The sequence below is a fragment of the Vicugna pacos genome, chromosome 13 (genome assembly GCF_048564905.1).
Source record: "Vicugna pacos chromosome 13, VicPac4, whole genome shotgun sequence".
Lineage (NCBI taxonomy): Eukaryota > Metazoa > Chordata > Mammalia > Artiodactyla > Camelidae > Vicugna > Vicugna pacos.
In genome coordinates, this window is record NC_132999.1 from 38,983,494 (window position 1) to 39,125,640 (window position 142,147).

Consider the following 142,147-nt stretch of genomic DNA (forward strand, 5'->3'; position numbering starts at 1 on the left):
CCCTGGGGGACAGAAAGGAGCTTCTGAAGGGGTCCAGTCCTGCAGATGGAGGAGAAGCCCCTCTGAGGAGGCAGCTGTACCACACACAGTCCTGCAGGCTCCTCTCCTTCCCCTGGTACATCTTCCAGTCTCTTCAATGTCCTTAATCCCTTAGTGTAAATGGGTCCTCAGGGTCCACCCAGGGTGTCCTGCTCTTTCCACACATCCCTGGGGTGATTTTACCCACTCCCCAGGCCTCCTGTCTCACTAACAGTGCATCTTAAGGCTAGCTCTCTCCCCTGAGCACCGGACCCATGATTGATATCTCACTGATCTCATGACTGACCCGGAATCTCAGACCCTATGTGACTAAAAACAAACTCATTCTCCTCCTCAGATCAGAGAATGGGACTACCTCCCACCCTTTCCCTCAGGCCAGAAACCCAAGGGTCAACGTGTCTCCCCTCTCTCTCCCATACCCCACATCCTATCCATTCCATTCTCGAAATACCTGTCACATGCCTGCTCCTTCTCTCCACCTCCGCTCCACTTCCCAGTAAGGTCTTCACATCTCCCACCCAGTCACTAACTTCTGGTCTCTAGCCCAGCTGTGAAAACTCAAAGGACTTCAGGTCTTTTTTTTTTTTTAATATTTTATTTATTTACCATTGTATTATTTAATTATTTTATTTTGGTGGGGGTAGGGGAGGTAATGAGGTTTATTTATTTTTGGAAGAGGTACTAAGGATTGAACCGAGGACCTCCTGCATGCTAAGCACACACTCTACTGCTTGAGCTATACCCTCCCCGTCAAAGGACTTGAGGTCTTTTCTTTGGTTCAGTAGACCCAAATGACATAAACCGCCCCTTTGGACATGTTTAAGAAACCTTGTTTTAGAAGATGCCCCAGAAGGCAACATTTTAAAACCAGATAATCAATAACTACAACTTAAATACAAGATCTGCCTTTCAAAATAAATTTGCCTTGCAGACCCTTGCAACAGGGGAATTGCCCAAGAGTTGTTTTTTTTTTTTTTCTGGTACAACAATTAACACCACTTTGTAAAAGACATATGAAAATACGCTATAAATAGACTGCCTCTAGCATAATACCCAACAGCGGCTTATGAAACCCAAGCTTCCCAGACAATCAATCTTTTAAAAAGAAGTCAAAATCTGAGTTTTAGATGAAATTTCACACCTTTTAAATGTTGTCAATCAGCTTTAAAAATCTTTAAAACCAGTAGTCAGGCCTCCAGTATGCAACTGTGGGACCCTCTAGTGTATCCTCCACATCACTCTTCAAATAATCTTTTGCAACAGTAAAAGTTATTTCTGAAAAAAGCCTACACTTACTGCTGCCTAGTTGCAGACATGATTCCAACTGCTTCACATGGAATTCATTTAATCCAACACTCTGTGAATTAGTGGAGCTATGTCCACTCATCTAATCCAACACTCCACCCTCTGAGATCCAGAGAGGTTAAGTCATTTGCCTAAATTGCACAGTTAGTGAGTGGAGGAGCCGAAATTCCAACCCAGGCTTCTGACGACAGAGCCCCAAAGACCTGTGAAGGTCCTTGGGATCTTGGACCAGCTCCTGCCACTGCTCAATAACTGATGGATGCCTGAATGAGTGAATGCAAGAAGAAATGAATGAAAGGGCAGATCTAGTCTTCTCTGCCCAGTTACTACCTGCCTGAAAGCCACCGGCCCCGCCCCAGCAGCGAATGCCAGGAACGCGCACCGGGGGTCTGCGGCGACTCAGCGGGGAGCCGGGCTTGCACAATGCAGGTGCCGGCTTCTCCCTCCCTTCCGCCACTTTGAGGCTCCCGGACAGCCCCGGCCGCTGCTTCCTGCGCACAACCCCGGGGCCTGCGACATCCGGCTGCCCGCCCTCCTGCCCCCCAAGTCCTAGCCCCGGGGTTGAGTCGGGGAAGGGACAGCCCCCAGCATTTGGCCGGAGGGCTGGTTTCCAGTCCCGAGTCTGCTTCCTGGCTGAGTGCTTGGGGCAAGTCGGCCAGCGGTGCCACCATGGATCTGTCGCCTCCTGTTCCTTCCCGTCCCACGCCCCTTCCTTGACACACAGAGCGTCAGGGTGGCCCGACACTTACAGCCAATTTAAATTCAGCACCCACCCCACCCCTCCACAACTATGATAGCAATAATAGCTTCTACATCATGGAACACTTTCTAGGTGATGGGAACGTTCAGCTGAGAGCTTTGTATGGGTCATTTCATTCCATATTCCCAACAGCCATGCTTGAGTATTCCTATCCCTATTTGACAAGTGACTGAAGACCAGAGACTGAAGACCAGATTGGTTAAGTGCTTTTCTCAGATCATGCAGTTAGGGGGTCGGGGAGCCCAGATCTGTTTGACACCAGTTTCTTGCTTGTTCCTCACAGTGTTCTGGGTATCTGCTCCAACACTGTGGCCCAGGGACTTCAGCCAGGCCTGGGAAGACAGACCCAGGTGGGTACTTCTCTGGCCCTCAGGAAGCACTCCTTCTGATAGGGGAAGACTCTAGTGCTTGATGATCCCAGAACTCATAGAAAGGCATGCCTAGGCACTTAAGCACAAAGAGATGTCAGATGGAGCGAGCACATTGCACAAAGTCTGAGACTGGGTGAGGACCTCAGGGCCAAACCCCTCCAACAACACAACAGTGCTTCCCCCACCATTATTGACACCCCACCCCACCCCCAGCCTCTGCCTGCTGAAATTCAGTACTCCATCCATGGACTGAGGTCATCTCTGAGTGTGTGTTGGCAATACCTCTGGAAAACACATCTCCTCCCCACAAGATCTGATATGGGAAAGGCCTGGGCAGTGATGTTCTGGTAAATATTTAACAATTGGAATAGGATGAGGGGACACCCACATTTGTAGCATTTGCAGGTTTCCATGGAGTAAATATTCCACCACGACCAATGTCAAGGTATCATAGCGGGAGTTAGACAGTAGCACACCATTATATAATACTTCCACCATAACAGATATAATAGTAAAAATATGGTAAAATAGGTGGGAAAATAAGTTGGGGTCTTTACTATTTTTGTTTATAATATTTATTTAAATGTAAATTTATATAATTTAATTTTTAATGACCATGTGTAACAACCAGCTCCCATGATTCCTGAGAATGCAACAACCAGCTCTCAATAAGCAACTCCAGCACAGCACTACGCTTAGGTCACTCAAGTCGTAGAACTGGCAGCTCTTTCTACTTCCTCCAGCCTCAGGGGTTCTATCCTTGGGATTCATCGACTCTCTAGCTTGGGTTTCCCTCTAGTGGACAGAAAGTTCATTCCAGGTGATTCTCTGGCTGCACCTGTGCCCAGAGCAAGGTGTAAGCATGAGTTGTCATCCCTCATGGAAAAAGTTTCTGAAGGAAAGTTTATATGGTTTCACAGTTGTCTTCAGGCACCAGGCACTTGGTATTCTGCCTCTCTGAGGTGCAGTGCCTGGAGGGTCCGTAGGCTTCAGCCATTACCACGATCTCAAAAATCCCGTCTCAACAAACTTACAGTTACCAGTGGGTAAAGGGGGTGGGAAGGGATAAATTGGGAATTCAAAATTTGCTCCTCTTGGAGAGTGATGGAAATGTTAGCTATCTTGATTGTGGTAGTGGTTTCATTGGTGTATACATCTATCAGAATTCATCAAATTGTATATCTGAAGAAAAAAATCCTATCTCTTCCTCCACGTGACAGTTCAGGCTGGCTACATCAGTTGCCCCTCTACCCCCAACAGTTCTCTCTAAAAAAGCAAACTTGAGAGACCCTGTTTGTGTCAGGGCTTAAGTTTTCACATAACTCATAGCCCATTAGGGAAACACTGATGAGGACCTTTCTTACTTGTTGGGCACATATGAGAAGACAAAGTCAATGAGATGCCTAGATGGGGCTCTGGATACTCCTTCCTGCATTATGCTTGGATTCTCCTCTTCCAGAAGTGATCTTTCCAAAGCACAGATGTATCTATGTCACTCCTCCACTCACAAACCTTCTATAATTCTCCATTGCTTTCAGCTCAGCCCAAACTCCTTAGCCAGACATTCAAGGCTTTGATTGAGACCCAGGTATATTGTTTCCCTTGAATCTCTAAAGAAAGAAAGAGAAAAAACCTGATGTTTTAGAAATTCTCTTTGGGGCCAGGCACTGTGCTAAATACTTTGCAAACAGTATCTTGTTTAATTCTCCAATAATGCTACTGGATAAGGAGAACCACTTTACAGATGAAGAAACTGAGAGGAAGCACAAGCTGGCTCAGTGTGACACAGCTTGCATACAGAGAAGTTTTATATTTAGCTTACTCATCTTTGTTCTTGAAAGCTGTCCCTGTCTCTCTAGACCTGGCCCCTTCCCCAGGTTGGCTGCAGAGTGAGATGAAAAGTCTCCAGAACTTACTCGCTTCTCACTGCACTCAAGGAAGTGCCACATTTCTTAGGGTTCTAGGGAAAGGACTGCTTTTCAGTGAAATTCAAGCAGAGCCACAGACTTGGGATAAGAAACTAGATTTTAATCTGGTTAAATTTTTCTGGTGTTGATGTCAAAGTCCTTCCTTTCCGCTCCTTCCCTCCTTTTTCTCCTTAACTCTCCCTTCTCATCTTCTCCCACCTTCATCTCCTTAACTTCCACTGGAATCCTAAACATCTTTAAGACTCAGATCAAATTTCCCTCCTCCAGAAAGCCCTCTCAGATCACCTGGCTCAGGAATCTGCCTAATGAAAGTGAGAATTGCTGCAGTTTGAATGGAAGAGCAGATTTCTGGCTAAACATGAGAATTGATCCCATATGTTTACCCCCACTGATTCCTGAAATTCCACTAAAATGACTGTAAATGGATTAGGGAAAAAAGTATAAACTCACAAGGGAAGGGAATGATTGCTTAATGGATCTGGCATTTCTTTTGGGGGTGATGAAAATGTTCTAGAATTAGTGGTGATGGTTGCACAAAAAGAAACAAAGAAAGACAAGAAAGAAAGAAAGAAAGAAAGAAAGAAAGAAAGAAAGAAAGAAAGAAAGAAAGAAAGAAAGAAAGAAAGAAAGAAAGAAAGAAAAGAAAAATTAATTAGTGCAAAATTTGAACCCATGCCTCACACCATATACAAAATTTAACTCAAATGGATCAAAGATCTAAATGTAAAAGCTAAAATTATAAAACTCTTGGAAAAAACATAAGGGGAAATTTACATGACCTTGCTTTTGGCAATGAATTCTTAGACATGACACCCCAAGCCACAAGCAACAAAAGAGGAAATAGATTAACTGGATTTTGTCAGAATTTAAAACTTTTGTGAATTAAAGGACATTATGAAGAAAGTGAAAAGACAGTCCACAGAATGGGAATAAATATTTGTAGATCGTGTATCTGATAAGAGTCTAGTAATCAGACTATATCCAGACCTCTTACAACTCAATGACAAAAAGACAAATAACCCAAGTAAAAAATAAGCAAAGGATTTGAACAGTCTTCAAAGAAGATATACTAATGGCCAATAAACACACAAAAAGATGCTCAATATTATTAGTTGTTGGAAAAATGTGAATCAAAACCACAATGAAATACCACTTTACACCCACTAAGATGGCAATAAAAAATAATAATAACTGAAATAACAAGTGTTGGCAAGGATGTGGAAAAACTGAAACTCTTATCATTACTGGTGGGAATATAAAATGATGCAGTCACTGTGGAAAACATTTTGGCAGTTCTTTGAAAAGTTAAGCATAGAGTTGCCAACTGACCCAGCAATTCCACTAGTAGGTATCTACCCAAGAGAATCAAACACATATATATTAAACAAAAACTTGTGCATGAATGTTGGTAGCAATATTATTCATAATAGCCAAAAAGTGGAAACAACTCAAATGTCCATCAACTGATGAATGCACAAAATGGGACATATCTATATAATGAAATATTATTCAGCCATAAAAAGAGTAAAGTACTGATGTATGCTGCAACATGGATGAACCTTGAAAGCACAATACTTAGTGAAAGAAGCCAGATGCAAAGAGCCACAGATTGTAGATTCCATTTATATGATATGTCCAGGATAGGAAAATCCATAGAGACAGAACATAGATTAAAGGTTGCCAGGAGGGCAAGGAGTGACTGCTTAATTGGTTTGGGGGGGGGCAGTTATGAAAATGTTCTGGAATTAGAGGTGATGGTTGCACAACATTGTGAGTATATCAGAAACCACTGAATTGTACACTTCAAATGGTTAGGATGGTGAATTTTATGTTATGTGAATTTTACTTCAATTAAAAAAAAGAAGAAGAAAGAAAGAGGGGAGCAGACCACAGCAATTGAGAGATGTGATGCTGGAAAACAGATGGATGAGGACTGGCTGATTTAGCAAAAGACCAGAGAAAGGTGAAATCTAACTGCTTATCCTGGGAGTGGGGAGAAGGAGACAGAAGTGTCAACAAGCAACAAGCCTATTAGTGCATCAGAACCCAAGACCAGCTCAGGAATGGGAGACGCTGGATACCTCTGAAGGCAGGTTGTAGGATGCAGCTGAAAAGAGACTTGCATGGAAGTATAAGGAGTTAGACTCCTAAATCTCCTCCTTCAACCTCTGCAGCCAAATGACTGCCCTCTTCCAGCCTGAGATTGATTTCACAACCGAGAATAGGACTGACAGACTGTACTGTAATCAGGGGGATTTGCTGCACTGTAAGACCTTCTCATCCCCTTTCCCCTCTTGGTTCCCAGAACACCAGCAAGCAGGCTTAAATCCTTGCCCCTGGTAGAAGATTAGAGGACTTCTCTATGTGAAAATTTAAAAACCCACAGATTCAGACAGTTGAAGAGTTCCTGGTAAAACTACCAGATGCCTGCTTAATCACCCTTTAGTGAAGCCTCATAATTGGCAGACCCCCTCCTCACTGCACACACACAGAGCTTTCAATCAGCTCTTAATACTGCACTTTTTACTATAAACAAAACTGACAGCAAGGATCACCAGACATTTGATGAAATCCTCTAACAAAAAAATTTAGCAGAGTAAATTGGGGGGGGGGGACAGATTCCAAGGAACTAGGGAAAACAAGGAGCAGAAGAAACCTTCAAAATTTATAATTAATATAAAAACTATTGTTAATAGCCTCGGAGAGAAAAGGGAGAAAATTCGTGTTCTTAGAAAAAGACCAGGAAGTTACAAAAAGGGAGCATTTAGGGAACGACAACAACAAAAGAACTCTTAAAATTCTTCTTAATATAGCAGTCCAAAAATTAAATCAATAGAAAGTTTGGGAGTTGAGGAAATCTCCCAGAAAGTTAAAAAAAAAAAAAAAAAGGCAGCGGGGAGGGTATAGCTCAGTGGTAGAGTGCGTGCTTCGCATGCACCAGATCCTGGGTTCAATTGCCAGTACCTTCATTAAAAAATAAATATAAATAAATAAACCTCATTACTCCTCCCAAAAATTAAAAAAAAAAAACCTTAAAAAAACGAAACAAAACACAGAGGTAGAAATGAAAGAAAAGGTGAGAAAAGGGTAACAGGAGTTTCAGAAAGAGAGAAGAAAAGAAACTGGAGGGGGGAGATTTTTCAAAAATAGAGTATCAGAGTGAATGCATTTCCAGATTAAAGGCTTAGGGAAAATAAGGCAGAAAAATCCTGCAATGCAATTCTGACACTATCTATACAGAGCAAGCCAAGCTTCGCAAGTTAAGGGCACAGTCCTCCACAAGACTACCCTCACTTCTGACACCAGCTGCAAGCTCAAGGGTTCCCAAGCCACTCACACTTCTGAACAACTGGCTACAAATTCAGGGAGTTCCCACTACACCTTGAGGTTCAATATACGCTAGAACAACTTATGGATCTCAGGAAAACACTATACTTATGGTTACAGATTTATTATAACAAAAAAGCATACAAAGCAGGACCAGCCAAAAGAAGAGACACATAGGACAAGATCTCAGAGGATCCCAAATGTGAAGCTTCCATTTGTCCCCTTCCCGTGGAGTCATAATGCATCACCCTCCCAGCATATGGATATAGAGTATTGTTAATCAGGAAAGTTTACCTGAGCTTCAGTGTCCAGTTTTTTTATTGGGATTTCATTACATAGGCATGGCTGATTGAATCATTGGCCACTTTCCCTTTCCTAGAGGTCAGATCAGTAGCACATGGCTCAAAGCTCCGACCCCCTCATCATATGGTTGGTCTTTCTTGTTCGGTCAACCCCTATCCTAAGTCACCTGAAACTATCTAGGGGACCACCATGAATAATCTCATTAGCATAAACTCTCTGATAACAAAGACAGTCCTATCACTCTGGACATTCTAAGAATTCAGAGGCTACCTCCTAGGGACAGGAGAAAAGGGCCAGTCAAATTCTTTGTTATTCAACAGACCCACACCAAAGCACAGTATTGAAAAAAATCAGAATGCCGGAGACAAAGAGCACATCCTAAAAGCTTCCAGAGAGAGAAACTGGTCACATGGAGAGGTTTTTACAGCAAATGCTACCAATCTTCTAAACAGCAATGATGGCTGCTAAGAAACAGGAAAGCAGTATCTTTAAATTTCTTAGGGAAAATTATTTCTTATCTAATATTCTATACCCAGCTGAACTATCAACAAAAAGTCAGGGTATAACAAAGACAATTTCAGAAATGCAAGGCCTCAAAATTTTTACCTCCCAAGTACTCTTTCTCAGGCAGCTGCTGGAATTTCCTGGAGGATGATGAAGGGAAGTCGCAGAATGACAATTGAGAAGCAGTCCTAGAGATCGTTCAATTCTATTTGGAACAGAAAAACAAAGGGCTCCAAGAGGAATGTTTTCAAGAAAAAAATGGAATTGATAGATTGATTACCTGACATATTTGACCATATGAATTGATCTTTGTAGTTCTGGTGGGAAGGTGTAGGATTAAATTCATATCCGTAGAGTAAATATATCCATAGAAAGAAATATCTACATCAAAATCTAAGACAGACAAAAATACAATTTTTAAACTCTGAATAAAACTGTATGAGAGGAAATGTCATCAGTGTACTACATACTCATACAGTCAAAATATAGATACTGAATATTTTAAAATTGAACTGTAATTCTAGTGGGAGGGTAAAGGAGGACCAAGTGCATGAGGTAGGAAGGGAAATATAACAGCTACATCTCCTATTTTAAGTGTCAATAGGAATTTGTAAATTCCTATTGGATAGGGGTAGGGGATTAAGAAGTACAAATTATTATGTATAAAATAAACTACAAGGATATAGCGGGGGAGAGGATATCTCAATTTGTAAAGTGCCTGCTTAGTATGCATGCAGTCCTGGGTTCAACCCCCAGTACCTCTTCTAAAGAATAAATAAGCCTGATTACCTTCCACCCAGGAGAAAGAAAAAAAATTAAAAAAAAAAAATAAAATAAAATAAGCTACAAGGATATATTGTACAATACAGGAAATATAGCCATTATTTTATAATAACCATAAATGGAGTATAGCCTTTAAAAGTTGTGAATCACTATATTGTACAGCTGTAAATTATATGATATTGTATATCAACTATACTTCAATTAAAAAAAAAGAAATGGGAGAGCAGAGAGTAAATGATATTGTAGTTGTAGTGGGGTTGGAGGGACACTCTACACTTAAATTAATAGCAGCATGGTCCAGTGGCAGAAGCACTAGATGAAATAGATCCCAGGAGGAATCCAACCTCAAATCACTGACTATAGTCTGAGGTAACCTATTGTCCATTTCCTTATCTGTGAAATACTACTACTCCTATTGGCCCAATTCATAGATTTTACCACTGTTGTTCAGAAAAAGTGAAGTAATAAAGTGGTTTGAAATATTAAAGGAAAAAAAAAAGATTCTTACTGGACTTCCCAGCCTCTAGAGCTGTGAGAAACAAATTTCTGTTGTTTATATGCTCCCTCCCCCAATTTTTAAAATAGGTTGTCTGTATTGGTCAAAACATGGAAGGAAACAAAAAACAGCTCAACCAATAGTTGCCTTTGAGGGGAGTGGGAATCAGGGGTGGTGAGGGCAAGGCAGAAGACTACCTTTTTTTTTTTAAACTTTGTCTTATACTTAGTTGATTTTGAAAAACTATGTATATGTATTATTTTGATTCAAAATATACTTTAAGAAAAATAAATGGAATTTAAAATTGCAGAAATTTATGTTTTTAATTGGTTTAAAAAAAAAACTGCAGAAAAACTGAGTGTCCCTAGGGTAGCTTTTGTTTCCTTGGTGAATTCATGACCATCCTGAGTCCAGACATCACTCAGAGACCAGAGCTGTTAGCCCTAAAAGCAGCAGCATCTCTGTGGAACAGACACACACTAACAGGGCTCATGAGACTGATATTTCAAATCAGATGCCAATTCATTAAGTTATAAGGGGAAGCAGGGCTTTGAAGCAGACTGGATCTTCTTGTTCACTGATCAGTGCATTCTCTCCCCGTGGGCGGATCTACACAGAGGAGTTTTCAATGGGTTGCTTGGTGATCCCAAGCACAAATGAAATAGGGAGTAAATTGGGTGGTTTCAGAGAATGATGCCTCCATCTCCCTTGTTCCTGGACCATCACCTTGGGTCTCCAGGCAGTGCTAGAATGGACACTCTGGTGATTGCCTTGACAACTCTTCTTGATCTCTGCTTCCTTGGCTGTCCAGACCCCTCCTGACTGGCACCTTCTGCTCGTTAGCTGCAGTAGTACCTTTGTTCAGGTTAAAGTCTGACTGGGCCTGACAGTTATTTTGTCTCCATCAGGTAAGTTGGTATATCTTAACTTTAAAGCATTGTGTCCAGTCAAACAGGTAACACATTTACAAAGCACCCATGATGGACCAGGCTCTGTGCTAAGCCCTGAAGTTACAATGGTCAACAAGACTGACCCTTGTTGTCCCTGCCCATATTGAGCTTATAGTCTGGTGAAGAAGACCAAGTTTTCAAAGTGAAGGAGCAGTTTAACTCTCAGAAGACAATTTACTTAACTTTATCCCAGTTCTTGAGACAAAGTCACCTCCTGGTTGCCCCCATATACCACCTACTACAATAAGCCATGGGGAGGGTCTGTTAAGTAAGAAATCTTATCTAAATAAAGAAGACTCATTTTCCAAGCATATATTCCCAACATCCCATGGATTCTATGCCCCCAAATCCTTCTAGTAAAGTGATTTTCTGCTTAAACGTATCTGTCATTTGTAACCAAGAACTTGGACTGATACAGCAACCATTTCAGACTTCTGTGGACCAGAGGACAAATTCTCAAAAGGCAGTTTCGATCCCTCTGCCTCCAGGCTGCGACCAAACCTAGAACTTCTCTGTGCCTTCCCTTCAGCACAAAGCAGGGCACATAGGCTGTCTCAATAAAATCTAGTTGGCTGAGTCAGTCAGTTGACAGATATCTGCCAGAAGCTGCACTAGGTACTGAGGTTGTAAACCTAGTAAGAGTTAGTTGCTACCTTCAAAGATGTCCCACATGTACCTTAGATCTAACATATGCAAAACTGAGGGTATCATCTTCCTTGCCTTTTCTCCCAACCCATATATCAACTCACACTTTGTGTCCCATGCTCCACCCACACCGAACTGCTTGCACGTCTCATTTCCCTCTGCTGAGATTTCAACAGTGAGTCGTTTAGTGTTCTTAGAGCACAGGGGTGGGAAAGAAAGAGACAGACAGCAGGTGGTCAGGCTGCTGCTTGTAGACCAGACCTTGAAAGCCGGTTGGAGCATTCTAGATATATTGGCTGCTATCCAAGTTACTTTCCTTGGTCTAAATAGAATGACCTTATAGTTTAGCTTTCCCTTTTCTACTGAAGTCTGCATAGAAGAAGATACAAAGCTTACATTTTCATTATCTTGGCCAGAGATGCAGCAGCAAGCAATATCCCCATTTTACAGATAAGTAAACAGAGGCTTTAAATGACTAGGCTCTACAGCCAGCAAATAGCAAAGCAAGGGCTTGAACAAAGTTTCCAGACTCCAAGCCCCTTTCTTTTCCCTACCAGTAAGCTTCTATAGATTATTTTGTGTGTGATGTGAGGGAGGGGAATCTCAGCCCTGACCTGATTCTAGGGAAAAATTACCACCCGCTCCAGGGGCTAAGTCTGTTCTGCTTGCCTTTCCTCCTGCCCTAGTTTCTTCCCCTAGATACTCTATCTTCTTGAATCATCACAACAACCCTGTGTGGTATCACCACCTCTTCATTTTATAGATGAGACTGAGGCTCAGAAAGGTTAAATTTCGGGCCCCAAAGTCAAGAATCTTCACCACCTCCCTTCACATCGGTCCTTCCAGCTTTGGAGCACCAAGCTAAGGAAATGGGCCACAGAGTGATGAAACGGATGCCCGGGAATAGCCCCAGTTCGGGGCTGAGGGCCACCAGGTGGCGCGGTGAGGTGCGGCTGCTCCTCCACCTCACCCCACCGCGGGCCAGACGCACCTGAACTAAGCGCTGCGAGCCCGGGGAAGTAGGCTGGCGGGGCGGGGCGGGACGGGGCGGGGAGTAGTTCTCTTCCCCAGCCCAGAATCTGCAGGGAGCGCGGTTGTCGTTTGGCCTCCAGGGGACCACCCGGGCCTCGCCAGATTCACGCCCCAACCAGGCGACTGCCGGGCTGCATCAGCTCACCGCCTGCTCTGCGCTCCCCAGTGGGCAATTCATTTTGAGGGGTGCAGGTAGAATAGAGCGGGAGAGAGTAGCCAGGAGGGGTGGGGCTGAGACTCCACTGTCCCCACCTGTCGACCGGGAGGGGCGGGGCAGGGGCGGGTCTTGTCCCGTAGGGCCCGCCCCCGGTCCCTGAGCCTAGGGCGCGCGACGAGATATAAGGCAGCCGGGAAACAATGCGCCTGCATCTCGCGCTCCCGCGCGGCTCCCGGGAACGTCCCGGTTGCCGTGCGCGAGCGAGGGCGGGAGCGCGCGCGCGCGGGGCGAGCTCCTGAGTGCGGGCCGCGCGCTCGTTGGCGCGCATGTGTATGTGTGCAGGCTGCCGGGCTACCCCGAGCCGGCGGGGAGCCGGTCCGCTCCAGGTGGCGGGCGGCGGGAGCGAGGTGAGGCTGCGGGCGGCCGGGGGACAGGCGCGGTCCCGGGGGGCGGACTGCAGGCTGCCTTCTGGGCACAGCGCGCCCCCGCCTGGCCCGGCCGGGCCCCGGGAGCTGCGCTCCGGGCGGCGCTGGCAAAGTTTGCTTTGAACTCGCTCCCTGCAGCCTAGTCCGCGCTCTGTGAGCTGCTTACTTGGGCACGCTGACCCGGGGCTGCGCTGCCCCGGACGCGAGGGAAGGGCACGGGCTCCCAGCCGAGAGACGGGGAGGGACTAGAGCCTGGCAGCCCGCTGTGCTGGGGAATCGGGGGACGCTTCCTTCCCTGGGCCCGCAGCCCGGTCAGTACGTCCTTCTTCCCTCCCGCAGGGAGAGGACATGGACTTCGATTCGTACCAGCACTATTTCTATGACTATGACTGCGGGGAGGATTTCTACCGCTCCACGGCGCCCAGCGAGGACATCTGGAAGAAATTCGAGCTGGTGCCGTCGCCCCCCACTTCGCCGCCTTGGGGCTCCAGTCCTGGCGCTGGGGACCCGGCCCCTGGAATTGGTTCCCCGGAGCCGTGGCCCGGAGGGGGCGTCGGGGATGAGGCAGAATCCCGGGGTTACTCGAAAGCTTGGGGCAGGAACTACGCCTCCATCATCCGCCGCGACTGCATGTGGAGCGGCTTCTCGGCCCGGGAACGGCTGGAGAGAGCGGTGAGCGACCGGCTCTCCGCTGGCGCGCCCCGGGGGAACCCGTCCAAGGCGCCCGCCGCCCCGGACTGCGCTCCCAGCCTCGAAGCCGGCAACCCGGCGCCCGCTGCCCCCTGTCCGCTGGGCGAGCCCAAGACCCAGACCTGCTCGGGGTCCGAGAGCCCAAGCGACTCGGGTAAGGACCGCCCCTGGCCATTCCAGAGGGGGGCACCCTATGGGTGGCCAAACCTCTGCCGCTGAGGTCAGGCACTGGGTCTGCGCAAGCCCTTCCGCCACCTCCCCCTTCCTTTGGCTGAAGCTGCCGGTATAGCCCCCAGCGGTGTCTGTCTGGCACGTGGGTGTGTTAGTAAACAGTTTGAAGAAGTGGCGTGGGAGCCAGCGTCCCTTTGATAATGATTGGAGCCCCAGGGGACAAGGGAGACAGGGTGAGGCTTGGCGCCTGGAGAGGACAATACTGGGATTGGACTGTAGGGGATTTCTGCCCTCCGGAGACTGAAAATGTCCCTTAAGGGTCACTCCAGGCTTGAATTTTTTTGTTGCTGTTTCTTTCCCTGGGAAACTCACTCCCCGAGGGAGAGAAGAAGCTGAGGAGTTTTTTGTGCAAAGCCAAAGCCTTTATCCTTTTAAAAACCTGGTTTCCTGCCTGCTTTCCTTTAAAATGACAATAATGGCTCCTCTTGCACCCCTCACCAATTGTGCATCCACACCATCACCAGTGAGACAGATAGCAGAGAAATGGCTGCTTCCCATTGACAGATGGAAAAAATGAGGCTTAGAAATAAGAAATTACCAGCAGTGAAACCCAGGTTCCTGCCATTCAGCCAGCATCTTTTGCCCAGTCCTCCATCCCACTCAGGCACTTCTTCCTTGATGTTTAGAAGGTCTTCATGGTAGCTTATCTGAGAAGGGCTACATCTTACCTTTTTACTTTGGCCTGAGGTGGGAAGGTGTTCCTCTATCTCCCTCTCAATTCATCTGAGGGCTTTTAGCTGTTTCCTTTATTCAACAAATGTCACTGGCTCCTACTTTGTGCCAAGCTCTGGGCTTGGAATTGGGATCAAGATATGGAGCTCTAGGCTCCCCTCCCTCATCCTTGAATGCAAGTGTAAACCTCACTGAGGGTAGATTGCAGCATCCTGTGTCAACAGATTATGTTGTTCTTATCCTAACCTCTTCTTGGAGGTACCCACGAGAAGTACGGGAAAGGGTGCTTTTATAGGGTGCAAACTGAGGCTAGCATCAGGTAAATCAGGACAGAAAACTCACTGTAGCTTTTAAGAACTTTATGTGACCATTTAGAGGGAACTGGGTAATGGGGTATTGAAGCTGTCATACACTTGGGGGAAAATAAGGGTAACAAGAAAAATTAAAGTCAATTTTTTCGGTCCACTGTGTTAAGGTCATTTTTAACCTGCTTGCTTTCTACACCAAAAACTTGTGTTTGTTTAATTGCTGGAATGGGAACTTTGAGATCAAGAAACCAATAAAGATGTATCTCTCCAAAGGCTGATGGAGTGATAGAGTGGGGAAAAAGCATTGTTTTGGGAGTTTGGAGCTCTTAGCTTGAGACTCCAAACGTTACAACAGTGGTGTGTGGACTTCGCTTATCTGGGTTTCAGTTTCTCCCTTTGCACATGAGGAAGTTGGACTTGATTGTCTAGCCGAGGACATTTCCTTGTCTAGGTAGAGTTAGACACTACTCTGAAAATGAGGAATGATGTCTTAGATTATTTCTTGCTTAGGCAGAGCCTTCCCCAACCAAAAGCTTTAACACTGAAATACTTAGTTTGGGATGTGGGGAAGCCTCCTGAATCAGTTTCTGACCTGCCCTTTAACCTGAACCTGTTTGCAAGCTCCTGGTTCACTCACAGGCCACATGGCCCAGAACAAAATGCAACAGATTGCAAACAATGAGGGGGGTGGGGAGAGTGACTGACGGCAAAGCTCAGCCAATAGGGGCTAGAGGCTCGGTAAGACAGCATTCCAAACACGGCTTAGCCAGCCAATCACGGGCCTTGGGGCCAGGAGGGCTGAATGGTCAGGTTTTATTAATGGAGAAATAATGCGATTGTCCACACAATGGAAGCCTCCCTGACAAAGGGGCTCAAGCATCCTGACATGCAAAAGAGGCCGAGAAACTGAGCTCTTGTGTTGTTAGGCTGAATCCATTAAGGTGGCTTTCTATGCGGGGGCTGCAAAATGTGTGGAGCAGGAAGGTACTCCCCTAATTGTCCCTCTCCTGGTTGGGGTAACCTAAGAGACCTTACAGTGAGGGAATGATAGGCGCATGTCCTGGTGTCTCTGGTGTTTTGGCCCTTGCATTGAGACATTCCCCCTGTTGCTCAGTTCCTGCCCTCGGCACAGGTAGCTTGGTAACGGATGCTTATACATTTGTGAAGTTCCTGCAGCTTTTGCCGACCTGTGGTGACAAATCCAGCCCTCTTCTTGTCCAGGGAAGGGGGTGGGGCAGGCGACCTATAAATGATGGATGACTTTAGAAACCCACTGAATCCAGGAGCAAAAATGCTCCTAAGGGAAACCCTTTCCTTCCCCTCTGTGGGTGAGGAGAGATGGGTTGTAGCCCTCCCTTCTCTGAATCTTCAGCTGAAAGGGATGGCAGAATAGAGAGGTGGGGGAATAATAGGATTTATAACTTGTGAAAAGTAACAATTCCCGAGTGTAGGCTGTGCTGGGCAGGAACAAAGGGCAGCTCTGCCCACAGACCCTTCATTTACAATTCTGATGGGGCATGAAAGAGCCCGACTGGGGAAGATCTTTATAGCTAAACTTTGTCCCAGACCAATAGCTCTTTCTCTCCATCCCCTCAGTGGGGGAAGGGAGAGCCTGTGCAGACTGGGGGCTGTTGGCTTAGGTCTGCCTTTTGTTCTTATCTAAGCCTTGCTTTGCAAAGGAAATTGGAGAATATTTTCCTTCTTATTTCCCCGCCTTTCCTTCACACTGCCCTTACCCTCATTACAAATGAATCAGTTGGCTTCAATTTGTTTATGTCTAAATTGGGAAAATGTCACCTCTTTTCTCAAGCTCCAACATACGATGTATGCGTTTCTCATGGGGTGTGTTTCTTCTGTTGATCTCCCTTCTTGGACAGAGGGTGAAGAGATCGACGTTGTGACAGTGGAGAAGAGACAGTCCCTGGGTGTACGGAAGCCAGTTACAATCACAGTGCGAGCAGACCCTTTGGACCCCTGCATGAAACACTTCCACATCTCTATCCATCAGCAACAGCACAACTATGCTGCCCGTTTTCCTCCAGAAAGCTGCTCCCAAGGAGAGGCTCAAGAGAGAGGTACCCAAGAAGAGGCTCTGGAGAGAGAGGCACCAGAGGAAAAGGAAGATGAGGCAGATGAAGAAATTGTGAGCCCCCCGCCAGAAGAAAGCGAGCCTCCCCAGCCCTGCCACCCCAAACCTGTCAGTTCTGACACCGAAGATGTGACCAAGAGAAAGAACCATAACTTCCTGGAACGCAAGAGGCGAAATGACCTCCGTTCCAGGTTCTTGGCCCTGAGGGACCAGGTACCCACCCTGGCCAGCTGCTCCAAGGCCCCCAAAGTAGTGATCCTGAGCAAGGCCTTGGAATACTTGCAAGCCCTAGTAGGGGCAGAGAAGAGGATGGCCACGGAGAAAAGGCAGCTCCGGTGTCGGCAGCAGCAACTGCAGAAAAGAATTGCGTACCTCAGTGGCTACTAACTGACCAAAAAGCCTAACTGCTCTGGCTTAACAAAGACCCAAGTCTGTTTTTTAACCTCCCCGCTCCCCCTTTAGAAATTTGCACATTTTGGTTACGGTGGGACCTCCTGGACAGTAGATCCCAGAATGCATTGCAGCCGATGCACACACAACAAAGGCTTGCATTCTTGGAAAGCTTGCAACCTGGCTCTCCCTCTGCCCTGACTCATGGGAGCGCTGTGGCTTCTCTGGCGCCTTTGGCTTCTCAGGCAGGCAGCTGACTGAGGAGCCCTAGGGTCTGCCTAGCTCACTAACTCTGAAGAAAAGCCTGACAGATGCTATGCAACAGGTGGTGGACGTTGTCGGGGGGCTCCAGCCTGCATGAAATCTCACACTCCGGATGAGCTTTAGGCTGGGAAAGGATGCTCCCACTGGTGTCTCTGGGGTGATGCTAGGACAGCTGGGCCTGGACGCTCTCCCCAAGGCTCCTTTTTCCAGGAGACATACGAGCTGTCTTGGGTGAAGATGAGCTCGCAGACTCAGATCAACATGGACCATTACCTCACTGTCAGACACTTTACAGTAGCTGAGGAGTTGGAAACCTTTAATATATATATTATGATGTTAGATGACACCCCTCCTCCCACTCTCCACACTGCAACCTCGAGAACATCTAAAGAGCTTGGCCTCTAAATTCTTCGTCTCAAAGCCCTCTGGGCCTTTTCCTCTGAGGCTGAGACCATTCTTTGCTCACAAGGGACTTTTTTGTTTCCTTCTGCCTTTGTTATGCAATGGGTTCTACAGCACCCCTTTCCCACAGGTCAGAAATATTTCCCCAGGACACAGGGAACAGGGTCCCAGCCTGTAGCCTGGGAAAGGCTTAGAGTCCTGGCTGTGAACGTGTTCCCTGCCCAGGTGTTTTCCATTTTGGAATCTTCTCAAGGCAAATGTCCCACATCTCAGGAGGGAGAACTGTACCACTTCCTCTTTCCCACCTCCCTGTCATCTCAATCTGACTCATAAGTTTGAAGTTCTATTAAGACCATGCAAACCTGTCCTTTTCATGCAACTCCAAGGAGCTTGCTGGCTCTGCAGCCACCCTTGGGCCCTCTGCCAGCCTGACATGAGGCAGATCGCTTTCCCAGAATCTGGGCCTTACTGAAGTTCTTACTGGGAAGAGCTGCTGGGACTCATCCAGTGCTCCAAAAGGTGGACTAGCTTCCTGTGGGCTTTAAAGGAGCTTCCAGGAGCTCTGCTTAGTGGACCATGATGGATTTTGCCCCAGCTGGACTCAGCACCTCCAAGTGGAATCCAGGTGCAGCCTCCCGTCTGAGAAAGGCACCCAACCCAACAGGTGTCGGGTGGGCAACCTCAGGGGCCCCTAAGCCTGTCCAGGAAGAAGGACCAGCCCTTCCAGAACTCTGCCCAGGGCAGCAGGTGCCTACTGGTTTGAAAGTGGAGGAGGGGAGGAGGGTAGAGTGCTATTTGTGGCTCTGGAGAGCCAGCTGCTACTTCTAAACCTATTATGCACGATGGTCTGTTCCTGAGATTGCTTCCCGGCCTCAGAGAAGCCCTGTGGAAGTTTTGGGAAAGCCTCCCTACCTTCTGGAGCATGGTTTTTGGGAGCCACCTGACTTCTGGAACTGCCTTTGGACAGCAAGTGGGATGTAGGTTACGGCTGTCTCACCTGAAAAGCTTGTTTTATAAGCTGCTGTTGGATATTATGCTGGGAGCAGTCCATTTTTTTTTTTAATACTGTATTTTTGTATGCCTTTTGCAAAGTGGTGTTAATTGTTTTTGTACAAGAAAAAAAACTCTGGGGCAATTCTCCTGTTGCAAGAGTCTGATTTATTTTGAAAGGCAAGTTTACCTGAAATTTTGTATTTAGTTGTGATTACTGATTGCCTGATTTTAAAATGTTGCCTTCTGGGACATCTTCTAATAAAAGATTTCTCAAACATGTCAGAGTGGGGGCAGCTTATGCCCACCGCGTCCCCCGAAGCCAAGGAAAACTACTTCAGGGTAGCCACAAGTGATCTGTAACCACGTTGCTAACCTGGTCACTCCACTTTGGGTTCCTGAAATGCCACTTTAGACACGTCTAAACAATGTAGGTTCAGTAGTTGGTGAACACGAAATTCTCTTGTGAATTGCAGAATGCTGAATTTGCTCTCTAGAAGACTTGAAATCCTGGTTCCACCATTTACTTGTCCTGTGCCTTTTAGCTTTACCCAAAAGCTAAAAGCCCTAGTTTCCTTATCTGTAAAATGGGGCTAAATGCTACTTCATGGGGAATTGGCAAGCATTAAATGAAGTAATAGACTTTAAACTCGCTTTCTAAAAAGTAAAATAAAACAAAAATTTAAAAAAGAGGGGGAGGGAAATGGCTCAGTGGTAGAGCATATGCTTAGCATGCACAAAGTCCTAGGTTCAATCCGCAGTATCTCCATTAAAAACAAACAAACAAACAAACCCACTTTCTAAACTATAAAGCTATAAAGCCCTAAATCCTCTAGGGTGGTACTCTTTTTACCTTAGTGATATTTGCAGGATACGTTTTTTTTTTAATTTTATGAGAATTTGTGGTGTAACGTGATTTTTTTTCTTTTTCCCTTGACTAATAAAGGCAAATGATTGCTCCCTTTCCCTCCCGTAGTTCTCATAAACTTGCCATAAATGCAAGAGGGGAGAATTTAATAATAGCCATTCCTGATGGAGCACCACCTACATTTAAGCACCCTGCTCCTTCCTACACATTATGCCACACCAACCACGTGCCAGGGCTACAGAAGAGGGAACTGAGGTTCTGAGAGTGAAACATAATTGCCCAACATTATACAGCTAGTAAGTAAATGAGTTGGGATTTGAAACCAGCCCTGCCTATCTCCAGAGCCAGAAGTCTTAACCACTGCATAATAATGATCAGCTTGTTTTGTTAGCATGGGGTGGGTGGAGGAAGTAAACATGGAATGTCATCATTTAACTGCTTGCTGAGACTGTCTCTCCTTGGGGCCACTCTGCCTGCCACTTACTGGGATGAAGTGGAGCAAATGTTCCATGACCAGCCACTCTGCATTTGTGAGCTGGGGAGGTTAGTCCTGCCCCAGAGAGGCCCCTTCTGGGACTGTGAAAGGAAAACAGTTGCTGTTCAGAAAGGCTATGAGCATCACGGTGGGAGCAGGCCACTTTGCCTCAGCTAATCCTGCCTTCTAGCTGAGATCTGGGTGGGTATTGCCCACCTACACTCATGAAGCCAGAGGTGAGTCCGAAAGCTACTATAAATTCCTCACATCTGCAAAGTGCCCCTCGGCACAACCTGGTAAGTAAGCAATATTTGCCGCTTGATGCTGGAGCCCAGAGAGGTTTCTTGCTCAAGGTCACAGAACAAAGTCAGAATTCCAAACCCATTCTCCTGTCATGTAAACCCCCACTGCCCCTAGGTCACCAAGCCCAGGTAATAAGTAGCTGTTTGATAAAAACAGACGAATTACTGGGATTCTTTTCTTAAAACTCCACTTCCCTCTTTTAGTTATAGTCACTGTTCCCACTGTGTTCATCCTTCTTTTTTGAGGCCTCTGATCCAGAAACTAATTTGTAGGGCTTCTCTCCCTTTAGTAGACTTTGAAAGAATTTGTGAGTCCTCAATAAAATCATGGGACTCCTAGGTACAGGGACTAATGCCGATGCAGTTTTATGTAGCTGAATTCTCACAATAACCTAGAGAACAGGATGGTGTCAGCCCCATTTCACAGGTGAGCAATCTGAAGCTCAGAGACATTTAAGTCGTTTGTCTGAGCCCAGACGCCTAGTACCAACTGCCTGACTCTAAGCTTCAGCTCCTTTGAGTCCGACTCTGCTGAGAAAGGAGTGGGAATAAAGCCATCTCCTGGGGGGAAGGGAGGGTGTTTCTGGAATGTGAAGTATTTTAAGCTCCTTCTTAGCTCACTTCTGCAGACTCCTACCTCTGTCTTTGTCTGAAAATAGCCAGGAGTTTATTCCTGGATTTCAGAGAACGATTTCCAGAAATTAGGTTTGCCTCTCTGAATAGTACACCTAAGGGACTACGTGCCCAGCTCAGGGATGTGGGCCTGGACAATAAGGGACAGCTGAGAAGCCACACTTGCTTGGAGTGGAAAAGAAAAGGCCACCCTCTCTGTTAAATAATCAAAGGCCAGACCAAGTGCTTAACTCCTGCTCCTACCGGCAGCTATTCTGGGGCACTGAGACAGGTTGAACTATCTTAGATGTGCTATTTTGTCTTAAGTGCCCCTGGGGTCAGGATATTTCAGAATACGTGTACTTTAGAAGGAGAAGGGGGGACGGGGTGGCTTCGTTGATCTGGAAGGTGACAGGAGGGAGTGTGCGAGAGGACTCTAAGGATAAGAGAACCATCTGGGAGGTGATTGATGACTGCATGACTGAGGAGGTGGCTAAATGTGTCAGCTAAAGTCCCGTTGGGATGTAGACATTTCTACTTTAAGCTCAGTGGACAGCTCTTCTTAATGTCTTTATTTAGAAAGGCAGCCAAAGGGATCAACTGTATTAACATTACCATTCTTTTGGCGAGGAAATTTAAATATGTTCTTAAGGCTCTAATCAGGTGAGGGGTCAAGAAGGTCCCCAGGAAGTAAGTGTTGGATCTCCTCTAAACTTGTGGGAAGCCATATGGTTAGGTAGCCTCCTGCATCCAACAGATCTCAGTTCCAAATCTGTCTCTGCCTTTTCCAGCTGTGTGACCTTAGACACGTTATTAACCTTTCCCAGCCCATTTTCACATCGGTAAAACAAGTGTAAATCATAGTACCTGCTTCTTTGGGTTGAGGTCAGCAATCTTAAGTGCTCAGTAAGTGATTAGTGTTATTTGAATCATTTAACAAGCCCCACCTAGAATACAGATTAGTCGTATTTGAAAGGTGAGAGAAGGGATTGGTAAAATAAGAAATCTTCCCAGAAGGAGTACTTAAAGTAACCTGGAATGGACATATTAATGCCTCAAGAGGCAATGAATCATCAGGGAAGGAGTACCCAGGGTTTTGGGAGACTGAGATGGGCAAGGGAGGAAAGAAGGGTAAAGACCTGAGGCTCTGACTGGTCCACAGCATCCCATGACCCACAGCAGGCAGAAGCTGTGAGTCTGTCATACTGTTGCACACATGAGCCTGCCATTTGTCCTTACTGGGCACTGCAGTGTCTTGAGACTGAGCTGGAGACAATGACTCTATTTAGTTGTTAAACCCTCTTATGCCTATTTTGTTCAGGCAGTGATTCTAAACCTGAGTGGGCCCTAAGAATCTACCCACCCTTCAAGACCCTGATGCAGTAGATCAGGAATCTACATCACCAACAAGTAAGCAGGGAGGTGGAATCTTAAGGTCATACTTAGAAAAACACTGGAATAAGGGTTTGGAGCCAGGTCCAGTGGAAATACAAAAATATTCACAGAAGATGGTAGAGATGGTATAGTAAAATGGTTAAGAATAGGGACTTGGGGTTATTACCTGTGTGCTGTTTGGGCAAATCGCTCACCCTCCCTGAATCCTAGAAATTTCATTCTTCTCTAAGATGGATATAATATTAATACCAACTTCAAAGAACTGTTGCAAAGATGAAATAATGTAGAGTGCTTAGAATAGTGCCTCCCACATAGTAAGAGTAATGTTGTATGAAGTGATGGTTCCTTATGGAAGTTTACGAGCATGCAAACATGATCACAAAATAATGCAATATGTGTCTCAGGCAAGGGCTGCAAGCCTCAGAAAGGGAAGAGAGCACTTCAGAGTCAACAAGAAAGTTCTCGTTGGAGCTAGTGTGACTTTAACTGGAACGAGAAGTCCTAGGAGTATTTGGCTAAGTGAAGAGGAGGGAGGTGTTCTAAGTTAAGGGAATAGCTTTGGGGAAAAGAGGACTGGGGAAGTTGTGGGGAATCTGGGAAAAGGGGAGGAATCTGGTCTGATTTGCAGGCTGGTGGTCTCATTTTTACAAAACAAGAAGGGTTGCACTAGATTTCTAAAAGGATCCTTTCAACAACAAACATCCTCTGTGATTCTTTGAAATAGGGAAGTCAGGAAAAGAAACTGATTGTGGTTTGGGACACAATGAGATTGAGGTGATGGGGTCATTCAAAATAAAGCACCCAACAGGAAGTTAGAAATGTGACATTAAAGCTTTTGAAAAGGGTTTGAAATGAAGATACACATTTGAGACTCATCAGGATACAAAGATGATGAAGGCCCACCATGCCAAGCCACGAGAAAGAGAAGGGGCCAGAGAAGCAGAGGTGAGGGCTTGAAGGAGCAATGAGATTAGAACCCAAAAGGACTTCTGATGGCTTTGCATCGTTTCCCCTTTTGAATCTCCCCACACTGATTCTGCAACCCCCAGGGGTCCTCGAGTGAGTGTAGGCTCTTTTGGAGATCTGAGAAGGGGGCAAGTGCACTCCCTTGGAGAACATTCTGCTGTACTCTGAAGCAAACTCTATAACTCAAATTTGGGTGTTAAAAAAAAAAAAACCTACAACATGGTGAGCTCTACTCTCTTCTTTCTCTCACTTGTTTTGAGCAATTCTGATGCTCCCAAATTTGAACTGGCCAATCACAAATGGAAACAGCAATTTGCCAAACCAAAGGAAGGTGTTGTGATTACTCACGAGCACTGTACTGGGTAGTATATTGTCCCCTTCTAAATTCATGGCTATCCAGAATCTATGAACATGACCTTATTTGGAAATAGAGTTTTTGCAGATATAATCAAATTGAGATGAGGTCATACTGGATTAGAGTGGGCCCTAATCCAATGACTGGTATTCTAAAGAGAGAGAAATTCAGACAGAGAGACACACACAGAGGGGACCACCGCGTGAGACAGACAGGATTAAAGTCATGCTGCCACAAACCGAGGAATGCCAAGGATTACTAGCAACCACCAGGAGCTAGGAGAGGCAAGGAAGGACTCTTCCATAGACGGAAGCATGGGAGTGTGGCCCTACCAATACCTTGATTTGCGGCTTCTGGACTCCAAACTATGAGAGAATATATTTCTGTTGTTTTAAGCCAGCCAGTTTGTGATAATTTGTTATGGCAGCACTAGGAAACCAAGTCAGGAAATAACCCTATAGGAAACAGTTTTTAAATTGGGGGTGCTTAATTAGTATGGGGGTCAGGATGCAAAGGTAAATTGGGTTGTCCCAAAAAGCTAGTGTTTGAGGGGGAGGGTGGGTATATTTCAGTACTAGAGGGCATGCTTAGCATGCAGGAGGTCCTGGGCTGAACCCCAGTACCTCCATTAAAAATAGAAAATAAAAAAAAAGAAAAAGCTAGCGTTTGTCTTTGACCCAACTTTCTTCTCTTACCTTGGGAACAGATGCTTCAAGCCTCCCATGGCCCATTTTGCCTCCTGTCCTGAATGTCACAGCATCCCCTAGAATTCCAAAAAGTTCCAACTTTCTGGATGTTCCACTTTAAATGATCCTTCCACTCTAATGGCTTCACATTTACCTTCTCCCTGCATTTCTTTTTCTAAAAATTTTTTTAAAATAAATTATTTAAAGTATAGTGAAGACAGGAAATAATACAATAAACACTAATGGATCATCACCCAGGTTTCCCTTCTACCTTTCTGGTGTTCCTTTCTCCTTTTCTGCCATGTTCCTATATCCATTCCATCTCACATACTGCGCTCAGTTTCCTTAAGAAGGCGAGGTAACCTAGGGGTTGCCCAGGCTGACTACGTACCTGCCCCTAGGGTACAGCACACACACATACACACACACACCAGGGGTAACAATTAGGTGGCTGACTGGACTTTCCAAAGGGCAGGCAAGAATTATCACCCTCCAAGTAATCTGAGTCTCCCTCATTTCTACATTTTAGATAGTCTCTTCCAGACTGAACCTATCCCAGCATTTTTGCCTTTTAACTAAATTTTCTTTACCTTAAATAATCTGTAATCAGTGGAGTATATTGAAGATAGGCTTCTGCATCTTCCGTCTTTAGAATATACACATACACCTTAAGAGAGAAACTCCCTTTCCTCTTTAGCAATCATTCAGAATAGGTTGAGCTACTTCCTATCTGGCCTCATTACAAGGCGATGAGGGGTCAGGGTTAATATCTGGGCATGACTGTGGATAGCTTTCCTGACTCCCTTTTGCCGTCTTTTGTCTTCTTATTACCCAGCAAAGCTTCCCATTAGAGGGTTTTATGTTGTTTTTTAGAAACACTTATTAACTCTTGATCATACACTTCAATTTCCCAATTTTCCCTGCAACTTAATCTCTCCAATTATGATTTCAAGTTACAGATTATCTTTCAGGAACTATTCTTAGTATAACTGAGAGTTCAGAAGATCATTAGGGAGACAGAGGTACAAATAAAATGGACTAAAGGTATTAAAAAAAATGTTCCCATTCTTTGTTGGGGCTGGCTGAATTGCAATGAATGGAAATGGTATGATGTTTTTTCTCACTTCTTCTAATTTGTTTTGGAGCACAGGCTCCATTCTGATTTAGGAGTCTTTCCTGCTCAGTATTTCAGTGATAATTCTCCCCATGGTCTACAGGATCCCTGTTCTCTTTGTTTCTATAGCAACAGTCCCGTGTTGCTTGGCTAGAAGCAATTTTCTGCTGCTGTGGTGAAGCCCCATTTTTTCATTCCTTGCTCCCCAGTTGCCTTGGTAACCAGTCTCTCCCTCTTCTGGTCTCTCAGTGGTAAATTCCACCCCCCTCTTTTTTCTCTCTCTCAAGTAACAGTCACCTGGTCATGATTTGGACACTGCGTTCCCATCTGTGAGTGAGTCTACTCTGTCATGGTAAGAGTGTCATCATGAAATTAGCCTCCCTTTTGCTTTATTTGCATCGTTTCTCCGGCCTGCCTTCTTTCTGATGGTTGTCATGGCAACTGTACCCTCGGAAAATCTCCAGGCAAAGGCTCTACAGTTAACAACCATCATGTGAGAGTGTCTGCCAATATGTGGCCACACATCTCGATTTTAAAACCAGCCCCAGGCGGGTACCACAAATTGGAGAGAACAAGGCTTTTGATCAAAGCAGGCTGGAGTGAGAAAAGGAGGGATAGGGGACCCTGCGATACATGTGACTACAAGGTTTAGGTTGGATATGCAGGAGTGGCCATTATGCCAACAGTGATCCAAGTAATTGAGAAGTATATTTATTGGCAGTTTTTCTAGGCAGACCTATCATATGCTCTACATGTCCGGGGTGGTTCCTCTGGCCCAAGGATGATATGACCTGAGAGCTATGCACAGCCAAAGAGTAAACTCCGGGTGAAAGTGAAAGCAATTAGAACTCTTAAATTGGCTAACAAGGGGTTAGTAGAATAGGTGCTTGGGCACTTTCACACAGTACTGAAAATTTCTCTGCCCTTAGGCTGCTGCTCTTACCTCTTTAGTGAGGCAGATGGGGTGTTACTATTACAATAATACAAAGCGTTCAACAAATGGTGGTTATTGTGTGCGGGGGCATTGTAGCAGGCACTTTTCAGACATTACTTCATTCTCTCCTGATGGCAATCCTGAGAGGTATTTAAGGATAAAAAAAACCTGAGGCTAAGAGGTGAAGTTAATTATGTGAAGTCAAGCAGCTGATAAATGGCAGAGCTGGGATCTGAACCCAGGTTCATTTGATTCCAAAGCCCTTTAAGAAAAGGTTGTGGAGTCTCCTGAAATTTGGTCCTCTGTGGTCCTAATTTTCCCCTCTCCCACTTTAATCTGAGGGTTGCTACTACTTTATCTTTTCAGCCTTATTTTTCCTGTTTTATGTTATGGGTTGTTTATTTGCTTGTTTTTTTCCTCTGTTCTCACCCCATCTCTTGCATCCTTTTGCCAGAGACAGAAAATTTTGTTCTGCCTTCTGATCGTGTCTGAGTTTGAGCTGTGGGATGAAAACATTACAGCAGCCACCCTCGCCAGAGAACCAGGCAGATCTGATACTGGAGCACGCCACAGCTTTTAACTCACTGGCTCTAGGACTAGATAGGCAAGCCATTCTCCTCTCCATTAACAATTATGGGGTGTTTATCCGAGTATCAGGTACTGTGCTAGGCACTGGAGATACAGCAATGACGTAGGCAGAATCTGTTTCTTGCCTTTATGGAACTAAGTCTGGAGTGAAGATCAGACAATAGACAAGAGGTCAGTATGTCACTTCATACTGTAATTAGCATCATGAAGAAAATGAACTATGCCGTGAAAGAAGGAATAATAGGGATAGATCTATTTTGGATACGACTGCCATCCTTCACTTAAGAGAGGAGTAGGGCTTGGGCATCTTGGTCCCCAGTCTCCTTCCTTTCTCTGCACCCTCCCTAGCGAGCGCGAGGTCCGCGCAAGCGCACTGACGGTTGCCATGGGGACAGCTGCTCTGGCGCAAGCGCAGACGTCTTTAAGATGGCGGCGGCGGCGGCGGCGGCTGCACGAGCAGTGTCTGTGGGCCCTGGGCTCCGGGGCCTGCAACGGACACTGCCTCTTGTAGTGATTCTCGGGGCCACGGGCACCGGCAAATCCACCCTGGCGTTACAGCTAGGCCAGCGGCTCGGTGGCGAGATCGTCAGCGCTGACTCCATGCAGGTATGACAGTGCGGCTGTACCCGGCCTGTGAAACCCGAGGCCGCGTGCGGGCCTCTGTCCGAGTGGATTCCCTGTCACAAGGTCGTAGTGGGTGAACCCCGAGGCTTGTGGGGCGGAGGGGGTAGGTGAAGGGCACCCATAATTACGAGGCGCCCACCATATGCCAGACAGCGTGCCAGGTGTTTCACTTTCATCATCTCATGTACTTCTCCCGTCATGACTGTTTGGTGTAAATACTATTATTATCTACATTTTCAGATGAGTGCATTCACCTAGGGAGGTAAAACTACTGTCTCCGTGTCACAAAGCGAATGAGTGGAGGAGATGATATTTGAACGTGCAAGGTTGGCATATAGGCGTCCAATAAATACCTTTTGAGTGAAAATTTTTTCCAGAGTTTTTACTATTTAGAGTTCCCAGCGACACCAGGATGTGTCAGTTACCATCTACGAGTGGCTGCTGAGGGACTGGAGCAGGGTGGATAGTCAGGAGACCTGGATTCTCCTTTTAACCTGCCATGTGCCACGTGACCTAAACAATGTCGTTTTTTTGAGGGGACGTTATTTATCTGTGAAAGTGGAGAAATTGCCACCTACCTCACAGAGCTGAGGTGCTTAATAAGTGAGATCATGACCATTAGGATGAAGAGCAGAGTGATCTGTCCTGAAAAAGGACAAGTAAATGCTTGTTGAAGCTGAGTTTTCTTAATCTACTAATGGGAGTCAGAAGGCTTCATCCTCTTTCTTGAGCCCGAGGGAGGTCCAGAAGGAGTGTAGTACATATCACACCTGGAAGCATTTGTACTTGGATTGAGGGTGGGTGACGTTTTGGGTGAATCTCTGATGGAGGAATTACAAACACTGTTTGTTGAAGAGACTTTAGTTAAGAGTTTTCACAGAGTAAGTGAGATGTTTGATGTGAAATGCCTGGTGCTGAACCTAGCACCTGATGGGTACTCAGCAAGGAGGGGCAGTCCTTCTCACTGTACCCCATAAGCCTCCAGGCATGGTTTCTCCCCTCAGTAGTTCATTTGGGGTGACACTGCCATCAACACATATCAGATAATAAGGATAATTCAACAGTTATTTGTTCGAAACCTCTACTTTGTGGAGGCTTTGAGAGATAGACTTTTTAGCTCAAATCCCAGCCATGTCTTTTATACAATATGCAACTTAGGTCCGAACCCTGTGTCTTTGTGTCTTCTGTAAGGCAGGAAGAATAATAGCAACAACACAATATTATTGTGATGATTAAACAAGATTAAATATGTAAAGCACTTGATACAATATCAGGCACGTTGTAAGTGTTAAAAATGTGGTAGGTGCTATTTTCTGCAAGGTCCTTCTGGAGAGACAAAATTGCAGTCCCTGTGTGATCCAGCTAAACATGAAACAAAGCAAGTTAGTGAGTGTTTGAACTGAGATATTAATGATGCTTTGCAAGATAGGGGTGGATGGGGAGGAGAGAGACTACAAATGTTAGATTTTATGATAAACCATAGGATTTCTGAGATGGGAGAAATCAGTGAAGGCTGATACAGTCATGGAAGCTGTCTGAAAGGGGACTTGAAGGATAGGTGAATTTTGGATAAGAAAGAAGAAAAGGCATTGTATCAAAGGAAGGAACTTGAATGAAGATTTAGAAGGTGAAATGGGCATAGTGTGTATGTAGGACAGTGAAAGGAGACTGTTCAGCAGGCAGGCATTGTAGATACTGTGGAATGGGGGATGAGTAACATGATGAAGGCAGTGTGTAAGAAGCATTCATTTGTGAGCAGTTTGCCTGATGAATTGGGTTTGGAGGAGGATGGGAGGAGCATGCAAAATAAAAAAAATCCAAGAATGTAGTAAAAATAGGTCTTTGGCCTGATTCTTAAGACTTGATTAATACGGGCTTCAGCAAGATGGAGTTTCTAAGGTTCGTTCCAGTCTTAATGTTCTATAATTTCTATACTTCTAGGTTAATGTGTTAGTGGGAATGAAGGGAGGAGAAAGATGTAACATTTTGAAGGTAGGGTCATGTTACAGTATAAGTTGGTCACTGGTTGGGGAAAGAAGAGAGCAGTGCACACAGTGTGATTCAGGTTTGTGTGCCTGGGAGAGTATGGTGAGCCTGGAAGTCAGGAAGATCTGGTGAGGCACAGTGCAGCTGGCAACAGGACGTCAATGGGGAAAGTCTGGTGGATGTGCGGAGAATGTAACAGGTGTGATCCCACTTTAGGACTCTTAAACTCAGAGGTTCCCTCTGTCTGGTGGAACCTACATAACCCCTACATAACCTTAGGACTCTTAAACTCAGAGGTTCCCTCTGTCTGGTGGAACCTACATAACCCCTACATAACCACATGGCTTGTTTCCTCTCTTTGTTCAGGTCTTTACTCAGATGTCACCTTATTGAGGTCTTCTCTCACTGTCCTATTTAAAACAAAACACCATTGCTCCCTGTTTCCCCCTCTTCCTCATATAGTACACATAGTCCTTGTCAGTAAAGTGTTCTCAATGAAACATCCTAAATTTACATCTATTTTTAAGTTAGTGGGTTCTGGCAGTGAGGATTGGGTATAGCTCTGCAGTTACTATTATCCATTATTCAGAAATGTTTACTCATAGCTGTGTACCATAAACTTGAGCTTGCTAGAGGACTTGCTGGTTGAAAATGGGTCACATCAGTAGGACACATTGTGCCTTGTACACTGCTGATGATATGGTAGATCCTTAATGTTTGATGAAATATTTGTTGAGCTGCCTTATTAAAATGGCACATCTTGATCTATTTAGATTCTTCCTGTGCTTATAAATAACTAAAATATGAGAATTAAATTTCTTTCATCCTTGGAATGTCATGAGGATTAATTAATACATGAAAAACACTTTGAAGATTATTGAGCTTTCTGAACTGGCTATATGGATTGTGTTTAATTTTGATTATACCTTGGATATTCATAACATTTCCTCTTGGTCCCCATTGGAAAACTTTGACCTTTGATTTTTACTTTTCAGTTCAAATAATGAAATAAAATATTTCTGCCCCATTCACTGTGGGCATACACAATTCTTCATTTCTACTTTTGCTCATCATGCCCCTGGTAGGGTAGTGCTACCCTGCTTGTTTTTTAGCCAGTGGAAGGAAATGATGCCTTTCAGTGACTTCAGGTTGACCAAGAAAATTTTTGTTAAGCATGTGAACAAATGACTTTCATAATGTTGGAATTAATCAGCTTCTTGAAAGAACGTTTTCAGTTTTAATTAAATCCACAGGCAGAATAATAAATTTGTAAAGTACTATTGATAAATAAAAATGCTCATATATATTTTTTATGCTCACGATTACCTTGTATGATCACTTCACAGTTGAGGAAACAGGTCTTACATTAAGTAGCAGACCTGGAGCTGGACATAGGTTTCTTTCTACTTTCTATGCCCAGAGCCTTATCTATATGCAAAGTTACTATCTCTTTAGATGAGGCAGGAGCTGTGGGATCCAATCATTAGAGGGTATTTCTTACCTTGTAGGACACTCATCTTTCATAGGAGTGTGCTGCGTTTTCAACAGGATATAAAATGTATTTTAGGCTTTATATTGTGAATCTTAGTGTGAATTCATAGTGATATCTTTCAAGGTGAGTATTGAGCTGAGTGGTGGCCGCATGATGCATTGCTTAGGGGGCTAAAACTTGCTGCAGCCAAGAGATATAATTTAATGTAAATCATTTGATGATATCAACGACAGAGTGTGTTTACTGGAACAAAGGAGAAACTAGGCCTTGTGGAGAGCCTAGACAGAGCAGTAAACTTCCTTGTTGGAATAGTCACATAGACCAAGGGTGACCAAATGGAAGGTGTGATAGTTTTTCAGGTTTCCAGATTGACCTTTTTTAAAACTGATTTTTTTTTACTTTTTTTTTATTGAAGTATAGTCAGTTTACAATGTTGTGTCAATTTCTGGTGTATAGCACAGTGCTTCAGTCATACATGTATATATATATATTTGTTTTCATATAAAACCGGTATTTGAATTTTAATAATTCCTTTTGGAATGTATTGAAGTAGCTTCTTTAGAAATAAAGCCACAATAGAATGTTAAGGTTATTGTGTCTAGGGTAATAATATTGTCATGGACCCTGATAGACAGTGACTTGCTTCTGTAGTCATGTAGCACCTGAAGGTCCTGCTTGGCCTCTTACGTGGGTGATTTGTTGAGTGGGAAGTCAGAACTACTCTCTGAGGGATTACTTGCTTAGGGACTTTTGTTGGGCTCAGCTTTGGATTTGCAGGGCAGGCTGACAAAAGTGAGAAATAACATTTATGCTTTATTTTCTGACTTTTCCAAACCCCAGTTTCACAAATTATAGAGGCATAAATATTCTCAGCCAGCAGTAAGAGTCTCAGTTCAAGGAGGGACAAGTAACACAATCCCAGTTTTCCAGGATGGAAAAACAGGTACAGAAAGATTAAAGAGCAGACTAGAGATCACACTGCAAGACACTTGCACACCTGGGAATTGGATCTGGGTCTTCTAACTCGTATAGTGCCTGATATATTTCAGGAAGATGATACTGAAGGTCTTCTTTTCAGTCTGAGTCTTTTTCTTGGCATGTGAATTCAAGGTACAATGCATCGCCTTCAGTGACTGGATGAAACATTGTACTGAGAAATTTGAAGGCACTTGCCAAAAGATGTAGAATGACTGCCTGGAAATACAGACTACCAACTATATGCCAAGAGAAAAATAAACAGAGTGCTCTATTTGGGTTTATAGAGAGAAAGTATCTCTAATGCCTTAGTTCTTCAAGTCCCACTGAGAAGCAGTAGTCACACATAGGAGCACAGTTCCCTTGTGTTTGCTTAAAACCTACAGGAGGAGAAGCAAGTGATTTTTGGCAGTCTGACTAGTAAGCAGGCTATGTGTTATCTAATAAATATGGAGTTCTGCCTTCTTTTTGTCTGCTTTGGAACATAATTTAGGAGCAGTGTTCTTTTTTTTTTTTTTTAAACCAAAGAACTGTTTGTTTGATAGTACTCAAGGGAGAGCTGGGATGCATGGGGGAGGGGTGTGAAAGGAGAGAGGGGTTAGTGGATCACAGTGGCTTACTAGGACATGAAAATGAAAGTTAAGAAAACCTGTTAACTACGAGAGATAAGGGCTGTAAGAGGCTGCTTGCCACAGCTGACCGAGGGAATCTTTTAAAAGGACTGAGCTTGACAGGAGGCTCATCTAAAACACATACATATTTATTTCTAGGTCCCTTGTTTCACCTCCATTGTGAGTGAATTTGGTTTTTCTTTGGCTGCAGTATTAAACTTGGGTGAACTGTACATATATGTTCGGTTTTTTGCAGCTGTGGGAAGAACTTAAGAGTCAAACCTCTCATGTTATATAGAGAAAGAGAAGTGACTACTGGCTAAATGGGGAACCATAGGAGAGCACAAATGGGACTTGCAGATTCAGATTTGTGAGGGTGAGCTACTGTCCTGATGCTTCAGTGCCTGGGGCAGGGTGTTGAAACAGCTCCACTTCAAGAAGGAATATATGTTTGAGGGATGGAAGTTATCTGGGAGTATATAGGAATTAACCTTTGTGTTCTGTATATACTCCAGTATGGCTTAACTGAATTGGTTGTGGTTTCTTGTGTAGTTTGTTGAACTCTTTAGATAAATTTGAATCAGACCAGGGTCACATTTGCCTCTTTGTTTACCTTTGGGGCCATATTTCTGAGCTGGAGCCTCACCATTGCCCCTTCCTCATTATGGCAGCCAGAGTTCAAGCTCTTACTACTGTATCATGAATAATAATAATACTGAAAATAATAACAGTAATAAAATATATGCCAGGCAGTATTCTTAAAGTTTGATATATATTATCTTGTTTAGTGTCCTCACCACAATCTTATGAAGTAGGCACTATTACTGTCTCATCTCTACCAAAAATTACTTTCTTGAACCCTCATCTCCATGCTACTCTGTTTTTTCCTCTACCTCTTCCTCCTATTTATTTATCCATTCATCCTCCATCCCATTCTTTTCCTCTGTACTACTGTGTATATTTTATCAGGCAGAGAAGGAAGAATATTCCTGACAGAAGAACAGCATGAGCAAAGTAAAGGAAGAGTAAAAGTGTATGGTGTTTTCAAGGAATGACCAGCAATTATCTGGCATAGAGGCTACTTGAGGTACAGTAGCAAAATTAAAAATACAGACCCTGAGAACAAATTGTAGAGGCCCTTGAGATGCATGCCACGTGGTTTGGGGTTTTAAACAGGGAAGTGATAGTAAATCTGTTTCATAAGGTAACAGATGGCTGGGTGGAGAGTGGGTTAGAGAGGGACAAACAGTTTAAGATTGTTACATTAGCCTGGTGAGAGGGGCTGGAGTTGGCATGTGGCTGGGAAAAGAGGGTAATTTTGACATTTTGGAGACAGAACCAATAGGATTCTGGTTACTGAATTGGAAGCACTGTGAAAAAAAATAATGGAGAACAAAGCCTTTTTGTGTTTGGGAAAAAGGAAGCATGCTCATTAAAAAATCCAAATAATACAGAATAGTACAAGGGAAATCACCATAATCTTAGCATCCAGAGGTAATCATTTCAGCATTTTGGTGCACATTCTTCTAGACGTTTGTCTGTGTATTCATGCACATGTATATATGTGTTTTTTCCAATTTTTAGAAATTATAAAATACACATAACATAAAATTTACCATCTTAACCATTTTTAACTATACAGTTCTGTTGTATTAAATACATTCATAATGTTGTGTAACCATCACCACCATCCATTTCCGTAGCTCTTTTCATCTTGTGAAACACAAACTCTGTACTCATTAAACAATAACTCCCCATTCCTCCTTCCTTCCAGCCTTGCCAGCCACTTCCTGCTTTTTATGTCTATGGTTTTGACTACTCTTAAGTACCTTATATAAGTGGAATCATACAGTATTTGTCTCTTTTGTTACTGGCTTGTTTCAGTTAGCATAATATCCTCAAGGTTCATCCATGTGATATGTTTGAACATCAGTTGACTCATACATTTCATGCTGTTCTGTATCCTGCTTTTTTTAATTCTCTTAACATGTTATGTTATGGATACCTTTATGTGTTAACGTATATAACTATGTCAGTGGTGTCAGTCTGGGGTAATTTTGCTCCCTAGGGGACACTTGGCAATCTCTGGAGACATTTTTGGTTATAACAACTGGGAAGTTGGGTTCCTGGCATCTAGTGGGTAGAGCGGCCAGGGATGCTGCAAAACATCGTACTGTGCATAAGACGGCCCCTTACAACAGAGAATTATCTGGCTCAAAATATCAATATATTGTACTGAGGTTGAGAAACCCTGTTCTACATTATTGTTGTTTTTTAAATTTTGAAGTAATTGTAGATTTACAGATGAACTTTAAAGATAGGACAGAGAGTTCTTTTATATCCTTCACCCAGCTTCTTCTAAAATTAACATCTTATATCATCATGGAACATTTATCAAAACTAAGAAATTGACAGTACAGTACTGTTACTAAACTGTAGACTTTCTTTGGATTTCACCAGCTTTTCTACCAGTGTCCCTTTTCTGTTTCAGGATCCAGTCTAGGACACCATATTGCATTTAGTCATCACATCTCCTATGTCTCCTCCAACCTGTGACAGATTTTTCAGTCTTTCCTTGTCTTTCATGACTTTGTTACTTTTTGAAGGGTACTGGTCAGCTATTTTATAGATTGTTTTGCAATTTAGATTTGTCTGATGGTTTCTCACAATTACGGATTTTGAGAAAGCTTACCAGAGAGGTGACATATCCTTCTCATTGCATCATATCAAGGTATGGTATCAATATATCATGATATCAACATGACAACATCAATTGGTGATGTTAACCTTGACCATTTGGTGTAGACTGTGTCTGCCAGATTCCTCCATTGTAAAGTCAAATACTTTCCTTTTCTGTACTCTTTGTTGGAAATGAGTTGCTAAGTTCAGCCCACGTTGAAGGGGAGGGGATTTAAGCTCCACCTCCTGGTAGGAGGAATATCAAAGAATTTGTGGGCATATGTTAAAAGCACTACAGTAATTAATATTTTAGGGGAGATACTTGAGGCAGTGCACGTACCCTATTTTTCTTTTAAGTTTCACCTACTCATTTTCATACTTCTCAGTGGATCTTTCCTACTATAATTATTGTGATGATTTCCTTCATTCTTTCTACTTTTATTAATTGAAATTCTTTTGCAAAGACAATTTGTCCTTTCTCCCATTTATTTACATAATTTACTTACATCAATATGGATATTTATTTTATTCTTTGGGTTATAATCCAGTACTAAGTTGTTCATTTTGTTGCTTAAATTATTTCAACTTTGGTTCTTGGGTGCTCTTTCACTCTTTGTTAACTCTTGTTTCCTTCGGCATGCTCCATATTTGTTTGTTTAGCATATCCTTACTTGTTGGCATTACAGGATGCTTTCTACTTAAATTTGACCTGCTCCAGTCCTTGGAATCAGTCGTTTCTCCAAGGAGCCATGATTCCTTTTATTGGTAAACGGTGTTTAGAAACCAAGGTATGAGTACTGGGTATGCTTGTTGCTACTGGGATATCATTGTTTCTAGCCCCTTCAGTAGAAAGAGCTAGGAAACGTATATACAAGTATCTGTGTTCTGTATTTGTGTATATATTAAAATAAATATGAATTTATACTGATATCTCTGACTCTACCCCACCACAGGATTTATTCTAGTTTTCCCATCTTGCTTGTTTGTAACTTTTTTCTCTCAGAGTGAGAAATCTGACTCTCCTTGTCTAAGTTCTTTATTTATTTGTACAACCTGTAAAGTAGTTTAGGTAGTTAATTCTGTGGGAAATATATTTACCAACTGGAGTATAATGTTTGTGTGCAGTAATTTTTGTTCATTTTAGCTGCATGATATCCAATCATAACATTGTTTTGTAAAGTTACTTAGGTCAGCTCTTCGCCCTCTTCAGTGAGGTTATGTCATACTTAGGTCAGCTCTTCGCCCTCTTCAGTGAGGTTATGTCATACGTTTGTAATACAGTTGAATTCATTTGTTACAATCTGCATTCTTCTTCTTCTTTTTCTGTTGGTACTGGAGATTGAACCCAGGACCTTTTGCATGCTAGACATGTGTTCTACCACTGAACTATACCCTCCCCCGATTCTCTATTGTAAGTGAGGACAAATCCAGGGCCTCCTTGCCTTCACTCTGCCTGTTTCTGTTCTCTTGGAGTCTTCCACACATGTGTGAAGATAATGCAGATTAAACATGGAATCCTGTGTTGTCCAGGCATACTTAGGTCTGAACACTTTTGGTTAGCTACCCAGTCATTTTCCTTGTTCCCTCCCTCCCTCTCTCTCTCTTTTTTTATCTTGCTGCCTGGCAAAATACTTTTAAGAGTGATTCTCACCCCCCAGATGCACACTGGAATCAATTGGAGAGCATTTAGAAATACTGATGCCTAGGCTTAGTATTCAGTAAATATTGAGTCGAATTAGATGATTTGTGTAACTTTTCAGGTGCCAGAATTCTCTCCTAATTTATAGTCAGTCTTTAAGGTCTTTATTTAGCCCAATTATTTAGCCTGGTAGGCAGTCTTATTTACTGGGAAAAATTGAGTTTTAGACGCATCTTTGCCACTAACACACTGTATACATAACCTTGGAAAAGTTACTGCCCTTCCCTGGCCTTCAGTTTCCTCTTTGAATATATTGAGAAGGAGAAACTGATTGGATTTGATTGGGAATTGGCAGACTTTTTTTCTGTGAAGTTCCTGATAGTAAGTATTTTAGGCTTTGTGGGCCATGCAGTGCCTGTCTATCTCAGTGTATAAAGCTCCTTTCAGCTTGGTATTTTGTGGTTCCCTTTTTTCAAAACCTAGTCAGGGATATCACCTCAGAGAGCCAAGGAAAATCTTACTTAACCACCAGCAATTAAATACAGATAATATCAAGTACTTGTGTACTGCTTACCATCTGCCTGGCACAGTTTCAAACATTTTACATATATTACCTCTAGTCCTCAGAATAGCCCAGCGAAGAGTGTGGGTGCTGCTATTATCTATCCCTGTTTTACAGAGGCAGACAGAAACCAGATACTGAAATAACCTGCCGGATGAAGGCTACAGCTGGGTAGCAGAGTCAGATTTGAACCCAGACCTTCTGGCTTCAACATAGCATAAGCTATATTCCTTTCCCTTACTTAGTCGTACACCTCCAAATATGGAGCCCCTCGGCTATTATATGCTGTCGTATCTGTCCTAAGAGAAAATATCACTGAAACCATCAAAAGTGGGCCAATCTTCGGACTTTAAAGATGGCCACAGAATAGAAACTTTATTTTTTCTCTTAAACAAGCCCTTTTGTTTCTGTCTCAGCATTATAGTCACATGGCATTGTCTGTGTGTGTATTTCTAGCTTTCTGTCATGCTTATTCTTGACAAGCTTGAAAGGGGTTCAGTGTATGGTAGCAGTCTCTCAGCTTCTGGAATTAAATTTCACCTCAGTAGGAATTCGTTACTTCAACAATCAAGCAAACAGACCAGAGTCAAATGGGGATAAAAATTCTACTGATAAGAGGCAGCAGAAACAGCTTGGATTGTATTGTAGGCAGAGCATCCAGGCTTTAGTCTTGCTTCCACTACCATCAATTATATGGCCAGAGGAGCTCTCTGAGCCTCAGTATTCTCAAGTATAAAATTTCAGGCTGGATAGGTGATTTCTGAACTTCCTTATATCCTTGCTACACCAGTGTTTGCAGGTGTACTTCTAAGTAGCTATTGCAAAGGCTCTGCATTGCAAAGTTTCTCTTGTTTTAACTTAAAAGTATGTGCTAATTTTGCATTCTCTGCCCTAATCTGTCTATATTTATTTAGATGTAAAAATGTTTCAAATTCTTTTTGCCACTGAGTAAGATTGATGCTCTAGAATACATCACATACGTATTATGTAGGTACTTCTTAATTTGATAAGCATGGCCTTGTGTGATTTTAGTCCTTTTTCCTTTAAAGAGAGAGAGCCATAGGAAAATAAAAACCATGATTTGCACTATAAGTTCCAAATCACCCCTCTTATTGACTCAGCAGGTCGAGTACAGATTCTCCTGCTTTGTGGGCATCTAATTCATTCAGCATGTCTATAGTTGAATCTCTGCTAAACAAAGCTAAAAGAAGTAGTTGCCTGCCATGATGTTCCTGCAGCTATTTCATTCTTTTTAACCTAGTAAAGTGCACATTTTTAAGATTCATCCTTTCATTGAGAAAAAAATTAGCCAAGAGACTGACTTTTTCTCTGCTCTTCAACATCTCTTCAGTTGAATAACCAATTCAAATTCCTTTAATCAAAAAGGAAAAGCAACTTTCTGGCAAAAGTAAAAAATGATTTTTTCCTTCACCCCCAACCCCACTCCAAAACTCCCCGAAGCTTGGACTGTTAAATCTAGAAGGAATGTTAGATGTGAGGAACTTGAGTTTACAAGAGTGAAAACTGACTTTCCCAGGTCACAAAGCTGATTTGAACAAAGTAAAGATTTGAAATGTAGTGGGGAAAGAACACTGACCGTGAAGTCAGAAGACATGGATTCAGTTTGTCTCTGCCAATAACTAGCTGTATGACTTCTGGCTGGTTACCTAATGTGCCTGCATTTCTATTTCCTCACTAGTAAAATGAGGCAACATAACTTCATAGGGTGTGAAACTCTTAGCATAGCGTCTAACACTCTGTACCTCCAGCACAGAGTATTTGTTGAGTGTATTCTATGTATTAGACACCTGTGCTAGATGCTGGGACTAGAGATAAAATGCACAGTTTCTGCTCTTGTAGAACTTGTAGTCTAGTGGGGAAGATCAAAACATTTCACATTTACAGCAAGTTTTGTGATAGAGATAAATGCAGGGTAATGTGGGAGCTTAGAGGACAAGCATGGATTGGGGAGGATTGGGAAGAGACCTCAAGGCAGGCTTTCATGAGAGGTAATACTAAAGAGTTTGGGGCTAGATGAGACCAGATTTTTGTTTTAGAAAGATCACTGCCTGCAGTGTGGACATAAATTGGAGGGGTTATACCCTAAAGGAAGGAAGACCACTGAGGAAGCTGATGGAACAGTCCAGTTGAGAAATCATGAAACCTTCAATTGATGTAATGGCAGTAGGAAATGTTATGGTGGTAAGCATTGAGATAATTTAAGGAACTAGTATGGATAGAAGTTGAAATAGATTGGAAATGAGAGGGGAGAGAGACAGACAGATAGTCAGGCAGAGATACTAGGATCACTTCTAGGTTTTTGGTTTGATTATCTAGGTGGTTCTCTCAAGTGTGGGTGGGAAGATAAGGAGGTCAGTTTTGGACATAGCATTTCAGCTAAGTGCCTGTTTTGGGGTGATGATGATACAGCTCCCTAACATTTACTGACTTCTTCCCATAGAGCAGGCCTATTTCATATGCTTTGTATGCATTGACTATTTAATTCTCATAATCCTCCTTTTGAGGTTAAATTTAAGATCTTTTTTACTTTATAGGTAAGAAATTTGAGGCACAGAGAGGTTAAATATCTTGCCTAGAGTTACATAGCTAGTAAGTTGTGAAGCCAGGATTTAAATCCTGGCAATCTGACTCTGGAGTCCTTACTGTTAACCACTTCATTATGTTATATGTCTCTCATTGATGATGGAGATATCAACTAGGCAGTTAAATAAGTTAGAGAGGACTGGACTGCAGATATGGATTTTGGGAGTTACGAATTTTGGGAGTTATCAGAACAGAAAATGGCTTTAGAAGGCATCGGGGGGGGTCATACAGAGAGAATTTATAGATCAGAAGTGGTAAGTAGATGCCATAAAGACTGCCATTTCTCAGTATTGTTCCCATGAGACATCACTAGTGGGTCACTGGCTGGCCTCAGTAAAGGAAACCAAGGAAGGTCTACTGAGATAGGAAGAAAACCTAGAGAAGATGGTGCCATTTGAAGCCCCAAAGGAGAATGATTTATGAAGGGGAGCTCAGGAGTATCAGATTGTTGCATTTTCCATTACATGTTTTGAGAGCTTAGTAGAATAGTGTTGTATTTGGCAGTCAGGATTCCTTGGTGATCTCAGTGAATGAGATATCCATGGAGCAGTGGAGTAGGGGAGGAGCCAGTAGAGAAGGTGGATGGATAGTTATATTGATTCGTAATCCAAGATTGTGGTTTTCAAGACAAGAAAGTGATGGAGGGACTTCAGGATCTAATTTGAATTGAGAAGTAAATGAAGTCAAAAGGGGGAAGTTAACTTGAGGGGATGGAACTATATATACTGAGGGGGAGAGCAGTTTTACCTTTTGCTCGTAGACCCCTGTGTTAGTGCATCATAGCCAGCCCTAACTCTGAGTTTCAGGATCTGCCCAGTGCCACTGCTGAATAGCATACTCATTAGGGCTACCCTACAGCATGACAGCCCCAAAGGGTTGGAGCTTAATGAATGGGACTTTGGTTGTATGCTTAAATATTTTGAGGTGTTTTTCCAAGGTTAAAAGTTCTTTGGATCCTTATCCAAAGAAATTTGGGACTGTTGACACTTGGGGGCTGGATGATTCTTTGTGGTAGGGGCAGAAGTTTTTGTGTATCTTAGGATGTTTGGCAGCATCCCTGACCTCTACCTACTAGGTAGCAATAGCACCTCCACCCCTGAGTTGTGACAACCAAAAATGTTTCTGGATGTTGCCAAATGTCTCCTTTGGATTAATTCACTTGCTGTTTGTAACCACAACTCTCTACTGGTTTTCCTCTAGGTCTCTGTTGTAGATTTCCCTCACCTGGATTAGTTCCTCTGGGCACTTCAGCTCTATTGGTTTGGAGAGTTTGGGTTATTTCAGCCTTTTTTTGTGGCCTTTTTCTCAAAAAATTTTCAGGCTAGAAATAAATATTTAGAACATAATATCTAGTACGCAGTTAATTATCTAGAACATTGATTTAATAATCATGATATTTAGAGAAGATTATATAGTTAATTTTTAATATTTCTCTTATAAGCTTTTTATATCACTTTTCTCCTGATAGTACAGTTGTCTGTATCTGTGTTTCTTGGATAGTTAGCTTGGACTCCTTGAGGGCAGTGACCCTATCTTAGTCCATGCATGCCTAACATTTTGCAGAGTACCTGGCACATAGTAGACTCTCAGTAGATGTTTGCTGAGATAAGTCAGTTTTGATGATAATTGGCTAAGTAGGTTAAACCTGCAGTTTCTCAGAGTATTTCAGTTATCAAGCCTCACAAAGAGGCCAGAGGTCCCTTAGTATTGTCAAAATCTGATTTGTGCAGAGAAGCATTTTATCCAGTCATTTCTGTGTACATGGCTCACAGGTGTCCTCTGGGAGAATGGGAAATGGAACACAGTGACATGCTGCCTTTCAAAGGTAACACAAATCCATTTAGCTCTTCTAGCACCCAGAGCTGACCTTTCTATAGGTAGAGTCACACTGAAACTAGAATTAAAGTTGGAAAATAGGCAAAATATAGGGCAGTCAACTATAAACCTACCCTATTCTGGTGGAATGATATTTTCTAGGCAGGTAATAAAATTATGAGCCTGATTGTGGCATTTATACTATGAATGCTTTTATGGACCAAATGTGACATTTACAAAACTGATTGGTTTCTAGGTTTATTTAGTTATTTATCCTTAGTGCAAATGTGTAAAATATTGCTAAGCAGTATGATTTTAATTGATAAATAATTTACACTGTAAAACACATAATTCATAACTGTACAATTCAGTAAGTTATCAAAAAATGGGAAAAAAAGTGAAAATACCTGTGTAACCACAACTCAGTTCTAGAAATGTAATATTATTTTGAAATAATTTTCAGTGATTTTGAAAAATGTCATGTGATTCTGCAATTCTACTTCTGGATATATATCCAAAAGAATTGAAAAATTGAACAAATTTTTGATTTTTATTTCATTGCTAATATTCATTAGTTTCTTATTGTACCCAAAATCTATCATTAAGTCTTTTTTTAATTATTGTGGAAAAATATGCATACCATAAAACTTACCATTTAACCATTTCATTGACATTAAGCACTTTCATATTGTTCTGCAACCACTATTTCTCTCCATCTCCAGGACTTTTTCATCTTCCCATGCTGAAGTTCTGTTCCTGTTAAACACTAACTTCCCATTCCTCTCTGCCTTAGCCCCTGGCAACCACCATTCTACTCTGTCTTGAAATTTGGCTACTCTATGTGTGTCATATAAGTGGAATCAAACAATATTAGACCTTTTGTGACTAGCTTATTTCACTTAGCATGTCTTCAGGGTTCATCCATGTTATGGCAAGTATTAGAATTTCCTTTCTTTTTAAGGCTGAATAATACTCCATTGTATGTATGGATCACACAATTTGTTTATCCATGTATCTGTGATGGATACTTGGGCTGCTTTCACCTTTTGGCTATTGTGAATAATGCTGCTATAAACATGACTGTATAAGTATCTGTTCAACTCCCAGCTTTCAGTTCTCTTGGGTACATACCCAGAAGTGGAACTGCTGAATCATATGGTAATTCTACTTTTCATTTTTTGAGGAACTGCCATACTGTTTTCAATAGCTGCATCATTTTACATTCCCACCAACAGTGCACAGGGATTCCAATTTCTCTACATTTTTACCAACATTTGTTATTTTCTGTTCTTTTTGTATAGTAGTCATCCTAATGGGTGTGAAGTACGTCCAAAATTTTTTAAAGACTTTTTTTTTTTTAAAGAGTCTTTTTGTTCTGGAAATTTTCTAACATTAAATAGGGTAAATAGTAGTCAAACGGCCATGTGTCTATCATCTAGCCCCCAAAATTATGAACACTTGGCCATTGTTGTTCCAATTATACTTTGACCTTCCTCCCCTATTACTGGAAGGCAGACCCCAGTCATCATAAACTTAATTAGTTTTTAAATCAAAGTATAGTTGATTTACAATATTTAAACTTTTTTCTATTAAAAAAGCAAACAAACGTTATTAATACAAATAATGTTTTGCAAATTTTACTTGCATCTTTGCTGTGTCTTTGATTCAGTGGTCTGTAACTCTTGTGTCATTGGTAACAAATATGTTCTCAGCATCATTCTTGCTCTTGTGCCATGCAGATATAGATATACTTTACATATGCCTTTCATCTATCCTTGCTTGTTAACAATTTATTCATGGGTAAAATTTTAAAATGCATTGTTACTGTGATCACAAGTTGCACAGTCACTTCTAAGCACAACTGTAACAACATATCTAACTGTCAAAATAAGTCATATTATAATGGAAAAGAGTGAACATCACAGACACAACCTTGAGTCAGCTCTATAATTTTTTAAAATTGAGGTATAAACAATTGGCATACATTATATAGTGTCAGGCATAAAACATAATGATTTGACATTTGTATATATTGTGAGGTGATCACCATGATAAGTCTAGTTAACATCCATCATCATTCATAGTTATTTTTTCTCTTTGGATGAACAGCTTTCAAATATGCAGTACAGTATTATTAACTGTAGTCAGCATGATAAACATTACGTTCTTGTGACTTATCTTATAACTGGACGCTTGTACCTTTTGACTCCCTTTACCCATTTTGTCCGTGCTACACCTCCACTTCTGGCAATCACCAATCCTTTCTCTCTGTGGCTCCAATTTCCTTTTTTATAAAAGATATATACTTTCTTTTTTTGGTGAGAGGGGGTAGGAAATTAGGTTTGTTTGCTTATTTATTTAATTATTTAATTTTTTAATGAAGGGACTGGGATTGAACCCAGGACCTTGTGCACATTATGCACACAGTCTACTACTAAGCTATACACTGTTCTCTACTTTCATTTATCATGTACTTCAGTACACTGTATACCTCGAAGTTGAGGGTTCTTTTTTTTTTTAACATAACCATATTATATCTAAAATTAACCATTTTTAATCATCTGATATCTAGTTAATATCACCCATATCTTTATGCCCAGTTTCTATTAATCTGATGGTATAGGAAACAAAGGGTTAACAAGTCACTCAAAGATGACAATTTACATTGCTAACGAAGATGTAGTTACGATTTTTAGTTTGTTAACTTTGAGCAAGAACTCTGCTTTGCTTAAACTATTAATACTCTTCCTGATATTCATTGGCATTTGTATATATACCATAAACAGTACAATAGTCCACTTCCTTTAGTAAATACGGTGAGCCTAGTTCTGGGGTTACCTTCTGTTTGATTATGTTTATGCATTTGTCTGTTAAATATTGCCATTTTAAGGGGCTCTGGAAAATACACGTAAAGGCAGAACAGGATGAAAATCTACAAATTTGTCTACATAGCTGATAGAATGTGCTAGTAGAGATGTTTACATCCTTTTTTGGAGGTGGTGAGTGGTAATTATACATTTGCAGCTATGCATTTTCTGAACATTAATCTCAGTGTTAAAAATGAGAATCCACTTATAGAGGTCAGAACTCCTCTGTTGGCAAAATCAAGTTGTTGCTGTGTAAGTTCTTTAATATTGAGTCATTTGAAATGTAAGCTACAACAGAGCCAGCTAAAGGCTGTGGGAAAAGGAGAGGAACATACAGTTATTAATTCTTTTTTCCTCCTTTAGTTTTCTTAATTTGCACAGGAGACCCCAGAATACAGTATTCCCTGCTGTACTTTATAATGTTTGAGGGAAGTGTTGTTCAAAATACAAAGAAAAGGATACCCTGTGATTTTTTAAAAATACTTTTATTTATTTATTATTATATTATTTAATTATTTTATTTTGGCTGGAGGGGGGCAGTAATTAGGTTTATTTATTTTTAGAAGAGATACTGGGGATTGAACCCAGGACCTCGTGCAGCAAAGCATGAGCTCTACCACTTGAGATATATATATATATATATATATACACCCCCCCCAGGCTCCCTGTGATTTAATAAGATTCCATCAGTATTCAGGTGTAAGAATGCAGTTCTGTTGTCAGGCACATATAAATGAGTTAAAAGCAGAAGTGGTTCTTTCTCCTTGGCTTGATTTATACTTTTTCTGTGTGCTGTTTTACCAATTAACAATTTTCTTTTTGCTTAAAGATAGCTTATATCCTTGTTGGGTAAATAACTTCTGTAGCACAGAGGCTTCAGAGTGATAAAAAACACTAAAATTATTTCCCATTCTCCTTGTGTTGTTGTGATAGTATTGATGGTAGTAATATAGGTAGTAATATAGTGTCCCTTATACAGTATTTATAGTGTGCCACAAAAAACCTAAGTGCTTTACATGTATTAACTCATTTAATCTATACAGTAACCTTATGAGATAGATATTATTATTATCTTCATTTTACTGATGAGGTGTTGAGGCACAGAAAAGTTAGTAACTGACTACTCCAAGTACAAATAACTAGTAAGTGGCAGGGTTAGGAATTGATCTGGGGCAGCCTGGCGCCAGGGTCCTTCCTCCCAACCATTATACTGTCCTATACTTATTTGACACCCATATAAGTAAAGGGAAATGTGAGATAAAAAATGCTTTTAACATCTTTGTGGGCTCTATGGAACTTATTATTTGTTCATTCAGTGCTGCCTGTAGAATCAGTGATTACAGAGAGAACATTTAATCTCAAAGCATTCATCCCTATTTTCAAACTAGTATTTTCAGATGTGTTCTCCATCTGAGACCTTGCATTTAGAAAAAGTACACTTGAACTTTTTAGTTGAATTGGCAGATCAAGAGCTTACAGACAGGATATTGCCTTTGAGTATTTAGGCTGTATGTGCTGACCCCCTGAAACAGTAATTTGGTACAATGTTTCCACTAGAGTTCAGCAGTATTAGGGGTTCTGACTTCAAAGTGTATATGTGTGTGTTTTATATACATATATATTTGTAGATAGGCCGCTTCTCCACAAATGGAGCCAATCTTATACAAATTCTAAAAACCTGTCAGAGCCATTTAAATCCAAGAACTATCTAAACATTTGAAGTAGAACTATGTGTGATGCAAAAATGTTACCTTTCTGGAGATTTGTGATAAGTAGAATAAATAAAGCAATCTGCCCATTTTTTAAATACTTGAAGTTTAGGCCAAAGAACCTCCAGTTAATCTTGCAGAATTAATTCTTGTTAGGTACTGATTTACATACACTTTTTATCTTTAAGTCTGAGTTAATAGCAGCTGTTAACTAAAAAAGTCAATGTTCTATTTTCTTTCTTTTTTTTTTTAACTGAAGTATAGTCAGTTACAATGTGTCAATTTCTGGTGCACAGCACAATGTCCTAGTCATGCATATACATGCATATGTTTGTTTTCATATTCTTTTTTATTTAAAGTTATTACAAGATAATTGAATATAGTTCCCTGTGTTATACAGAAGAAACTTGTTTTTTAAATCTATTTTTATATATAGTGGCTAACATTTGTAAATCTCAAACTCTCAAATTTATCCCTTCGCACCCCCTTTCCACAGGGACCATTAGATTGTTTACTATGCCTTCGAGTTTATTTCTGTTTTGTAGATGAGTTCATAGTATCCTCTTTTTTCTTTTTCTTTTCTTTCTTTTTTTTAAGATTCCATATACGAGTGATATCATGGTATTTTTCTCTTTCTGGCTTACTTCACTTAGAATGACAGTCTCTAGGTCCATCTATGTTGCTGCAAATGGCATTATTTTATTCTTTTTAATGGCTGAATAATATTCCATCTTATAAACATACCACAACTTCTTTATCCAGTCATCTGTTGATGGACATTTAGGTTGCTTCCATGTCTTGGCTATTGTATATAGTGCTGCTATGAACAGCCAGTGTTCTATTTTCTTTCTTTGTTTTGGATTGTGTGGATCTGGCTGTGCTCTGGTTCTAACACATTTACTCTGGTGCTTTGGTTCAGTCAAGTGTTTGGCTATAGGGAGGAACAGATTACCATTTCTGCCCATCAAGTGTGCATTGTATAGGGGTGGATGAGTTTCTCATGCTAATTTTCTTTCCTCTAGGTTTATGAAGGCCTAGACATCATCACCAACAAGGTTTCTGCCCAAGAGCAGAAAATGTGCCAGCACCACATGATCAGCTTTGTGGATCCTCTTGTGACAAATTATACAGTGGTGGACTTCAGGAACAAGGCAACTGCTCTGATATCCTTGAGAAAGACAGCAGCTAGGCTTGGTGGCTGCAAAGTAGCCCAAGCCAAAAAAGTTTTCTTTCTGGTGACAATTTCTTCTAAGTAGATGCATACACAAGAACTCATCAGAACTATATGATTGACAGATAGTGCTGTTGCTACTCAAAGTCTTGACCTCAGACTGCAGCATCAGCATCCCTCGGGAGCTTGTAGGAATGCTAAATTTAGGCCTCATTCTAGATCTACTGAATCAGAATCTGCATTTAAGAAGAGTCCTGGGTGATTCATATGCATATTAAAATTGAGAAACGCTGTTTTAGTGGAGAGAACACTGATTTAGGAACCAGAAAATCTGTGTCCTAGTCTTAGAATTGCCTCTTTTGATCATATGAATTTTATTATTTACCTCACTGAGTTTTAGTCTCCCACCTTTAAATGGGGATAAGAAATTAATTTATAAATATATGGGAATTATAGTTAGACTTTCAGAGGGGTTAGAAAAAAATAGTTCTGGGTTAACCCAAGAAAATTTTGAAAAAAGAATAATCTGTGGGGATCTGCCCTCATACTTTAATATCTGGGCTGCTACATATTAAAACATACCAGAAACTTATAATAATTATAATAGCATGGAACTTACACTAGACAAATTTATGGCACACAATAGAAAATTCAGATACAAATTCAAGTGGATATAAATATTTAGCTTATGATCAAGGTGGCATTTCAAAATAATGGAGAAATAATGCAATAGTTAATAATTACTCCTGAGGCAGTTAATTATTTTGGAAAAAAATCAGGTTCTTATTATATATGACATATATTTTAGAGTTAAATGTATATATTTTGGGAGTGGGGAGGGTGTAACTCAAACGGTAGAGCACATGCTTAGCATGCACAAGGTCCTAGGTTCAATCCCCAGTATTTCCATTGAAAAAGTAAGTAAATAAATAAACCTTTCCCCCTGCAAAAATAAAATAAATAAAAAATATATATATATATATATATATATATATATTTTTTTTTTTTAATGAGACTTTAACACAAATGGGATAACATAATTGAGTAGTTATGTGATTTTAGAGTAGGGAAGGACTTTGTAGATACGGTCTTTTTTTAAGGATTTTTTTAATTCAATTTTTTTGATTGGATTAAAATACACATAAAGTTTACCATCTTAACCATTTTTAAGCATACAGTTTAGTGGTATTACATACATTCACACTATTGTGCAGTCATTAGCACCATCTTTGCCCATGATAGTCTTTTTTTTTTTTCAAAGGAAAGTAACTGGATTTAGACTTGTAAGAATTAAGAATTTGTATTGACAAGAAAGTATTTCAGCTAGAACTCCTATGACTCTGCCCTGGAAAGACCTTGCCACAAGTACACCAGGAGATAGTTGGTAGATCTCATTTATAACAGCAGCATTGCTCTTAACAGCAAAAATACATAAACACCCAATTCCTACTTATACAGAAGAATGTTTAGGGGGAAGGCATAGCTCAAGTGGTAGAGCACATGCTTAGCATGCATTAGGTCCTGGGTTCAATCCCCAGTACCTCCATTATAAAAAGAATTAAACAAATAAACCTAATTACCACCACCTAAAAAAAGAATGTATAAAATGTGCTTTGTTTATATATGTTAAGTACTTTTCAGCAGTGAAAATGAATAAATTGTAGCTATATGCATCAATCAATGTGAAAGAATCTCAGAAGCAACATAAAATGCTGGAAATTATAGAAAGATACATACATATTTATTATAAAAGTTAAGAAGCAAGTAAAACCAATATGTTGTTTAGGATTATATATAAATCAGTAATAATGTAAAGAAAAGCAAAGGAATGATGAAAAACAAAATACCCAAAACAGTTCAGGACAGTGGTTCTCTCAGGGAGAGGAGAATTAAGGGCTGGGATAGGAATTCATACACAGGAAGCTTCAAAGGAATTGATAATATTTCCTTTCTCACATTGGGTTCATGAGTGTTTATTTTATTATTAGGCTCCATAATTTGTATATATTACATATATTCTTTTGTATGTATTGAATATTTTATAATTAAAAATAGAAGGAAACAGCACTAGAAACAAAATTAAAAACTAGACTCTAACCCCAGGGGAAAGATACTTGTAACATCGAAAAGGCAAATGGTTTATACTTAATATATGAAGAACTCTTTACAAAACATGCTAAAAGAGCATGAGTAGTAATTCACAAGGGAAGAAATGTAAATGGTAATAAATATGAAAAAGTGTTTATCCTTGCTGTTAATCAGGGCCATGCAAATCAAAATAATGAGATAATTTTTTTGCCTATCAAATGGGCAGAGATTAAAATGCAGATAATAATTATTGCCCTACCTGCTTTACAGGGTGGTTCTACCAGATGAAATAATGTATATGAAAGCCCTTTGCAAATTAAAACATATCACCCAAATGTACATTGTTGCCATAAGACAGTTTGGTTGTTTAGAAAGAACTGATGGAAAATGGAAATCTAATTAAAATTTTCAAAGGGCAACAACAACAGGTGATGACTTAATCAGATCACTTATAGGATTAGAGATTTGTGAATTTCAATAAGAACCTAGAATCAGAATTTCAAAACTCAAAATACCTTTAGTACTCGATCAACGTGCTTGATTTGATAGGTGAAAGTACTAGATACTGAGGTCCAGAGAGAAGGGTTTTGCCTAGGGTCACAGTTGTTTCATGGCTTAGGCAAACAATTTAAACCTTTTCCCACCAAATATCTCCTATCCCATCTGCCCCCCTCTTTTCCATCTCTCCCCTTCTGGTATCTCAACCATTCCCTTTCCCTTCTGATTCCCTTTCTTAGTCATATATTTGAAGTTTTATTACAATTACTGTGTAATTGTTTGATCCTTATACTTAGCATGTTGATCACCCACTGTGGACCAGATGCTCCTGAAGAACACAACTGTCGCCCAGATTTGGATGATGTGAAGATCAGTATGTTCAAGGGAGGAAATATTAAATTTGTTTTTCTTTATAAAAAACAAATAGACAAATTTCTTCTTTATGATTCTCGATTGATAACATCTTTCTCACTACCCTACCCCAGCCTCTTACAGAGGGCTTCTGATAGAAAAGAGGTCATCTGTATGTGCTCACAGACTGGCAGCAAGGGGAAGAAGTGTGTTAACGGTCTTTATCAGTTATCCTCAGAAGCAAAGCTCTTAAAACATATCTATTCAGCAGAGATTCTTAAGAGAAGAATTGAAAGTAGCAGAGATATAAAAACAATAGTGACTAAAGTAAGTTGAGTGCTTACTCAGTTGAGAAAGATATTTCAGGTGTTGTCTTAGGGGTTTCATTTGCATTGTCACATGTAATGCTCATAAGACCTCATGAGGATTTTACAGGTGAGAAAACTGAAGCTCAGACAGGTTGAGTAACTTGCCCAAGTGTTGGAGCTGGTAATTGAAATCTACCTTCACAGGCTGTGCTTCTCAGTTTATCTGGTAGAGTCTCAAGTGGCTTCAGTGTGCACTTCTACCACAGAATGGTGGACTGACTGAGTCTACCAAGCACGGCTTAGAGAAGCCAGCTTGTAATTTGCCTTGGAAGGCAAAGTTACACAATGAACATCACCTTGGTGGCTTCCTGAGCAGCTGACACTTGGTTCTGTGAGAGTCCTTAGGCTTGTGCTTGTTAAGCTGATTTGGAATACTAAGCAAGCTTTGAATTTTAGCATCAAGGCCTAGGAAGTTCTAGAACTGGAAGGAAATACCATCATGTATCTGTCTCTGGTTTATGCAAGTCCCTCCAGAAACACTAGGAAATGATTCTTGAGAACTCATGAGAAACAGTGAAGACTAGTATCAGTTCATCTTGGTTTCTGCCCTTTCTCCTCTGCTGTCTAAACAAATGAATGTGGTTTCTTACTTATACCCTACTTCCAAGTGAGTCACGGTTTTCTTCTTGATGTTAAATATTGTGATGTCTTTCTTAATTTTCACATTGAAGATATATTTGCCCGAGATAAAATTCCTATTGTTGTGGGAGGAACCAATTATTACATTGAGTCTCTGCTCTGGAAAGTTCTCATCAGTGCAAAGGTATGTTTAGTTCACTGGTAATTCACTGAGGAAGTGGATTCTTCCTTTCTTGCCAGCTGATTTTAGTGGGAGAAAGTTTGACTCTTGCCTATTTCTTATAGTCAGCAACTGTAGTAATTTTCCTACTTAATATTCTGAAGCAAGTTCCACCTCCATATGTGATGTGTGCTCCTCCAGGCTGTCCTAAGGGCTGGGGCTGTGTGTGGGAAAAGCGCTCCTCTGTGAATTAATTATCATCTCCATGTAAGTGAACAGTACATTAGTCTGATTCAGCATTTCCTGGCGGTAGCAATCTGTATATCAGGGAGATGTGTGATACTAACCTTTCTTACAGAGATGCTATTGCATTGGGTGGGACTTTCCAAACTATAATGTGCTGGTAATTCTGGTCCACTCTTTGGTCACACTTGTTGAGAAGACTAGACTCCTAGATATGTTAATGTAGGTGTGTTAGCCATGGTAGCTATTTGTACTTCTGACAAGGAAACAGGGTACCTGAGAACCATCATAGGCAGTAAGTCCTATTCCTCTTTGCTGTGGCCTCACAGCACTACCATGGTGTATTGGAATTTTCTGTTTATGATCTGTCTCTCACTATATGGCAAGACCTTCTCATTCATCTCGATTCTGTATTCCTAACACGTAGCAAAATGCTTGGCACATTCATTGCCTCAGTATTTGTGGAATTGTTGGATTAAATTTACCTCTAAACCTTCATTTAATAGCCCCAGGGGATGGGCACTGTGCAAGTGATTGACCGGAAAGTAGAGCTTGAAAAGGAGGATGGTCATGCACTCCACAAACGCCTAAGCCAGGTGGACCCAGAAATGGCTGCCAAGCTGCACCCACATGACAAGCGCAAAGTGGCCAGGTGAGAAGGCTGGGGCCCACTGACCCCAGGCCCCTTTACAGTTGGAGGGCAGTCACTTCTTCACTATGCCCAGGAGAACGTTTGATAACAGCAGTTAGTGGAGATTGATGTGTTCTAGTTAGGAAGCTCCTCAGTCCAGCTCCCTTAGTAAATAGTTGCACCTTACTTTGTTGTTACATTTAAAATGCATAATACAGTACAGTTTTTCCCTAGGGCCTATGTAATTTTGCTTCATTTTCTGTTTGATCTTTGCTTGTATAACATTTTTATATACACTTTTTGTGGCATGCAGTTAGTTGGCATTGTGATTTAGGTTTCATAATTGATTGTGCAATGCTGAGTTCTGCCCCAGCAGCTTGGCCAGTGGGAGGCAGATTTTATAAACTGTCTCATAGATCATCTCACCTTTACACATGGAGACTTTCTTGAAGGGAGAGATGACCTGATGAGTTCATGAACCATGTTTTCTTAGGTTGTTTTATTTAAAAAAAATTTTTTTCCTGTGCTTTTTTTTTCACTTTTGTGTGTGGGTGTTTTTTGTTTTTGTTTTTGTTTTTTGTTTTTTGTTTTTTACTTTTTCTCTTAGGTTGTTTAAAAATTGCAGCCTCATTGCAAGGATTAGGTATACTTTTCTTTCTTTTCCTCCATAAATATGCATCTTCATTGGCCCCGTATTCTTTTCACTTCTGACTGCATCTATCTTCATTTTATCAGTCATTTTATCTATTTTTTCTTTTCCAGTTTTATTGAGGTATAATTGACATACACCACTGTGTAAGTTTAAGGTGTACAGCATAATGATTTTCCTTACATACATCCTTAAATTATTACCACAATAAGTTCAGTGTACTTTTATAGATACAAAATAAAAGAAAAAGAAAAAAAATTGTTTTCCTTGTGATGAGAACTCTCAGACCTCACTCTTAACTTTCATATATAACATACAGGAGTGTCCATGATATTTATCATGTTGTACATGACATACCTAGTACTTGTTTATCTTGCAAGTGGAAGTTTGTACTTTTGACTACCTTCATTCAGTCTCCCTTCCCCCATCCCTAACCTCTGGTAGCCACACATCTGATCTCTTTTTCTGTGAGTTTGTTTGTTTGTTTTTGAAGTGTAATTGGCCTGCAACACTGTCTTGATTCCTAGTGTACAACGTAGTGATTTGATATTTCTATACGTTACAAAACAGTCACCACTTAGGTGTACTTTTCTTTAGTGTTGGGAGTGATACCATATCTGGCATAGTAGAAGATCTAATGAAGGACCTAACTATATGGATGGTCATAAAGATTAAATATTATAACAGTACCTGGTATTGATAGGGGTTATGAAGTATTCCACTCAAATGAATGTTCTAGGTCAGTGTTTCTTAATCCTTTTTTATTATCCACCCCCCAAACCTTTTTAGAAATTTGTTTCCTAATTGTGCTTCCCTCCCTCCCCCATGAAGTTTTTTTTTCCCCGTCGGAATGTCTCACATATTTATTACTGAGCCAAAGCACTAGTGCAGAAACACTGATACGGAGAGAAAAATCATCATTTTCGCAGTTAAACTCATCCAGCTGTTCAGATAGTAGTAATGTTTTCAGAGTGATATGGTAAGACGCAAGTGCTCTTGGCACAGCTTAAATACGTGTGCCACCTCATGTGGGCGACTCCTTACAGACCCAACTTGGTTCTTCTCCAATGTCTTCTCTTGGAGTTGTACTGATTTTATTACCAGTTTTTGTTCACATCTGTTGGGGAATGGGACGATTCTGCTTTTGTTTCTTGGCCAGGAATCACTTGATCTTGAAAGTCTTATGAGAAGACATGGTGAGGAGCAAATTCAACCACATATAGGATGGCAGAGAAGCGAAGCGAGGCCCTCGTGAAATATTAATACTGAGGAATGGGATTTTGGAGGGTATGATTGCTTTTTGGAGGGCCACATATCATTGTAATGGCTAAGGTTTTTTTGCCCCCTTGAAGGCCATATTTTGTTGAAAATTCATATTCTAGATTAAAAGTGAAGTTTATACCTTCCAGTATCTCAATATTTTATTTTAAACATTTTAATAGAAATCTTCCAAAATTTTTTGAAAACTCAGGGACACTATGATGAACATTCATTTTTATATTTATGGTATAATTCTAGAGCTTTGTCATTATTATCCACTTTTTTTTAAAAATCAGATCATTTCTCCTCATTTTGCTACTTTTTAACTAGTGAGTTGAGAATTGTGTTTTAGTAAGAGCAGTATGTTCTAAGCAAGAGCTCTAGAGTATCTTAAAGAAGATTGGAGGACTTTTTTTCATCTTTCTTTTGGTTTGAGGCTGTATTATAACCTCCAGATAAGTAAGGTACCTATTACTACATTTTTCCCTTATAGGTCCTCTTTGAGTGACCAGTGATATGGAAAGACAAGGGTCTGTAACTCTTGTGTTAGGATTTCAGGAAGTAGTTGGATCAGGAAGGGAAAGATCACTTTCAAGCTGATAAGCTGCAATCATCCAGAGTGGTTGAGTATAGATTCAGGAGTTAAATTACCTAGTGCTGCATAACATAATAGATACCGACAGAGTAGATGGTGGCTTAAGAATAAGTATGTTTCTTCAGTGATCTTTGTGCTAGTGGAGTACTGAATTAGTCAGAGCATTCTTCATTAATTTTAGATGTATTTAAAAAGGAAGTTGATGAGCTGGATATACAACATACTTCTGTACTGTGGGAAAGGCATTCCAGCAAGACTAGACTTGTTGGCTTATAACAAAGTGTCCCAGACAAGCTTTTTACTGCTTACCTAAAAGTGAACGTGTCCTATTTGTGTTGAAGAAACCTGTTGTTTCTGAACCTGTGTAACTAATTCCAGAAAATTTTATGTATGTTTTGAAAAATAGTTTTATTTCTTACTTTACCTAAAGTTTTCCTTAGGACCCTTTTCTGAGTCCTAAGAAACGTTAGGATTGCAGTAACCCTAGACCTTCATGTGTTCAGGGGCTTACCCAGTGAAAATGACAATGAGGCATTCTACAATAAATAGCTTCTCTCCTGTTTCACTTAAGAATTAATATTTCCTAATAGTTTTTATGGGTGTGCCCACTTTCCCTTTTCAAATGACTTAGGAGCTTGCAGGTGTTTGAAGAAACGGGAATCTCTCACAGTGAATTTCTTCATCGTCAACATGCAGAGGAAGGTGGTGGTCCCCTTGGAGGCCCTCTGAAGTTCCCTAACCCATGCATCCTCTGGCTTCATGCTGAACAGACAGGTAAAAGCCCTCTGATGTCCTAGAGTCCATCTGAGATAGAGCTTGTAGTCATACATTACTGTATATAAAATGCTTAGAACCATGAGTGGCTTATAATAAGCACTAAACAATTTTATTATCATTGCTATTATTTGTTGACTTAGGCATAGTGCCATTCTCCTAGGTATCTGTCTGGAAAGTGGGGAAGGGTAGCCCTGGCATTAGTATAAGATACCAAGGATGAGATAAGATGGGATGGGAAAGAGACTGCCATCCATGGAAGATCCAGAGAGAAAGAGAAGGGAAGGCTCTTGTGGAAGGAGTTGTGACTCCCTGGATTGGCTAAAGCCTGGATCACTGATTATTCTAGAAGCAGTAGACCTGAGAAGTGGGAATGATAGCTAACTAGCCTGATAGGTTTTTTTGGTTTATTTTCTGCTAATGCCCTGTGATAATAGTAACTTTTTTATCCAACAAACATCGTAAACATTCAATGAAGTGTTAAGTATTCTTGATAGTACTTGGATTTCAGAGATGAATATGACACTGTACCTGCCCTAAAGGAGCTCCCAGTCCACTGGGGCAACAAATAATGAGTTAGATACTACGTTGTGATAAATGCTGGGCTAGAAAATGCAGTTGGGCCAAAGAGAAGGGATGATGCACATTCCCTGGAGGGAGTCAGGACCAGTTTGTAAAGCTGACTTATGAGATAGGTATAGAAAGATAAGATTATTATGGAAACAGGCAGTATAATTTAGTTATTGAGAGCATGTCTCTGAGCCAAACTATCTGGATTCAAATTCCTGCTCCATCATCTCTGGCTGTGTGAATTTTAAAGCAAGTTGGTTTACCTTTCTGTGTCCCAATTTTCTCTTCTATAAAATGGAGATGATAATAATAATACATAATTTTAGTTTCATTGAGGATTAGGTGAGTTAATAATACATGCAAAGTGCTCAGAATGTGCCTGACACATAGTCCTAAATGTAAACTTTTTAGGAAGATAAGGAAAAAGGTTACTATCATTGTAGACCGAGAAGTAGCAATGGCGGAGATACAGAATTACATAATTGAAATGGTAGAAATTTGTTAAATTAATCTCGGTTTTAAGTTTATAGAAAAATATAATGTTTTAATAATGAAAATTTTATAAATAAAAATGTGTATTACAATTCAACATTAAATAGCGGTATCTGATTCATAATATGGCTGTGTTTGACCACCACATCAGAATGATTATTCCCGCTCTTTGCTCCTTTGCCTGGCTCAGTAGTTCAGATTATACCCAGGATGGTTTTGGTTTAAAGTTTCTCTTTCCTATTTAATGTGTCATCTGAGAGTTCTTAAATATGAAATAAAGTTGGAGTAACAAATATAATGGGAAAAAGTAAGGGTAAACCAGGGGGTTTACTGCCTCTACAGTAAACGATGGATATACATTCCATACAAGAATAAAATATTTGTTCTTCCTAATAGCTGTAATTGTGTGCTTTCTCTTTATATAAGGAGAAGACTTGCTTCATTCTGGTGGTTTTTATTGAAATTGAAGAGTTTTAAGTGTGACTAAATATAATATGAGTTACTAGATAGTCTTTGAACTCGGAACCCTTTCTTCCGTTTGAACAAATTCTCTTCTTTGTGGCAGCCTGTGCATGCATCATGTATAGTACACACCTACGGCAGGCTTGCTGGTTGATGGGTTAATTTGATTCAAGTTCTAGATAAGCGCCTGGATAAGAGGGTGGATAACATGCTTGCTGCTGGGCTCTTGGATGAACTAAGAGATTTTCATAGACGCTATAATGAGAAGAAAGTTGCAGAAAATAGGTGAGGATTTGGCTGTTACTTTCACCTACTCTCTACCCCTTGCTTATGGTCAAGACCATAAACATAGTACTGGCTTTGTATCTACTTGTTCATCAGCCTTTGTCCTTGGCATTGGCAAGGCTTATTGGAAGGAGGTTTGGTGTACTTGTTACAGTTGCGATTTTCTAATCTGTCAGACATTCCCAGGAGTCAATTTTCAAGGAAAGTAACCTGGGAGCTGGTTGGGGGTTGGGGTGGAGGAAGGATTTCAGAGAGGTAGTAACTGCTAAGGATCTCAGTTTCCTCATCTGTGAGATGAAATGGCTCAGCTAGAGCATTTCCAAGGCCCCTGCTAGCTCTCAGATGCAATGGCTCATCTGCTGATGCTCTCCTGTTCCCAGCCAGGACTATCAACATGGTATCTTCCAGTCAATTGGCTTCAAGGAATTTCACGAGTACCTGATCACTGAGGGAAAATGCACACCAGAGACTAGTAACCAGCTCCTAAAGAAAGGTGTGAATTCTCCATCTAACCTAGCCTTGAACATCTTTGGGTGACAGAGTATCCTGTTGGTGTGGTCTGAGAAAGAGCTGAGGATAGAAGAGTCCCAGATGGCCTTCAGCTCAGAATTGAGATTTTCATCTATGGAGTGCCCACCAGTATGCTCCTGTGGCTAGTTTTCTCTAATGTTGGGCTGGGTGGGCTTGCCAATGGCAGAGTGAAAAACACATAGAGGTTCTTACAGCTACCTTGTCCTTCAGGTATTGAGGCTCTGAAACAAGTGACTAAGAGATACGCCCGGAAACAAAACCGATGGGTTAAAAATCGTTTCTTGAACAGTAAGTCTCATGTTTTTCCTCATCCCTGGGTCTATTTTCAATAGAATGTAAATGTCTTCAGTTCACCCAGAAAGTGAACTTTAATTTCTGGACCTGTTTTAAGGTTTGGGACCTCACCTGGCAATGAGGGGGAGGGTCTTGTGCATAAATGATTGCCTTGAACACATGGATTTTGGCTGCAAATAGCTAGAGCAAAATAGCAACATCTTAGCAGAATTGGTCCTCAGGGTTGATTTTTAGCTTCAAACTTTGTACCTGAAGAACAATCAGATTTCTATCGGGAGGCTTTCTTAATTAAAATGGTTCTTGCACCAGATGAGGAGTATAAAAAGACAAAACCTTCACCAGTTCTCTCAGCATTGCTTTTGTGTGGTGCTTCAGGCTGCTGCAACTCTAACTTCAACTGTTGAACAGCACTTTTAAGGAAAAGGGAAGGAAATTCTCATTCATTGGACCTGTACCACATCCTTGGCACTAAATTTGGTGCCGTGTATATATTACTGAGCCTTCAGGGTGGGTGATAGTCGTTTTTTGTTTGTTTTCTTTTTTCCTTCGGCTAAGGAAATGGAGGCTTAGAGAAGTTAAATAACTTGCCAAAAATCCCCTAGCTAATAAGCAGTAGAGTACTGAATGCAGGCCTGACTCCGAAGTTCGCACTCAACTCTACGCTGCACTCGTTTCTTTTAGCTATAACTTCAGCCAGACAGCATTAGTATTTGGGACTCCAGTAAGAAATTGTGTGGTTATGAGCTAAAAGGAGATTAATTTAAAGGAGATTAAGCAAAATGAAACCTCAGTTTTATCTTGTGGGCACGTCTTTAACATGCTCTTGAATCATCCCCTATTTGCCTTTTGCCGTTAGACTTCTGCTTCCAGTTACAGATGAGGACATCTGAGGTCTCCCCAGCCCCTCAGTGCCTCTGAACAGAAACACCTTGATCCATGTTGTCGACCACTGGATCTGTCTCCCGGTTCTCACTCTCTGCCAGTGCTCTCTAGTATGGTTCTGGTTCCAAGGGGCTCTTTACACTTTCTTCTTACCTTGCTTTCTCTATATGTCCTTTAGATGGAAGTCTTTGTGTCAGCTGAAATTGAAGTTTACTGCCACAGATTTCTAGTGCAGCTTCTTTTCTCCCCAGGGCTAACAATTAGTCTGTAACAAAAGACGGGTTTTTTGTGATGATTTGGAACTTTCTCCTGTGGTAAGGGCACAATAACTCCCCCATCTTTGAGTCAGAAAGGCTTGATGGCACAGTGCATCATATGCCCGTTCCTCATTCATGTGTATGCCAGCACAGTCCTAGTGCTAGAGTGAAAGGCACAGCTGCCCTGTAAATCAGGGGCCGTGTGTGATTGGCCAGGGCCGGTCTGCTGGGATATGGTTCTGGCAAGAAGCCAGAGGGACTTCCCCACCCCAGCTTGGCCTTGGACCCAAGCCAGAAATAGCAGCTGGGAGCCGAGAACTTGTTGAAAGGTGCTTAGACAGGGCACAGAAGCCCAACAAAGGACTTAGAGGGGAAAGGAAAATATAGAGTGGCCTGGAAACAGGTGCAGAGCTTAGCCAAGGCCAGGTGTGCTGTGGATGCTGCCTGCACCCTCCCAGTCTCACCTTTCCGTGTAGTGGCAGGTGCAGCCCAGTCCAGTTTATGAAGAATCTTATTTGTGGTTGGCACAGTCAAAAGGCCAGCACCTGCCAGCCGTTGGCATTCTGAGGACTTTGATGTTTTTGTCCACGCGCGATACTCTTTGCCTTTAGGCAACTGACTTAACCTAGATGTGGAAGGCAGTTTAGTGCGTGCATAGACTGGGGAAACTACCAGAAGAGACTAAACATGGTTGGCCCAGCTGGATGAAATGCCTGTAGCTATACTTTTGGCTACCTCCAGTCTTAACCTCCATTCTGAAATATTTGCCAGAGACTGTTTCTTGAATACACCTCTAGATCTGTTTTCTAGAAGAAGGGCTAAACTAGTTCAATTCCAGGACTTTTGTTACAATTTTCAGATTCAGCAGCTCACTGGCTGATACTCTGCTGTTGCCAGCCCATGATTATCAGTAGCATATCAGTGAGTTTTGTGAATGCCTTCTGCTGAAGGGATATATACAAACCTGAGACTTGTGTCTGTCCCTAAAAAAAGTGTGAACTCTTTTGCCACAGAATGACATCACTGTAAGATGATATGGAACTTAGAACAGGCACTCATTTCAAGCTGTTAATTTCCTCCTATGATGTGCTGTCTTTATATTGTAGCCCACACAGTGGTTCTAGAGCCGTTACTCTGTATTGGTTTCCTGACTGATCTGGAAGATCCTATACCTAAGACTCTAGATACAGCTAGACTTGTTGGCTGTAGACCAGTCTGGGTCTTCCTTAAATTACATGTAGCTGTTTTGTGCATGTTTCTGGTTAGAATAAATGGCATGGTCGGAGTGTTTATTTCTTTGGCCCCATATGTTTGCCTTGAGGATTTTGGAGTCCTGGGAGCAGAATAGATTGGGTCTTAGAGGCTGACCTCTCAAAGCTTTCCTTTGTCATCATTAGGACCTGGTCCCGGTGTCCCCCCAGTATATGGCTTAGAAGTATCTGATACCTCAAAGTGGGAGGAGTCTGTTCTTGAACCTGCTCTTGAAATCGTGCAAAGTTTCATCCAGGTAATTATTAATCATGGTACTGTCTTTGGCTGGTTTTCAGAGAGCTTTCCTTAGCTGACATCTTTTTTGCTGTGTCGAGGAACCAAGCCTTTTTTCCATGGAATAGAGCAGAAGGGCTGGCTGCTTTTAGATCCCTGGAGGCTGTGTTTATACTTTCACATTTGGAAAGGTTGTTGTTAAAATCTGTTCATAGCCCACCTGCTCTCTGGGTTGAGAAAAGGGAATCTTGGGAAAATCTCACTGCTCATCAGAGAATGATATCCAAATCTCTTTGAATCAAATGCTTCTTCCCATCCGTGCCTTGTTCTTTTAGGGCCAGAAGCCTGCAGCCACTCCAGTAAAGATGCCAAGCAATGAAACTGAGAACAAGAGAAGTTATCACATGTGTGACCTCTGTGATCGAATCATCATTGGGGACCGTGAATGGGCAGGTAGAGTCTGGGGTAGGGCACAGAAAAATCTGTAAGGGTGGGTCACACTGACTTTATGAAATTTAAGGTCTTTGGTATGCTGGAGTCTGCCTATTTGAAAAAGATTCCTCCTCTAAGAGCCTGTATTCAAATTTCATGGAGGCCTTCCCAAACAGGAGAGTTATCTTTGTATTCAGAATTTCAGAGGAAGATCATATGCTCTCTAGCTGCCGCTAAAGTAGATATTTTATACTGAGAGGTCTGCAGTTAACTTTCCAGAGCTGACTTTCATGATTCTGCCTTAGAGGAGTTTCTTGGCCTCTCATGTTTAGACCTCATTGAAGGTGAAGTAGGCTGGTAAGGGAAGCCAGGCAGCTCACCCAAGAGACCAATGAAGCAGAAACAGCAGGGAGGGAACAGGAAGTGGAGTTACTCCTCCTGAGTACATTCTTCAAAAGTGGTGTCTTTTCACTAATGTTTAAGGTAATACATTGAAATGGTGTTGGTTGCTAAAACTGTGATGAAAAGTGTTGAGAGAAACTGTGTGAAAGCAAGACTGTCAGACACACCTAAGGAAGGTGGTCAGAGGGTACCATCTCCTTCATAAGGCATTCCGGACCAACCCAGGATTGACATTGCACCAGGGTTCTTGTTCCTGGTTTCAGAGCTTGGATCTGTCTTTGCCGCAGGGTCACATTGCTCTCCCCTGTCGGATTTCTTCAGTCATCCAGTCAAACCCCAAAAGGGCCTTAGCCTCTAGGCTTTGAATTTACATTGTATTTAGAAGCTTGTTTAAGGCTCACTCCTTTTAGGCACAAGTAGGGCTTGTATTTTACCCAGCGGCTGGAACCCTTCTGTTTAGAGCCCTGCTTTGCGTGGGATTCTCATAGAAGTAGATTTTTCTCTCTATACCAGCCAATAGAACGATTAGTTCTATTAACTGTTAACTCTGGCAAAATGAACTCCATTGTCAGAGACTGGAGACGGCTGTGATCGCCCAAGCAGCAGAAGAAGCCTCGATTATCGTTGGTGTATAATGATGGAAGGGGAAGAGAGAGTGTCTGATTGTTTTTTCTAAAGGAAACTTAGTGGTTCGATTTGTCGAATGTTCTTCAGGGATAGCCTCAGAGAAGCAACATTTGTGAGCCTTTGTGAGCTTAGCTTGTGTAAGCCCTTCTATAGTGCCATCTGTCAAGTCCTTACCCCTATCTCCTGCTGCCGTGGAGAGCCAGTCCAGAAGGCCTTTTTTTTTTTTTTTTTTTTGGCCTTAGGCTCTAGCTGGAAAACAAAGCAGACTTTTTCTCTCAAGGAAACTTTTCTTTGACTTCTAAACTCTTTCTTGCCTGTTTCTGCTTCTAAATTCCTAAAAAAGATGTTTTAAATACGTATAAAAGAGAATTTAATTTCATTGTCTAGCTCTTTAGGTGTTTCCAAATGAAACCTCTTTAGATTTTCCTTGAAAAAGAACAGGGTAGTAAAAAGGAGCTTGTATAAATTAGTCAGAAGCTGGGAACTATCTTTGGGATGAGAGGTGAGAAACTGATATCAGCCAACAGTAGCTTTTCAACTTTACTACTTCTGTGGAACCTCAAAAGGAACCATCAGAGAAGTATACTTAGTGTTTTCTCTCTGGAGCATTATGTGCTGGAGAATGTAAGCCTTGTGGGCTAGTCATTCAGATAGCTTATCTGACCCAGGCATAGGGATGTCAGACCAGGAGGGGCAACCTGTGTGAGCAGGTAAGAAGTGAGAAGGATAGCTCTGAGTACTGTAGGCCTGAACATCTGTCCTGCAATACAGACAAGAATTTGGATTTGTAACTTCTGAGTCAGGTGAGCTGAGATATATCTGACAGGCAGCCCCATATAGGGAAATTAAGTCTAGAGCCCTGTTCTGGAAAACTGGGTCTCTTTTTGACCTATAGGTAAGTTGAAGAGCTTACCTCCTGTATGACCTTGGACAAAATATAAGACCTTTGTGAACGTCAGTTTCATCCGGTATAAAATGAGCTGAATACTACTCTCCTGCAAGATTGTTGTGAGGATCAGTGATATAAGGCACTTAGCAAGTGTACTTGATACATGGTAGCTCACTCTAGTTTGCTAGCTAGCTGGCCATATGACTTAGTCTTCTCTTAAAATGCTAAGCAGCTATACCAATACATGTGTTGATCCTGTTATTATTAAAGAAAGGGATTGTATAGTTAATTTTGTATGATTAGGATTAATCATCTAATTAATCTAGGATTAATTCTAGAAAATACTTTCGTTTTGTTTTGTTTTGTCTTAGCACATGTGAAATCCAAATCCCACTTGCACCAGCTGAAGAAAAGAAGAAGATTGGACTCAGATGCCATCACCACCATTGAAAGTCAGAGTATTTCCCCAGACCGTGATGAAGAGCTTAAAGAAAAGGGATCTCTAGGGCAGAATGATGAAGAGCTGAAATCCAGCATTTAAGGGACTTGTCCAGTGGCCTTTGCAAAGGTGATAGGGATCCAGTTCTTTCATTCAGTGATGTGGCTTTAAAGTCTCATGTTCTGTCATGGAAACAGCAGGTCTTGTTAGCTCCTTGTGTAGCTGATGTGTCTGGTCTGGTAATGATGAGTTCGGAAGGGATTTTTTTTCCTTTTAACTTTAAAGGTTCTATTTTTAAAAGAGGCACAGATTGTACTTTTTACACTTGATCTTTTGGTGATGAGTACCAGGATTCACTGTATCCCTTAAAAAAGAAGTTTTATGTCCCTGACTCTGGCTGGAAATAATCTAATTCCAGACACTGTTACGGATGACTGAGTTATTGTGAACCACAATTCAGCAGTTCTGGATTTGAATGAATGGCAGGAAAGGAGCAGCCCCAGTGAGATAATCAAGTGAAACCAAACCAGTTTTTGGAATTCCATCGAGCAGAGACTCAGACTGGGGTGGTCGTAACATGGGACTTGAAAACTGAAGACTGACATTTGTTGAGTTCCTCCTGGGTGATAATCGCTGCTTTTTATTGAGTTAAAAATCTATATTTTTATTGAAAGTTAAATAAAGAGAAAATTTGCAGGAGCCCTTCTAGTCCTGAAAAAATGTTTATGTTCATGTCTAGCTTATGTACAGTATGCTTTGTTTTCAACATGAGAACTTCTTCTCAAAGTTAACATTTAATATGCTGTCGATTTATTTTTTTAGCAAATGTTTATTCCTGAAAGACATCTGGAGAGAGTCTTTTATTGGAGATTTGTTATTTCTAGTTGAAGCTCTCTTACTGGAGTGACCTGAGCTACCAACAGTGTGAGTATATGTATATAATGAATGTAACGTAAAATTAAACATTATTTAGGTAGGAGAATATCAAAGGCCATAAGAGCTGTGTAGAATTTCACTTTGGAAGGAAAAGGTGAGAGATCACGAAAGAAGGAGCATTTCTGCTGGACCTTAAAAAAAGCAATTCTTAGTGAGTGTATTGTTAGCTATGCATACAAGGAGAGGGTAAAGTAAAAGAACTACCAGGCTTGATTGACCCACCGTTTGGTTTTCTTCTAATATTTAAAAAAAAAAGTTTTTTCACTAGATTTGTTTTTACGTAGTTCAAAAATCAAAATGATATAAAAAGACAGACATTCATTGAAAAATCTTATTCCTACCTCCATCCCCTTCTTCTCCCATAGAAGATCACTTACAGTTTCTCTTGAGGTTTTTTTTAAGTAAATACAAAGAAATATAAATACGTATTCTTATTTTTTCCCCTTACCTAAAAGATAGCAAATAGCACATACCATCTTCTTCTGTCACCTTACCTGTTGGCAATACCTGGGTATACATGAGTTTCTCCTGCCTCCTCTGGCAGGTCTGCTTCTGTTCTTTACCACCCACCTGAAGGTCCCCTAGTTGATCCTAGGCCATAAGCGGGGTTCACTCATCTTCGTGTACTGAATTTCATTCAGATGTCGGGAGTTAAGCCAAAACCAGCCTCTGAGGAATTCTCAAGCTATGACCAGTCCTTTCATTCAGCTAGCAGATATTTTAGAATTATGTGCCAGGTTCTGTGCTAGACTCTGGGAATTCAGTGATCAATAAAGTCCACATTGATCAAATGATTACAGAATTACAGCTGGAATAAGGGCTGCAAAGAAAGGACACTTTACTGTAAGTGCAAGTAATCTGTGGCCCTGCCCCACCTTCGTATGGGGGGGGGCGAGGAGAGAGAGAGTGTGTGTGTGTGTGTGTTGGGAGGCATGTGTCAAGGTACGTGGTGTGGCACAGCAGGATGCTGGGGTCAGAGTCTGGGGCCAAGACTGCACATAGTACCATGTGATCTGGAAAGATGGGGTTCTCAACTTCAGTGTCTTCTCCTCTCCCTCCATTCCTAGTCTATGGGATATCCTGGGCACCTTTGAGTTTTATTGAGCCTTACCTATGTTAACTGATCTGAATCTCAAGGATAAATGTGTTCTCTGGTCAAAGAAGAAAATGTCATTGTACCCACCTCATCTTATTCCTTGCAGTTAAACATGGTGTAATTTTCTGGGTTTACTAACTACTTCTGGAGCTAATGGGGTGGGAAGCTGCATCTTCTCCTCAGAAGTGGAGATGAGTACTTATTGTGAGCCAAGCAGGACCATGCAGTTTACGTGTGTTAGCTTCTCACACAGCCCTGGGAGAGAGGTGCTGTTTCTGTATGTGTTAACCAGTCTGGAAATGGGCTCAGTCAAGGCATCCAGCTAGTAAGTGGCAAAGCTGAAATTGAGGTGAGGCCACAGAATTCAGAGTTAAAGCTGTTGAGCATTGTGTTAAACTGGCTGTTTGTTTGTTTGTTTATTTTAACACCTTTATTGTGGTATAATTCCTGTGCAATAAACTACACATATTTCAATTGTACAATTTGATGAATTTTGATAGATGTAAACAACCACCACAATCAAGATAGCTAACATTTCTATCACTCCCCAGGAGGTGCAAATTTTGAATTCCCAGTTTGTCCCTTCCCACCCCTTTTACCCCCTGGTAACTGTAAGTTTGTTCTCTGTGAGTCTTTCTGTTTTGTAGATAAATTGATTTGTATCCTTTTTTTTAGATGCCACATGTAAGTGATACCATATGATATTTTTTCTTTCTCTTTCTGATTTACTTCATTTAGAATGACAATCTCCAGGTCCAACCATGTTGCTGCAGTGCATTATTTTATTCTTTTTATGGCTGAATAGTATTCCATTGCACATATATATACCACGTTTTTATCCTGTCATCTGTCAATGGACATTTGGGTTGTTTCCATGTCTTGGCTATTGTAAATAGTGCTGCTGTAAACATTGGGGTGCATGTGTCTTTTTTTTTTTTTAACATTTTTTATTGATTTATAATCATTTTACAATGTGTCAAATTCTAGTGTTCAGCACAATTTTTCAGTCATACATGGACATATACACACTCATTATCACATTTTTTTCCTCTGTGATTCCCTGTGCTATACAGTATACTCTTGTTTATCTATTCTACAATTTTGAAATCCCAGTCTATCCCTTCCCACCCTCCACCCCCCTGCATGCATGTGTCTTTTTGAATTATATTTTCCTCCAGATATATGCCCAGGAGTGGGATTGCTGGATCATATGGTAAGTTTATTTTTAGTTTTTTAAGGGACCTCCATACTGTCCTCCATAGTGGCTGCACCATTTTACATGCCCACTAATAGTATTGGAGGGTTCCTTTTCCTCCACACTCTAGCATTTATCATTTGTGGACTTTTTAATGATGGCTATTCTGACTGGTGTGAGGTGATACCTCATTGTAGTTTTGATTTGCATTTCTCTGACACTTAGTGATGTTGAGCATCTTTTCATGTTAAGCTGGCAGGTTTTAAGCAGAAATGTTAGTCTCTGAGGTGCTCTTTATTCAAGTTGCTAAATAAGTTTTAAAGCTTAAAAAAGGTTTCAGTGGAGAAGCAGGAAAAACTAGTTTCAATAATCCTTCCTTAAAAAGTCTTTAATCCATCCATCTGAAATACCTGGAGCAGCAGCTTCTCATTGAGCTCATTTGCTATCCCTGTGGCAGTTGGAAATCAGGGGTTTCTTGAAAGAAAAAATCAAAATGCCCAATATTTAAGGCAGTGTGGCTGTGCCCACTTCCCCTATTCTTAGAAGCTGTAGATTCAGCAAGATAAAATTCTCTTACCAGCAGCAGAGAACCTGGGGAAGGCAGAACATTCACTGGGAATCTCCTTGGTACCGTGATCTGAGGCACTGCCCTGAGGTAGGTAGATCTCCCTTCGTCTGCCTGCTGCCCTCTGAATGACTTTGCTGTTGTGTGTAGGGAAGGAAGTAGTTCTGCCTAGTGATTGTCATAAATGTAGAGATGAAAGGATCCTTTGCACCTTCTTGTACAGGTGGAGAAACTAAGACCCAAAATGCAGATGTTCCGCAGTCACAGAGCAAGTTGTGGCAAAGCTGGCACAAACCTCAAGTCTCCTCTCTCACTCAGCTACTAAATCTCATACCAAATTTCCTTTGAGAGCAGGAAAGGACTAGCTTTGGGCATTTTGTTCAGCCTGAAGTGAGGATGAGGAGTGCCATTTTGTACCATCTGGCCTCAGATAATCACCAGATAAGCAGAGCCCTTCAGTCCCGGTAACCAGAGTCTCCAGTCTATGGCAGTGCTATCTAAATGGCTTTGGAAATGAATTCCAACACTCAGTAAGCTATTAGGTCCATCTACCTCTGTCAGTAAAAATCTTTCTCCCCTCAGTTTTATTGAGAGATAATTGGCAGATGAAGTAAAAATCTTAACTAGGCGTTAGACACTTTTTGCAGTTCCGACAGTGCTATTTTAAGTAGGTAGGAAATACTTCAACCTTGGAAAGAGAAATGGCTGCTTAGTCTTTAAAATATTTGGCTTACTTTTTAGGGCTTAGCAAGAGAACATTTCATGTATAGTCTAGGTACATGGTTTGAGCCTTTGTAATTCTCAGTAATTATTTTTATTCTTAAGTTTCACATTCTACAAAAAGAATTTTTTTTCTGCTTAAAACACAGCACAACATTAAAAAAAAACGGAAACACTAGAAAGTAAGCTTTTATGAATGCAGGAACCTCTCTATATATCCTTAGTGTCTAGAAAGTCAAATATTTGTTGAATTGATTACGTGAAAACATCAGAGTTAAATGGGTTTCTACATAAATAATATGCTTCAGTCATTAAATAGCCTTTAACTAGGATGAAGAAATCTTGGGATGGTAGTCACAAGAAGGAATTTCATTGTTTGATTGTCACCTACTTGGGCAGTTAGGGCTGTTTTCTGAAAAGATGGCTAACTGGTTATTTGTAAAGCTATTCTGAGTCTGTGCAAAGGACTCTGCATGGTTATATGAGTTAGGGTAAAAGGCTAAGCTGCCGTAACAAAGAGACTCAACAATACAGTGGCTTCAAGAACAAAGAAGTTTGTTTCCTTCTCATGTAACAACTCTGAGGGGAGTTAACATTTCCGAAGTGAGCGGTCAAGGTCAGTGGGGCAGCTCTGCTCCAAGCGGTCATTCAGGGACACAGATTCCCTATATCATGTTGCTTCTCCCCCCTCTGGGGGGCATTGTCAGCACCTACCTGGTTGAAGTTAGGTCATCACTGGTGGGAAGGGGACAAAGAGCATGGAGGAGGCACACCAGATGCCTTAAGGCCTGGACCTTGCAGCAGCACGCATACTTTTGCTCACTTCGCGTTGGCAAGAACTTAGTCATATGGCCACACCTACCTGCAAAAGAGGCTGAGAAATGCAGTCAAACCATGTGCCAAGAAAGGATGGAAGAACAGATTTTGGTGGGCAACTCGCAGTCTCCACTAAATTAGTCTTGTGGAAAGAACACTGGTTTAACTAATTAGCTCTGATAGCTTGCTAGGGGCAAATCTCTTATTTCTCCATCTGTGATATCAGTGAGTTGTATGAGCTGACCTCTGAAATATTTCACAATGTAAAGATTGACAAAATCTTGGCTGGTAAGATTTTAAGATGATAATAAAAAGGTATAACAGTGCACATGAGACTGAATGAGCCTTAGGGCCAATGGCTAACACTCTAAAGATGGTGGGGAGGAAAGATAGAAGGTATTTTGACGGCATTGCAGAATACCTGAGCAAAGGGCCGTAACCATCTACCTCCAGACTTCTTTTGATGTGGGAAAAAAAAGAAAGAAATTGTTACGTGTACCTGCAGCTGAAGGCTTTCCTATCTATTATGTTGTCTGTGCATCCCTGGGAAAATTGCTCAAGCAGCCTGAGTTTCCTCTTACGAGTTATTACCTCCATTCCAGGGGACGTTGAAAGGATTAAATGAGGTCCTTTTGAAAGCAGCATAGTGTTTGGCACTGCAATGCGCAGTAAGTGGAAGGTATAAATTGGATTTATTTGCTTCATTGGGGAAAAAATTGTTAATGCTACTAAAGTGTTGGTTTATGGTATGGTGTCAGTTCCCAAAAGTTACCAGGGCAAGCTCTGACTTAAAACTGACAAGTTTGGTGGTCCACAGTGCTCATGGCCAAAAATGGTGCCTTAGGCTTTGTCACCCAGCTAGGCTTCAGCTGTGAGTCGCTGTTGTTTTTTAATGCACATGTTTCTTCGTGGGTTAGCTCATTTGCTGGAACTGTCTCATTCACCTGAAGTGCCCTTTGCCCAGCTTTTCACCCAGTGAATTCCTGCACACCCTTCGAGGCCCAGACCTGGTGGCCTCTCCTTGGCTCCTCTAGGAAGGCTTCGTTTCTCCTTCCTGTGTTTTCCTGTAGCAGTTTTACATGATATTAGTGTGTATTTTTATATGGTACCATGTGCCAGGCATGTTCTGAGTACTTTACATGTACTCTTTACACGCTCATTTAGTCTTCACAGCAGCCTTATGAGGTGATTTCATCGTTGTTGTTGTTAGCTCTGTTTTTCGGTTGAGGAAACCAAGTAGAAGAATTAAGTGATTTTCCTGAGGGCAAGCTGGGATTTGAAACCAGGTGGGTGGCTCCAAAGTCTGTATTCTTACTCACCGTGTTCTTTTGCGGCCTCATTGCTCGGCACAGCACATATCACATGTGTGCTCATGCTCTCTTGCAGGTCACGTGGTGGGTACCTAGCATATACTAAGACGCATTTAGATAAGACACGGCTTCACGTCTGAGTGCTTTGCTGTGTGTCAGGCATTTTGTGTTAAGCACATGCATACCTTATAATGATTCCTTTAAACAAATGAACAAGGCAATTTGTTATCCCCATTTTATAAATAGGCATACATATTCAGAGAGCTTAATGATGGCTGGCACAGAGCCGGCATGCAAATATTTGCTGAGGACTCTAGAGAAAGTTCTGTGAGGACAGGGATTTTTGTCCACTGTTAACTGCTTTATCCCTGGCACCTCCAAGGGACCCGCTGCTTGAAAGGCACTTGGTACACATTTCTTGGGCTAGGATTTGAAGCCAATTTGGGCTGACTACATACCTATGCCCTAACCATTATGCTTTACTTCTCCAAAGGCATTCCCTTAGGGCTTTTTAAATGTACAGATTATTTATATTCCATCTATATATAAGGAGTCAAGAAAAAGCAAAAATGATGCCTGAAGAACTAACTCTTCTACTAAGGTGTTTATGTTAGGTAAGACTTACAGTTATAAATGAAACAAGCCAGCCTCAAACTAGCTTAAGCAAAAAGGTGAATTTATGATAAGGTTACTGAGATGTCTCATCAAATTTAAGGACAGAAAAGCATCAAGGCCCCAGGTACAACCAGTACCACCTACTGTGGTATTGTGGGGTCTCCCTCACTCACTTTTCTCTCTGCAAACTGGCTTTCTCTATGTGGTGGGAGACAGGGCCACCAGTGTCACCTAAGCTTTACATCTTCCAGCTTTTACATCTGACAGAGATGATGCTGATGCTTTCTCTGGTTCTAAGTTCAAAGGTGTCAGGACATCTCACACCCATTAGGATGGGTTCTATGAGAAAACCAGGAAATAACAAGTGAAAGATTGGAATCCATGTCCACTGTTGGTGGGAAAATAAAATGGTGCAGCCACTATGGAAAACAGTTTGGAGGTTCCTCAAAATGTCAAAAATTGAACTACCGTATGATCCAGTAATTCCACTTCTAGATATATACCTGAAAGAATGGAAAGCAGGTTCTTTTTACTTTATTTTATTTTATTTTTTATTTTATTGAGTTATGGTCAGTTTACAATGTTGTGTCAATTTCAGAAAGTAGGTTCTTGAAGAGATTTTTGTACATCCATGTTCATAGCAGCATTATTCATAGTAGCCAGAAGGTTGAAAAAACCCCCAAGTGTCCATCGATAGATAAGTGGCTAAACAAAATGCAATATATACATACAATGGAACATTATTCAGCCTTAAGAAGAAAAGAAATTCCATTGTAAATTGACTATACTTCAAATATATATATATATACATACACACACACAAAATAAAATTCAAACTGAGTAAATTTGGGGGGGGGGGGAGGAAAGAAATTCTGACACATACTGTAGCATGGATGAAACTTGAGGATATTATGCTAAATAGGCCAGTCAAAAAAGAACAAATACTGTGTGATTCCACTTACATGAGGTATCTAAAGTCAAACTAATAGAGACAGAAAGTAGAATGAAGGTTGCCAGGGACTGTAGCAAGGAGGAAATGGGGAGTTGTTTAATATAAAGTTTCAATTTTGCAAGATGAAAAAGCTCTGGAGATTGGTTGCACAACAATGTGAAATGCTTAATACTACTGAACTATATGCTTAAAAATGGTTAAGATCGTAAATTTTGTGTGTATTTTACCACAATTAAAAAAAAAAGTCCTAGGAAAGGGATTCATTAGCCCAGCTTGGGTCTGGCACTTACTCTGAGGCCCATCAACCAGGCTAGGGATGGAGTCTTGAAATAATAGGGCAGTTACTATGGAAACTAAATGTGTGGAATGGAGGTGGAGTGATTTTCAGAGGTAGGATGTGTGGGTTGGTGGGAGGAAGGGCAACTGGACAGATGAGCCATGGGTATCCACTGTGGAGTAGCTGCCTTCTAGTCAGCAAGACACTTGTTTTTCTGGCAGCAGGGGTGATCTTAAGCTACGTCCAAACCACCTGGGTAGCACTTGCCATTATCCTCACCATCAGACATCTGTCATAGTCACTCTGTGCATATTTATAGCTCAGCACATAGTTACATATTTCATTAGTCTTTGCCAAAAATCTTTTAAGTATTTTCTACAAGTGAGGAAACAGACTCATAGTATTTAAGTGACTTCATGTCAGGTTGGTGTCATATGTAAGGGACTGAAAACCAATTTGAATTAATTTTGGTATAAAGAAGGGTTTATTGGCTCATGGAACCAGACACCCAAGAACATGGCCGATCACTGTAGAACCATATGGTAGAATGGGGTTGGGGGAGAAGACGGTTTTCAGAAAAAAGGTTGGGATGGGACTGATGCTGAGTAGACCAAACAGTAGGTGTCCACAGCAGTGACACAGAGCAAATGGTGGCTGAAGAGAGAAGCCCAGGTCTTCTGGCTGTAGTCCTCAGTGGCACACACACAAACTGCTGAGTACTTTTCATGTAAAAGGAAGGTCCTCTCTGTGCAGGGCCCCCAGGACACTGCACCTCATGTATGAGGCTGGGGTCAGCCTTTGAGTCACCAGATATGGGATGATGAGCCAACTGAAAGACCTGAAAGAAAACCATTTAGGCCTGTGTCTTCTGTCTGAGCTTCCTTGTTAATATCAAGGGGCTTGAGGTATAAAGACCTTTATATAAATGTTATCTGTGGATTAAGAAGTGTCTGTGTCCTACTAGATCCACATAGTGAGGTAGAGTTGTGTGAAAACCGGTGGGTTCTTGAAGGCAGACAGAAGTGTCAGTCCACTCTCTTCAGACATTCACAGTCAGAATCCTCACATGCTTTTTAGACACTACCTTCCTTTTTTTTTTTAACATTTTTTATTGATTTATAATCATTTTACAATGTTGTGTCAAATTCCAGTGTTCAGCACAATTTCTTTTTTACATTTTTTATTGATTTATAATCATTTTACAATGTTGTGTCAAATTCCAGTGTTCAGCACAATTTTTCAGTCATTCATGGACATATACACACTCATTGTCACATTCTTTTCTCTGTGATTTATCATAACATTTTGTGTATATTTCCCTGTGCTATACAGTGTAATCTTGTTTATCTATTCTACAATTTTGAAATCCCAGTCTATCCCTTCCCACCCTCCACCCTCCTGGTAACCACAAGTCTGTATTCTCTGTCTGTGAGTCTATTTCTGTCCTGTATTTACGCTTTGTTTTTGTTTGCTTGTTTGTTTTTGTTTTTGTTTTTTAGATTCCACATATGAGCGATCTCATATGGTATTTTTCTTTCTCTTTCTGGCTTACTTCACTTAGAATGACATTCTCCAGGAGCATCCATGTTGCTGCAAATGGCATTATGTTGTCGGTTTTTATGGCTGAGTAGTATTCCATTGTATAAATATACCACCTCTTCTTTATCCAGTCACCTGTTGATGGACATTTAGGCTGTTTCCATGTTTTGGCTATTGTAAATAGTGCTGCTATGAACATTGGGGTGCAGGTGTCATCCTGAAGTAGATTTCCTTCTGGATACAAGCCCAGGAGTGGGATTCCTGGGTCATATGGTAAGTCTATTCCTAGTCTTTTGAGGAGTCTCCACACTGTTTTCCATAGTGGCTGCACCAAACTGCATTCCCACCAACAGTGTAGGAGGGTTCCCAGCATTTGTCATTTTTGGATTTTTGAATGACGGCCATTCTGACTGGTGTGAGGTGATACCTCATTGTAGTTTTGATTTGCATTTCTCTGATAATTAGTGATATTGAGCATTTTTTCATGTGCTTTTTGATCATTTGTATGTCTTCCTTGGAGAATTGCTTGTTTAGGTCTTCTGCCCATTTTTGGATTGGGTTGTTTATTTTTTTCTTATTGAGTCATATGAGTTGCTTATATATTCTGGAGATCAAGCCTTTGTCGGTTTCACTTGCAAAAATTTTTTCAGTTGCATTTCTTTACACTAACGATAAATCAACAGAAAAAGAAAGTAAAGAAACAATCCCCTTTAAAATAGCACCCAAAGTAATAAAATATCTGGGAATAAATCTAACCAAGGAAGTGAAAGAATTATACACAGAAAACTATAAACCATTGATGAAGGAAATTAAAGAAGACTTTAAAAAATGGAAAGATACTCCATGTTCTTGGATTGGAAGAATCAGTATTGTTAAAATGGTCACACTGCCCAAGGCAATCTACAGATTTAATGCAATCCCTATCAAATTACCCAGGACATATTTCACAGAACTAGAACAAATCGTAATAAAATTTATATGGAACCATCAAAGACCTAGAATTGCCAAAGCATTACTGAAGAGAAAGAAAGAGGCTGGAGGAATAACTCTCCCAGACTTCAGACAATACTACAGAGCTACAGTCATCAAGACAGCATGGTATTGGTACCAAAACAGACATATAGACCAATAGAACAGAATAGAGAGCCCAGAAATGAACCCACAAACCTTTGGTCAACTAATCTTTTGACAAAGGAGGCAAGAATATACAATGGAGTAAAGACAGTCTCTTCAGCAAATGGTGCTGGGAAAACTGGACAGCAGCATGTAAAACAATGAAGCTAGAACACTCCCTTACACCATATACAAAAATCAACTCAAAATGGATTAAAGACTTAAACATAAGACAAGATACAATAAACCTCATAGAGGAAAACATAGGGAAAACATTATCTGACATACATTTCAAAAATTTTCTCCTAGAAGAAATAAAAGCAAGAATAAACAAATGAGACCTAATGAAACTTACAAGCTTCTGCACAGCAAAAGAAACCAGAAGTAAAACAAGAAGAAAACCTACGGAATGGGAGAAAATAGACACTACCTTCTTGATAGCGATACTCATGCCTTTCAGTTGTTCTAAATGTCAGCATGTAGAGAGTACAGAAAATTCAGTGATCATCTGGTTCAGTTGTTTTCAAACTGCTTTAGCTGTGGATCCATTTTTTTTCTTCTTCTACAGACACCTGAACTCCAATATATAATACAGATTGAAGCAAAGTGGGTTGGGGTCTGGGTGGATCACAGGGGCCTCTGGACCCTCTGATTCAGTCTTCTCCCCTGTAGAACACACTTTGAAAATCACTGATCTAGATTAGCCATTTTATTTTGCAGATGAAGAAACTGAGGCTCAGAGAGGTTAAGTGGGTCACCCACAACAAGCACAAAGAGTAGCAGAGCTGTGACTGGAACCCTGGTCTCCTGGTTTAGAAATGTATTCTTTCTACTGCATCATACTGCTTTTAGCTATTTTGAATGAATACTCCAACAAAGTAGTTGCGTTTTTCTTCAGGTGCACGATAGCTTGAACTAGACTAACACAAAGATAAGTGGAGAACCTTGGGAGCCAAATCCAGTAAACAGATAAAAACTTTATTATTAGGAGCATCTGTTTAAATTATTCAACAGACTTAATGAGTATTTACTATTCACCGTTTTAGGTGCTAGAGATAGATCAGCAAACAAGACAATTCCTGTCTTCAGAGAATTTCAAGTCTTCTAGGCTATTTGAATGGATGTGATAAATGCTGTAATAGAGGTATTTGGGGATCACGTTTGATTGTACCTGACCCAGTTCAGAAGAGTCTGGGAAGGCTTTCTGAGGAAATGATATCTGAGAAAACACCAGAGAAAGTGACAAGAGTGGGCCGGGTAGGGGAGTGTTAGGAGAAAGGCTGGAGAGGTCTCTAGAACTAGGTCATAGAGGGCCCTGTAAATCATTAACCCGAGATAACAACATCACATGTATGTGTTTACTGGAGAGATCGCTCTGAATTGGCTGGAGACGGTGTAAAGGCAGTAGAGGCAGGGAGATGGTTCAAGTATTTACCAGGTAGGATTTACAAGGCTTGATGGTTGGCTAGATTTTGATGGTGAGGAAGTGGAAGAGGTCAAAAATTGAGAGGTCAAGTTGATTGATAGTGGGTCCTTTGGCCAAGATGGAGAGCAATGGAGGAAGAGAGCAGAATGGGGCTGAGGCATTAGATGAGCTCAGCTTGGGACTTGTTGAGATTGAAGTGTCTGCAGAGAATCCCAATAGGAAGTACAGTAAGGAATTGGATATTCAGGTTGAGCCCGGAGAGAATTCTGGGCTGGAGATAGGCATCTCTTAAGTCATCAGCACTGATGGTGTTTGAAGCTGGGGGAGATGAGGTCACTGGAGCAGGGGGTTTAGTGAGAAGAGGAACGATCTAGAAGAGAACTTAACGAGCATCAGCAGTTGCATAAGAGGACTTGCATCAGAAACTGACGAGTAGTGAGGGAGGGGAGAAACCAGGAGGCAGGGATCATGGAAGCGGAGTGGAAAGAGGTTTGAGAAGGGAGCAGTCAGCAGGGAAGAATGTGTAGGGAGGCCCCATACAATAAGAAATGAGAAGTATTCAAGGGATTTTAGTGATAAGGACGTCTGTGGTAATCTTGGCCAGAGAAGTTTCAGTTGATGGTGAAAAAGTGGAAGCCATGCCTCAGTGGTCTGAGGAGTAAACTGGAGGAAAGAGAGTGGCCATAGTGAGTGTAGTCTGATCAAAGCTACCAAAGGGCACAGAGAGCCAGTAGGAGGCTTGAGGCTGATGGAAGCTGTTTTCCTTTATTTCTGAGAGACTGTCACATGTTTAAATGCTCCTTGGAAGGGCTAGTAGTTCTAAGTACTACAAAAGATTTCCTCCTCTTGTGAAGGATTTGGAGGAACATCTGTACCAATGTGACAAACCTCCTCCTTGACACCATCTGTAGCTGGAGGTGGAATGACCAGTTTATCCTACTTTGTCCAGGACTTCCCTGGTGTTGGCACTGAAAATGTCATGTCCTGGGAGACCCCTCAGTCCGGGCAGACCAGGATGGTTGGTTACCCTAGATATAGACTTCCCTCCATAAGAATAAGTAAGAAATATTCTACAGTTGCAAAGAGGGTGACATCATTTCTCTGAAGATTTAGAGGAGCTGTCTACCTCAGAAAAAGACCTGTTGCAAAGAGCAGAAGAAAAGGTAGGCAGTATCTGATGGATGTTTAACAGACGTCAAAAAGATGTACATAAGGAATGTATAACCAGCAACCTAGAAAATGGAATCATCTGCGATAAGGAAGGATTAGGAGGAGATTAAAAATGTGGCTGTTGAATTAAAAACTGCATGAAAGCAATGAATGCCAAGTTGAACACAGTTGATCTGTTTAGTAAAGAAAACCAACCTCAGATGGTCTTGCAGGACCCAAAGGACACTGATAAAGCTATGAAAAGAAGATGAAAGAAGAGATACGGAGAACAGAACAATGAAAAATGAATTTTAAGAATTCAAAAATGAATGGACTGATTAATAATAAGTCAAAACACATTGAGTGCTTCTTACTCTGTGGCAAGCACTTTTATAAACATGTGTGAACTCATTTAATAACACCGTGGAAGCAGTACTGTTATCCTCCCCATTTTGCATATGGGGAGATGGAAGCACAGAGAAGTCTAGCAACTTGTGCAAGTTTACACAGGTAGGAAATGAGGGGCTGTGAACCAGGTGGCTGGCTGCAAAGCCTTGTCTCTGAAGTGCTGTGCCTGGTGGTCTAACACTGAAACTAAATTACTCAGGCCTTTGTTTAGTGTTATTTGGTGTCTCTTATGTACCAGACTCAGTTTTGCTGCTGGGAAAATATCAACGAGTGAGACAGACTAGCTCCCTGCTCAAATAGAGCTTATATTCTAATACGGAGAGAAAGAAAATACACCAGTAAACACACAAAGGATGTCCAGCAAGTATTAAGTCCTACTAAGAAAAAACTAAAGACCGGTTAGAGGGTAACTGGAGTTGTGTATGTGTTGAGGTAGATGTTACTACTTTAGATGGGATGGTCAGGGGAGACCCTCTGAGGAAATGGCATCACCTGAGTCTGGAATGATGTGCAGTCAGCTATGCAAAACTATGGGGCAGAGGGAAAAGCAAATGCAAAGGCCCTCAGGTGGGACTGGATTTGGCTTATTCAAGGACCAGCAAGAAGTTCCCTCTGGCTACAGCAGAGTGAAGCAGGGAGATTTGTAAAAGATAAAAGTCAGGGAAGTAAATGTGTTAGGGCCTTGGTAAGGAATTCTAATTGCCCTTGGAAGGAGCTGAAGAGGGTTTTTTTTTATTTGTTGTTTTATCTGTTTGATTTTATCAGTGGAAGAATATAATCTTGTTTGCATGTTAAAAGATAAATCTGGCTGCTGTATGGAGAATGGACAGGAAGAATGTGGAATGTGGAAGCAGGCAAAAGCCTATCAGGATGCTCTGACTAGGAGCTGGGCCTGAAGCTCAGAAGTTGTGGATGGGTTAATGGTAATGTCAGCTGTTTCTCTGCCCTGGGGCATCCCCTCTTCAGTTATCTAATCACATCCACTAATTTACATAGAGAGGAATGATCTCTCTGTGAAAGAAGGAATCAGAGATTCCAAACCACTTTGAGATAGGAAATATCCCACCCTGCTGGGTTCTAGCTGATTAGACCAGTGCAGGACCCAGGGCTGGGCCAGACTCCTTGAGAGTTTCAAACTGCAGCTCAGTCTTTCCTGGGCACATTTGAACACTGAAATGCAATGTTTGGGAATATACACAAAACCAAATATTTGTTGTATGAATGGGTGCATGGCAAAAAGATCTGCAGAGGAGGAGAAGCATGTGTGTGTATGTGATGGAGGCCCAGACGAGGAGGAGAAGAGAAGGAAGAGATTCCTGCTGACGTCCCAGTGCCGGGTTTCTGACCCTCCCCAGGTTGAAGGTGCTTCCGTGGGTTCCTGGACACCTCCAGCTTCTTATTAAAGCCCTCAGTTTTGCTTAAATGGACTTACTTTTTGTGCAGCTTAAGGACCCTGTTCCAGGGTGTGCACACTAGAATAGCTCCTGTCCAGATGGCCACACTGCTTTTCTGTGGCTGGTATGGCCCTTCCACAGCCACACTAACTTAGGACTTTGTTACCTGTTTTTGTTTTTTTCCTAGTTTTATGGGCCTATAATGCTGTCTTAAGGTAACTGAATTTTGCATTTATTTTATTCACTGATAAGACCATCGTTTTCCTGAGATCACTATATATTCATCTTGTTTGCAGTTTAAGCCCTTTCTGAGTAGAATCCAGTTTCACATTTATGTACTTTATTCAGTTATTTGGAAAAGAAACATGTATTTGGTCTTTGTGTTGTTTTCATTGGTACACTTATTTTTCCCACATATTCTTTCTTTCCTTTTTATATTGTACAGAAGATAAAATACAAAGAAATTCAGTTACCAAGCATCCTTTGACTTTGCACTAGATGTCAGCCCTCGGGATAGAGGATGAGGATGTCAGGGTTCCCCCTTCACTTCTTTTGCTCACCCTTGGGAAGTGGTTTCCCTGGCCCTCCTCTCCTCTTGGGCCACAAGCCCTCCCAATGGTTTCATCTGCTCTCAGGCCTCAGCTCCCACTTGTTTTGCAGGATGAGCAGGCTTTGGGTGTTTTGTTTTGTTTTAATGATACATAACTTTCACCCCATGCACTTTGTATTCAGAGTTTGAATGTTCAACTTGACCCGTGGGAAAGTGCACTGAGATATTTCTGTCCCTGTCAGAAACACCTAGGTGCTGTCCACAGGTACACCTGAGTTAAACTGGCTTGTGCATTACAGTTCAAATAGACCGGTGGGACAGGGTGAACCACTGGGATTAATCCAGTAGAGCTCACCTACTTGGCCCTTTTCCCTGTGGGCTGCCCTGCAAGGCCCTGGCAGTTGTGAGGCTGCCTGTGCCATCAGAGGTGACTTATGAGGCACCTCTTTGGAAGAGTCAAGTCTGCTTCTGCCATCTGGACTAAGTCTGTCACCCATTCCTAAAAGGGGTTTGAGGAGGATGCTGGGACTGGGTCTTAAGTGCTGAATGGCTGCATTTAGGAGAGACTTTTAACCCCATAGAACAGTGTGAGCTAGAAAAGGAAATCCACGTCTCTGACCACAAGGATCTCCCAACAGTTTCAGACCAGGGCCTGTGTACCCAGATAGTGTCCAAGCTCCATCGTAGGTTCCAGACCCTCCTCTAGGACATTTCACCTGGGCCCTTCAAGCGATATGTGCAAGCCTGAACACCCCACCCTCCCACTGTTCCCCAAATTGCCCCTTCCTCACTGTTCCCAATCCTGATTATAATGATCCCATTACCAGCCCCATCACCCAAGCCAAAATCCCGACAGGCATCCTCGACCCTTGCTGCGATCCCTCCCTTTCCTTCTCGCATAACTGTGGTCATCAGGTCTTAACCATCTGTATTTGTTTCCTATAGCTTTTGAATGGCTCAAAACACAACTTTATTAGCTGACAGTTGTGGAGGTCAGAAATGAGTTTTATGGGGCTAAAATCAAGGTGTCAACAGGGCTGGTTTCCTCTGGAGTCTCTTGGGGGAAAATCTGTTCCTGTCTCAACTTCTAGAGGCTGCCTACACTCCTTGGCTTATGGCTGCATCAGTCACTTCAATCTCTGCCTTCCTCTCCCATTGCCTTCCTCCTGCTACTCTAATCTCCTGTCTTCCTCTTAAGGACCCTTGTGATTTACAGAGGGCCCACCCAGATAACCCAAGGTTATCTCCCCATCTGCCGGTCCTTAACTTGATCACATCTGCAAAGTCTCTCTTGCCACACAAGGTGACATTCACAGGTTCCAGTCACTAGCACGTGGCTGTGTCACACCATTGTACCCACTTAACATTCCTGTTCCAACTGTCTTAGCTCTTCAGGTCACATTTAGGCTGTTAAAACCACCTCCTAATTGGCCTCTGCCTCTGGTAGCGGCCCCTCCAATCCAGTACCCTTTTAATTACATCTTGTATGCCTCTCTCTCTTGGTTAAGTTTTTATAGACTCCCCTTTACTCTCAGGATAAAGTCTGAGCTCTGAGATGCTGTACAAGGTCTTCTGTGGTTTTTTTGCTCAGTCCTTCAGCTAAATCTCCCACCCACCCTCACAAAGCCACTTTGAATTCTGCAAGACAGAAGAGCGTGTGTTACAGAGCTTCTGAGGCCAAGCATCAGGCTTGAATCCTAGCTCTACCAGTTCTGGGGCCAATAACTTAACCATTCTGTGTCCCAATTTCATCTTTTTAAAAAAAATCTGGTTGTTGTGATGATTAATATTTTAAAAGTACTTATTAAAACAATGCATGGCACACAGTTAGCTTTTCTTCCATCATTCCATATACTTTCAGACCTATTGATGCTGACACCCCTGTGTCCCTGGAAATTCTTATTCATCCTTTCAGGGCTCAGCTCAGTACCATCCGGCTGCACAAGCCTCCTTGCTGTCACCTCCCACCACATGCCAGAGCTCTGAGAACTCTGCAGGCCTGAACTAGAGGCCCTATCACATTATCTTTACCATTATCTGATGACGTATGTAGGAGGAAAATGTCTTGAAATATGAATATTTGTGCTTTTGTTTTCCCCACTTCCCTAATATGTGACCTTCCCCCTAGTCCATCAGAGGCATTCACATTTCCTCCAAGAATTAGTACTTCTATAGCAAGAATGTAAAGAGAAAGAGGATGGGGTGGAAACGAGGTTTAGTTTTTCAACATCCAGACTAAGCTTTAAATAGTACCAAAAGCCAACTGGTGAGCTTTCTGGAAAACCCAAGAGGTGGTCCTAAAGGAAGCAGAGTGTAAAGTTTATCCCTTTATAATGCATCTGCTCCAACTGTCTCTGCTCTTCAGTCCACAGTGATGGACTGGTAAGATCATAGAAGGATGCCCGGCCCATCCTGCCCATGTGAAGGCTGGTCAGAGGTCACTTGGGTGGAGAACAGGGACAGGAGTTGATCTTGAAAATCAGAGTGATCTGAGATGGAAGCAAAAATGTGGAGAGGAGCAGAGTCAGTGTCAAGAGACTGCCCAGCAGCAGGGCCAGGTTGTGTTGTAACAGCCAAGCCAACATCGGTAACCATCTGTGGCCCCTTGCTTGGGCACTGTTGTCACCTGTACTAAGGAGCCACAATCCCTGTTCTGCGCCTCACCTGCCAGCAAAGTCCTCTTGTCAGCTGCCTGCTGTTGCCCTTGAATCACCCAGCAGAAGTGATGCCCACCTATCCCGTGCCCCAGCTGAGCCGTTTCCTATGGACACCCACTTTCCATAACAGCTCAGGAACCTTATAAGCCTCATAAAACAAAAGATGGGATCGTGACACCGTGTATCAGTGGTGTGGGAAAGAAAACCACAGCACCTGCACGTGGGCAGCACTGGACATTGAGACTGACCTGGTTCACACCCCAAGCCAGACAGCCCCTGGGAGGGCAGCAGGCACTGAGTTGGAGTCATCTCTGTATCCCTAACACACGGGTGGTGCTTGGTAGGCATTTATTATATCGAAAGAATGAATGAAAATCACAGCCTAGTGAGGAAGACAAATACATAAACACATAATTTTAATACAGCCCAAGTGCTGAGATAAAGGACTGAATGTAGAAGAGGAAAAGGATCTACGGATGTAGGGATTTCTCGAGGCCACACCAGGACTAGTGCCCAAGCTTCTTGACCCCCACTCCAGAGTGCACCTGGCCCTTGGGGCAGGTCGATGCTCTGGGCAACCTCTGCCTGCCCTGTGCTGCTGTCTCCGGGCACTATGACAGGGTCCCTGGCCGTGCCCTCAGCCACAGCTGATGGGCTCTGGGTGCACGGCCCAGATCAGGGAATGGGTTCTCCCCCCCCCCCCCCGCCGATGCTGTTGTTGGGATTCAGAGATGCCTGTCCATTTCCACTGCTCACTGTACTTGAGAACCAAGAGCTGGTCACGTTTGCCTGTGTGTTCAGAGAAGTGAAGGGCAGAGAGGCCCAGAGAAGGGGGGAGGCCTGCTGTTTGATCCTTGTTCCTCTTGAGGCCTGGCTGCCCCTCCCTTTGGGTTCCATGTGACACCTCTGAGGACTTGTATTAAATTCCTCTCTTCTACTCAGCTTGCCTGAACGGTTTTTGTTCTGTGCAGCCAAGAGTCTTAGCTGACATCAGCCTCATTGATGTCACCATCACAGTCTCAGCAAACACTTCCACAGCTCCAACCCTGCCCCAGACTTTGTTCTGAGAGCTTTACATGTAATAACTTGTTAAATCCCCAAAACATTCCTATGGGGGTAGGCACAACTATTATCCCTCATTTTCAGATGAGGAAGCTGAGGCACAGAGAAGTTAAGTAACTTGCCATGGTCACACAGCTAGGAGGTAGTGGAACTGGCATTCACGTCTAGACAGAGCCCATGCCCAACACTGCAGTTTCATCATATTTTGTTGAGCTGAAATTTGTATGTGGGTATGTTTTTAACCCACTCTCCTGGAAGAATGGAGTTCTAAATGCCAAACACCACGAGGAGCCCTGAATGAGCCCCTTCTGAAACGAGGCTGAGGGCCCGGGTGGCTCCTTCTGTCTCACAGGTCCTGCCTCTCCCTTTGCCGGGCCTGGCAGAGGAAGCGCGGGAAGGAGCTGCTGGGCCGGGCCCAGGGCTTGGCGGCAAAGCTGCTTGTGCGCGGGAGGCCGGAGCCGCGCCCTGGCACCTGGCAGGCAGCCCAGCCCCCGCCGTTGAGAAAATACCTGGAACAAAGGAGTCCTCCCGCCACAACTGGCCGCCTCTCCTCTGCCTGCAGCGCCTCAGCTGAGTCTGACCCCTGGGCCGGGCCAGGTCGGGTCCTTACACGGCCTCGGGAAGCCGCAGGGAAGCCTCGAGGCCCGGCCTGGACCAGCTTCCTGACTGCCCTGGGTTGGTGTCCCAGAGGGAGGCCTTCATCTCACCCCATTTCCACCCAGGGGCTCCGCTGGGCTGCCTGGCCTGCCTGTTGCTGCTCCCTCTCCTCGTCAGGCTTTTCAGGGCCAGGAGGTCTGTCTCACAGCAATGGCTGCTCCAAGCCGACTGGACAGATGAGTCTGTGGTGGGTAACTAGCGGCCCTGCAGGGAATGTGGGCACAATCACCAACAGGCATGTGGGGGAATAAATCCGGACTAGGGGCCTGAGAGAATGAAATGTGGAAAAGACTGGGCGCCCAAGGGTGGTGCTGTGGTTCTCATCGGACAGATCTTGAGCAAAGCACTACAAGTTCCTCAGAGGGGAGGTCCAGCCTCCAAAGGTGTGGCCAGCCTATAACCTGCTCCTTCCCCTTCCTTCCTTCCTTGTGAGCGAGCCCTTTGGGGGCATGGATCTGGACCGGAGACCACCTCACTGTAGCTCTTTCATTCAAATAGAGACTGGCCTGGGGTCAAGCCTTACCCCGCCCTGTGCTCTAGTGATCACTGCCATCAGGCCCACTGCCAGCTCTTGTGGTGCTTATGATGACTCAGAAAAGGGAGCTATTTCCTCTGGGTGGACATGGCCTTCCTCCAGGGGCTCCCAGCAGTGCTAGGTGGAGCAGGGCGTGGAGCTGGACTCCAACCCCAACTTGCTTCTCGTCCACATGAGCTTGCGCGGGCCCAACGTGCATTCTCTTATGCGGGGCAAAGCCTGTGATGATCGTCCCCGAACCATGACCCTGGGCCCCTGATTCCCAGGCCAAACCCTGCTCCCCTGACCTGGATATTCCCTGGGCTGGATAAAAGGAGGTCATTCCAGAGGTGGTCCCTCTTCACTGGCCCAAGCCAACTTTAGACAGCTGGGCAAGGACTTAGGAGGGATCCTAGAAAATGCTCCCAGCATGCTGGTGGGAGCCTCCTTCCCAGGCAGCCCTCTGGCCCTAGAGTAGCTGCTGGATGAGGGGACTCTCAGCCCTGTTAATGGTCCCAAGGCTATTCTGGGGGCAGAGTGCTGTCCAGGAGATGCTCTGACCTCCAATGTGTGATTCTCTGGAAGATCAGGCAGAGGTGCCACTGAGCTGTCACCCACAGGCCTGGCTTTCTGCCCCCTGTGTTCACTGCTCAGTGCCCAGACCAGCAAGCCATAGGCTCAGGGCCAGCCTGTTTCTGCTCGTTCCAGTCCCCGTCGTTCACTGCAGGGCCCAGCGAATAGTACCCTGCGCCCACTACAGGGCCAGCTCAGAGTGCCTCGTGAACAGATGAAAGAGTGAAAGAACCGTCCAAATGAAGGGGCCCTCCTGAGGCAGGTGTGACTGCCAGGGCCTGGGGCCCAGGATCCCAGCCCCACCCGCCCTGCCGTGGGGCTCCCTGAGCCTCACCTCTCACCGAAAGGGCATAAATGACACCCGCCTCCCTTAGTTACTTGTTTCCTTGGTTGGACAACTTCTCCTTAATAATGAAAATAGCAACAATAATGTAGCTACCACTTCCCAAGAATTTCCTCTATGTTAGCCCTTTGTTCGAATCCTCACAATAGTGCAACAAGGGAGGTGCTCTCCCCATCTGACGAAGAACTTGGTAATGACTTGGCAATGTGGAGCCTCGCTCAGGAAATGCAACTGTATCGCTTCTGTGTGCAGGGCAGTGTGGGTTGTGCGGGCCCATGGGTGTCTGTGGACTTCACAGCTGGGGAAGGAGCCCCAGCCACAGTCCAGAATCCACGCCCACCACGTCTCCCCCCAGGTGCTGAGGGTCCCCTGAGTCTAGGGCCAGGCTCAAAGTTGCTGGGAGGCTTGAAGTCCTGGCCTCCCGTCCCACTTCTGCTCCTGATCAGCCCTGCCACCTGGGTCGGGCACTATCCCTCCCTGGCCTCAGTTTATCCTACTGTAAAGTGAGAAACCGGGGTCAGATCCTTGATCACCAAGATCTCTCACCACAAAGAAAAGCTAAGAGGAAGTTCGGAAAAACATGGAGCCTGTCTGAACGCCTGGCTTCTCTTTGCCCCCTGGTGGACATGAGCAGCCTAGCCCCCGGGGGGAAATAGCCCGAATATAGTAACTCCCAGGGACTTAACTTGCTTTGTGATCTCTGCCAAAGATCCTATCCCTTGGAGCTTTGGTCCTTATCTGTTAAATGGGGATAATAGTAGTACCAACATCATCAGGATGTTGTGAGGATTAATTATAATAGTGAGTATAAAACACGTGCTACTGAGCCACACACAGAATGTGCCCAATACCTGTAAATCATGATTATCATTCTCCCTCTTTCTTCCCCACCTCCACACCCAACCAGTCGCCAAGCCCTGCTGATTCTCACTCCTCATGTATTCCCTCCACCCCCTAGACCAGGGCTCATCACCTGCATTTCTCCAAAAACCTCACCCCCACCCCATTCCCCAGCCCTCCTCCATCTCCCCTCAGTGACCCAGTCTGCCCACACCACAAAGCCAGACCCCCAAATGCCCCATCTCAGAAAGCATTCCAAGCCCTGCAGCCTGGCCCTCAAGGACCTTGCCCACCTCTGCAGGCTCAGTCACCCTTTCCACTCCCAGTGTCCCTCCACTTAGGTCCCTCCTCCCAGGTGAGTTTATTGAAAAGTTACTTCAGCTGTCTTTGCTTCCTCCTTCCTCACCTCTGCTGTAGCCCCAAACCTTCTCTAGGTCTCAGTTTCTTTACCTGCCAGGTTGAAATGTGAGGAGGCAGAGACACAGAAGTACGTGGCCCATGGCACCCACCAGGCAGAAGCCAGGTGCCTACAGTTGGGAAGGGGGGTCCAATGTCAGTGCAATGGGGAGTCACATCTGCCCTTTGTTGGGGGCGGGGAGGTGGAGGGAGGGGACAGAGTCATGCAATGCCACGAGAGCACCAAGAACCCACCACATCCCTCAACCCCAGCAGGGGCACACGGACAGGGACAGGTGAGCGCAGACTCAGCTTCCAGGTAGAGTACAGAGCACAGAGCTGGGCTGGCCCCTCAGTGAGATCCTGCTTGCCCCATCCCCCATAGGACCAAATGGAGAATTGTCCCTCTGGCTCAGGCAGCAGCACTGGGACTGAAACGCTGACAACCCTGACCATGATTTAAGAGGAGGGAGGCCCCTGACATGAGGCAGACCCCTTCTGACCCTCTGTCAGGTCTGCGGCCAGAGCAGTAGACCAGCATCTAGAGCCTGTACAGAAAGTAGGGGAGCCAGTGATGGGGAGGCCTCAGGGGTCCTCCAGGCCACTTGGGGAAACTGAGGCTGTGATTAGGAAAAATAAGGGAAAAGAAGTTCCTTATGGCGCTTTCATTAACTCAACACACCTTTATTCTGTTTAATATTTTGGCTAAGGAATATATTCACAACATCCAAGAAACCATACATAGAATGACATACTTTAAGAGGTCTCCCTCCTACTTCAATCTGCATTCCTTCATCTCCCTTGTCCATGCCCTGTAAGTAATCAGTTTTAATAGTTTCTTATGTATCCTTTTCAGGGGAATAAACACAACTAAATGAGACTGTGCATTCTTACTCATTCACACTCCCTTTTTACTCGTAGAGGGCATACTATGCTCTGTATTTTACCCTTTTCACTTAAAAATATATTTTTCAGCTTTATCAGTCCATAAAGAGCTTTCTTCTATAAGCCCTCTAGTACATCATGGGATGTACCATAGTTTACTAGCCAGTTCCTTCCTTATTACACTTAGGTTGTTTCCAGACTTTTGCTATCACAAACAACACTGTGATGAATACACTTACCTACACAGGGCTGATTAGGCCAGAGTGTCAAGGGCATGGCTGTACCAGTTGTTAGAATATTGAAATACTTTCACAGTGCTTGGGCAACAGTGCAGTTGCAACTGTAACAATCAATAAACTTAATACAATTCTGTTATAAACCTTTTAGTTCAAGCTATGGTTGCAGGATGTCAAGACTTGCCCAATGAGCCTCCTGGATCATTAGAAATATTAGGATGAGCGGAAACTTGGCTACATGATGCTTGCAAAGTTCTGAGTTGAAGGTAAAAAAGATCAACAACATTAATCCAACTAATTAAAATGACATTCAAATGAGTGAGCTTCATGACTTGGTCCATAGTAGATTTAGTATATAAAACTCACACATCTACTAAAACTGGAGAATATCAATAGTAAAATTTCCAAAGGAATACTTAATTTTATTCACTTCATAGATATTTTCTATACAATTTTAATGATTTGATATAAAAAGGTAAGAACTTTTCATGTTATCTATTTCAATAAACAACTCTGAAATATTTCTTAAAAATCTTACACGGTATTGTAATTGTTAGAAGAACTTTGAATGTAATTGTTAGTTCAGGAGAAGCTAAGAAAAACTTCGGGACCATGAAAATTATCACTGCTTTTAAGAAAAAACTCGCTATTCATTGAGAGTACATGTCACGTAATGATGATCGGTTTAATGGAGAAGGCATTGGAAGAGTTTAATGTCAAATAATGGCTCAGACAAGGGTATCATTTAGCTAGTGACAACTGCATTATACAAACAATATGGCAACAATTTATTTAAAAATTTTTTTATTTCTACTTTTCTTTAGGGGGGCAGGTAATTTGATTGATTGATTGATAGATTATTTTAAAAATGAAGGTACTGGGGACTGAACAGTAAAGTTCAGAAGGAGGTCACTGGCAATGAGAAGCTTAAGAATGAAGAGCAAAGGAGGGCAGAGTCTTGGACCATGGTCCCATGCCTTTCTGTCCAGGTGGAAGTTTTTCAGAGGATCTTGGCAGTGTTGTGTGGGGAGTGTATGGAAGCACAAGATTTCCCATTGTGTTTAGGTTAGAATATTTTAGAGAAAGCATTTATTACACATAGTTCCCAAGGAACACAAATAGAGCATTCACAAAACTAAAGCATATATGTTAGGGTTATAAAGAAAGCCTCAACAAATTCTAAAGGAATAATGTCATACAGTCTATGTTCCCCAACCATGATTCAGTAAAATTACATATTATAATAGGCTTATGTGTTTAGAAACTACCATATTGATAAATACGTTTTGGTGGAAAAAGGAATCATAAAGAAATCTGAGAAATATTTAGCTCCAAATAATAATGACAAAACTACACGTCAGGGTTTGTGGGACACAGCTAAAGCACCACTAGAGGAAATTTATATCTTAAAGTACATTATTAGGAAACAGTGCATGTACAAAAATAAATAAGCCCCCAAGAGAAATGAAACCATACATCCACACAGACACTTGAAAACATATGTTCACAGCAACAACTGTTTAAAATAGCCTCAAAATGGGAACAATATAAATGTCCAACAGCTGGTGAATGGATAAACAAAACTGGTATGTCCATACAATGGAATATTATTCAGCAAAAAAGATAGAATGAAGTACTGCTACATGCTACAACAAAGATGAAACACAAAAACATTGTTAAGTGAAAGAAGACACATATGTTGTATGACTCCATTTTTGTAAAATGTCCAGAAAAGGCAAATCTTTAAAGAAAGAAAGTAGATTAGTGGTTGCCTCAGGCTGGACGTGGGAATGAACTGCAAATGGGTATGATGTTTCTTTCTTCTGGGGTTGGTGGGAAATAGTCTAAAATTATACTGTAGTGATGGCTGCATGACTCTGTAACTATACTAAGAATCATTCACTTGTATACTTGAAACAGGTGAATTTTATGATGTGTAAATTATACCTCAATAAAGTTTTAAAAATAGATTAACGATGCAAGCATTCGATTTCAGACGATGAAAAAGAGTAATAAAACAAACCCCTAAAAACAGGAAGGAAGGAAATGATAAAGTCAGAAACCAAGGAGAGAGAACAAAGGAAGCAAAAATATTTTTAACTCAGTTTTTAAAAAACAATTAATAAAATATATTATAGTTGGTGAGTATTTCTCCAAAGGTGGGTTAATTATCACAGGGACTGTGAATCCATTTACAGCTCAAGTAAACAACCTTTCTTTCCAATAACAAATATGTTTTATAAGCTAGTAGTCACCACTTTCTTTACTGGTGACAGGATTTGCCATGTCAAGTGTAGGATCTGGCTCCTGGTGACTGGCTAGGCTGGGCTCACACTTCTAGTGTATTATCTCTTTGGGTTCCCACAACATCCCAAGGAGGTAGGTATTATTATTATCCACATTTAATAGATAAGAATTGGGTCGTGCCTTGGCAGAGATCACAAAGCAAGGACCTGGAAGTTACTGTACTTGGGCTATTTCCCTCTGGGTGCTAGACTCTTGGTGTCCACCAGGGGGCAGAGAGAAGCCAGGCATTCAGAAACAGGCTCCACGTTTTCCCAAACTTCCTCTTAGCCTTTCTTTGTGGTGAGGGATCTTGGTGATCAAGGGTCTGACCCCGGTTTCTCACTTTACAGTAGGATAAACTGAGGCCAGGGAGGGATAGTGCCCGACCCAGGTGGCAGGGCTGATCAGGAGCAGAAGTGGGACGGGAGGCCAGGACTTCAAGCCTCCCAGCAACTTTGAGCCTGGCCCTAGACTCAGGGGACCCTCAGCACCTGGGGGGAGACGTGGTGGGCGTGGATTCTGGACTGTGGCTGGGGCTCCTTCCCCACCTGTGAAGTCCACAGACACCCATGGGCCCGCACAACCCACACTGCCCTGCAGAGAAGGAATATAGCTGCATTTCCTGAGCGAGACTCCACATTGCCAAATCATTACCGAGTTCTTTGTCAGATGGGGAGAGCACCTCCCTTGTTGCACTATTGTGAGGATTCGAACAAAGGGCTAACACAGAGGAGCTTCTCGAGAAGTGGTGGCTACATTATTGTTGTTGTTGCTGTTTTTATTATTAACCGGAAGTTGTCCAGCAACCAAGGGAGGCGGGTGTCATTTATGCCCATTCTGTGAGAGGAGGTGAGGCTCAGGGAGCCCCATGGCAGGGAAGGGTGGGGCTGGGATCCTGGGACCCCAGGCCCTGGGCTGAGGTGAATGCGGGGCAGTGGTCATGCTGTCACCACAGCCATCTAGGGCGGTACAATTATGACCCCATCTTACACAAGAGGAGTCAGAAACTGAGAGAGGTTCAGTGTCACACGGCTGATGTGGACCTTTGATAGGAACTCTGACTCCAGAGCCCATGCTCTTACCCACTCTCTTGCCCTCAGCCACTGCCCTCTGCTGCAGGAGTGTATAAAGTAATTTTGGTCATTGGGGTATGTTCGTGTGCACAGTCGATGGATGACATGCCGTCAGAGGAACTCTGTACCTGATTCCTGCACTCTGCTGAATCCATTCCAGTGTGGTTTGAGTAAAAATGTCTAGGCATTGCTCCTGGTCAGCTTTTTCTTTCTTTTTCAAAATTATTTATTTATTTATTTAACATGGTCTTTTTTTTTTTTTTTGGAGGGTGGGAGATAATTAGGTTTATTTATATTAATTAACTTTTTTAACAGAGGTACTAGGGATTGAACCCAGGACCTTGTGCATGCTAAGCACACACTCTACCACTGAGCTATGCCCTCCCCCCCTAGTTTTTTCTTATTGTGGTAAAATATGCATAACATAAAAGTTACCATTTTAACCATTTTTAGGTGTACAGTTCAGTGGCATGAAGTGTATTCACATTGTTGTGCAACCATCACTGCCAACCATCTCCAGAACTTTTTCACCATCCCACACTGAAACTCTGTACCCATTAAACAACTCCCTCTCTCCCCACCCCTTGGCAACCACCATTCTACTTTCTGTCTTTATGAGCTTGACTACTCTAGATGTCTCATATATGTGGAATCATAATATTTGTCCTTTTGTGTCTGGCTTTAACTAAGCATAATGTCTTCAAGGTTTATCCATGTTGTAGCATGTGTCAGAATTTTGTTCCTTTTAAAGGCTGAATAACATTTCACTGTATGTGTATCCCATAGTTTGTTTATCCATTCATCTGTTGATGGGCATTTGAATTGTTTCCACATTTTGGCTATTATGAATAATGCTGCTATGAACGCTGGCGTACAAATATTTATTCAACTCACTACTTTCAGTTATTTTGGGTATATATCCAGTGGTGGAACAGCTGAATCATATAGTAATTCTGCGTTTAATTTTTGGAGAAACTTCCATGTCTTCTACATTGACAGCACCATTTTACATCATTGCTGGCAATGCACGAGGGTTTCAATTTCTCCACATCCTCACCGATAATTTTTTTTTAAATAATAGCCACTTTAATGGATGTAAGGTGATATCTTTTGGGGGTTATGATTTGCATTTCCCTAATGATTAGTAACGTTGAACATCTTTTCATGTGCTTATTGGCCATCTATACATCTTCTTAAAGAAACGTTTATTTAAGTCCTTTGCTAAGTTGTCTGTTTGTTTTAATGTTGTTGAGTTTTAGGAATTCTTTAGGTATTCTGGATATTAACTCCTTATCAGATATATGATTTGAAAATATTTTCTTCCATTCTGTGGGTTACTTTTTACTTTCTTGATAGGGTCCTTGGATGCACAAAAGTTTTAAATTTTGATGACATCCAAATGTCAAATTGATCTATTTTTTCTTTTGTTGTCATCTTGATAACTTTTAACTGTATTTCTTTTTTTACTTGAAGTATAGTCAGTTTACAATGTTGTGTCAATTTCTGGTGTACAGCACAATGCTTCAGTAACACCATTCCAACATGGAGGTTCTTTCTTACATATTCCCCTTCAGTTGGGCCATTCTTCAAAAAGAGATCCTGGGTATGGGGGGTATAGCTCAGTGGGAGAGCCCATGACTAGCATATACAATGTCCTGGATTCAATTCCCAGTACCTCTGTTTAAATAGATAAATCTAAAATTACCCTTCGTTAAAAAATTTTAAAAAAAGAATAACAATAGCTAACATTTACTGAGTGCTTACTATGTGCCAGTCACTGTACTAAGTTACACTTTCATGTAATTCCCATCACAGTCCGACAATCGTGTGAGTCCCATTCATAGACAAGAAACGGCCTGAGAGAGGTAACTGGGGAAAGCCTTCCTTTGACACTACTTTCTCCAAGAAACCTTGCACATGTCAGTTCCCCTCCAGGTCAGGAGTTCGAGGATTCCACTCACAGATCTCCTGCCCCATTCCTCTGCCCTTCCAAGCACTTTCCCGGCCCCTCTATCAGAGCACAGCCTTCATTCTGCCTTCAGGAACACTGTGTTCACCTAACAATCAACCCTGTTAGAGCGGGGGTCCCTCAAGGGCAGGGAGCTGGTCTATTTCATCTGGCTCAGGGCACAGCACAGAGCGGCTCCCTGTGGCTGTTGCTAAATTGAATTGTTGGGGTGACGCCCTTTGGAATGGCTAAAACCTGCTGTTTAGGTTTATGGGAATATGAGGTTAATTGTTTAAATAGCACAGCCATCTCCACTCAGCCTAAATTGAGATAAATGAATTCTGTTTTAAGAATCAGATGAGCCACTGGGCTGCTCACAGTCTTGCTGGGAGGCCAGCACTGTACAATACACAGCAGGAGAATTACAGGCTAGATCTGAGGCCCCAAATGATGTGGCGTGGACTCAAAGGGGAGTGCAGAGGGATGCCCAGGGACATAGAGAGGGACAGTGAGGAGGCAGGAGATTCAGAGATCCTGAGCAAGCCTGACAAGGGGACACCCCCTTGACTCTGCCCCCTGCCTCTGCAAGCAGTCACCAAGTTCTGTGGGTTGAGCCTCCTAACAGCTTTCTCCTCTGCCCTCCACCCACGGCCACTGTCTTCCTTCCTGCTCTCCCATTACTGTACCTGCCCCCAAGTGTGTACCCAAACTCTAATCTCCCTCCAGTCCCTAGTCCCCTCTGAATCCAGGCTCTGTTCTTGCCCTGGGCACTTTCAATGGCTAATTTCCATTATTCTTATGATAATGTTCAGCATTCTTAACAGGTCTAAATATGCAGTGTGGAAACTTAACTGTTGGATAAGACAGACTAGGCATGTTGAAAGGCAACAGCAAATGATTATATAAGAATTTATTTGATATTTAACATTTTTTGAAGTGATCATGGAAAAATGTGAGTTTTATTGGACACCATTTAAAAGTTTAATCGTGAAACCACACTAGAGCACCATTACAATCTGGTGTCTAGATTGCAGGCATCTAGCCTTCCTGCAAAGCCCTCCAGCCAAACCCTCAGTCTGGCCATTGCCTCCCAGGCTCTCCAGTCTCCACTGAACAGCTCACCTGCAGCTGCCCACCTGCTCCAGCCCAGCTCCACTGCTGTGTGACCTGGGGGAAGTCCCTTAACCCTCTGTGTGCCTCCACCTCCTCATCTGTTAAAAAGAGGATGTTTAAATATCTACTCCCATGACTATGTGTGAACATGAAAGAATACTCAACACCCAGAACATGCCTGACACATGGTAAGTGCCAACTGGCACCTGCCATTGTTATGCTCCCTCCAGTCTCAGGGCTCGACACCAGTTATTGCCTCTGCGTGGACCGCTCTCCTCCCACTGAGCTTTCCTCACTTTCCTACTACGGATTCCTTCCAGTCCTCAGACTCAGACTAGGTGAGACTTCCTCCAAGCGCAGCGCCTTGACCATAAATGATCGAATGCGGTGAGAAAGCGCCTAGGGAAGAGCAGGCTGTGTAGAGGAGGGCTAGTCATCGAGGAGTTTCCCCGAGGGGCCTTCTCTCGCAAGCCGCCGAGAGTCCTGACAATTAAGACGCGCAAAAGCGCAAGAAGGGCAGCAGAGCTCCTTGACCGGCGGGAGGCGAAAGGCCGTGCGCCTGCGTGCGGCTGGATCGGCACTGGGGTTCGAAGGGCGCACAGCGGGCGTTGGAGGTTTCAGCACGGCTGCTGGAGCTGCTGGGGCGGCCCGCTTTGGGGGCTTGCCAGGAGCGCGCGGGAGCCAGATGAGTGGGAGCATCCTGAACAGCGACGGAGCAGGTGTCTGGAGAAGCCCCCAGTGGTGCTTGCGAGGGGACCTTAGTAAGGGAGGCTCCGGGAGGCTGGCGAGGAGCTGCGGTGGCGGGCAACCCGGGCTGGCTGCTGCGGGGTCCCTTGACCTCTAGACCCGACTGAGGCATTTCGGGTCCTGGGGCGACACACCGCGCACCAAGGCGGAGCTGACAGCTCACTCCGCTGGCAGGACCAAGACTCGGGATCCCGCTGGAATAGGATGTTTAAGGGCTCGCCCCGCGGAAGCCCGTGGGTTCGAAACACCCTGCACCGCGCCGTTACCCTTAGTCCCCAGGCCGAGACCTGGCGCCCGCCCGATGGTGCAGCCAGCGGCTGGCAGGAGAGCCCCGGACGACAGCGAGGCCCCCTACGGCTGGGCTACGGACCCCTCTCCCGACCCGCCCATTGTCCACAACAGAGTCGCATTTCAGGGGCGCCACTACCTGCGTCCCCACCCGCCACCTGGGGCCCCTTCCCCGGGGATCGGTCGCCTTGACCACGTCCGTGCTCTCCCATTGGTCGGGTCCGGAGGGGGCGGGACCTGACGGCTCCCAGCTGGACTCAGGGCGGCAGCTGCCGGGAGTCCGCGCCTCCCAAACCCCGACGGGAGCTCTCCCTCCGCCCTGCGCTGAGAGGCCTCCGCAGCAGCGGGGCTGGCGGGCCCGGCGGTACAGACATATTAGCCGACGGTCCCCGGTCCCAGAGGAGCCACTGCCTGAGACGGTGCGCCCGCGTCCAACGGCCCAGAGCCGCGACAGGCGCCGCGCGCCGGGCGCTCTAGGGACCCCTCTGTGTTCACGGACGACGCCCGCTACCGACCGCCGGTCCCCAGCCCGGCCCGCCACTTGCCGTCGGGCAGCCCGGCCGGGAGCGAATGCGCGCGCGGTGAGGCCGCGCAGGTGACGCCATGGCCGCGCGCCCCGGGCCGCTCTGGCTGCTGGGCCTGGCGCTGTGCGCGCTGAGTGGCGGCGGCGGCGGCCCTGGCCCGCGCCCCCCGCCCGGCTGCCCGCAGCGCCGCCTGGGCCCGCGCGAGCGCCGCGACCTGCAGCGCGAGATCCTGGCGGTGCTCGGGCTGCCCGGGCGGCCCCGGCCCCGCGCGCCCCCCGCCGCCGCCCGGCTGCCCGCGTCCGCGCCGCTCTTCATGCTGGACCTCTACCGCGCCATGGCCGGCGACGACGACGAGGACGGCGGGCCCCTCGAGCGGCGCCTGGGCCGCGCCGACCTAGTCATGAGCTTCGTCAACATGGGTGAGAGGGGGCCCGGGTGGATGGCGGGGACCCCGCTAGAAGGCCCGTGGTGGACGGCAGGCTGAGTGGCCTCTGGGGGCTGAACGCGGGCTGCCGGGGCGTGTGCGCCCCCTTGGACACCTGCCAGGAGTGCCGGGGGTCACCCTGTCGTGGACGCGGACCCGGGGGAGGGGGAACTGCCCAGGTCAGGGCAGCGAAGCCTAAGGGGTGTGCGGGTCGGTGAGCTGCGGGACCAGCAATGACAGACGAGGGATGCGAGTCCCGAGGGTGTGTACACTCACTGCCCTCCCAATACACCCATGAGTAAGAATCGTGTAGTGTCGGGTGGACCTGGGCAGTGTCAGGAAACTGGTCCTGGGGAGACAGTAAACAGAGGCTGTGATGCTGTCACTGTGATAAGGGCGGTACTGATGAGAGGGACAAAGTTCAACTTGGAAAAACCTGGTCACATCATCACAGTGACCAGAGCTGAGATGAGAACCCCGATGTCCTGAGTCCACAGCAGCCTCTTCCCTGGGCCAGAGCCCCAGAGCCTGGGGCGGGGGTGAGCTGTCAGGGGAGCTGATGGGGAAGGAGTAGACTGTGAACTCAGCAGGGCAGGAACTGTGGGCTTGTCACCCTGGGCCCAAACCTGGGACATAGCTTGACATGGAATGAGTGTCCAGGCCTGTGAAATGACCTGATGGGCAGCTTGGACCCTCTTTGTTCTCCTAGACAAAGCCCAGCTTTTCCTCTCTGCAGAAATTTTACTCCAAATCATGGAGCCATTTACCCTTAAATTTCTAAAAGATAACCTTTTCCATTACTAAACTCTTTAATCTGCATTCATGAACATATGTCCCTCATCCATCCACTTTGCCTTCTATCTGTGGCCAGTGAAGGCAGGGGTTGGGGCTGAGGCAGACACCAGGCTGGACCTGGGGACCCAAGGACTTTTAGCTCAGCCCCAGGTAGAAAGAGCTGGGGGCCCAGAGCAAGGAGAGGACCCTTGCCAAGTCACCAGCCTCCCTTCACCTTCAGCATCGCCCTTAACCCTCCCAACAACCCTGTTAGCAGACATGACATTCATCTTCATCTTCCAGATGAGGACAGTGAGGCTCAGAGAGGCAGTGTCTCTCCCAGGACAGCATGACCTCTATATGGCTGAGCCAGGACAGGCCCAGGTTGTTTGAAGTTGTTGAGCCCTACATCTAGTGCTCAAGGAGGTGACATTTCTGTGCCAGGAGGGCAGGCTTTCAGTGTGGACAGAGCTTTTGGAGGGGTTTAGGAAGAGAAACCTAGGGGTGGGAGCAACAGCAGGTTTTGTGGAGTCTAGCCATTTGCTTCCTACAGTGGGGCAAGAAGAGGGGACAGTCAAGGAAGCCTATCCCCCCAACCCAGAGCTGGTGGGGGGCTCAGGTGGGGGAGTGAGCAGCAGAAGGCAGCCGTTAACCTCTGCTGGGAGCCCAGTCCCAGGCACAAGACTCAGGTTGGTGGGTTCTGGTTGCTGCCTTCCTGGTCAGAGGGCAGGGGTGGGAGCTTGGGACAGAGACAACCATATGTGGAACTGAGGCTAGAGCTCTGTGCTGGAGACCCAGGGTTTAGGACCAAGGAGAACTGTGGATGCAGTCACTTGAGACTGCCCCCAGGGACACCTTCCATCACAGTGAGTCACTGCATAGCCCACATCCCACTTCCCCAGTGTCCCCTGGGTCAAGGTGAACATAGCATAGCCCTGGTGGGAGCTGTTGCTATGAATCAAGCAGCACCCTGAGCTCAGGTGGACCTGGTTCCCCTCCTGCCTGTGCTGTGTGATCTTAGGCAAGTCCCTTGCCCTCTCTGAGCCTCAGATCACTCCTTATAAAGTGAGACTGCTAGTAATCTGTCCTCAGAGTTGTGTCATTGGTTGATAGAGGGTGAGGAGCAGAAAATCAGCCCTCTCTTTTAGGGTGAACCTGACCCTGGTCAGCCCAGTTCCTCCCAGCTGCTGCCCACCTTGGTGTGGATGTGATGGAAATGTCCCCATGTGTCTTATAGACACGTGAAACCCAGAATCAGATTTTAAAAGCCAACCAAAGTTGTTTCTACCTATTTTTAGAATAAAAATTCACATTTGAAGTTCCATAGTAATATAATTCCTCATTTCATCCATGTAGCAACTTGTGAATTTTGTTTTATCAGCCTCATCTCATGGGCTCAGAGAGGTTAAATAACCAGCCCAGGGCTGCACAGCACATCCATGGTGTCACCCGGGCTGTGGATTCCCAGTTTCTTCCCACGCCATCTCTGTGTGTTTCATGAAGATCTAAGGCCTCTAACACTGTGAAGTTAACAAGCAGATCTTTGTTCAGTGGAAGCCCGGTCTGTGGGTGGGTCCAGCCAGCTGTCAGAAGGGCCTTCTTTATTCTGATATACTAATTGCACTAGTAAAACTCTTCAGTTAGAGTGGTTTTAACCGGTAATTACCTAGGCTGCTGTGGGGCTTTAGACACCTACCAGGATTGTTTCCTTCTTTGGAGGCCTTGGCCCCAGGCCCCTGAAGGTCGGTGGCCCCTGAACCACCGAGGAGTCTAATAGCAGACTGGCTGTGGCATCAGCGCCCACGCCGAGGCTCCCACACCCATTGCCTCCAGCTCCACCTCTGCCGTCGGCCTCACTGGCGCCTGAGAAGCCAGGCCGGGTGCTTGCCCGGGCCTCTGACCATCAGTGGCAGCTGTAGGACCCAGAGGCCTGGGCCTCTCACAGGCCTCCCATCCATGGGTCAGTGGCAGGTGCCCACGTTCCAGGTTGAGAAACTGAGGCACAAACAGCACTGCAGGCAGAAGTCTAGCCAGCAATGAATGGGGCCACCTTCACTTTTGTCCTGACCCTTCCTTGAAGCAAACCGCTCTATTCCCGTGGTCTCGGGTGGCTGAGAACAGGGGTGTGGATGAGCTGAGGCTGTTGGATTTGGGAGATGCAGGGATCAGTGCAAGTGAGGGATCCGAGTGGGGTCCTGCTCACCCCCCTGACCTTGCAGGGTGACCTTTCACCTCCATGAACCCCAGGGTCACTTTCTTTGGGTCTTTACTAGGGAATTCTTTCATTCTTTCCTGAATTCACTCAACAGATATTCATGTGGTACCTGCTCTGTGCCAGGCTCAGTTCTAGTTACTGGAATGTAACAGAGAATGAAACAAAGTCCCTGTCCTGGTGGAGCTGACCCTCTAGTGGGAGAGACAGAGAATAGTACATCAGCCATGAAATGACTGTCACATGGTCTAGACGGTGACATCCCTATCTGGAAACCAGGAGGGGATGGACAACAGAGAGCAGGTAGGACTGGGCTGGGGGTTCTGACCTGAGACTCAGACAGAATTTGCATCTTGACTCCACCACCTACTGTCAGTGTGATCTGGACTTTCCAGCAGACCTCTTGGAACCTCAGTCTCCTCCTCTGTAAAATGGAGGTACTCACGGTACCCACCCTAGGGGCTTTTCAGGGACTGTGTGAGATGACAGCCAGTGATGACCACATGCCCGGAACCTCCCCGTCTGTCCTTTCATTTCATCTCATGTTGGCTGTCACGTGTTTGTTTTAAAAAGAGGACAGGGAGGCTCTGGGAAGTTAGGTGATTTTCCCAAGGCCACACAGCTGGTCGTCCCCCTGCCTGTTCATCCTCTGCTCTTGTCCTACACAGGAGCCGCCCCGCCCCCCAGCCCCGGGCCCATCATTAGGTGCAGGACATGCTGCTGAACTGAACTGTATTAAACGTGAACATGTGTTGTAAACTAGGAATGTCATTTACATAATATCTTTGTTTTGGGATTTGTAGAACTAATGCATGTTCACTGTAGAAAATTCATGCCCCTTAGATTTGTTATGAAATCTCTTTACAGAAAATTCAGACCATATGTTTAGAAACATATAACATGGAAGCCCCTAATAATCCTCTGTCCACTTCACAAAGCCAGTGTGTTTTTAGTCTTTTGGTGTGGCTGCCTGCAGCCAGCCCTCATATTTTATCAATACAGATACTAACAGTTGTATTACTATTTTTAACAAAGTAGGACCTAAATGTCTCAGTCTTGCCATTTTGTCTTTCACTTCACAACAAATCCTTTATCTATCTTAAAAGCCAACTATTAGAGTAACCTTATGCCCAAAGGTATTTCTCTTTTTATCTATCTAGCTATTATTTATTTATTTTTATTTCTGCTTTATTGAGGTATAGTTGGCATATAAAATTGTAAGATATTCAAAGTGTACATCAGGACGATTTGCTATACATGTAAATATAACATTCCCCCTACGTGGTTAATTAACATATTCACCACCTGACAGGCTCATCCTTTTTTGTGTGTGAGAACATTTAATTTCTGTTCTCTCAGCAAATTTCAATTATACAACATATATCGACTGTAGTCACCATGTTTTACGTTAGTTCCTCAAACCTTATTCAGCTTATAGCTGAAAGTCTGTACCCTTTTACCAACTTCTCCCCACTTCCCCCACCCCCAGCTCCTGGCAACCCCTTTTCTACTCTTCTGACTTTTTGATTTTTTTTTAATCCACATGTAAGTGATACCGTGCAGTATTTGTCTTTCTCTGGTTTATTTCACTTAGCATAATACCTTCAGATTTCATCCATGTTGTTCCAAAAGCAGGATTTCCTTCTTTCTCATGGTCGAATAACATTCCCTTGTATGTAGATACGCTGTGTCATCTTTATCTGTCCATCTGGAGGTGGACACTGAGGTTGTTTTCATATCCTGATATTGTGAGTAGTGCTGCAGTGAACATGGAAGTGCAGATGGTTCTCTTTTTAAAACTTGAGATATAATTGACATATTACATTGTATCAATTTCAGATGTACGAGATGACTCAATATTTGCACAAATTGCAAAATGATCACTACAGTAAGTCTAGTTAACATCCATCACCACGCATCTTACACCTTTTTTCTCTTTTAATTTTTTTTTTATATCTTTTTACTGTTTGATACCCTGTTTTTATTTCCTTTGGATATACACCCACAAGTGAGGTTGCTGGATCGTATGGTAGTTCTCCCTTTAATTTTTTGAGGAGCCACCATACTGTTTTCCATAGTGGCTGTACCAATTTACATTCCATCAACAGTGCACAAGAGTTTCCTTTTTTCCCACATCCTCACAAACACTTACCTCTTGTCTTTTTGATAATAGCTATTCTAAGATGTGTGAGGTGATATCTCACTGTGGTTTTGGTTTGCATTTCCTTGATGATTAGTGATGTTGAGCAACTTTTCATGTTCCTGGCCATTTGTATGTTTTCTTTGGAAAAAAATGTCTATTCAGTTCCTCTGCCCATTTATTTTTATTTTTATTTTTTATTTTTGCTATTGAGCTGTATGAGTTCTTTATGTATTTTGGATATTAACCCCTTATGAGATATGTGATTTGCAAATATTTTCTTCCATTCAGTAGGTTGCTTTTTCATTTTTGTTGATGGTTTCCAAAGGTATTTCTTTTTCCAGTAGTTGAAGATGTGTCTCTCTTCTCCAAAACCCTGTCCAGCCAACAGGATGGTGTACTCTGTGATTCCCTGATGACTGACTACTCCTCCCCAGCCCCTGTCTTCCCAGGGGGAATCTGGCTCTCTTGGCACCCCTTCCCCCCACTCTCCTACCCCCAGCTCCTAGTAGCAGGTGATCAGGGCAGACCTGCAAAGTTGAAGGAAAGAGGAAGGGCAGCGGGAATGGGGAGCCCTGGGAGGCAGGGGAAGGAGCTGGGACCTGGACGGTGGCACAGAGGCAGGACCAGCCTCCTGACCTTGGCAGGTCACCCTGGGCCCTCTCCTGGAACCTGAGTCCCCCCAGGGCCCTGCCTGGAGGCACCTGTTGATGGAAGAACCTTGTAGACAGGTGACCACCCCCATCCCAGCATCGCCACCCAGAGGATTTACATGGTATTACATGGGCTCCACGTTGGCAAGTCCACCTGAAGGGCCCCAACTTGACGTGTGACCCCTGGCAAGTCTCTGCCCCTCTGGGCCTCAGTTTCCTCATCAATGCAGGGTGGCCCCAAAGGCCTTTCCAGCTCTGATGAAAGAATGTCACCCCGCCTTTCCTGCCTGCTGATGGGGCTCCTGCAGGGGTGAGGCGTGGAACAGGGGTGCACTGTTCCCCATGGGACAGAGTGCGTGTGTCACTTCCCACGTCTTTCTGGAAAACCCCACAGTTCAGTTCTTTCCTGGGTTTGAACCAGAAGAACCGCATCCTTCTTGCTCACATCTCCTCGGATCTATTTTTGGCCTTGGCGGGCTTGATGTGGTACGGAGCGTGGTGTCCCCTTTTCATTTGGGCTCTGTAGCTCTGAGGCCTGGACCGGTAATTACGAGCACAGAGCCATTTATGGAAACCACTCTTGAAAAAGTCAGTAATGAGAAGTGACTAAAAATACCTCAGACATGAGCGGGGCCTGCTCTCCCAGCGCTGAGATTTCTGGGTGGGAGGAAGCCTTCGGGAGGCAGAATTGGGAGCTGATGGGCCAGGGCCACGGGGACTAGGCTCTCATCTTAGGTCCGAGGGGCCCTCAGCCTTGTTCCCGGAGGGGCCAGCCAGACAGGCCCAGCCTGTCCATCTCCAGGGCTCCAGGGAGCTTGTCCTCCACCTCGGGGGCCAGGCCACAAACAGAGGCAAGTCCCGTAGCAAAGTGAGAACATGGGGGGCTTCGATAGAAACTTGCTGTGACATGGAAGCCACTCCCAGACCAGCAGGACGCCCCTGCCCAGGGGATGCATGGCTGGACCCTGAGCTGCTGTCTTGGGGACCAGGAGCCTTGAGACTAGGGGCCAGGCATCCCCTCTCTGGGTCCCTGGGACTCGAGAGGCTGGATGAGTGAATGGCTAAGGCGTCCCATTTCCTCTGCACATTGTTCAGTTTCTGCCCCCAAATTGTTCACCACCCAAAGGGCACATGAACCAGGGACAGAGAAAGGGAGAGATGGGCAGGCTGATCATGTGGGATCAGAGAGGGGCGAGAGGGCTTTTACAGCTGGACCAAGAAGAAAGTAGCCTTTAGACTTGGCAGGATGGAGGAACCTGGAGAGAGCGGCTTCAAGGAAGGACTTCAGGGAAGATATTTGCAACCAGAAGGCCCAGGAGGCCAGGAGGATGGACCAGGCCAGCTCAGGGGGCCTGGAAAGTAGAGCCAAGCTTAAGACCCTCCTGTGGGCCCAGTGGGACTGGGGAAGGGCTTGAGGGCAGGAAGGACTGCCAGACGGGTCAGAAGACTCCATTCCCTTAAGAGTTACTCTGGACTGAAGGAAAAGGTCATCTTTTGAATTCTTACCTTTTGGTCAGAAACAAGACAGATTTAGGTTGTCCGAGTGACTCTAAATTTGGTCCAGGGCACAAAAATAGCTGAAGCCTGTGTTGGTGTGGGGCTGGTGGACACAGGGTGTGGCTCTGGAGGTCTAGCCTGTGAATGGGGGTGCAGGGCCCAGACATGGAAAGGCAGAAGGTGGCCAGCAGCCGGGTTGGTGGAGGCCGCCCCCTCCTGACCTTCCCTCAATCATGGGATCCAATCCGGACGTTGTTTATCAGAGGCTGGAGGAGAAGGCGGGATGGGGCTGGGGGTCCAATTAGCGCTCGTTAGTGAATGATGACCAGGAGGCCGCATTAAAGCGATCCAGAAAGTAAATTCATTTGCTGCTGCTTCCCCAGACAGAAAAGCTGGTTCAGTGTTGGAACATTTTTGGCAGCTTTTATAATTTTATAGAAAATAACCATGTAGAGGTGTGTGGTGGAGCCAAGTGTAGCTTGATCTACACCCTATGTCCAGTGAACAGCTTTGCGCATGTCTTTTCACATTTTTGCTGGTGTGTTTTTGAGATCCTTGTGCCAAAGGGTAGGTTCATATGTAATTTTGCAGGGGTATCGCAAAAGGAAGCTGCCGAGCTCCTCTCCACCGCGTCCCCATCAGCGCTGCGTGAGAACGCGCACGTCTGCTCTTACCTGCTTCCTCTCGCAGGGAAACGCCTCCGCCGCCCCCCAACCCTCTTGGGCCTGGAACGCTCTGTATTTCACTTCCGATAGAGATGACATCCCTTTTTACTTGGTTGTTTGTCTACATTCTGTCTCCCCCATTAGACTGTAAATGCCGAGAATGCAGAGACCTGGCTTATCTGTCTTGTTCATGGCTGTGTCCCCAAAGCTCGGAACAGAGTCTTACATACTTACATACTCGATAAATTTGTTTGTAACTTGAACTTGATAAGTGAATGAATGAATAAATGAGCAAATGAATACATTTATTTAGATCACTCAGTATCTCCCCTTCCCCTCCACCCCATGGCCTTGGAATTTCTGACCAGGCCCCCTGAGAGTATCATGTTTTGGCCAAAGGAGGGAGACTGCAAATCAGACTCATCCCAAATTCCTGTTGAATGGCCACCACTCTCAGCCCATTGCCTGTTTACAAAGTCCTTTCATGGCCCTGTGAGGAAAGTTGGGCTGGTTCCTTATTCCCAGTTTGCACAGGCAGAGACCAGGCCCAGGTGGGTCGTCCATATTTGGTTGGTGCAGGGGAAGGCCTGAAATGAGGGCCTTAACCAATGACCAGAGCCCCCTGGGCTGCCCTAAATTGCCTCTCTGGCTAAAGCAGGCTCAGTCTATGCAGTTAACAAGAGGGAAATAGAGCTGCCAGAAAACACTTTTCCTGGACACCAGCTTTTGGAAAATCATTCTTCTAACTCAAAACTACAGCCACTGAAAAAGCTGCAAATCCACAGGTGGCTTCTCCCTACCCTTCTCACTGACTGTCAGATGAAGCAGCTGTTACTGAATTCAGGTTCAGCTGCTTGCCATTTGAAAGCCAATACTTGAGAGAGAGAAGTACTGGTAGGAAAGAAATTTTGCTTTATTTCGGAGGCTGGCAACCAGGGGAGAAGATGGACTCATGTCCAAAAGCAACTCCACACTGCCAATCAGTGGGCAAGAGCTTTTAAAGGAAAGTTTCAGGGGTGTATAGGAGGAGGGACAGGGCTATGTGCAGAACAGCATAGTTAGCTCTGACAGTCATCTTGAAATTAGTCAGACAGTGGTCTGATCAGCATCATCTTGATTGTTTTAAGTGCATTAATCTTCAGTCCCAGGTTTGGTTTGTTCCCATTTTCTTGAGGCCAGTTCTTGGAATTGTGGCAGCTTATGTCATGGCTACAGTCTGGTCATCATGTAGTTAACTTCTCCCTGGTAGAGGTTTTAGTGTTTGTAAAACAGCTCAAAGGGTATGGCTCAGAATGTTATCTATAGCTGCTGAGGAGAAACTAAAGGTCCTTGACATTGTTTAATGGATAAACTATCCATATTTTGTCTTGTTTGACTGTTTTCCTTTGTTTTTGCTTTTTGTCATTTCTCTAATTAAATTTATTCTTTGGCTAAAGTTGTTCTACAGACAAGAAGCAGACAGAGGACATGGTGGAGTTTGCCCAGGAAGGCTCCATAGGGCCCTGCTCTGTTACAGAGTTACTTTCTTTACCCAGTTCCATACTTTAGGACACTTCACCAAGTTTTGGTGAAAATCATTTTCCTAAAGTTGCCCCATCTCCAGTGCTTGCCTGGAACAGCTAGGGTGGGCAGTTTCTGCTACTGGAACTACTGGGCGATGGGTACCGATTTCACAAACCCACAGGAGGGAGGGCTGGATCTCTAGTCAGTCCAGGTGAACAGGACTGTCTTGACCCAGCACACAAGCGCCTTCAGGTCAGCAAGGAGGGAGACCACAGAGCTTGGTGCCCCCAGGAGCTGGCAGGTTCGTGGTTGTTCCCTCAGTCCTGGATCCAACATGAGTCAGTGTTAGGCGTGTAGACAGAGGTTCCCAGTGACTCCGCTGTGCCTTGTGGGCAGATACACTTAAAATGCTTCAAGAGGGGTCAGTACAGGGCGTAACTGAGCAACCCCTCCTGACTATCTGTGCCACATCTTGTGACAACCACCAGCCTGGATGTATTTCAACCTGTAGGGATGCTTACACAGCCATGCAACAGAGGTGGTCTCTGTAGGCCACGAATGAACAGAGATTGTCCCCAAAGCTGTGTGTGTGTTTCTGTACGGGGGAGGGGACTTGTGTGGTGGTATTCATGGTGAGCATCACTCAGCAAAGTTCCAGACCCCTGCCCTCCACGCCCTTCCTGTGTGGGAGGACCCTCATCCCGCCTGTGTCACACTGCCTCTGAAACAGTCTGGCTCGTGGGTGGGCATTTGCTGTGAGTCCAGCACCCTGTTAGATGATGGACGTTCTATTTTCTCTCCTCCCTGGTTTGGGGGAGAAAAATTCGTCTCCTACCCAAACATGTGTGTCCATTGGCCTTACCCAGCACAGCTGTTTGCCCATCCATCGCTGGACCAGATACTCACTGTGAGGACAGGAAGCGCTCCTACATCCACCTCCACCACCAGCCTGGTGACTTGTGGTCGATGAGCCTAGTAGCCAAAGAGAGAATTTTTAAAAAGACTTGCAAACATGTAATTAAAACCTCAGTGTTGGTTTTGGGGGAAGGCACTGGGCGGCTCCCACTCCTGTTTTGTGGAAACACAGATTTTTAGTGTTTGAAAGTGACAGGAGGCTAAAGTGAGATGCTCTAAATATACTGTCCGGGGCATATCCGGGCAGCTGGGGAGATGTGGGCTTTATTCCATTCCTGCGGTCTCTTGCCCAGACTGTTAGACCAGCCCTGCCACTGGCCACCTTGGTCCCTCCAGCCTGGGCTTTACCCTCACCTCCACACATAGCTTCCAGTCTAGCCTCAAACCACGCGCTCTGATGTCCAGAACCCTGAGCCCCACTGGCCGGAGCACAGCCCACACTCTGAGGGCAGAATTCCAGCCCTCCCCAGTCAGGCCACAGCCAGACTCATGCCCTGAGCCTCACACAGCTGGATGGTGGGCAGCCCTGGCACCCCACACCTGTGTGTAGAATGCCCTCCCTGCCACCTTCTCCACCTGCAAAGACTGCCCTGTCCTTCAAGGCCAATTCTGGTGTCACCTCCTCCGGGAAGCCTGCTTAGATCACGCCATGGGATCCTCCACTTCCCCAGCACTTGACTGGGCCTCTCCATCCATGTCATCCTGCCCTGCTTCTTCCTGTTCTTTTCCATGTATCTTTCTCCGTTTCCTTCTTTCACCTTGTCCCAGAAAGGGTCCTGCCGTCCTTTGGCCCTTTGCTGGGTTTCATGCCGTTGTTTTCCCTGCTGGTGCCGTCGTTCCTCAGTCTAGGCCTTTGCTCACGCTGGTCCCTTCCTCTGCCGTGTCCTTCTCCCTTGACATCATGGCAGATCCACTCTCAGCCCTCAAGTCCCAGCTCCAGAGTCAGCTGCGAGCCTGCTCTCCGCCCACCTCCCATCCACACAAAGCTGACCCCGGGGAGAGCCCCATCCCTCAGCTATGTCCCTGCTGCCATGTGGCCCTTTTCTGCCGTGGATCTGACGTCCATCTCCCAGAGGAGGGGCCCGTCCTCTGCCTCATCTGTGGATCTGCGAGTCAGCAGGCATCTGAACGGGGCAGGTGGGGTTTGGGGCTTAGGAGCCAGAAATGTCGGCTGCCCTTGTGGGTGGGTACCTGCTGTGTACTGTGCACAGAGCCCCCTCCGCACCTGGGAGGCAGAGCTGGGACAGTCCTGTTCACAAGGAGGGAGCCGGCCCACCCAGGCTGCCCAGGCCCCCAGCTCCCACCCGGCCACCCCACCCTGGAGCCTGAGCCAGAACCACGAGTGACCGCCAGCCCCACTTTGTCCTGCAGTGGAGCATGACCATGCCCTTGGCCACCAGGAGCCCCCCTGGAAGGAGTTCCGCTTTGACCTGACACAGATCCCAGCAGGGGAGGCTGTCACAGCCGCGGAGTTCCGGATTTACAAGCTGCCCAGCGCCCAGCCGCTCAACCGGACCCTCCACGTCAGCATGTTCGAGGTGGTTCTGGAGCAGTCCAACAGGTGCCTGCCCCACTCCCTGCCGCCCGCTCGAGTTCAGCCCAGCCCTGGGGCACATTTCCCAGAGGACAGAAGGGGAGCTTCCTGGGCAGCACATCCTCAGAGAAGAAAGATGCTGGCCCGAGGCCTGGTGTCCCCATGCGGAGAGGCCCAGCATCAGTCCAGGCTTCAAGTCCCCGCCCTGCCGTCCTGGATGTGGGCTCCTGAGCCTCAGGTTCCCCAACTGTACACGGGCACAGTAACACCTTTGTACAGTAGATGCAGTGAGAAAAGGCACGTGAGGCACCCAGGCCAGAGCCAGGCGGGGTAGATGCCCCACTAACGGGCCCCAGGCGAGCACTGGAAACTCCAAGGCAGCTGTGCCGGCCCTCAGTTAATTGTTCTTTCATGTCCACAGGGAGTCTGACTTGTTCTTTTTGGATCTTCAGACGCTCCGATCTGGGGACGAGGGCTGGCTGGTGTTGGACGTGACAGCAGCCAGTGACCGCTGGCTCTTGAACCGTAACAAGGACCTGGGACTCCGCCTCTATGTGGAAACGGAGGATGGTAAGACTCAGGGGTCAGCAGAGAACCTTCCCCAGGGGGCTCCTCCGAGGAAGCTGCTGGCAGCAGACACAGTTGGCACCACCTCCCTTGGCCCCGAAGGAGGCCTGGCCTTTCTCAGCTGTGCCCTGAGGTGACAGTCCCCTCCCCACCGCACGGGCCCAGGGGAGAAAGGGTAAGGTTCCCGCAGTGCCGGCCAGCAGGAGGCCCCTACCAGCCCTGAGCCCATCCTCTCCTTCTGCAGGACCAACAGTTGAGTTGCTAAGAGTGAGTCCATGTTTTCCCTCCTCAAGAAATGGGCGTTTCTTCCTACTCTAAGGAGCTGCCTTCTCCACCAGGGCTTTCCATCCCGGGCAGGGCTTGAGGGGAATTGGCCACACCCTCAGTCCCTGAGGCAGAGGCTGGGGTGTGAACCCCCACTCTGCAGCCTTCTAACGCGGTGAGCTTGGTAGGCAGTACCTGCTAGTACTTGCTTTTCCAAGCGTTGGTTCCCTACTCCGTGGAATAAGGATTCATACATTCATTCATTCATTCAGCAGGTGTCTGGAGGGGAGCCTCCTTTATCCCTGGCAGTGGGGGTAGAAAGGTCAAAGGCAGGCCCAGGGCTGGCGGGCCTGACGTATAGCAAGGGGCCGCCAGGCTGGAGCACAGGGGCCAGGGGCCTTTGGGAGGAAATGAAGTGGAGAGAGGTGGGCAAAATATTAAATAAATATCATTTTATTTAATTGCAGTGGTGGATGACAGGATCTGACCTGGTTTTTATAAAACAACCCTCTGAGACGCTCCCCCTCACGAGGTGTAGCATCTCTCCAGCCCCTTCAGTGTGGGCTCTGCTCAGTGACTTGCTTCCCAAAAGTGTGGCCGGGGTGAGGCTGTGACTTGCAGTAGAGGGAGCTGAGCAGCCCCGCCCCCGCCAGGCACTCAGGCTCCCGGGAATAGTCATTAGATCCCAGGTGCCCTTGACCTGATGGGGTGAGAACAGCACGCAGCTCTGTGGTCTTTGTCCCCAGAACCCTGAACCCCAGTCTCACCGTGAGAAAAACATCAGATAAACCCAAATTGCAGGACATTCTGCAGACTACTGACAAGTACTCAAAACTGTCAGGGTCATCAAAAACAAGGGAAGTCTGACCAGCTGTGAGAGCCCAGAGGCACCTAAAGAGTTGTGATGACTAAATGCCACGTGGGGCCCTGGGTGGGATCCCAGAAGAGGAAAAGTCACTGGGGAAAAGCAGTGAAATCCCAGTACATTGCTGTGTTAAATAGTAAGATACTGATATTGCTTCATTAGTTGTGACAAACGTTACCATAGTCATATAAATGCTAACACTGCCCAGAGGAAACTGGGTCTAGGTGTGTGGGAACTTTGCAAATTTTCTATAAATCTCAGCTATTGTAAAATAAAGTTTATTTATTTTATGTACTAAATAAAGACCCCCCTTACCTCAGTTGAGAGAGTAGACTGGGGGAGATGAAAATAAAGTCAGAGGCCCCGGGAGCCTCACAGTGTTGAGGTGGGAGCTGTTGGGGGCTTGTTGCAGCAGCAGATACCAAGGAGGTTGCACAGAGGAGCCGCGGGTGATGGGGACTGAAACAGTGGGTCTTGTTAATACATTTCGTTTTGTTTTGCTTGTTTTGGTTTTTGCCTAGGTTAGGGAGAAATAGAGGGGAAGCTTTGAGGTAGAAAATCAAGGTCTCTTTGGGGAGGGGTCCTGGTAGTGGTCCATGGAAATGTTCCAGGCCAGTGAGTGCTGGGGACACAGATGTGGGAACCGCTGAGGTGGAGGTGGATTTGGAGCGAAGGGACGGCAGCAGCGCACGTGGGAGGGAGGGTGATGATGGAGAGGGAAGGAGATCGGTCCCCAGTCTTCCCCTGAGGGACGCCCCCGCTTCGGGGCCTCCGTGTGCCTGCTCCGGGTCCCTCCCGCCATCCGGCCGGGGATGCTCAGCCCAGGAGCCCGAGACGGAGTTGGGAGGCAGTTGTGAAGCGCGGTAGAGCAGGTACAGCTGCCGCCTGTACCCGCTTGTCCCCGCCGGGCCCAGAGCCGGAGCAGAGCGGACAATGGCGGCCTTGCGGCTCCTGGCATCGGAGCTTGGGCCCCAGGTCCCTGCAGGCCACTCGGGGCCCGCGCTGGCGACCGGTGGCATGTGCAGCTTCGCCAGCAGCGCCCGGGCACTCGCTAAGTTCTGCACAGACCCCATGGAGCCCTGAGAGACATCACGGGAGGCACAAGGATCATGGTCAGGGGCTTCGAGCTCTGCGGGATCCCGGAGAGTCTGATCCGGGCGCTGCTCAAGACCCGCGTGAGGGACTTGACCGTGGTCAGCAGCAACCTGGGGGTGGACAACTTCAGGTTGAGCCTTTTACTGGGGACCAAGCAGATCACCCGCATCGTGTGCTCGTACGTGGGGGAGAACGCTCTCTGCGAGCACCAGTACCTGGTGGGCGAACTGGAGCTGGAGATCACGCCCCAGGGACCCCGGGCTGAGCACATCCCTGCAGGGGGTGCCAGCGTGCCCGCCTTCTACACACCCACGGCCTACGCGACCCTGGTCCAGGAGGGAGGCGCACCCTCCAGGTAACACGAGGAAGGCAACATCACCATCCTGAGTCAGCCCAGAAAGGTGAGGGAGTTTCACGGGCAGCATTACCTTCTGGAACACGCCATCATGGCTGATTTTGCTTTGGTGAAAGGGTGGAAGGCCGACCCGGCCAGAAACTTCATCTTCAGGGCCAGTGCCAGGAACTTCAACACGCCCCTGTGCAAAGCCGCCAGAACCTCAGGGGTGGAGGTGGAAGAAGTCGTGGATGCGGGGTCGTTTGCCCCAGAAGACATCCAGGTTCCTGACATTTACGTAGATCGTGTCATCCGGGGGGGTTGGAAATATGAGAAAACAATTGAGCGTGTAACCATTCGGAAAGAGGAAGATGAAAGGAGCAAGTCTACGGATGATGTAAGGACACAGATCATCAAGTGGGCAGCTCTGGAATTTGAGGACGGCATGTATGCCAATTGGGCGTCGGGACCCCTCATCTGGCCACCAGCTACATTAGCCCCAATATGACAGTTCATCTTCACAGTGAACATGTAATCCTGGTCCTGGGTCCTTTTCCACCAAAAGATGGGGTGGATGCAGATCTCATCAATGTGGGCAAGTAAACAGCCACCCTTCTTCCTGGGGGTGTTTTTTCTCCAGCAATGTATCATATGCCACGATCTGAGGGGGCCACATCCACCTAACCTTCCTAGGAGCCATACAGGTTTCCAAGTATGGTCACCTGGCTAACTGGACGACACCCGGCAAGAAGGTGAAAAGAATGGAGGTGTGCAATGGACCTGGTGTCCAGCACCAAGACCAGAGTGGTGGTCCCCATGGAGCACTGCACCAAGGCCAAGAGCCCAAAATCTTGGAGAAATGCACAATGCCACTGACTGGGAAGCGGTGCGTGGACCGCATCATCACTGAGAAGGCCGTGTTTCACGTGCACAAGAAGAGAGGACTGACTCTGATTGAGTTCTGGGACGGCCTGATGGTGGAGGACATCCAGAGGAGCACGGGGAGCATCATTGCCCTCTCCCCGAATCTCAGACCCATGCAGCAGGTCGCAGCCTAACTGGTAAGTGGCCTTGGTCCCACTGTGACCTCACAGGACTGCATCCGAGGAGGACACAATCACATTTCTACACTTCACCAGCGTCTGGCCAGTTCTCCCCTGTCGTCACCCCAGACACCCTGCCACTAGCCGGGCTTTGTTCTCTCAAGAGGAATAGAACTGTAATTAAAAACCAAAGGGAAACCGAGACCTTGACCTTGTATGTTCTGTGAGTTCTGAGGAAGCTCTGCTACAGTCACTGAGACGTTGACGCCCTCTTCATTGTCTGTGATCTTTAACGTTAAATTCTGTGCAGCTTGAGGTGATCCCACAGGAAGGGTTTCATCGAAGCGCCTTCCCGCAATGCTGAATCATGAAATGTAGAGAAAAGTGATGGGGGAGGAACAACTCCACCCAGAGTCACTGCAAAGGCACCGTTTTACTGCAACCATGAAAACACACGTGTAAATGTGAATTTGTGGTCAACGGAAATGTCTGAATGAAAGATGTTTTCCCTTTGGCCCCTCTGACTTTCCTCTGGGGCTTTTCATTTTGTCGCTAAGTTTCGTTTCCTTGTAGCCTCACCTCCTCCACCCCCCACCCCCACCCAGTAGCTACACAGATGTCTCTAGAAGGGAAGCAAACCGTCTTGGTGGCCAGTGAACTGGTAATGGGGCAACTGAAGGGGGAGAGACCGTTGGTGCCAACATCTCGCCGGGACGTCTCCCCTGTGAATAAACAGCCCGTCTGTGCGTCGCCAAAGGCTTAGGCCAGGAGGCGTTCTAGAAACCTGACCTGTGGTCTCAGATGGGTTTTCTCCTGTGTTCCTGTGTCATCCTGAACAGACACTTAGACCCTTCTTCTCTGTTACGGAGCCTGAACAGGCCTCTTGTTAACACTCCCTTGTAACCCAAGAGGGGCAGTGAGGTACCTCTTCCTGAATCCACAGTCTCAAAACCTAAAAAGAAAAAACTGAGTTCATCTATGTGTGCACACGTGTGTGTGTGTGTGTGTGTGTGTGTGTGTGTGCAGGGTTCACACCCAGGCTCTCCATGGAGCCCGCGCTTTCTAAGAGCAGCGCCAGGGCTGCACACACAGGACGGGAGCTGGTGGGTCAGAACAGGACCAGTTGCAGCTGGTCAAGGAGGGCCTGTCAGAGGGGCCTCACTGGAGTGTCACCCTGATGGGAGGGCCAGGGTCTGGGATGGAGGGATGGTGCTCCCTGAAGGGACAGCTGCAGGGTGTCTCAGGGACCGTGACCAGGTGGGCAGTGGATGGATGCCACTGAGTGGACTGTGAAGCACCTTTCAGGGTTTCTGGGGAGGTGGCCCTGATCTGCCCTGGGTGTCGGGAGGGGCTTTCCAGCAGCAGTGTGGAGCAGGCAGAAGTTTCCAGAAGCAGGCAAGTGAGAGGGCTGTTAAGATAGTAGAAAGAAGGAAAAGCATTGCGTTCCTCCTCCTCCCACGGTGAGGAAATAACCTACAGGACAGAAGCGGACCTGGTCACAGCTTGGATTCCCTGTGAAGCTTTCAACCAGGCGTCCTGATTGTCGTTCACTGTGGCACTAGGGTCACATCCATGACTGCAGGCAGAGATGGGGTAGATGCCACAAGGGAGGTTCAGGTGGCACTCAGAGCAGATGAAGGCTTGGGGACAGCTGGGAGCAATCTTGGCCTGGCATGGGGGGGATAGAGGATGAGTCCCTGGGGATGTATGGGGCAGGTGAGCTGCTAAGACATCTGGGCCCTGATGAAGGAGATTCAGAAAAGGGGTGATCCTGGGGGTCTTGGGGGCCCATCTAGCCCAGAGAGGCAGCATCTGCATCTGGGTGTATGGGGGAGGCTACAGCATGGCTCCCATCTCCAGGCATGGCCCCCCTGTCCCCTATCACCTGCAAAGGGGGCAGGGTGCCTGCCAGCCTCTCACAGGTCAGGTCTAGAGGCAGGGACCTTGGGTCCCAGGGGCTATGGAAGCTCCCACCTCTGCTTTCGGGAAAGGAGCCTACCAGAGCCAGGCAGCCTCAGGGCCACACCCTGGACCACCCGGGCCTGCCCTGTGGTCCAGTCTCTCTGTACCCAGGAAACTTTAATCCGATCTTTGACCAAACAGTTGCACTAAGAAAAGCCAACAGTGAACACAGCCTTGGGGGCCCCGAAGGTCTCCCTGGCCCCCTATCCCAAGGACAGGGCTCTCCAGGGGACCAGGGACCGGACAGCAGCACACAAGCCTGGAGGGCTCCCAGGCCAAGGCTGCCCCACCTGCCTGCAGGCATGGAGCTCCACTCCACCTGCCCGCATCGCTCCAGGGCCGCCTCCTGGTGCAGTCACAGGCTTTCCCCTCTGCAGCAGGGCTGCTGTGTGTCTGTGGCTCCACATCATCAGGGGCCTGCAGCTTCCTCGTGACTCTGACTTGTGAGACCTAAACTCCCCAAAGGGCTTCTCCCTGGGCCCTTCCAGTGTCCATTCCTATAGCCAACAACCTTCTGTCTCAGGGTCATCCCTGAGGGGAGCCTCTAATGGGTCCAGTGCATGTTTGTGGCAGGTGACGTCTCATAGCTCAAAGGTTAGTCTCTGGTTGATTAGTTGTTCAGTCAACTCTGGCCCATGGACTTGGGGCTAAAGCACAGCTGTGTAAGGACTGACCTTTGAGCAGGGCTGTGAGTGGGGCAGGCATGTCCTTGACCTGTATGGCGGAGGATTGGATCATAAGACTTGCTAATAGAAATGACATGTGTTTATGTATGGGCATGTATGCACACTCAGTATAAAACCACGTGTACATATTTGTGTGTACAAATGTGTGTATGCGTGTGCATCAGTGTTGCAACATTGGAGTGAAATGTACATGGAAGTGGGATGCTCCATACTAGTCTAAGAACCATAACAACGAGTGGTAATCATGCCCCTGTTGTTCAGTCTAAAAAATTCCACAGTGAAAGGAAATGAAGAGGTTCTACCACATTCTCATGTCTATGATGAAAGCTAGAAAATAACCTAAATGTCTAAAGATGAGATAACATCTAAATATTATGGTGTTTCTACTCAAAGGAATTTTATATACATTTTAAACGTTCATAGTGGAGACTTACTTTAACAGCTGGGGATATGTTTATGTGAAAGAACTGAGAAAAATACAGACCTCTTTGTTATGGTCACAATTTAAATTGACATATGACAACATCCAAGAAAAATGAAAATGATGTGGAATTGGGCAGAGAATTTATGGTTGATTTATTTTAACAGTTTCTTTATAGTTTTACTGCTTTGATAATTAAAAAAAAAAGAGGTCGATGGAAATACAAACAGGTACAGGAAGATTGTCTCATTGATGAAGTTGATTTTTCCCGGGATAATCAGTGTTTTTCCTGCATCCTCAGTCTTTAAGCAGCTGTGGGTAAAATCCAACTTTTACAGCATCTGTTCCTAGGCTGGGCCCTCAGTTATGTCCCTGCCTACAGCCTTTTCTCTCTCTTTATTTCCTTTCACCACCAACCCAATGGTTAAGAACTTAAATGGATAAGAACTTGGGCTCCAGTATTAGACCGAGGAGGTTGAACCCTGGCTCTGGGACTTGGGGCAAATGTCTCTGCCGCTGTCTGGAGACTCGTATGGGGCATCGGGAATGGTGAGCGCCCTGCCTTTGGGCTGTGAAAGTGCTTACTAATTCTTGGCAGCTGCTCCAACCAGCAGGTGTTACAGATCCTACTCTAATCCCCAGAAAGTATAGGGTAGAAGATAGAACTTGGGCCCCAGAGGTCAGGATGGAGGTGGGGACCCTGGTTCTGAGAGTCCCTGGCATTGGGGCTCTGGGCCATCACTGAGGGGCTCTGATGTTTCTCAGTGAATCATGGGGTCCATGGGGTCCAGGTCACTCTGAAGACAGAGATCATCATGTGAACTGAATGAAAGCTCACGAGGCCCCCTCCCCCATCCCCTAAAGACCTAACCCTGGGGGCTGAGGCTGGATGGGGGACTCTGGTCTTCAGAGGAGGAAACCGAGGCACAGTAGGTCCCTTGAGGCCTCAGTCTCTGCCCTCCTGGCCCATGGAGCCTAGGGAAGGAGGTCCCTGCTTTGTCCCCATGTGGGGCCCCCACCCTGAGTGACCAGCCTCTCTGCTCTCTCTGTCTCAGGGCACAGCGTGGATCCTGGCCTGGCTGGTCTGCTGGGGCGACGGGCACCGCGCTCCAGACAACCTTTCGTGGTCACCTTTTTCAGGGCGAGCCCCAGCCCTGTCCGAGCCCCTCGGGCAGTGAGGCCCCTGAAGAGGAGGCCGCCGAAAAGAACCAACGAGCTGCCGCCCCCCAACAAACTGCCAGGGATCTTCGGTGAGCCTGGGGACCAGTGGTGGGGACAGAACCTTCCTTGCCTTGGTGGGATCAAGCCAGTGGTCACCCCTCAGTCACCTTTCCTGACACACCTGTGCTCACTGCATCCTGGGGACCGGCCACTGTACCCTCTCTCAGGGTGAGTGTCTGCCCTCGAGTCCCTGCCTGTCCTGGCTCACTAGGCCTCACCTGGGTCTCCATCAGAGTCAGGTGTCCCCAGTAGCCCTTGGTGCTGACCCAGGTGCCCAGCAGGATCCAGGTGTTTATGTGAAGGTCTCCACCTCAGGATCAGGGACAAGCCTGACCCACCTCCTTTCTTTCATGGAGAGTCAGCCTTTGCTTGGCTTCAATGAGGCCACTTCTCCTGTGGAGTGAGTTTGGTAGGAGAGGTGGGGTGAGGTCAGGCGTGTCTCTGGAGGAAAGAAGAATGTGCTGCTGAATGGACAAGGGTCCCCAGGCTGTTTATGGGACCATCAGGAGGTCTATAGGCTGAAAGTCAGGGGAGGCTGGGCTGAGTGTGGGGTGATTGTAACCATAGGGAGCCATCTGGAGCCATCGAAGGTTCTTGAGCTGGGTCACAGCACCAGCAGAGCTGCAGGGATGGGCTTTATGAGACCAAATGGTTTAGTTTCCCCTCATTCATTCATTCAACAAACGTGCCCATCAGGGCATCCCCCGCCCTGGGAGCTCCCCGTGGTGGCTGCACAGAGCAGGACCCCAGCAAAGACCTTGCCCTGTCTGTCCCCCGCAGATGACGTCCACGGCTCCCATGGCCGGCAGGTGTGCCGCCGGCATGAGCTCTACGTCAGCTTCCAGGACCTTGGCTGGCTGGTAATTCTTACCTCTCCTTCTTCCCTGAGTGACAGTCCCCATCTGAAGATCACGAGTGTATGTCCAGGGGGGTTGGAATTATGAGGAATTTTCTTTTCTTTAATGTATTATTTTCTTCTGTGTTTTCCAAGTTTTCTAAAGGTAGCTTGTGTTGCTTTTACAGTGAAAATAGCTTTTTTGTAAAAACCATGCAAATGGAGACTGAATTCTCAACCACAAAAAAATAAGAGCTCAGCAGGGAAACTGAGGCCAGGGTGGACAGGGCCTCTGTGCCCTTGCTGTGACCGGCGGCGGGCTGGGGAGGATGATGCTGAGGGCTGATGCCGGGTAAAGGGTCAGAGCTCATGCCCGGCCCTGCCCGCTTTGGGTGGATGTCAGGCCTCTGGGGAGATGGCCTCGGGGAGGGGCCCGAGGGCGGGCTGATGGGGCCCTGAGGCGGAGGGAGGGTTAAGGGCAGGTGCTGGACCACGGGGCTGGGGAGGGGGCATGTGGATGGGACTCACCATCTCCTACTCCCCCCAACCCAGGATTGGGTCATCGCCCCCCAGGGCTACTCAGCCTATTACTGTGAAGGGGAGTGCTCCTTCCCGCTGGACTCCTGCATGAACGCCACCAACCACGCCATCCTGCAGTCCCTGGTGAGTACCGCGTCGGTCCTGCCTGGATGCCCAGGGGAGGGGGGCACTGAGGAGAGGGGCACGGACGCCAGGAGGTGATGGCAGCTCTGCTGGTGTCCGGGAGCTTCCTCTGCATGGGAACCTCCTTGCGTGCACGCGCAGTGAAAGCCCACACCTGCACGGAAACCAGCCCCACCTGAGCACATGTGCACCAGACACTGACAGGTGTGCACGCGTGCACATCTGCGCCCTCCACGTGCAGGGGGGACAGTCCCGAACATGCGGTGGGTGTGGACTTATAAAGGCCCGCCTGCTTGTGGTCAGAGGTGCACAGCACTCCTCTGCCTGTGCGCTCTGAGCGCACACGTGCACTGGTTCACGGGTGCGTTCAGCCTCCTGTGAGCGACATGCCCTCGGGTCAGGGCGGGTGGCCTGCGTGTGCGCTCTGCCCCCGCTTCCTGCAGGGGAGTCGCCGGGTGCCCTGTGCCCTTCTGGCTTTGGCTTCCTTGCCTCTTAACTTTCCTGTTGGCTTTGTCCTGGGTCCCTCCCGGCTCTCTGTTTCTACAGATTGTGCGGCTTTGGATGCCCCAGTGTTTGGGGCAACTTCAAAGGTTGAAAAATAGTTTCTAATAGGAATATTGTTGCTGCTGCTTATTGCTAAGTGTTTTAAGAGGATTCTTTTTTTTTGTTTTTAAAAACAGAGGCTTCTTTCTAGAACATTGGTCTAGACACTTCAGTTAGAGATTGTGCCAATGTGATGCCATAGAGTGAGAGTAAATGAATTAACAAAAGTGGCTTGGACTCCAAGATAATGCCTCCTTTTCCCAGTGGTCACGTGGGGTTGACCGTTGGAAGCCACCTTCCTTGGAGGAGCTCAGGTGATGCTAGCACCTGCCCCTCCCAGGGCTGCTCCCCTCCCTCTGCACCAGCCCCGCCCCTCAGCTCCCGGGGCTGTCAGTCAACAGGAGGGAGCGCTGGCCCTGTGCTGGGTGCTGGCAAGGCAGAGGCTGCCCTCTGGGGAGGCGGTCAGTGAACACATGAGCAAAGGAACCGTGGGCCCCGAAAGGAGGCTGGTGTGCAGGGCAAGGGGCCAGAGGGAGGTGACGGTGGGGGTGGGCAGGGCTCCCTCACACAGGGCCTGGGGGTCTCTCCTAACGGGGCAGGTAGTGGATTTTGTCCCAAGTAAACCGAGAAGCCAGTGTAGGGTTTCAGCAAAGCAGTACGTGATCTGACTTAGTCTCTAGAAGCATCTCTGGCGGCTGTGGGAGGACAGACCGTGGGGTGGAGGGTGGAGAAGGCAAGGAGGACCAGGGCGCCTGGCGGGGTGAGAAGTGGGCCAGGCAGCGTGGACGGTGGAGGCAGGAGGGGAGGGGCCCAGGGCCTGCAGGTGAGGGTTGAGAGACTGGGTGCTGGGGTGAGGGTCTGCCCCCGAGGACGAGGAGGGGAACAACGACGTTGTTGGGTTGGAGGAGGGACTGGAGGAAACCTGAGGTTCTGCTTCTGCCCCCACACGTGGGAGGCCATGTTGACCCCACGTGGAAGTCGGGCAGGTGGGTGGATGCAAGTCTAGAGTCTCTGAATCTGAGAGACGTCGCATGTGGTCTGAGTCCCGAGAACAGAAGAGATTGTCTGGGGAGACAGCAGACACAGGAGAGGAGGGCGAGGACTGGTGTCCTCCATGGAGAGGCCTGGGAAGGAAGAGCCTTGGTGGGGGGAGGGGGGAGGGATGGGGGTCGGGTGTCCTGAGAGGAAGCGAGTCCCTCCAGGCTCACTGTCTGCTGTTCCCCACATGGCAGCTGGGGGCCGCACTAAAGCACTGATATGACCACCTTGTTCTCAGTTGTGCCCTGTTATCCCTGCAAGAAAGTCTGAGCCCTTTGCCTGGTATGCAGGGGGGCCCCTTACTGGCTACCCTGCCAACCTCTCTGATGTCCTCCAGCCCACGTCCCAGTGCCCTCACCTCCCTGCCCGCACTCGGCCCCAGGATGTGCCCTGCGTTTCCCACCTCCCTGCCTGCGCCCCTGGGGGCCTCCTCAGCTCTGGGCCCTGGCAGCTCCTGCTCACCCTGCACACCTCACCTCTGTGGTCCTTCCCAGCCAGGGTCGCTCTCCAGCACTTGTGTCCCGGGCTCAGGGGGCCTTCTGTGACTGTTGCACCACTCCCCCCCGTGGGTCCTGGTTGTCTACTGGAATGTTCTGTTTCCCCTCCCCTCCTGCTGAGGATGACAGCAGGGACCACGTGGGGACATTTCTGTGCTCCTCACCCAGGCAGGGCTCACACAAGGTATGTGTTGGAGATACGTTTGTGTTGGAAGTGAGAAAAGTACCATTATACCCATTTGGCAGAGGAGAAAACTGAGGTCCACAGATGTATGATTTTTTATCCAAGGATATACGGCCAGTAAGTAACAGGACCTCTGAGTTGGTCTCCCACGTGGCTCAAAAGCGGATTGAATGGAATGGCACATTAGACTCCAAATCAATCTGTTTGGTGCAGATGGAACAAAAGGCCATCTCTCTTTTTGTCCCTCACCTGGGGAAGCTCTGGTCTAGGGGGGAGTCACAGAATAGCCACCCTCTGTGGTGCCAACTTTTCTCTCCAGGGTCCCAGTCCAGGAAAGGCCCTCCCTGGTTTCAAGGCACTTACAGGATTGGCGCAGGTGGGTGGTGTCGCCTGGTTTCTTTCACGTGGGCCTATGAAAGGCAAGCCCAGTTGCCGCATGCAGAGGCTGGGAAGTTGGGGAGCAGCACCCCCATGGCTCAGTGGGGCTGGACATCCCCACAGAGGCCTCAGCTCCCCTCAGGGGCCCGAGGCTCTAGGCCCCAAGCCAGCCCAGTGCCCGGCTAACGGTCCTGGAGACAGGCTGGCTCAGAGCTGGGGCTTCTAGGACAAGGCTGGGCCCGGGGACCGCATCAGCCAGGTTTATCCAAGCCCTGCTTAGCAGCTCCCAGGAGGGCCAGGGGGGCCCAGATGGATGGAAGCAGGTTCTCCTTTCTCTCTGGCCTCCGATGGGTGCAGGGCTATCGTTAGGGCCCTTCCAAGTGGGGCCCCACTGAAGAGTCCAGTATAAGTTTCAGCTCATCCTGCCAAGTCTCAGGATAAATATTTTGGTGGAGGCTGAAACAGCTCCCTCAATCAGGCTGTCTCTTGAGGGTAGAGCTGCTTGGAGGAGGGTAGTGGGATCCCCACGCTGGGTCCCAGTCGTGCCGCAGCATCGGCCACGTGGCCCGGCCTCTGTGCCTCAGCTGTCACCTGCCGAGAACAATACCTGCCTAGAAGCCTGGGCGTGAGCAGGTGTAGTGTGAACGTTCTCCGACGCACAGTCCAGAGGGGCAGACAGACCTTCAACAGCTAATGCCGATGAGACACGATCAGGGACGTTAAGAAGCACAGAAAAGACAGAGGAGCAGGGGAGCTCCAGGGGGCGGTGCTGCAGGGGCACCAGGAAGGAGGACTGGGCACATGTGCTGGGTCCAGTGGGGTCAGGGTTGTCCCGTCTTGGGGGGAGGGGTGTGGCAGGGAGCCAGCAGGTGCCCAGGCTGGGCCTGAGGGCAGAGGGGCAGGGTTCCCGCCAGCACCGGCCCTGCTGCAGGTGGAGGCGGACCCAGGGAGTGGGGAGCGGCCGGAGCCCCAGGCAGAGCTGGGGGCTGGGCCTAGGGGTCCCGGGAGAAGCCCCTGGTTCTCACGCCTCTGCCGGCCGCCCCCTCCCCGGCCAGGTGCACCTGATGAAGCCGGACGTGGTCCCCAAGGCGTGCTGCGCGCCCACCAAGCTGAGCGCCACCTCCGTGCTGTACTACGACAGCAGCAACAACGTCATCCTGCGCAAGCACCGCAACATGGTGGTCCGGGCCTGCGGCTGCCACTGACCAGCCCGCACCCGCCCCAGGCACTAAGCCCCCTCGGCGGGGACCTCCGACGCTGTCACAGCTCAGCAGGGGCTGCGACGAGGGCCCTCCCTTCCCTCCCTGCCCACCTCCGGCCAGCCAGCCATCTCCAGGCCCCTCTGCCCTGCCTGAGGTCAGGATAGACTTCTGGCCTCCAGTCCTGCTGGTCTGAGTCATCAAGCAGGGTTCTTCCCCAGCCGCCTTGGAGGCATCCTCTGGCATTGGCACAAAGTTGTGTCTGAGGACCATGCCTGTCTGTTGCTGGCTCAGCTGTGGGCAGACGTGGGATGAACTGAGAGGCACCTAGAGCCCAGGATGGCCACCTTCGGCCCTTCACTGGCCATGATGGGGTTTGGGGATGTGTAGATGGGTCCTGGTCCATCTCCGGTTGCCTGCCCTTCCCTTGCAAAACGGGGCAGTTCTAGGCACTTCTGTTGAAGTGTGGAGTCACACTCAGTGTTCTCTATTTGGGGATCTGAATTACCAAACTGCTGGCCACAAGGAGGCATGTGAGTCACCTCCAGAAAGAGCTGAACGAACAACATGATTTAGGGCTAAGGCCAATGGCACTTATCTTCCCTGACTTCCTGCCTTGATCTGCCTCTGCTGTCTAGGGGAAGACATGCAGTGCACAGACACTTTGGAAAAACAAAAAAATCTTGGGGGCTTCATTGACCCCATCTATCTGTCACCATGTTGAACCATTAGGAGTTCAGCTCTGTGGAAAAGTCCTCTTTTTGCTGAGACAAGTATGGTAGATACGTCAGGTGGCCTGGGATGACAGTACCCAGCACAGGTGACATAGTTTCTGTTCCTTGTCTGCATGGCAATCATCAATAACCAACCCTGATATTTCTTTCAAATCTGGATAGAATTCCAGCCACTGCCAACAAATTAGAGTTGTCACGTGAAGTGAAAACCATCTACCATCTTCTGCTAAGGAGTGAGCCACTCCACCCAGGGTGGCACATCTGGACACTGGGCCGCCTGTGGCCAGGTGTGGGGTGAGGGTAGGGCTTATCAGTACCGGCCTGTGTCCAGGAGTTGTCAAAAACAGCCTGCTCACCCAAGTCTGCATCACCCCGTGTGCCCAGGAGCCCAGTCCTGTTCCTTGGGACCTGTCCCAGGGGAGTGACAGGTGGCAATTAGGCTGAGCTGGGTGGGGCGGTTCCCGGAAACCACTATTCTTGGAGCAGCCACCAGCAGTTGGAGTGTTTGTTTGATTAGACTTGCCAGGTCTGTAATTTACCTGCTGGAGCAGACAGAGTCCAGCTGCCTGAACCCTGAAATACCATGTTATTAGAAGTAGATCCTGGGCCCGCCCAACCCACAGGCACAGCCCAGGACGCGCATCCCTGGAATTCACTGCACCCTGAGGAGGGGCTCTGGAAATGCAGGTCTGGCAGCAGGGGTGGAGGCTGGGGCCATGCTGCAGGACAGCAGCCCCTCCACCTGGACCTGGGAGGGCTCCGGGAGCGAGTGCAGAGGAAGAGACCCTACCCATGTGCATAGGAAGGTGGTGAGCTCGCCGTCAGTGTAGGCATCTAAGCTCTGACCTAGATGTTGGGAGACAAGACTTGCCATTGGCTTCCTCCTCCGGGCCTCATTTCCCATCTGTAACATGAAGCATGCATGTTTTGATCTGCAAAGGGCCTTCAGTCAAGGCACCTGAACCTGTCAACTCTGTCCCGCACAGCCCAGAGGCAGCCAGTAACCCTGAGAGCAGAGCCCAGGTGGTCATTGTGAAATCAGCTGGCACATAATATGGAACCTGTTTGCTGTTCTAGGACTTTTCTAACAGTTCTCTCTTCCCAACATCATGGGTTGACATTTAGGTAATTTTAAATCTTAAATTAGCCAATTATCTTGACAACTCATTTTTTACTTCACCTGGTATCTTTAGGCCGAGCCAATGCCTGGCTTAGTTAGGGGAACACCAGGAATGTCTGTCATGTTACCCAGAGCTTGACAGTTGTGGAGTACACCTCACCTGCCAATCAGGCTGTGCACAGCAGGAATGACTAGGAGCTGCAATCCTCCTTCACGCAGAACAACTGAAAAATAGTACGTTATCACCCGTCTATCTGGCTGGCAGACTTCCAGCAACTTTTGCCATCCAGTCAGCAAGTGAAATCAAACAGGAAAAGCCCTGAGCAGTGGAACAGTTGTGAACGGAATCAAAGCCCATGCATTTCACTCCAAGAGTTATCCGTCTGCTGCGCCAAGTACTGTGGCTATGTTACACAGGCCATTTCCCTCGTGGCATGTTTATCTGGTGCACCAGATGGGAAGGATAAATAAGGGTGGTCAGTTCAGCCCCACTGACAGCAATGAGAAATCAATGACAGTTGACAGGCAAGAAGGACGCATGGGAAAGAAAACTAAGGCGAAATGCACAACAGTCTTAGTATTTGCAGGGCAATCCTGGCCTCAAGACCAAGTCATCATAATGTCTGGTTCACTGTCTTCAAACTAAGGTAGGAAAGTAACATGTTCTGGAAAAAAACCCTTAAATAGAAAAAGAGGCAGCACAGTAAGAGTACAGATTTTTGTAGCAAATGGATTTGAATCCTGGTTCTTCCTCTGTAGAGCAGGATATTGGCTCTTTCCTTCCAAGCTACTATAAAGATCATATATGTACACAAACATTTAGGATGTCTGGCATATAAATGCTTAACAACTGGTACCTGTTGGTATTATTACAAATGAGTTTGCTAATTTTGAGCCCCTTCCATGCTTGTCCACTAAACCTCCTCCTCCCAGAATGTGTTCTGTGGGTGAGTGTTTTATTTCAGAGCTGTACTTTTTCCTAAAAAAACTACACACTGCAATCCTCTGTGGGCGGGACTTGTGTTCTCACCTGCTTTAAAGGCCGGGGGGCAAATGCCCAGTTATGTTGCCGGCAGTGGCCGTGGCCATGACACTGCTCTGTGTTCCCAGAGACATGGGAACTCCAGCAGCCTGCTGAGGGTGCTTAGCACCGCCGGGTGCCCTTTTTGCAGCTTAAACAAGGAGCTATCCATTCCCAGTTTTATTCCTCATGGGGAGGCCTTATGCAAGCACTTGACCCACTTTTTAAAAAATGTGTTTTTCATTTATTACAAAAATAATGCAGTTTTGCATGGAGGGTATAGCTCAGTGGTAAAGCACGAGCTTGGCATGCACAAGGTCCTGAGTTCAATCCCCAGTTACCTCCACTGGAAAAAAAAAATGCTGTTTTGGAGGAAAGTTTGGAAAAGACAAAAAATAAAATACAACTGAAATCACCATAATCCTACAAGTCAGATAAACACACTATTAATATTCTGATGAATTTATGTCTAGGCTTTTTTCTTAAGATACTCATAAAAATACAGATGTTTACATATTATACGTAGGTATTTGCACAAAATCAGGATCATACTGCATTGTATACACTGCTTTAGATGTGCTCTTCCCACTTTATTACATGGTGAAATTTTCCATTAGAAAATATTTTTTGAAAACATGGCTCTCTAGTTTTCCATCACCTGAACGCTACGAGACTGTTTTCACCACTTAAAAAGTAGGCCCCACAATCTCTTTCTCATGCCGGCAGCACCTCAGGCACGCGGGCTGCGAGAAACTCCAGCAGCCACAGCACTGGCCCCAGGGCCACACTCCCAGTTCTCTTCCTCTGTGTGGCCACCACAGGGCCAGCACACAGATGGGGGCCAATCCTGAAGGAGCTAGTAGGGGGATGCGTGGCAAAATCGAGCCCCAGGTTCTCAGACCTGGTGCTGGAGCAACAGGAACGTGGCCCGGGATGCCAGGCAGTCCCTTCAGGCTGCAGCAAAAGCCCCATAGCGCCCCAGGGTTCACTTCCCACAGACCAGAGTCCTCCCGAACAACAGGGGTCAGTGTTGCGCTGTGAGTAGCTGGACTAGGTGACCAGGCCGCTGCTCTCCAGATTCTGGGCCCCTCTCCTGCCTGGCAGAGTAGGGCCCCATCTTCTGTCTCCCAACAAGGGTCCAGACCAATTATGGGGACCATGACTGTCCCCGCCCCAGGCCTTGGGCCGTCCTGCTATAGACTGAGGCTAGAGCCAGGAAACCTCCCAAGACTCCATTACAACTTGTGGGGAGTCAGCCAAGCTTCCAAACCTCCCTCTGCCATATCATCCTGGGTGACCTGTGCAGTCATGTCACCTGAGCCTGGGCTGACCTCTGTACAGGGTTCTGGTATGGAAACTGAGATAACACCTGTGGACACCCAGAGTGGCACTGGGAAGGCCACTGGCACCGCTAACTCCAAATCTGCTGAGCTTTCCAACCTGCTTGCTGGTCTCCACCTCCCTAGGCTATCGGGGAAAAGCAGAAAGCGACAAGGTCAAGGTCATCACCACGAGTCCATCCTCTCTTGGGGGGCTGGTTGTGCTGAATTCTTCATACACATCCTGTCTTGGCTCTTGTATAAGCCCTGACATCACTGCTTCACTAAAGCCTCCCCTAACACATGTGACTGATCTGTGAAGGCCACCGTCTGTGCTCATGGGGCACCTAAGCCTCAAGGGAGGGTCTCTTTTGGCAGCTCCATAAGGAACAGTAACTATGTGGTACATCCCAGGCATAAGGAGTCAGAAACCTGGCCAACTGCAGCAGAGGGAGCTCAGCTGAGGGCTAGATCCATTGGCACATGGGAGCCAGAGCTTGGCCAGAGGCCATCATCCCTCAGCAGGTGCTATCCTGGGTCACCAGGGCCAGGAGGCAGCAGGTCACTCCTGCCTCATCCAGATTTCTACTCAAGATAGAAAAGCCCAGCCCAGTGGACTCTCAATGATCTGAGTGACCCAATCTGCAGAAAGCTGTCTAGTGGCTAAAGGGCTCAGTTCCTGCTCAGTTTTCAGCAGGTCTGGGTTTCTCTGAGGCCACCTGGCTGACCAGTCCATGGAGGGGGAGCAGAGAGAAGCCAGCCCAACTTGAGCTCCAGGCAGTGGCTACACTCAGGGACCAGACTGTGAGCTCAGTGTGGGTGGGACCATGTGCCTCATCAGTGGTCAACAAACTTTCTGCAAAGGTTCAGATGGTAAATATTTTAGGCTTTGGGACTGTGTTGGTTAATTTTATATGTCAACAGGCTAGGCCATGGTATCCACTTTTTAGCCAAACACCACTCTAAATGCTACAGTGAAGGTACTTTTCAGATGTGAGGGACATTTAAATCAGTAGACTTGGAGTAAAGCACCTGATGCTCTATAATGTGGGTCAGCCTCATCCAATCAGTTGAAGACCTTAAGAAAGACTGCGGTCACCTGAGGGAAGAGGAATTCTGCCTCCAGACGGCCTCTGGACTCAAGCTTCAACATCAACTATTTCCTGGGGCTCCAGCCTGCAGGCCTGCCCCACTGATGTTAGACTTGTCAGCCCCCACAACTGCAGAGCTAATTCTGTAAAATAAATCTCTCCCTATATATACATACAGGCATGCTTCCTACTGGTTCTGTTTCTATGGAGAACTCTAATACAGGGGCCACATGGTGTCTGTCACTGATTACTCAACTCTGCCACTGCGGTGAGGAAGCAGCCACAGACAATACGTAAATAGATGGGTGTGGCTCCGTTCTAATTAACTTTATTCACAAAGATAGGGAGTGGGCTGTTCACAAAAATAAGGAGTTCGCCCCCCCCACTGTCTCCTGACAAGTAAGTACAGTACCTGGCATGGAGAAGGCACTTTGAGTTATAAAATACCACTTAAAAAATCTGTAGAATGAATGTGAGCAAACAAATGAATCATCGAGACTGAGAAGCACAGCTGCGGCTGCAGGACTGGCCCGCACAGTTAGGGAGAGAGGCACTGAAGACAGGGACTCTTCCACTGTCACTGATTTCCACTGTCTTGACAAGGGTATCTGCCTGAATATACCACCTGGCATCTCATCGCTCAAGGGAGGAAAGAAAAGCTGTGCCCTGTTCCTTCACCCACCTGTCTCAAGGGGCCAGCTTAGCTTTAGATGCGACCTCTCACAACTCTCAGCAACTACCTGGAGGCAGCTGTACAAAAACTAGAATTTACTTTATTAGAAGAAAATGTCTAAGAGCCACACTGGTGGGCGCAGGAGGGGCCCTGGCAGCAAAGGCTGTGCACAGCAGTCTATGGTGGGGAGGGCAGCACCCGGGCCCATGGCCACACCTGGGGAAGAGGCAGGGCGAGGCCAGGCCGCGCCTGCAGAGGAGCTGCTCCACACTGACCCCGAGGAAGGGCCAGGACACAAAGCCCTGCTTGCTGCAAACAGGACCCCTCGGATGCCGGTTCCCCGGTGCTGACAGCCCGACCTCTCACACGTACTCCCCACAGTCAGAGATGATCACCTTCTGCTTGGGCTTCCCATCCTTGCTGCCCTGGGCCTTTGTGGGCAGAACAGAAGAGAAGGAATCAGGGGAGGGAGGATGGAGAGTAAAGGGCGGCTCAGAGATACCCGGTCCCCCTGCCCATCCTGAGCAGCAGCAGCCAAGGCCGCAGAGCCCCAACTCCTGCTCTCCCACATGGCTGTGCACCCAGGGCCCGGGCGGCCACCCACCTCAATCTGCCGCAAGACGTCCAGGCCTTCTGTCACCTCCCCAAACACCACATGCTTGCCGTCCAGCCAATCTGTCTTGTCACACGTCAGGAAGAACTGGGAGCCGTTGGTGTTTGGGCCAGAGTTGGCCATGGAGAGCAGGCCTGGGGGAGAGAACAACCAGGTCGGCTCCCTCCACCCTGCTCCTGGCCCTCAGAGGATGGCTGGCAGCAGAGGCAGGAGTATAAATGCTGCCAGGAGGTGGAATGAGATGAGGGCCGAGAACTGGCTACTGGCAAGACGGAGGCTGCTGGCATCTTTGATAAGAGTGGTTTCAATGGACAGAAGTCTATCTAGAGGGGGATAGAGAGAGCAGAAAGCAGGGAGTCTACATAATTTTTTCAAGAAGTTTTGCTTAAAAAGGGGACCAGAGGCATGGATGTTAGTTGAGGGGAGAAATGAGTCAAAGGATGTTTTTGAAAGATTGATATGCATGCTGCTGGGCTGATCTAGCAGAGCAGGGGGAATGCATCACACAAGGCAGTGGGGGCACGACTGCGGAAGCCAGGTTCCTAGGGAGGGGAGAGGGGAGGGGGTCCAGGCCACGAGCAGAGGGGAGACAGCTCAGCCCCTGCATTTGGGAGGAAGTCAGAGCAGGTAGGTGTGGACAGATGCAGGGGGCCAAGCATCAGCGGAGGCAAAGAGTGACGTGGAGGCTTCGGGAAGGAAGGGAATTGTCATCTCTGACTGGGACCGAGTGTTCCCTAGGGAGCTCTATCTAGTAGGCTGCCGAGGGCCCTGAAGAGCTGCGGTCATAGATCTCAGTACAGTTCTGTGTTTTCTCTAGTTGCTGGGAGACCAAACACTGAGAAAGTCTGACAAAGGGCGTGGGCAGTGGGGTTGAGGGAAGAAGAGGGCTTACAATGGCCGACCACAGACTCCAAGCTAGGCTGACAGAGACTGCAGACATGGTGGAGGAATGGACAGTATATGAATGTAAACCAGCTCACTCCACTTTAGCCAGGCTTAACACTTCTCTGCTCACCGGGTGGGTCTCCTCCAGACCCCCACCCCTAAGCCAGAACCACAGCCCATCACTGCCCCGCACAGCCATCCTGCTCCAGCCCGGCCTGCTCGTCCCCACCAGCTGAGCAGGTCCCACCTGGTCCTGTGTGTTTGAGGATAAAGTTCTCATCATCAAACTTCTTCCCGTAGATGGACTTGCCCCCAGTGCCGTTGTGGTTGGTGAAGTCACCGCCCTGGCACATGAATTGGGGGATGATGCGGTGGAAGCTGCTCCCCTTGAAGCCAAAGCCCTTCTCGTGGGTACACAGGCAGCGGAAATTCTCTGGGGTCCAGAAAGGAAAAGATGCTCGGGTTAAAAACAAACAAAAAAACCCCTTTCTCTAGACTCCGAAAAACTGTTATATTTGTTTAATGTTTACATTTTCATCTAAAAATATGACATGCTCATTATAAAACTCTGAAATACTGACATCATGAAAGACTAGAAGGGATTCTGGTTAAAGGAAGAGGACCAAATACATGCATTCTAGCCCTGCTCCACACTGAACAGGCGGTAAAGCATTATTTAAAAAAAAAACAAACAGGATCTTAGAAGAAAACACAAGGGCAACTCTTTGCGACTTTGGATTTGGAAATGGTTTCTTAATTATGACATCAGCAAAGTGAAAAGGCAGCCCAGGGAATGTGAGAAAATATTTGTAAATCATATCTGATAAGAGTTTAACATTCAGAACATACAGTGAACTCACACAACTCAAAAACAAAGAGATAAACAACTCAGTAAATAAATAGGCAAAAGATTTGAATAGATATTTCTCCAAAGAAGATACACAAATGGCCCCAAGCACATGAAAAGATGCTCCATCTTATTAGTCACTAGGGAAATTCAACTCAAAACCAGAATGAGATCCCACTTCACATCTACTAGGCTGGCTATAATAAACAGAAAAAAGTGTTGGTGAGGATGTAGAGAAACTGGAACTCTCATATATTGCTGGTGAGAATGTAAAATGGTGCAGCCATTGTAGAAAAGTTTGGTGGAATCTCAAAAAGTTAAACTAGAATTACCATATGACCCAGTATTTCTTTTTTTTTTTTTTTGGAACAATTCCAAAATTTATAAGGAACCACAAAAGACCCCAAACAGCCAAAGCAATCTTTTGTAGGTCTCTTTTTTTTTTCTCTTTCTTTTTTTGTTCTCATTTCTTATGATTTGATGACTAGAGTAGGTCCTTTAACATTTGCTCTAAAGTTGGTTTGGTGGTGCTGAAATCTTTTAGCTTTTGTTTATCTGTGAAGCTTTTGATTTCTCCATCAATGACCCAGTATTTCTTAGGTAGATATCCCAAATATTTGAAAACAGCAATTTAAACACATTTGTACACAAATGTCTACAGCAGCATTATTCACAATAGCCAGAAAGTGGAAACAATGTTCAAGTGTCCATCAACACACGAACTGACAAACAAAACCTGGACTATCCAGACAACAGAATATTATCCAGCCACAAAAACAAGCGAAACATTGATACACAGATGACCCTTGAAAACATGATGCTAAGTGAAATAATCCAGACACAAAAGGACAACTACTGTATGATTCCATTTATGTGAAATATCCAAAATAGCAAATTTAGAAAGACAGAAAGTAGATTAGACATTACCAGGGGCTGGGGGGGGGGATGGGGAGTTACTGTTTAATGGTTACCGAGTTTCTGTTGGGAGTGATAAAGAAATGTTGAAATTTTGAAAATAGATAGTGGTGATGGTTGTACAACATTGTGAATGCAATTAATGCCAGTAAATTGTACACTTAAAAAATGGATTAAAAAGGACCAAAAAAAGAGAGAAAGCAAGAGAAGAGAAACAGTAACAAAAACTTTTGAAACAAAAGACAAACAGACAAACCATAACTGATACAGTAGACCTAAGAAAGCTAAATCAAGCTGGTAAAGCCAAGAAACAACTGGATTTATGTTGCAGAAATGTCAAAAGCTCAAGGGTGAAGATAGTTCTAAAAACAGTAAATCCGATTGAAAGCCTGTTTAAGAAAACAACTAGCCCCCAGATCCTCACCATTTCCTGGCCCTGGCTGCTGGCTGGAGGTCTCCTCTCTGCTAGTTAAAGCAGGGGGGAGGGGGTCTCTGGTCTGGGATGCACTACACACAGCTGAGGGCTGAGGTACCAGAATGACAAATGGAGATTAAGTGGGAAGCAATTATAATTGCTCCCAGCCCTGCCCCCCACCCCGAGAAGGCAAACAACTGGACACAGGACAACTAACAAAAGACAAGAGTCTTCTCTGTGGACTCTGCTCTGTCCAAAGGACTATAATTTCCAAGCAGATTTTTAGGGCCCTATTCTTAAATATAAAGAAGGTATCTAATGTGAAAACCAAAGACCAAAACAAACAGATCAGCAGCAAAGCAAAGCAAAACACCCCAGAAAAAGGTAACTTGAAACATCAGCTGTAAAGGAAGAAGATACTTCAGTAATATCCCCACATGAAATGATAGTGCATGTATGAAGTAAGCACAGGATGCTATAAGAAAGAACATTTGGAAAGGTTCCAGAATGAGAGGAGAGAGAAATCCGAAGGGACAAAAGCAAAGAAATAACCCAAGGAAATTTTCCCAAACCAAAGGATAGGACCGTCCTGATTGATGAGAGTGGTAGGCAGAAGAATGGCTCCCCAATGATGTCCACGTCCCAACCTCTGGAACCTGAGAATATGTTACGCTATACTTGGTAAAAGGTATTTTGCAGAAGTGATTAAGGTTATGAGATGGGGAGAGTAGCCTAGATTATCCAGATAGGCCTAATAAAACCACAAGCCTATGACCAGAGAACTTTTCCCAGCTAAAGTCAGAGAGAGAAGTGGATGGAAGGGGAAGCAGGAGATTTAAAACATGAGAAGGAACTGGATCTACCACATCTGACTTTGAAAATATAGAAAGGGAGTCACAAGCCTCTAGAAGCTGGGAACAGCCCTCAGCTGACAGTCAACAAGGTAATGGGTACCTCGGTCTATACATGCAGGAAATTGAATTGTACCCACAATGTGACTGTCTCTGGAAACAGATCCTCCCCTACAGCTTCCAGTAAGGAATGCAGCAACCCAGCCACCATCTTCACTTTAGTCTGGAGAGACCCATGTTGGACTTCTGGCCTCCAGAACAGTAAGATAATAAATGTGTGTTTGTAAGCTGCTGAGTCTGTGATAATCTGTTACAGCAGCAAGAGAGAACTAGTACACCAGGGCCCAGTGACTATCCAGCATGATGATGGAAGATCTACTCCAAAGGCACACTGCTTCAGAGCCCAGGACAAAGAGACCCTCCAAGCCTCTAGACCAGCGTTATCTAACAGCTATTAAGCAATTGGACAGTGTAACTGAGGAAGTGAATTTTAATTTTACTTAACTTGAATTAAATAGTCACATGTAGCTAGTGGCTACCATACTGGATACCTTAGCTCTAGACAGGAAAAGAAAAAGTAAGTTTCTATAAAGGCCCAAGAATCAGAATGACATCAGACTTTTCTAGAATTCTACACCCAGATTATCAAGTGGGAAAGTAGATATTTTCACACATCAGCCTCAAAAAACTTCCCCCAAACTCTTTTCTCCAGAAGCTACAGAAGTATGCCCTCTACTGAAATGAGTCAATAAACCAAAAAAAAAGAATACCCCCAAGGTTCCAACATAAGAGGTGAAAATAGGAAACCCTATGACAATAGCTAGGAAGTAGGCCTAGAAAGCAGCTGGAGGAGGTCAGAAGGCTCCAAGGAGGGGCTTCTGTAAGAAAGTGAAACTGACAGAATGTCTGCTGTGTTTGAACATGATGAGAGATCTACACAGGCAGGAGAATTTGGGAGAGAATCAGGATTAAATGCATAGAAGACTAAGCAAATGTGAAAACAAGATAATTAGGAATTCCAGGGAAAATGAAATGCTATGCGTGAAAGGAAGTTATCACAGTATGATGGTTATATAGTTAAAATAACCTATGTCTTAACCAAAATTATGGTTAACAATATAAGGAAGATGAAGGAGCAGGGAAGATGATTTAAAAAGCTAACTCTCTATCTTCTAAAGCCAATAGATAATGTCTAAAATGAAAAAACCAGGTTGGGAAAGCTGGACAGCTGCATGTAAATCAGTGAAGTTAGAACACGTTCTCATACCATATACAAAAATAAACTCAAAATGGCTTAAATACTTCAACACAAGACAAGACACCACAAACCTCTCAGAAGGGAACAAAGATAAACACTCTCTGATATAAATCACAGCAATGTTCTCCTAGGGCAGTATACAGAGGCAATAGAAATAAAAGCAAAAATAAGCAAATGGGACCTCATTAAACTTACAAGCTTTTGCACAGCAAAGGAAACCATAAATATAATGAAAAGACAACCTATGGAGTGGGAGGAAATATTATTTGCAAGCAATGTGACTGACAAGGGCGTAACTTCCAGAATATACAGACAGCTTACACAACAACAACAAAAAATGACCCAATCCAAAAATGGGCAGAAGACCTAAACAAACATTTCTCCAACAAAGACATACAAATGGCCAACAGCACATGAAAAAATGCTCAATATTGCTAATTATCAGAGAAATGCAAATCAAAACCACAGTGAGCTATATCACCTCACACCAGTCAGAATGGCCATCATTCAAAAATCCACATATGATAAATGTTAGAGAGACTGTGGAAAAAGGAACTCTCCTACACTGTTGGTGGGAATGTAGTTTGGTGCAGCCATTATGGAAAACAGTATGGAGGTTCTTTAAAAAGGTAAAAATAGACTTATCCTATGATCCAGTAAGTATACCTCCTGAGTATATATCTGAAGGAAACTATAATTTGAAAAGATACATGTACCCTAATGTTCATAGCATCCCTATTTACAATAGCCAAGACATGGAACTAACCTAAATGTCCATCAACAGATGACTGGATAAACAAGTTGTGGTATACACATACAATGGAATACTAGTCAGCCATAAAAAATAATAAAGTAATGCCATTTGCAGCAACATGAATGGACCTGGAGATCGTCACTCTAAGTGAAGCAAGCCAGAAAGAGAAAGAAAAATACCATATGCTATCACTTACATGTGGAATATTAAAAAAAAGAAAAAAAAAGGTACACAAATGAAATAATTTATAAAATGGAGACAGACTCACAGACACAGAAAACAAACTTATGGTTACTGGGGGGAAAGGGTGTGTGAAGGGATAAACTGGAAGTCAGGATTTGCAGATACAAACTACTATATATAAAATATATACACAACAAGGTCCTACTGTATAGCACAGGGGACAGGTATACATATAGAAGTATATTCAATACCTTATAATGGCCTATAATGAAAAAGAATATGAAAAGGAATATACATATATATGTTTATATATATATATGAATCACTATGCTGTATACTAGAAATTAATACAACATTGTAAACTGACTATACTTCAATAAAAAAAGAAATTAAAAAAATAAAACACAAAATAGCAATATAAATCTGTTATTGACCAATATGATGTAAAAACCAAAAGAATCAGCTAAGAGTTGGAAGTGGCTGCCCCTGAGAAGCAGCAAGTGTTGGTGGTGGGGCAGGGCGGGAGGACAGCCTGGGGGCACCACTGTTTTGCAAAACAAGCTTTGTGAAATTAACATTTTAAACTATATGTCTATATGATAAAATCTAGATTAAAATAGAAAAAATACTCAAGAAACTGTTAGTTAACAGTAGTTATTTCTGAAGAGTAGGGCTAGATGTGGAGAAGAGAAGAAGACTTAAGTTTTCAATTATTGCCTTCAATATTGTTGGAATATATATACATATGTCTGTGGTACTTTTCTTTTTAAACCATGAATGCATGTTCACTTGTACTAAAGAAAAAACAATTATTTAAAACTAGTAAACTAGCACTTACAAAGCTTCAAAAATGCCTGCTCTGACTCATCTGTTACTGGATCCCAGAATCTGAGATGCCACAAATGAACTCAGGTCAGAAACAATGTCAAGGACACAAGAACTGAAGCACTGAGACTTTGGGAAGGCTCAAAGCTCGGCCACCAGCTTCCTGGTGGACCTGACAGAGTCCTGCTCACCTGCTGTCATGGGAACGACGTCTGAACGCAGGAGCATTTGGATGCGGCCGGCTGGCTTGTTCCCGATCTTGATGTCCATGTACACCTGAGGGTTTGACCGGGCCTTTTTGACAGGGGGCTCTCCCTAGACGCAGGAGAAATGGCCAGGTTAGAGAGAACTCCCTGACTCCCCGAGGAGAAGAGCGAGGCTTCTTCTGAGTTCACATCCAGAACCCTATTGCAGTGAGCAGGCGGAACAAGATGCTGACAGGGGAGGCCTTGGGCCCTGATGGGCTGCAGAAACCGGAGGCCACAGCCACGGCCACGGTCCCCAGCTGGACATCTAGGGACAAGAGACCTCAGCACCATAGAGCGGGAGCCCGACCGCGAGCACGTTATGCATCACACCCTCAGACACGCCACTTTCACCTTCACCCTCCCCCGCAGTCACAGAACAGCACTTTTCTGGCCACAACACACAACTCTCAACATCTTCAAACCCCCCTCAAGCCCTCCCACTTTAGTCCAGTTAAACAGACCCATCTCTGTAGCACCATCCCCTCCGTCTAGAGTGCTCAGCCCTGCACAGCCACAGTCTGGCTGTGATGGAAGCAGGGATGGCCTAAGTGCTCAGAAGACAATGGGGGATGTTGGGGCCTTGCTTTGTGCTACAACTGGGTGAGGCTGAGCAGAGAAGACATCAATACAGCTGTCACGTTTGCACCAAAGAGAAAAGTCAAGTGTTCTTAACTTGTTTGTGGTTCAGCTTAACAAACGTGCTGAGGAATCACGCTAGCACTGAGGATTTGACTACTATCTGCCGCTAACAAGAACAGTCACATAGCAGTAGCAGCAAGTACTGACGTAGCACTTGCCATGTACAGGGTACTATTCTGAACGTCTTATGTACATCAGCTCATTTAATTTTTACAGCCACCTGCAAGATCATTGCTATCATCGTCCCCATTTTATAGATGGGGAAACTGAGGTACAATGAAGTTCAATAACTGCCCAAGATCACAGAGGTGGTAAGTGGTGAAGCTGGAATTTAAACCTAAACCACCCTCCTCAAGTCCTTGTTCTTAATCACATTACCCCACCTCACATTTTACATTTTTATTAATAAGATGTATAACACAGGGCCCTTACACTCACAGAATTTACAGCAATAAGCCCTTGAGTACCCTACACAAAAGCCAAGACACACTAGGAAATACAAAGACTGGTTTTACCAAGAGTGTTAAGTGAGGACTGCAATATGGAGAGGTGGGCAGAGTCAGGGCCTTGGCGAGTCCCCCTGGAACTTCATCCCATGGGACAGGAGCTGGGCAGCCACTGAAAAGTTCTCAGCAGGAGAGTTAGCTGACCAGTCTTGTGCTTTAAAAACATCATTCTAGCTGCCTTTATGAAAGACTGGAGGAGAGCAAGACTGCAGCCGGAAGACTAGTTAGGAAGCTATTGCAATTATCCAAATGGGACGAGAAGTTACATTGGGACGACAAGTTACACTGGGACGATGCAGTAACTTGGGGAGGGCGATTCAAGGAATATTTAGGAGAACAACTTGGTAGAGTATGATGTACCAGCTCTATTTTAAAGAGGGGTCTAGGGTGACTTAGGGTTACTCCACTGACTATGACGGCTATTATGTGCTCTGCTTTGCATCCAGCCTGGGTCAGTGAGGATGGATAGTGGCAAGTTGGCGAGCTTGAGAGCCCAGGAAGAACAGGATTAGAGAAGGGAGGGCATCCATTTTAGGCAGCTTTAAGCTGCCTGCGAAACTTACACAGCAGAAATGTCTGAACCTCAGGACCAGAGACAGAGGCCAGGAGAGTCAACAGCACAGGAGAAGCTGAGAAAAATCAGTGACTGCTACTGTTTCAGCCAAGAGGGGAGAGAGAGGTGCCAGGAGCCAAGAAAGAAATCCCGAAGAACAACACTTACAGGGAAGGGAGGGGTAGCCTGAGAGGCAACAGCTAGAGAGAGATGCTGCGAATCAGGACAAAGGGCCAGGGCAGGTTCTCAGGAAGGGAGAACCTTAAACCTGTGCACTGGAGGCTGCAGGAGGGGGAATGACCTCCTTCGTCAGGACAGGAACAGGAAGACAGGGAGCCTGGTGCCCGATGCTTCAGTGAAGGAGGGCTGATCAGGATGGGTGCAGAGGTGCCCTCACCACCCTCCCTGGCCTCAGGCTTCCTCCTCATCAGTGGCAATCACAGAGCAGAGCTCAGAAGCTCCTCCACACAGCACAAGGACAAGGGGCCTAAAGCCTCCCTTTAGTTCACTCAATACCACTTTCACCAAAACACTAAAAGTTCATTTCTTCATTCTCTCTGCTTCTGTATATATACACACTTGCAAATTCCCATAAAACCCTAAAAAACAAAGTCTCCTGTGGGCAGTGCTGGCCTGCAACCTCACCTCCTGGGTTTCCACTTTGGGAGGCTCTGACCCTTCTTCTTCTTTATTTTCTTCAAGAGTCTTCCCAGAAAACTTCTTCAACCAGTCATCATCTGACCAAACTGAAAGGGAAGAAGCAAGCAAATGTCAAATTCAAGCTAACAGCCAACTGCTAAGTAGCTGCTTTGGTCAGCAAAGTAGAACATATTCTGTGGCTCTCTCGGCCAGAGGACTCCGCTTCGGAACTCCCAAGGGTGAGGAGAGATCCCCCAAGGACTGCCAGCCCGGAAGTCCAGCTCTCAGCAGGGCTAAGTGAAAAAGCTCTGCCCCAAGGAAAGGCGCAGCCTTTGCCAGTTCTGGCCCGATGGAACCACCCCAGGAATAAGTGTGGAGAAAACTGGGACAGATAAGAGATCAGGCAGGGTTTCTCTCATAATGGAAACAATTACCTGGCTTTGTTGAGAAACTCACACTCTTTCTATTTCCCTACAAAGGTGGTGTATGCCCTTTGCCAATGCAAACTATCCCTGCTACTCCTGTCCACCAGAGCAGCATTCAGCTCCTACTTCCAAGAAAACAGGGACAGAAAGGCAACCAAGGCCAAACTGGAGGATGTGATGGGAATCTGTGTTGCTCCCACTCACCTGGTCTGGAAGAGCCTTCCTTAATCCTCATTGGTTTTGCCAAATTGACACGAATAGTCCGTCCAAAGAGCTCAGATTCATTCTGAAAAGATTGAAAATCCAGTTGTTTAAACTGCTAGGTTAAAAGAAAGTCAGACAACTTTCTGTTTACTTTCTGTTTATCTGAGACAAGCTCACGCTCTGTTCTCCCTTCACCCCTGAACCTCTAACAGCAAGCTCTGCACCCACCACAAAGCAGCCTGTGGGCTGCAGGAATTTCCTCCCTGGAGCCATCACACATCTCCTCTCTTTCCATACCAGCAAAGACCTGTGCTACCAAAGTGCCTCTCGGTTCAGAGCACTCTGAAATTACACGAAGAAATGCACTTTCCAAGTACCTGAGTTCATCTTCGAAAGTCCACATCAGCTTTGAAATGGTGAGAAATGATCTTTCTCTCTGAGAGCTGAGGCGTATGTTTGGTAACAGAGAACAGAAATAAAGGAAAACCTTATTGTCCAAAGATAACTGGTACCAGGAAAGGTCACTTAATGTGAATTCACTTAAGGCAGTGAAGAAAATTTCACAGTAAAAAGTGAAGGGAAAAAAAGATGACTAGGACTTTATCATGATGAAACTAAAAATAATGAAAATAAATTCCTTATAGTTAAAATTCAGGTTTAACCATGCAATAATTTGTAGGTCAAAGATGTAATTTCCCAAGAAAACACTATCAGTATGATATGGTATCTCTGCACTTCTTACCTGATGTGAAAGTCTTAAGTATCTCAAAGAGGGCATAAACACTCAAGAGCTTCATCATTTCCCCCAAGGATCTCTCCAGGCTATTCCAATCTTTTGCATCAGTAGCACACCCTATTATTATCCCTCTTGAATTTCTCTTCTCAGTTGTTAACTGGTCCAACACTTCATGAAATCCTGCCTCTTTTGCAAAATATGCAATTTCACTGTGCAATCAATTTGCATGGTGCCTGCAATTTACTATCCTAGACGTGGGCAGCCAGTGAGAGACTGACCAACAAGGAAGGTTAGGATTTACCTTATTGTAAAATGGGAAAGGATGTTTGAGTTAGGACAATTTTATAAGTGATCAATTCATGGTCAATATTTCCACATGATGATAATTTCTACTTCCCATGCAACCTTGTAACTTTGGAGGTTCATCAAATCAGTGTATGAATTAGAACCCTCTGTACTACCAAAAAGCAACTTCAGTAAGAATGAGGATTCACAGCCATACCATGTTGTCGATAGCTGCTGCGGCATCCTGCCAAGGAAAGACAAAGCACAAGTTGAGGCTTGCAGCCAAATGCCTCTTGTGGTTTCTGAACACAAACCCAGTAGTTAAAAAAAAAAAACAAAAAACCAAAATACAACCCCCTCCCCCCTCAAATAAACCCAACAGGAAAAGGTCACGTCTATACCCCCTGCTTAGATTGTATCTGTCTAACAAAGAGCACTTCTTGGTGACTTCAGCACAGCTATTTGCCATCTCATGGAAGGCAAGGAAACAATCACCAGCACTGCCAGGCAAGAATGCTCAGTGAGCAGAGCTGCAGGAGCTCTGTGGAGCAAGAGGGGCATGACCTGACAGGTCTGCAATGTTTAACCACCGTCTACAATTTGATTATGTGAGGAAAGCTTTCCTTCAAATAGCGCTTCTTGTCTCTCTGGAAGCATCAACAAGAGGCCCAGAAACCCAACCAAATGGAGGACAGCTCCCTTTGTAATCAGTAACAGTAATAACACAACCCAAAGACTTAACACAGGTAACAGAAAGTTCTCACCTCTGCCAACTCAAATTCGACAAAAGCAAATCCTCGGTGCTTTTCTGAGAAAAAGGCAAACAAAACCAAGCAATTACTACGTGGGGCAATGGGAAGAAACAGGTGGTCAGAAGGAAAGTGAAGTCAGTCACGTTCCATATCCATTCACTAGACACTCTACCCAATCACTGCTTAGGAGGAAGGAATCTCATACTTGGATTCTTCCTAGTTTAAACAACATTTCAAGCAATATCAACTGTTTTGTAGTAAACAGAGTTAAGTAATGAACTATACTTTTAATCTTTAAAATATGCATGTAATTCTTCTACCAAAACCAAATTAAAACGTTAACTTTTGCATGCAAGACAGCTAGAAAAATGAAGTCATTTAGCCTAACAATTATTCACTCCAAATACACATTTTGAGCATCAGCTGTGCATAAAGCATGAATACTAAAGCCTGGATAAGGATGCTCAGTCTTTATCCTTAGCAAAACACTAATCTTAACTAGAAAGTCCAAGTGCACAACAGCATTAGTTTAATTAACCGATTAACCTTAGTGAGCCAATATAACCTTATCATTTTTATACATATAAAAATCCGAGGGAGATTAAAAACCTTTTTAACAATCATATGCAATGTTGATGATAGAGCTGGACCTAAAACATCAATCTCAAAAATGATGACAAACGTAGAATAGAAAACTGAACTGTAACTGTAATACTAATTGAAGAAAAACTTACCTAGGTGTGCAGAGGCTAAAGCCCCATTGCTGGGGCTGGGCTTTCCTGCTGCCCTGTTTAATAACACAGCTACCAAGAAGGGAGCAGGTGCAGTGGGGTACCCAGCAGGTAGTTTGAAACAACAGATCTCCATGTAGCTTAAAACTTGTCTTCCTACTGGCTAAATGGAAAGTTTGTCTTATCTCAACTGCAACAGATAGGACTCTCCGCAAAGCATGTTACACATGCTTATAACTATAAGCCTCAGAACATTCCTTCTGCATCACTTCTGATC

At 45.2% G+C, this 142,147-nt stretch overlaps 5 protein-coding genes, 1 non-coding gene and 1 pseudogene across 10 annotated transcripts in view; 5 read left to right on the forward strand and 2 right to left on the reverse strand.

Moving 5' to 3' along the window:
• Nucleotides 1-7,300: 7,300 nt before the first annotated feature.
• TRNAA-CGC (transfer RNA alanine (anticodon CGC)) lies at nucleotides 7,301-7,372 on the forward strand. Its single transcript has one exon. It is a non-coding gene; the product is annotated as a tRNA-Ala (tRNA).
• Nucleotides 7,373-12,781: 5,409 nt separating this feature from the next.
• On the forward strand, nucleotides 12,782-19,339 carry MYCL (MYCL proto-oncogene, bHLH transcription factor). Its single transcript, XM_031683559.2, has 3 exons — nucleotides 12,782-13,007; nucleotides 13,365-13,869; nucleotides 16,804-19,339. Exons 1-3 carry the CDS (start codon nucleotides 12,927-12,929, stop codon nucleotides 17,400-17,402), a joined length of 1,185 nt encoding a protein of 394 aa, XP_031539419.1. The 5' UTR covers nucleotides 12,782-12,926; the 3' UTR covers nucleotides 17,403-19,339.
• Nucleotides 19,340-27,773: 8,434 nt separating this feature from the next.
• Nucleotides 27,774-65,032, forward strand: TRIT1 (tRNA isopentenyltransferase 1). Of its 3 annotated transcripts, XM_006215869.4 has the most exons (11): nucleotides 27,774-27,962; nucleotides 47,942-48,082; nucleotides 52,060-52,158; nucleotides 52,884-53,029; nucleotides 56,144-56,286; nucleotides 57,984-58,095; nucleotides 58,476-58,588; nucleotides 58,837-58,914; nucleotides 61,457-61,566; nucleotides 61,880-61,997; nucleotides 64,266-65,032. In XM_006215869.4, exons 1-11 carry the CDS (start codon nucleotides 27,783-27,785, stop codon nucleotides 64,433-64,435), a joined length of 1,410 nt encoding a protein of 469 aa, XP_006215931.3. In that variant the 5' UTR covers nucleotides 27,774-27,782; the 3' UTR covers nucleotides 64,436-65,032. The 3 variants fall into 3 exon arrangements, 2 of the variants coding, with proteins under 2 accessions (XP_006215931.3, XP_031539418.2); XR_012079255.1 differs by lacking the exon at nucleotides 61,457-61,566 and having other exon boundaries at nucleotides 64,266-64,403; XM_031683558.2 differs by lacking the exons at nucleotides 57,984-58,095; nucleotides 58,476-58,588.
• LOC116282849 (large ribosomal subunit protein eL39-like) lies at nucleotides 54,698-55,272 on the reverse strand (annotated as a pseudogene).
• A 31,303-nt stretch (nucleotides 65,033-96,335) lies between the features above and the next one.
• BMP8B (bone morphogenetic protein 8b) lies at nucleotides 96,336-126,161 on the forward strand. The gene is made up of 7 exons (XM_072974696.1): nucleotides 96,336-96,955; nucleotides 108,691-108,880; nucleotides 109,275-109,423; nucleotides 117,146-117,340; nucleotides 118,092-118,171; nucleotides 118,699-118,809; nucleotides 122,505-126,161. Exons 1-7 carry the CDS (start codon nucleotides 96,616-96,618, stop codon nucleotides 122,652-122,654), a joined length of 1,215 nt encoding a protein of 404 aa, XP_072830797.1. The 5' UTR covers nucleotides 96,336-96,615; the 3' UTR covers nucleotides 122,655-126,161.
• Nucleotides 110,989-113,409, forward strand: OXCT2 (3-oxoacid CoA-transferase 2). The gene is given in 6 exon segments (XM_006220476.4): nucleotides 110,989-111,624; nucleotides 111,627-112,433; nucleotides 112,436-112,603; nucleotides 112,606-112,742; nucleotides 112,744-112,819; nucleotides 112,822-113,409. Coding segments are annotated over 6 exon segments (1,545 nt in total). The 5' UTR covers nucleotides 110,989-111,482; the 3' UTR covers nucleotides 113,037-113,409.
• Nucleotides 126,162-128,686: 2,525 nt separating the features above from the next.
• Nucleotides 128,687-142,147, reverse strand: part of PPIE (peptidylprolyl isomerase E) — a 14,760-nt gene continuing 1,299 nt past the window's right edge. For all 3 annotated transcript variants that reach the window (XM_006219435.3, XM_072974697.1, XM_015252214.3), the window contains exons 3-10: nucleotides 141,152-141,195; nucleotides 140,605-140,631; nucleotides 139,367-139,448; nucleotides 138,744-138,844; nucleotides 136,344-136,467; nucleotides 130,352-130,537; nucleotides 129,211-129,353; nucleotides 128,687-129,037 (exon numbers count right to left, since the gene is read on the reverse strand). In XM_006219435.3, coding sequence (XP_006219497.1) covers nucleotides 128,969-129,037; nucleotides 129,211-129,353; nucleotides 130,352-130,537; nucleotides 136,344-136,467; nucleotides 138,744-138,844; nucleotides 139,367-139,448; nucleotides 140,605-140,631; nucleotides 141,152-141,195 — 776 coding nt within the window. In that variant the 3' untranslated portion in view covers nucleotides 128,687-128,968. The remainder of the gene's footprint in view (nucleotides 129,038-129,210; nucleotides 129,354-130,351; nucleotides 130,538-136,343; nucleotides 136,468-138,743; nucleotides 138,845-139,366; nucleotides 139,449-140,604; nucleotides 140,632-141,151; nucleotides 141,196-142,147) is intronic.

Bases quoted from the DNA above. Each gene is read 5' to 3' on its own strand.
- BMP8B (XM_072974696.1), top strand. From the start codon at position 96,616: ATGGCCGCGCGCCCCGGGCCGCTCTGGCTGCTGGGCCTGGCGCTGTGC. The intron at 108,881-109,274 runs GTGCCTGCCCCA...TCATGTCCACAG, and splicing joins GTTCTGGAGCAGTCCAACAG to GGAGTCTGACTTGTTCTTTT. The intron at 118,172-118,698 runs GTAATTCTTACC...CCCCCAACCCAG, and splicing joins TCCAGGACCTTGGCTGGCTG to GATTGGGTCATCGCCCCCCA.
- TRIT1 (XM_006215869.4), top strand. From the start codon at position 27,783: ATGGCGGCGGCGGCGGCGGCGGCTGCACGAGCAGTGTCTGTGGGCCCT. The intron at 52,159-52,883 runs GTATGTTTAGTT...TTCATTTAATAG, and splicing joins AAGTTCTCATCAGTGCAAAG to CCCCAGGGGATGGGCACTGT. The intron at 58,915-61,456 runs GTAAGTCTCATG...TGTCATCATTAG, and splicing joins TAAAAATCGTTTCTTGAACA to GACCTGGTCCCGGTGTCCCC.
- MYCL (XM_031683559.2), top strand. From the start codon at position 12,927: ATGTGTATGTGTGCAGGCTGCCGGGCTACCCCGAGCCGGCGGGGAGCC. The intron at 13,008-13,364 runs GTGAGGCTGCGG...TCCCTCCCGCAG, and splicing joins TGGCGGGCGGCGGGAGCGAG to GGAGAGGACATGGACTTCGA. The intron at 13,870-16,803 runs GTAAGGACCGCC...CTTCTTGGACAG, and splicing joins CGAGAGCCCAAGCGACTCGG to AGGGTGAAGAGATCGACGTT.